Source organism: Callorhinchus milii, unplaced genomic scaffold (genome assembly GCF_018977255.1).
Source record: "Callorhinchus milii isolate IMCB2004 unplaced genomic scaffold, IMCB_Cmil_1.0 Scaffold29, whole genome shotgun sequence".
Lineage (NCBI taxonomy): Eukaryota > Metazoa > Chordata > Chondrichthyes > Chimaeriformes > Callorhinchidae > Callorhinchus > Callorhinchus milii.
The window spans coordinates 1,821,143-1,930,413 of record NW_024704770.1 but is presented as its reverse complement, the minus strand read 5'-3'; the positions used below and the strand labels follow the sequence as shown (position 1 = coordinate 1,930,413).

At 52.1% G+C, this 109,271-nt stretch overlaps 4 protein-coding genes across 4 annotated transcripts in view; 3 read left to right on the top strand and 1 right to left on the bottom strand.

Moving 5' to 3' along the window:
- Positions 1 to 6,381, top strand: part of LOC103173415 (adhesion G protein-coupled receptor E3-like) — a 13,827-nt gene extending 7,446 nt beyond the window's left edge. Inside the window, exons 9-12 of the mRNA XM_042344624.1 lie at positions 4,433 to 4,533; positions 4,948 to 5,116; positions 5,708 to 5,812; positions 6,141 to 6,381. Of these exons, the coding sequence (XP_042200558.1) occupies positions 4,433 to 4,533; positions 4,948 to 5,116; positions 5,708 to 5,812; positions 6,141 to 6,191 (426 nt within the window). The 3' untranslated portion in view covers positions 6,192 to 6,381. The remainder of the gene's footprint in view (positions 1 to 4,432; positions 4,534 to 4,947; positions 5,117 to 5,707; positions 5,813 to 6,140) is intronic.
- Positions 6,382 to 13,714: 7,333 nt separating this feature from the next.
- Positions 13,715 to 16,434, top strand: LOC103190513 (adhesion G protein-coupled receptor E1-like). Its single transcript, XM_007911333.2, has 5 exons — positions 13,715 to 13,884; positions 15,081 to 15,173; positions 15,407 to 15,562; positions 15,722 to 15,874; positions 16,165 to 16,434. The coding sequence occupies exons 1-5, from the start codon at positions 13,851 to 13,853 to the stop codon at positions 16,242 to 16,244; spliced, it is 516 nt and encodes a 171-aa protein (XP_007909524.1). The 5' UTR covers positions 13,715 to 13,850; the 3' UTR covers positions 16,245 to 16,434.
- A 3,017-nt stretch (positions 16,435 to 19,451) lies between these two features.
- Positions 19,452 to 30,548, bottom strand: LOC103190514 (atherin). Its single transcript, XM_007911334.2, has 8 exons — positions 29,661 to 30,548; positions 28,581 to 29,013; positions 27,404 to 27,477; positions 26,474 to 26,534; positions 22,692 to 22,835; positions 21,886 to 21,979; positions 21,030 to 21,141; positions 19,452 to 20,164 (listed from the first exon to the last, which is right to left on the bottom strand). Exons 1-8 carry the CDS (start codon positions 30,504 to 30,506, stop codon positions 20,015 to 20,017), a joined length of 1,914 nt encoding a protein of 637 aa, XP_007909525.2. The 5' UTR covers positions 30,507 to 30,548; the 3' UTR covers positions 19,452 to 20,014.
- Positions 30,549 to 38,336: 7,788 nt separating this feature from the next.
- si:ch211-194b1.1 (WIZ zinc finger) lies at positions 38,337 to 108,809 on the top strand. The gene is made up of 14 exons (XM_042344623.1): positions 38,337 to 38,487; positions 43,740 to 44,794; positions 47,689 to 47,764; positions 49,197 to 52,171; positions 53,859 to 54,158; positions 79,584 to 79,802; positions 87,091 to 87,609; positions 88,107 to 88,649; positions 89,461 to 90,006; positions 91,006 to 91,539; positions 92,290 to 92,778; positions 102,986 to 103,159; positions 106,753 to 106,957; positions 108,359 to 108,809. Exons 2-14 carry the CDS (start codon positions 43,828 to 43,830, stop codon positions 108,510 to 108,512), a joined length of 7,701 nt encoding a protein of 2,566 aa, XP_042200557.1. The 5' UTR covers positions 38,337 to 38,487; positions 43,740 to 43,827; the 3' UTR covers positions 108,513 to 108,809.
- The last annotated feature ends 462 nt before the right edge of the window (positions 108,810 to 109,271 follow it).

The following is a 109,271-nucleotide window of genomic DNA, read 5'->3' as shown; positions in this document are numbered from 1 at the left end:
TTGGAAAGGATTGCGCTCTCTCTCTCTCTCTCTCTCTCCCTCTCTCTCTCTCTCTCTCCCTAGAGGGACGCCCCCTGCTTACCTAATTCCGGAGAGTGTTAGGCGCAGGTTGGCGAGAGCCAAGGCTTGGGTGGTGGTGGTGGTGGTGGGGTGGGGGGAGCCCAGAGTGTGCATTGGGTGGGTGGGGGGGAAACTACTGCGAAGCTTAACCATTCCGACCGATGCAAGTATGTTGTAAGAGTCTTAACAGTGCAATTTACTCGCCTCCCTCCCTCCATCCCTCCCTCCCTCCCTCCCTCTCTCTCTCTCTCTCTCGTGGAATTTCACGCGCGCGATAACCCGTCACCGTGACCGGCCGGGCGTCTGACACACACACACACACACCACACACGCGCGATAACCCGTCACCGTGACCGGCCGGGCGTCTGACACACACACACACACACACGCGCGCGATAACCCGTCACCGTGACCGGCCGGGCGTCTGACACACACACACACACACACACACCGCGCGATAACCCGTCACTGTGACCGGCCGTGCGTCTGACACACACACACACACACACACACGCGCGATAACCCGTCACCGTGACCGGCCGGGCGTCTGACACACACACACACACACGCGCGATAACCCGTCACTGTGACCGGCCGGGCGTCTGACACACACACACACACACACACACGCGCGATAACCCGTCGCCGTGACTGGCCGGGCGTCTGACACACACACACACACACACGCGCGCGATAACCCGTCACCGTGACCGGCCGGGCGTCTGACACACACACACACACACGCGCGCGATAACCCGTCACCGTGACCAGCCGGGTGTCTGACACACACACACACGCGTGGAAACCCGTCACCGTGACCGGCCGGGCGTCTGAACACACACACACACACACACACACGCGCGATAACCCGTCACCGTGACCGGCCGGGCGTCTGACACACACACACACACGCGCGCGATAACCCGTCACTGTGACCGGCTGAGGCGTCTGACACACACACACACACACGCGCGCGATAACCCGTCACCGTGACCGGCCGGGCGTCTGACACACACACACACACACGCGCGCGATAACCCGTCACCGTGACGGCCGGGCGTCTGACACACACACACACACACACACGCGCGGAAACCCGTCACCTTTGCTTAGGAGTCTCCAAACCCGACTGAGAATTCCGCACACGTCTCCCCCACGCGTGGAAATTCCCATGTATGGGCATCGAACCCGCGCACTCTCTCTCTCTCTCTCTCTCTCTCGCTCTCTCTCCGCATGGAGGGATGCGTCTCGCTTGCCTAATTCCAGAGAGTATCGGGCGCAGGTTGGTGAGAGTCAAGACTCGGGAAGGGGTGGGGAGGGGGTGGGGGGCGGCGGTGGTGGGGGGAACTGTGTAAATCTCACCTCGTGAGCGCGGCCGAGGGCCGGTGTTCGCTCGGAGCTTTCAAAGGGGGGATCGGAAAGGGGGAAAAAACATGGCGGGGTTATGGGGGTAAGAGCGGGGGAGAGGGACTAAAGGAGCAGCTCTTTCGAAGGCCCTTCTGTGCTGTGAGGGGTTCGTTCTATGGTTATTCATAATCAAAGCGCTTCACCGAATACGCCGCAAAGTGCAGTGACTGTGCATTTTGCGGCTCGAACGGGATATTTTTACGATTATTGGAAACTTTAAGCGAAAAACCCTTTCATCTCTCAGGAAATCCCCCTCAAGGCATCGAGACGTTGGCACTCGGAGGAAGGAAACCCGACGGAAACTTAACAGCAAGAGTGGTACTGCAAGTACGCCCCCTCCTCTCTCTCTCTCTCTCTCTCTCGCGCGCCTCATCGCGTCCCGGGAGACGTCTCAGAGCGCTCCACGGGACACGCCGTAAAGTGCAGCGACTGTGCGTTCTGCGGGCACCGAGTGCGTTCCGCTGCCCCGAGCGAAGGGGCGCCGCGTCGGGGGAGTGGGGGGGAGAGAGAGAGAGAGAGAGAGACAGAGAGAGAGAGACAGAGAGAGAGCGAGAGAGACAGGAGAAAGAGAGAGAGAGAGAGAGAGAGAGAGAGAGGAACGCCCTTTCTTTTCCAACAGCGTCCGTGCCACAGAAAAAAGAAAAAGCCCTGTGGAGTGAGTCAAGGCCAGACGCTCGCTCGCTCGCTCGCCCCTGCGGGTTATTTTTCTCTCTCTCTTGTCCTCGCCCGAAGGCCCCTCTCGACTCACAATGTCTCTGTGTGTTCATTGTTCGAGGGCGAAGGCGACACAATGGGGGAAACAGTCACGTGCGGAGCGAGTTGCTGTAACAGGAGCCCGATCGAGGAAATCAACCCAAAACGAGCAGTGAATAGCAAACGGAGGGAGGACGGGGGTGTGGGGTGTGGGGGGTGGGGGGGTGGGGGGGGGATTAGAGATTAGAGAAGCCGGGAGTTGTTCTCCGTGGAGCAGAGAAGGTCGAGGGGAGATTTAATGGAGGCGTTCGAGGCGGTCAGGGGTTTGGATCAGGTGCACGGGGGGGAGAAGCCGTCTCCTCCGGGCGGGTGGTGTGCGTGAGCGAGTGGGTAACCGGAGGGTCACCGGGTTTGGGGTAATTGGCCAAAGGATCAGAGGGTGGGGGTGGGGGGGGGGAGACCGGACGCGGAGACATCTGTTTCACCCGGCGAGTTGTTACGGTCTGGAAAGCGCTGCCTGAAAGGCCGGTGGGAACCGATTCGAGGGGAGGTTTCGGAAAGGGAAGGGGGATATTTACTCGGGAAGGAGGAACGCGCCGGGTGGGTGGGGTGGGTGGGGTGGGTGGGGTGGGTGGGGTGGGGTGGGGTCTGTGCAGTAAGATTCTAACGATAAAATAATAATAATAGTAATAATAATAATCCGGGCATTCCACCCGGCGCTTCATCACGTCCTCGAGACGTCTCAAAGCGCTCGAGGGGACGCGCTGTGGAGCGAAGTGACCGGGTGTTTTGTGGGTGAAATCGATAGCGCGATTGACTTATCCACAGCGGTGACGAGGGTTGAGCCGACGGAATGATAAAGCTCTCGGCGCTCGCTGTCGCGCAGAGGGAGGACGTCCCAGAGCAATCGGCGGGGGGACCTAACGTGACGTTTAACGCCCCGCAAACAACCCTTACGTTGAAGGCAACGCCTTACGCGGGCTCAAAGCTCTTCTTCTTCTTCTTCTTCTTCTTCTTCTTCTGTGGCCATCGACCGCGGCAACTGCTCATTTTGAGGGCAAACCCGGCGGCTAATTTGGGCGCCGGGAGAATACGGCTAAAACCGGGAGAGAGAGAGAGAGAGAGAGAGAGAGAGAGAGCGAGTGAGCGAGAGAAAGAGACAGAGAGAGAGAAAGAGAGAGAGAGAGCGCGAGAGAGAGAGAAAGAGAGAGAGGGGTACGAACTAATGGAACAGGAGTGGCGTACGAGAGAGGACAATTATAATAATAATAATAATCTTTACATTTGATTACAGCGCCTTCCACGTCGCGTGGGGGTCGATGGCGGTGGAGGGGGGGAGGGGGGGGGGGGGGAGGAGGATGTCTCGAAGCGCTTCACGGGGTTCGCCGCAAAGTGTAGTGACTGGGCGAAAACGCGGCAGCCGAACTGCGCCCCAGCGACGGAGGGAAGCAGTTGATTGAGGGTTTGAGCATCGTATCGCCCTCCGCATTTTTCCGAGGTCAGGAGAGAGAGATTAGAAAAAAGAGGCCGTTCGGTCTCTCTCTCTCTCTCTCTCTCTCTCTCTCTCTCTTTATCTCCGTTAGTTAAACCCGGACGATTCTCCTCTCTCACCCGCGGACGCAGTCGCGGACAGTGCAATACCACCAGGTTTAGCATCTTTAGATTTTTTTTGTGTGGGGGGGGGGGGGAGGGATTTCGGAATAAAAGTTCCCCGATGCGGTCTTAGTTCGGGGGCGGGAGAGGAGAGAGTGGGTGGGGGGGGGGGCGAGGAGAGAGTGGGGTGGGTGGGTGGGTGGGGGCACAGAGCCAACGCAGCTTGGCGAAGACTGCCAGGCGGTGGGGGGGGGGGGGGGTGATGGGATTAAATAGAGTAATGCTGTGAGTTACACTATTCGTGGAGGGGGAGGGAGGGAGGGGAGGGGAGAGGAGGGGAGGGAGGGGATTGGAAAGGATTGCGCTCTCTCTCTCTCTCTCCCTCCCTCTCTCTCTCTCTCTCTCTCCCTAGAGGGACGCCCCCTGCTTACCTAATTCCGGAGAGTGTTAGGCGCAGGTTGGCGAGAGCCAAGGCTTGGGTGGTGGTGGTGGTGGTGTTGGGGTGGGGGGAGCCCAGAGTGTGCGTTGGGTGGGTGGGGGGGAAACTACTGCGAAGCTTAACCATTCCGACCGATGCAAGTATGTTGTAAGAATCTTAACAGTGCAATTTACTCGCCTCCCTCCCTCCATCCCTCCCTCCCTCCCTCCCTCTCTCTCTCTCTCTCTCGTGGAATTTAAGGCCAACGTAATTCTTCTCAGCAAAACTTTGGTGAAGGTGAGGGCCGAGATGCTTAAGAAAAGTGACCGAAACAAGTCTCAAGAGAAACTGGAAGACATCAGGTAATGAAACCGTACGACCTGTTAGCGGGCGACATCAAATTGAAACTGGACTTCGACAATAATAATAATAATAATAATAATAACCATAATAATAAGAATAATCCTTGCATTTGATACATTTTAGACGTCTCAAAGTGCTTCACAGGTATATGCTTTTGTGGGCGAAACACAGCAGCCAATTGACCGAATTATTATTATTATTTTTTTACCCCCGGTTTATCTGAGGGATTTGTTGGCCCGAAAACACTAGGAGACAGAGAGAGAGAGAGAGAGAGAGAGACAAACTCTCTTCTCTTTTCCACAGCGCTGTGGAAGAATTTTATTGTCCACCTGAACAGGGCTCAGACGGGGAATGAGGTTTAACGTCTAAATTCTGGTTCCATTCCTCTGAGAGCTTTTTTGTGTGATCCACAGGATCTTCACGGTGACCGCAATCGGGCAGATATTTCTGCTGGGTTGCACTTGGGTGTTTGGAGCTTTCTTCATCCAGAGTGCGACCGTCCCAATGATGTTCCTCTTCACCATCTTCAACAGCTTCCAAGGAATGTTCATCTTCATCCTACACTGCCTCGTACCTAAGAAGGTGCAATCATAGTTAATAATAATAATTCGTGATATTTTTTGGGGGGTGGACTTTGCCCATTCGGTCTCACACGCACGGAAACCCATCACCGTCGTTTAAGAGCTTCCAAACCCAATTGAGAATTCCCCGCATCCCATCTACACATGGAAATCCCAGAGATAGATTGTTGGAATGGAATGATCTCTCTCTCTCTCTCTCTCTCTCTCTCTCCCTGGAGGGATGCATCCTGCTTACCTAATTCCGGAGAGTATCAGGCGTAGGTTGGCAAGAGCCAAGGCTTGAGAGGAGCCCAGAGTACGCGTAGTGCACAGGGAGAGAGCGAGGAAGGGAGAAGGAGGGAGAGGGAGGGAGGGAGGGAGGGAGTGAGGGAGGGAGGGAGGGAGGGAGGGAGGGAGGGCGGGAGGGAAGGAGGGAGGGAGGGAGGGAGAGAGAGAGAGAGAGAGAGAGAGAGAGAAAGAAAGAAAGAAAGAAAGAAAGAAAGAAAGAAAGAAAGAAAGAAAGAAAGAAAGAAAGAAAGAAAGAAAGAAAGAAAGAAAGAAAGAAACAGGGAGTTCATTGAATCCATTGTGAGTTTGTGTTGATCTTCAACAGATGAGGGAAATTTTCCTCAAGTGGATGAGAGGAAACACTTGTTTGGGGTCATCAATGAAGTGGACCCTTACCTCCACCTACAGCTCCCGATCCAATTCAAACCAGGTAATGACCGACACACGCCCAACAACAACAACAACAACAACAACTTGCCCCTCACACAGGGCAACGTCCCAGAGAGCTTGACGGTGTCCGAGCTGGAGGGAGTGGGGTGGGAGGCGGGGGGGAGGCGACCGTAGAGATGATCGAAGAGGAAGGACGCGACCTGAAGAGGAGGGGGGGGCGAGGCGGAGGGAGAGGGATAGAGGGAGAGTGTTCTTACTGTTTTGGGGCTCGGTCGCTGACAGTGGTGGAGCGGAAGGGATTATTAAGGGATTATTAATACGGTTACGATTACCGACTATTAATGACTCAAATATCTTTCCACTTGAAGGGGCGACAACCTCACCAGGAGACGGAGACGATGTCGTCTGGGCTTATCTAGCGAAGCGACGGACGGATTTGGGGAAATTTTGGCTATTCCACCACTGATACGGGACCGCAGCAAACAACGCTCGAAAGACCGACGTGTCGGCCTTTGGGGACGAGAAATCTATAATTTTATTGTCTGACCGTTATCGCGTGGGTTTCTGTTAATCTTATTTGATGAGCACTGGTATTCAGAAAGTGTGGGAGGGAGGAGGAGGAGGAGGGGGAGAGAGTGGGGGGTTGGGGGGGGGGTGTTGGTAAATCCACCACGAGTCAGACTCAAATCCAGGATCAGATCTATTTCCTTAACGGAGCCAGTTTCCTGGGACGTGGGGTGAGAGCTCCCCTACTTACCCGCCCGTACCCTCCGTTCCTCTGGCTCCGGTCTGCTCCACACCCCCCGCCCCAACCGCCCGACCATCGGTGGCCTTCAGCCTCTCAGCCCCGAGGCTCTGGACCTCCATCCCCAGTGCCTTCGCCGCTTCCACCCTTTCCTCCTTCAAGGCCGGTCTCAAGACCTTTCTCTTTGACTGTTCCTTCAGCTCCCCTCTCGACTCTCTACCCCCTCCTCGCTCCCTCCCTTCCCTCCCCTCACCCTGACCATTTCCCCCCCAATGCTCGGGTCCTGACCCAACCGTCCAGCGCCTCGGGACGTCCTCCCAACGTAAAGGCGCCCTTGTTGTTGATCTTGTTGGTGTTAGATAGAGATGTCAAAGGATACGGGGCATAGGCGGGTAAATGGGATTGAGGTACAGACCGGCCGTGATCTTGTAGAATGGCGGAACGGGCTCGAGGGGCTGAATGCTTCCGCAAAGGGATCCGGAATTTCTTTGCCATTTGCTGGTTCATCTTCCAATCTTCTCTCTCTGACCCCTCCCGGACCCCCCCCCCATCGCCACCCCCCCCTGCCCCACCCCCCCACACACCCACCTCGCCACCCCCCCCACCCACCCACCAACCCCTCGATAAGGACCTGCCCCCCTCCCCCCCCATCCTGTGAATATGTGGGGTAGCGCAGTGGTTAGAATCCTTGCCTCGCAAGCGAGAGGACTCGGGTTCGATCCCCGAGCGGGAGAAACCTTAGGCAAGTTTCCTTACCCCCCCCCCACACACACACCCACACAGACACACACCCACACCCACCCACACAGACACACACACACACACACACACGCCTCTGTTAACCCAGCAGTCAGTAGTCGATCGGCGGATCGCTTTTCCGGGGGCAATACTCCCTTCAAAAGCAAATAAATAATAATTTCATCACTCAATCCACGACACTGGATTGTGGGGCACTGCCGCGCGCAATTAGCTGCCGTGTTTCGCCCACAAAATACGCAGTCACCGCACTTTACAATATAATTCCTGCGATGCTCTTTATGACGTCTCACGATAAGGCGCTGCATTAAATATCTTATTATTATTATTATTATTATTATTATTATAGCTTCCCACACTCAGCAGATACCGTTGAATGAGCAACAAGGCACTTAGCAATCAAACTAACAGTTTTACCCTCTCAATGTGACTTTACTTTATGTGACTGAACTCGCAAAGCGATAGAAAGAATAATAGATGGATAAATGGAGACCGAGAGCCAGACAGATAAATAGTACGAGAGATGTAGAGAGAGAGACGGAGAGAAAATAGATTGTGTTTAAATGTATTAACAAAATTCTTTTATGTGCAGAACGAGGTGTATTTTTGTACAGCGTAAAACAAAGTTGTTCGTATTTGTTAATCGCATTAAAAATCCTTGTGCAAACGCGTGTGCAAAAAAAAAGTGAGTGACACAAGAAAAACGCAACACAAAATGACATCGACTCAGAGCCTCTCGCGTCGGGAGGACGTCCCGAGGCGCTGAACGGTCAGGGGTTTGGAGCCGAGCTGGGGGGGTGGGTGGGGGGGGGTCGGGGAGGGTGGAGGAGAAGGGGCGGCGGCGGCGGGGGGTGGGGGGAGAGGGTGTTGGAAAAGTTTCTCTCTCCTGGCGTCCTGGCCGACAATGGTTGGATATCGATGGCCGTGTCCTCAGCCACTTCACCCCAAACCTCTGTCGCTCCCTCCCTCAAACTCTCTGCCTTGGCCACCCCCCCCCCCAACGACCCCCCGCACTGTCCCATCATCGGTGGTCGGGCCTTCAGCCTCTTTGAAACTCCTTCCCACATTCCCTCTGCCTCGCCCCATCCCTTGCCTCAAGACCCTCCGCCACGACTGGGGCTTCGGCCACGCTTCCCGCCCTCCACCGTCCTTAACCCCAATCTCCCCCCTTCCCTACCCTCCACCCCTCCTGATCCCTAGTTTGGGTCCAAATCCCAGCAGTTTGGGACGTTCTCCCGACGTGAAAGGCTCATGTGTTGTCGGTGGTGTTGTTACGATCAGGAATCTATCCGTCGGCTGAAAATATTGTTTCAGTTCGGTTAGGAATGTTTGTGTTAGTTTGTTGGCGTCAGACTGGCCCTACGGAATGACCATCTTGATTGTAAGTTGGTTGTGAAGGGTTGAAGGTTGTTTCGTGCTCATTAGTTGGTATCCAATCGACGTGTGGACGCGATAAACCTAATTAAATTGTGCTGAGTTGTAAGAATTTCTATCCAGAATGTTATGGTGCAGTTGGTCGAAAATGTTATGGGAAAATGTCATTATGTTGTGCCTTGAAGAGTTCCCTCACCCCTCAGGCCGTTGGAACTCTTGGTCATGTCTTCATCACCTCGAGGCTCGACTACGCAAACGCCCTGCGTGTCGGCCTTCCCAACCCCTCCCTCCACAGCTCCAGATAATCCAGAACTCTGCCGCCCGTGTCCTCTCCCGCACCAAACTCCGTGACCCCATCTCCCCCATTCTCGCCCGACTCCATTGGCTCCCAATCCTTCAGAGGATCCAGTTCAAGATGATCCTGGTCCTCACCTACAAAGCCCTCCACGGTCTCGCCCCACCCTACCTCTGTGACCTCCTAACCCCCTACCAACCCGCCCGCTCCCCCCGCTCCGGCCTGTTCCACGTCCCCCGACCCACCCGTCCCACCATTGGCGGGAGAGCCTTCAGCCACTCTGCCCCCAACCTCTGGAATTCCATCCCCCAATCACTCCGCCTCACCCCCTCCTTAGCCTCCTTCAAGTCCCACCTCAAGACCCTCCTCTTCGACCATCGGTCACCCCCTTCCCCTCCCCTCCCTTCTCCCCCCAGACCCCAGCTCGGGTCTGAAATGCTGTACACTGTCCAGCGCCTTGGGACGTCCTCCCGACGTGAAAGGCGCTATACACATGGAATTTTGTAGTTGTTAGAAGCAAAAAAATAGGATAATTGGATTTGATACAGTGCCTCACAATCCAAAACACAATCCGAAACACAACACAAAACACAACACAAAACAAACACAATACAAAACACAATACAAACACAATACAAAACACAATCAAAACAAAATACAAAACACAATCCAAAATTACATGTGCAAAGCGCCTTTCATGTCGGGAGGACGTCTCAAGGCGCTGAAGAGTCAGGGATTAGGACCCAAGGGGTGGTGGGGGGGGGTTGGGATCGGTGGGGGGTTGGAGGGCAGAGAACGTAGGAGCATGGCCTAAGGCACGGTCGAAGAGGAGGGTCTTGAGGCCTCATCACTTTGTTGCGATGTATCAAAGCGCTTCACAGGACACACCGTAAAGTGTAGTGACTTTGTATTTTGTGTCAACACACACAGCGACGTCCCCTCAAACGCTGGTGGATTGAGCGACCAATTTTTTTTGAAGGGGTTATTATCCCAGGAAAAATGATCCACCCATCGACCAGCAACAATTTATATCTACCGTGTGGGGGGGTGGGGAGGGGGGGGGGGCGTTGGTATAACTTTAGATAAAATGTTACGGGAAAATGTCAGTGCCTTTCTTACACCTTAGGAGCAACGAAGTCACAAGGTGTTTATCACAGTAGGAACCGTCCCGTTAATTGACCCGTTAATTGACCCGTTAATTGTCCCGTTGACTGTCGATGTAACGGCTCCTGTGTGGTCCTGGTCACTCGCTTGTCGCCACGGAGGATCCCGGTTCGCTTCCAAACCGCTCAGGCTCGGGAGAACGGGCGGATCCGCGCAGATTCCCACCCGCAGCAACCGAAACCCTCGGGCGCAACCTTGGTCAGGCGCTCCGGGATGTGACACCAGCCGTTTAAATTCAAATCGTTGTCGTTTGTTGTCGTTTGTCGCATTGATACCCGGTCACTCCGCTTCACAGTATATTCCGTGAAGCGCTTTGAGGTGCCTTGAAGGCGTGACGAGGTGCAACATTAAACGCAAAGTGGTATTATTATTATTATTATTATAGCTATGAGGTTTCGGCCGGTCAGACCCCAGCAGTTACCCCCCCGTCGCGCACTCTTACAGATCGGGCGCGAAATTTTAAGTCGGACTGAAAAAAGTAAAGGCAGACCAACGGCTTCGGGCGCAGAAGGTATCGGTGATAATAATCCAAGCATTTTGTTTCTGCCCCTTTGTCACGTCTTCGAGACGTCTCAAAGTGCTTCGTAGGATATATTGTAAAGTGTAGTGACTGTGAGCAGAACGAACAACCAGGTTGCTACTTACCGCCGGGTAAACAGAGGCGCTCGCGTGGGTGTGTGTGTGTGTGTCTGTGTGGGTGTGTGTCTGTGTGGGTGTGTGTGGAGTAAGGAACCTTAACCCTAGACCTGACCTTGTGAAACATCTCAATGGCCAATGTGTGGTCGATTCTAACCCGAGAGCGCCCCCTAGTGGTGCGATCGGAGGGGACCTTCAAACCCAGGACACTATCAATGGCCCCAGGAACGAGGTCAATTCTCATCATATCTTTGCATTTAACGCACATGTGATGTATCGCAACATTGGGTCATTACCGTCAGAATAGAGACTACCCGACAGAGTGATCTTACCCGCAGCAAGATGGAGTCATGTCTCGCAATAAAAGTCCATCCAACCCTGCCTAACGTCATTACCCGCACCGTTACATACATGTCGTTGGCATGTCTGCGCGTGGCCTCAGGGCTCTGTCTTCAGTCCCCTCCTCTTCGCCCTCTAACATCCCCCACATCCGCGCCATGACCGGCGCTGCCTACCACCACCTCCGCAACGTTGCCAGACTCCGCCACTGCCTCACCCCTCAGGCTGCCCAAACCCTCACCCGCGCACTCGTCACGTCAAGGCTCGATGACGGAAACGCCCTCCTCATCGGCCTTCCCAACTCTTCCCCTCACGCGCTGCAGATCATCCAAAACTCTGCAGCTCGTGTCCTCTCGCGCACCAGGGCTCCGCGACCCCATCACTCCCACCCTCGCCCGACTCCACTGGCCCCCCATCCCCCAGAGGATGGAGTTCAAGATCCTGGACCTCACCTTTAAGGCCATCCATGGCATTGCCCCCTCCTACCTCTCTGACCCGCTGACTCCCTACCAACCTGCCCGCTCCCTCCGTTCATCGGGCTCCGGTCTTCTCCATGTCTCCCGCCCGGGGGATAGTAGGTCGGAGAGGTAGGAGGGAGCAAGACCGTGAATGGCCTTGTAGGTGAGGATGAGGATCTTGAATTCGACACCGGGAGAGAGAAAGGATTATTACTAATAACATTATAACATTCCCCCCCAGGGCTGAGGGTGAGACGTTGCTGTTTGTAGGGTTGGTTGTTGGGTTGGGTTCCAATCCAGGATCTTATTTTTTTCACTCGACCCAACCTCTCGAGCTCCAAATCAAACATGTCTCACTGTCCTGGGCCCGAGGGGAGGGAGGCCTTAGTTTTTAGTCTCTCCACCTGTTCCATCGCACGTTCATCCTGAAGGCTACTGTTCGTACCAGAGTTAATGCTCCAGTGGTCAGGGCAGGGAATAATAATAATAATAATCCTTGCATTTATACATCTTATCATCATTCAACCCCTCGAACCATTTCCACCAGATCACGGCTGATCTGTGTCTCAACCCCAATTCCTCGCCTTTGCCCCATATCCCTTGAACCCCATCCACCACCACCCCCCAACCTCACAAACATCTGTCCTCCTCGGTCTTGAAGATGCAATGGATCCAGACATAATCTACAGCCTTCTGAGGGGGAGGGACGGAGGGAGTTCCAGGTTTCCACCAGCCTTTGGGTGAAAAACTGCCCCTAATTTGGCTCCTAAAATTCTGGGAGACCTGTAGCTCAGTGGTTAGAGCACTTGCCTTGCAAGCGAGAGACCCGGGTTCAATTCCCGGCAGAGGGCCAAACCTTGGGCAAGTTTCCTTACTCCACACAGAGCCTAATGATAATCCCTCCAAAACCAAAATCAATAATAAATTGGTCATTTTCAATCTACGACTGTTTGTGGGACATTGCTGTGCGCAATTGGCTGCCGCGTTCGCCCACAAATATACAGTCAATTCACTTTACAGTCTGTTCTGTGAAGCGCTTTGAGACGTCGAGAAGACGTGAAAAGCGTCAAATGCAAGGATTATTATTATTATTTATTATAAAAACGATCCACCCATCGACTAACAACCGGGTTCCTACTTACTGCTGTGTGTGTGTGTGTGTGTGCGTGTGTGGAGTAAGGAAACTTGCCCAACATTTCGCCCCAGCCCGGGAATCGAACCCGGGTCCTCTCGCTTGCGAGGCGAGGGCTCTAACCCCCGAGCTACAGGACTCCAGGTTACTCTGCCCGGCTGCGCAGATGGAAACGGGAAGAGTTTGTCGGCTAAATCCTCGAGTAAAAGCAGGCAGTGAGTCAATGGGCAGAGAGCCTTTAATCCTGTCATCATTATATCCCCCAACGCCTATGTCGGACAGTTTCAGGCGGGTGGAAACAAGGTGTGCAAAACAAAGTGTAAGGGCGTGTAGAAGTCTTGCCAACCAGAATTCATCATAATAATAAAAATAATCCTCGCATTTGATATATCACCTCATCACGTGAAGCCCTTTGAGGCGTCTTGAAGACGTGACCATGTATCATGTGGGCGAAACACGGCGAACAGCGTTGCCCGTCCCACGAGCAGTCGTGGGTTACTTATTTTATTATTTATTTGTTTTAACTCGTTTTATTTTTTTTGGAAGGGATTACCACCCCTGGAAAAGCCATCCATGACCCAACTGTGCAGCGCCTTGGGACGTCCTCCTGACGTGAAAGGCGCTTTATAAATGGAATCTTATTATTATTATTATTATATATATATATATATTATTATATCCCCCAATCCACCAACAACTGACTGCTCGATAAAACAGTGGAGTAAGGAAACCTGCCCAACATTTCGTCCGGTTCACGAATCCCTCGCTCTAACCACTGAGCTACAGGATTCCATCTAAGCGCTATATCCCATTAAAAACTATCTACTGCGTTTGAAGAGGACTGCAAAGTGGAGTGACTGTGTGTTTTGTAGGTCAACTAAATTAACTTAAAATAAATTTAAACGTTATGACTTTAGTGACATTCAGTTTGTTGAGCGCCACCAGACGCCCCCCGCCCTGACTCGACAGGTTATTATTATTATTATTATTAATCTTGCGGAAAGGAAACTCCCAGACTCAAGGATTAAAGAGGGTTTGTACGGTTCGGAGCTTTAAAAGGTTCGTGACTCAGCTTCCGGTGCAGTGAGTGAGTGAGTGTGAGAGAGGGAGAGAGATAGAGAGAGAGATCGCTGACTGAAGATTTCACTGAGATCCACTGAAAACCCATCAGAAAAGAAAATGAGTGGATTAAAATGCACATATCTGCTACTGGGTAAGTCAAGTGGGCGCAAATTTGTGGGATTGTTTAACTAACACTGTAGTTTGTACCATATTTTTACAATAAGGTACTGTTACTATTAATAATATTTATGAATATTAATAATAATAATAATCCTGGCACTCGTTACAGAGTCTTAGGTCATCGTTGAGATGTCTCGAGTTCCTTCACGGGATTATAGTGTCAAGCGAGTCATTCTACAAGGCCATTCACGCCCTCGCGCCCTCCTACCTCTCAGACCTACTATCCCCCCCACGTACCTGCCCGTACCCTCCGTTCCTCTGGCTCCGGTCTGCTCCACACCCCCCGCCCCAACCGCCCGACCATCGGTGGTCGGGCCTTCAGCCTCTCAGCCCCGAGGCTCTGGAACTCCATCCCCCGGTGCCTTCGCCGCTTCCTCCCTTTCCTCCTTCAAGGCCGGTCTCAAGACCTTTCTCTTCGACCGTACCTTCAGCTCCGCTCTCGACTCTCTACCCCCTCCTCGCTCCCTCCCTTCCCTCCCCTCACCCTGACCATTCCCCCCTCTGCTCGGGTCCCGACCCAACCGTCCAGCGCCTTGGGACGTCCTCCCGACGTGAAAGGCGCTCTATGAATGCAATCTTGTTGTTGTTGTTGTGGTATTCTGTTTTTTGGGGGCGAAACACGGCAGCCAATTTTGCCCACAGCGCAGTCCCTGGAGTGAATAAGCAATTTTATCGTGGGGTTTGGGGGGAGTTGGACGGGGGGGGTAGATTGTCAGACACCAAGAGAGAGAGAGAGAGAGAGAGGGAGATAAAGAGAGAGAAACTCACTCCTCTTTTCCAACAGTGCCCCGGAAGATCTTTAACCTGAACAGGGCACAGACGGAGAGATTGAGGGATCAACATCTCATCCAAAGTAGACACCGATAACCGGCATTTAACACTTTAATATTAATAATGATGATGACGATCCTTTGCGTTTTGTCCCGGCTCCTCGTCACGTCTTCGAGACGTCTCAGAGCGCTTCACGGGACACGCTGTAAAGTGAATCGACTGTGTATTTTGCGGGCGGCAGCCAATTGCGCGCGGCAGCGTCCCCACCGACAGCCGTGGACCGAGCGACCAAATGTTGGGGGTCCGTTCACCTGCTCGGCGAGGCCCACTCACCACTCCGCTCTGGGACTCCACGTACATTAAGCTCTCGTGTGCTCGTCTTTCTCACTCTCTCAGGGATGTGTTTGGCTAATGTTTGGGAGCCTTTGATGGCCACCAACCGGACCTGCTCCCCAGGATACCGCATCTCTGCCAACGGGACGTGTCAAGGTGAGTGACTGACTCATCCTCGCTCTCTCTCTCTCTCTCTCTTAGTCTCTCTCTCTCTCTTTCCCACTCTCGCCTCTTGAGGCAGAAGGTGGTGGGTTCAAGCCCCCCCCCCCCACCTCGGGCAATTCCAGCTCCCCGATCCCGGTCCGAAACACGGACGGCCCAGTGCTTTGGGGACATCCTCGAGACGGGGGAAGGCTCTGTGTAGATGTTGCCTGTTGTTGTTGTTGTAGACGTGGTTGAATGCGATGACCCGCTGACCATGAACCTGCGATGCGGCCACAACACAGACTGTCACAACACTCCCGGAGGCTTCTACTGCACCTGTAAACGAGGCTACAGAGCTCTCTCCGGAGAGACCAACTTCACCCTCAAAACCTACTGCAAAGGTAAAAGAGGGAATCCGTTCCCCGCGTCTGTTGTTCGCCGTCGTTGAGAAACGAACACGATAAACCCTTGCATTTGATACTCGTCTCAAAGCGCTTCGCGGGGTATACCGCAAAGTGTAGTGACCGTGCATTTTGCGGGTCAAACGGCCTGTCCTACAGATATCGACGAGTGCGGGGACGAGGAGAGCCGAGTTGAGCTCTGCGGTTTGAACGCCGAGTGCGTTAACGTGCCCGGGAGCTTCTACTGCTCCTGCCACATCGGTTACGCCTCACTTCCCGCGGGGTCTTCCCCCTCCGGATTCAACTGCACAGGTAACGTGAGAACTCAATTCATTCCCCGTCATCTCTACGTTTCCCTGCTCGGGATGAGACGTTCAACCGAACACCCCCCCCGCCCCCCGCCAGCGCCCTGTTCGGTTGGAGACCCGCAGCTCAGCGGTCGGAGGAGGGCTCGCCTCGCAAGCGAAAGGACCCGGGTTCGATTCCCGGGCGGGTCGGGTCGGGTCCGGTCGGGGTGGATGAGGCGTCTCAGTATTATAAGCGCTTATAAGCGTCCCGGGTGCTGTGTAAACGCGAGCCGTGTGGTTCTTTGTCGCCTGCAGATATCGACGAGTGCCAAGACGAAGCTTGCGGTCCCAACGCCCTTTGCCACAACACCCCGGGAGGTTTCCTCTGCCCGTGACGAAGGCTTCGTCTCCGGCACGGGAGAAATTAGCTTCAGCGACGCAGCAGGCGCTTGCTGCCAAAGTGAAGACGTTTCCTCGCTTCCGTGCGCGTCTCTGCCGTTAGCTATCGTGCCGGTTGTTGCTGCCCTCGTCTCATTGCCGTATATCGGAAATTAAAGTTGATGCTCAGCGCTCAGTTTGCTCAGAGTTCCCCGTCCAGCTTGTCTTGTTATTAGTGGTCGGGCCATCAGCCTCTCTGTCCCCCCCGCACCCCCCCACACCCTTTGGAACTCCACCCCAGTCCCTTGGCCTCGCTCGCTCGCTCTCGTCTCCTTCAACCGCCCACGACCCGCTGCCTCCGCTCGACTGGCACCGGGCCTCCTGCTTGTCCATCGCGCCCTCCGTTCCACCATCAGTGGCCGCGCTTTCAGCCGCTACGCCCCCGGGAACTCTGGCTCTCTTCTTTCCTCTATCCCTCCTTCCCTCCCTCCCTCCGCCTCGCGTTCTCCTTCGCACGTGAAGATCTTCCTTCGACGACGACAAGAAGATTACATGTGTATAGCGCCTCTCACGTCGGGAGGACGTCCCAAGGTGGACAGTGTACGGTGGGGGGGGGGGGGGGGTGAGAAGAGAGGGGAGGGGAGGGGAAGGGGGGTGGCCGATGGGATAGTTGAAGAGGGTCTTGAGGCAGGACTTGAAGGAGGCTGAGGAGGGTGTGAGGCGGAGTGATCGGGGGATGGAGTTCCAGCGGTTGTGGGGCAGAGTGGCTGAAGGCTCTCCCGCCGATGGCGGGGCGGGTGGGTCGGGGGGACGTGGAGCAGGGCGGAGGGAACGGGCGGGTTGGTAGGGGGGTCAGGAGGATCACCGGGACTCGATGTAAACACAAGTTGTTGTTGGACACAGAACAAAACCAGTAAGTGTTGCACCAGGTTGGGCTGAAACCTCCGATGGTAAAATAGCGAGAGAGGGTGGGCACATTTTACTTCCTTTATTGGACCAAAGATTGGCTGATAAATCGGGCGCGAGCTCATTTTCGAAACCGAACAAAAAAAATTATTGAAGCGTTTCCAGTCGGTTTACGAGCAATCAGTCGGCGCTTGCTTAAGAGCAGCGAAATAAACCCGCGACGATCTCTGGCTTTTCACCCCTCGCGCCTTCTGTTCGTGACCACATGGCTTTTATTTATTCCTTTATATATAAAAACAATTCGCACACATGCGCGCACTCGCACGAACGCACGCAGGCGCGCGCACACAGACGCACGCGCACGCATCCACGCAACCGCTCACAAAGCCGGTTTTGACGTCTCCGATCGGGCTGCAGTGACCCCCACTTTTCTCCCCCATCCCCTCAAACTGATTGTCCCCACACGAAGCGCTCGCACCAAACGTGGCCCGTCGATCGTATCGGGGGGGTCCCCGCAGCTCAGCGGTGAGAGCCCTCGCCTCGCAAGCGCGAGGACCTGGGTGCCCTTCCCGGGCAGGTCAGGGTGAAACGTTGGGCAAGTTTCCTTACTCCACACACACACACACACGCACACACACACGCGTGCGCACACGCATACACGCGCCTCTGTTCACCCAGCAGTAAGTGGGAACCCGGTTGTTGGTCGATTGACAGATCGCTTTCCGGGGCAATAATAACCTCCTCTCCCTCCCTCTAAAAATAAATTGGGTCACTCGACCCACGACTGTTCGCTGTCGACAAAACAATCAATCCTGTGCTTTCCGAGGGGTGATTTTTTGAGGAAAGAGTTCTTGAAAGGAAGCTGCAAATAGGGTCTTTTTAAAAAACACAAACACACGCGCGCGCACAGTCCACTGAGTGTTTTAAGCCGGTGAAGGAGGTTTTTTTTAAAGCGCTGACTGTAAATATAGCTTTACCTTACAAACGACTTTTATACCTTATCATTTAAAAGATGTAAGAGTTAACGTAACATAGAAGGGGAAATTAAGGCTTAAAATCTGTATGTACAGTACACGGTGGGTTACTCCTAATAATAATAATAATAATAATCCTCGCATTTGACACAGCGCCTGATCACGTTTTCCAGACGTCTCAAAGCGCTTCACAGGATACGCTGTAAAGTGAATTGACTGTATACCTTGCGGGCGAAACGCGGCAGCCAATTGCGCTCAGCGACGTCCCCACAAACAGCCGTGGAGTGACGGCCAGATTCTGACGTGCGTTGCCAACAAAGAGATTGCGTCTTCAAATGGATTACGAAATCTTACAAAACACAGTCGATCCACTTGACAGTGTATCTTGTGAGACGCCTCAACAGTGTGATAGGGCGCCGTATCAAATGCAAGGATGATTATTATCATTATTATTATTATACCGGAGTTAACAGGAGTCGAGCGGAAGAATCCCTGTTCCCCAAGTCTTCCCCCTCCATGTCCTGCCGACGAGCCAGGCCGGGCTGGGCTAACATCAACAGGGCCTTGGAGTACTGTAGACATGTCTCGCTCAGGTTCTGGACTAGAGAGAGAGAGAGAGAGAGAGAGAGAGAGAGCGCAGAGGGCTGACTCGAATCTGCCTTTCCATTGCCAAACTGGGTCGGAGCCAGGTAAACAGGTGTAACAGGACTCTCTCTCTCTCTCTCTCTGGAGCTCGGAGCAGCTACACAGCGCCTGTTGGCAATGGGAAGGAGCGCCACCTTAGATGTGAGGATCAGGAGTGAACGGTACACGGAGAGAGAACTGCAGACAGAAAACCGGGGACAGAACTCGAACGTTAACGACGATTGAACGATGCGAGCGAGGTGGGTGGCGATGGAACGGAAGGAAGTTTCGCCCGCAAAATACAGTCAATGCCTCACCTTACGGGTGCATTGAAGCGCTCCGAGACGTCTCGAAGACGCGATGAGGCGCTGTGTCAAATGCGAGGACGATTATTATAACAGGGTGGAGGAAAGGGAGGGAGGGAGAGAGAGAGAGAGAGAGAGGTTCCCTTCGAACAGAAAGCTTTCCTCACCTCAGCGAGGTTGGCAGGCACAACACTGCTCGCTGCACATCCAGCCTCAGATTATTATTGCTTACCTGCGCCTGCTCGCTACCAAAACCGAGCCGGTGGCTTTTAACGTTGTGTTGGGGGTGACCGGTTAAGGAGGACGAAAATCCTGAGGCTTCTCCGCTTGCTTGGGCGTCTTTCTCTTCGCCCTCGCCTTCGGTCCACCTTCCTAACCCCACCTTCCCTGCCCTCCACCTCTCCCTGATCCTCCTCCCACCCCCAACCCCCCAGCTCGGGTACAAATCCCCGACTGTCCATCCATCCAGCACCTCGGAGCGTGTCCTCCTGACGTGAAGGCAGTGTGTAAATGTTAGTTGTTGTTGTCCCGGCCAGTTATAGAGTGCCACGTCTGTCTGGAGGCGAGAGGAAGAGGAGATGACAGGGACTTGCCTCCAGTCCGCCAAGTTTAGGGGTGGGGGCAGGAAGCCCAGACACCCCACCTTGGTTCTACAACATCAGTAGCGGTTTGGAGAGAGAATCAGTGAGTGTAGAGCAGAGCAGAACAGCGTAGCATTGCTCTCCGGCTCCCCGGCACTTCATTCCCTTATTTATTGCTTGCAGTCTTTCCCTCCTCTAGTGGCATTAATGTACAACAAGCTGTTTTTTTTTGGTCCTTTAAAAATTGGGTGGTTTCAACCCCTCCCTACTTTCCCCGCCTCCTCCCCCCGCCCCAACCCCACCCCGAACCCCACCGCTCCCCCATCAAACCATTAAGCCCGGATTGGAGGCTGAGCGTGAGTGCAAAAGAGAGGACCCTGTCAATCCATCGATCGCCTCAGCAGGAGGTGGCTTCATTGTTGAAGTGGTGTAACTGCAGCACTTTGATGTGATACTCGTATATCTTCAGGGCCGGCCCCAGCTTAATCTCCAGCCCCGTCAGCACGTCGTTCCTCTTCATCAGGAGCAGAGACTTGCCGTCGATCTCCTGTCGGGTTAGTAATAAGGAAAAATTGAAATAATAATTCTTGCGCTTGACCCAGCGCCTTATCACGTCTTCCGAGACGTCCCAAAGCGCTTCACAGGATAACGCTGTAAAGCGAATTGACTGTGTGTTTTGTGGGTGAAACGTGGCAGCCAATTGCGCACAGCAGCGTCCGTCCCACAAACAGCCGTGGATTGAGTGACCGATTTATTATTATTATTATTATTTTCGGAAGGGATTATTACCCCCGGAAAAGTGATCCGCCCATCGACTAACAACCAGGTCCCTACTTACTGCGAGGTGCTCTCTGTTGAAGGTTCGTAATAATAATGATAGTAGTAATAATCCTTGCATTTGATATGGCGCCTTATCGCATCTCCCGAGATATCTCAAAAGCTTTTCATGAGATGACGCTCTGGTAGATTTCGCCCCCAAAAATACACAGATATCCAGTGTACAGTATATCTTGTGGTGCATTGTCAGAGGTGCCATCCTTCCAGATCATCCATAGCTGCAGGAAAATGAGTCGATATTTCAGGTTGATGACCTGTTGTTATCGACCTGAAATGTTAACTCATTTTCCTCTCTCCATAGATGCTGCCTGACCTGCTGCGTGTTCTCACCAACACCTCCCCTCACCCTGACCATTTCCCCCCCAATGCTCGGGTCCTGACCCAACTGTCCAGCGCCTCGGGACGTCCTCCCGACATGAAAGGCGCTCTATAAATGAAATCTTGTTGTTGTTGTTGTTGTAAACCGACTGTGTATTTTGCGGGCCAAACGTGGCAGTCAATTCTAACGTCTGAGAGCTTAAAACAACCAAGAATCCCTCTGGTTGCCCTGGACTGTGAACTGTCCCCTCACTGACCTGGTCCTCGAAGGCTTTCGCCTGGTCTGGAAATCCAGCCTCTTTGAAATAATTCACCACATCCGCAATGCTCCATTCAGTCGGATCTAAGGGCTTCCCATTCTCTTCTAGCCTGTTTGGAGAAGCGACATCATCATCATAACAATGTAATAATAATCCTCGCATTTGATACAGCGTCTTTATCACGTCGTCGAGACGTCTCAAAGCGCTTCATAGCATATACTGTAAAGTGAATTGACTGTGTGTGGAGTGAGGAAATTTGCCGAAGGTTTCGCTCCAATCCGTCCGGGAATCGAACTCGGGTCCTCTCTCTTGTGAGGCAAGCACACTAACCACTACGCTATGGGACACTGATCCTTAGTGTTGTGGTTGAAAGCACAGACTATTTTACGATTTACCAGAGCGTTACCAGAGATAAGGGACTTGAGTTATGTGGAGAGACTGGGAAGCTGGGATTGTTCTCCTTAGAGCAGAGAAGGTTAAGGGGAGATTGAATAGAGGTCTGACAATTATAAGTGGTTCTGATAAGAGTAGAAACTGTTTCCTCTGGCAGGAAGGTGTGGGTCGATAGCCAGAGGAAACAGATAATTGGCAAAAGAACCAGAGGGGAGATGAGGAGAATATTTTTTTACACACCAGAGAGTTGTTACGGTCTAGAATGCACTGCCTGGTGGAAACAGATTCGATAATACTTTCAAAAGGGAATTGGAAAGGTCCATGAAAAGGGCAAATTTACAAGGATATGGGGAAAGAGCGGGGGAGTGGGTCTAGTTAGGTAGCCTGCACGGAAATGTTGGGCAGAATGGCCTCCTGTGCTGTAATATTCTATGATTCTATGATTATCCGAGTCACTTACCGATGTCTGTCTGTGGAACCGTTCTCTTCAGGAACCATCTCTACTGGAGATGCTGATGGTGTGAGCAGACACGAAGCAGCTCCCACCTCAGAAACTGTCGAGAGGGAGCAAATGTCAAAATAATAATAATAATAATCCTCGCATTTGACACAGCACCTTATCCCCTACGCACATAGGAACAGGACGAGGCTCTTCCAGCCAATTCCGCCATTCATGGCCGATCTGGACCCAACTAATCCTGTCAATTCCAATTCCCTGCTTTTCCCCGTATCCCTTGACACCCTGACTTACCACAGTCCGTCATCTTAAGCACCTCAATCAAATCCACCCCTCAAACCTTCTAAACTCAAGGGAATACAATCCAAGTTTTCGCAGCCTTTCCTCGTAACTTAACCCTTTCAGGCCTGGTAACATTCTGGTGAACCTGCGCTGCACCCCCTCCAGGGCCAATGTATCTTTCCCGAGGAATAATAATAATCTTTGCATTTGGTAGAGCGCTTTTCACGTCGAGAGGACGTCCCAAAGCGCTTCACAGAACACACTGTAAAGTGAATTGACTGTATATTTGTGGGCGGACGCGGCAGCCAATTGCGCACAGCAATGTCCCACAAACAGTCGTAGATTGAAAATGACCAATTTATTATTGTTTTTTGGCTTTGGAGGGATTATTATTAGGCTCTGTGTGGAGTAAGGAAACTTGCCCAAGGTTTGGCCCTCTGCCTGGGATTGAACTCCGGTCTCTCACTTGCAAAGCGAGTGCTCTAACCACTGAGCTACAGGACTCCACAGGATCTTTTCGAGCTTACCCGAGTGTCTGCTATTGGAGCTTGAATCTTCAGCTGCTGCCTCTAGCAGTTGGTGTTTGGGACTTGCGGTGGCTGAAGGGAGCCGGGGCAGCAACATAGTGCCGTCTTCGCCAAGGAGCTTACTGTCACAGGACAGACAGGGGCCTGAACGGAGAAAACGTACGCAAAACACGCCAGCGTTTCAAGAACTGTTTCAATCAGAGGATACCAAGTTGCGACACTGTTATCTTTGTTAGGTCAGGGTATTATAACAACAATAATAATCATCCTCGCATTTGATATGGCGCCTCATCACGTCCTCGAGACGTCTCAAAAGCGCTTCACAGAATATGCTGTAAAGTTAATTGACTGTACGTTCTGTGGGCGAAACGTGGGACATGGGAATAAAAGGCGGGGAAATGGGAGTTGAGGTACAGATCCGCTATGATCTAACGGAATGGAGAAACAGGCTCGAGGGGCTGAATGGCCTCCTTCTGTTCCTATTGCCCAGGTCCAGAGTCAATTAACACCATCTGTCTTGGAACGCTGAATAACGGTGGAGGTTGAGGTCGAGCCGGGGAGAAAGGGGAGCCGGCAGCAGGCGCCGCTGAAGAGGAAAGTCGATCTGAAGATGCTCCTCCGCGCCGTTAGTCACCTTCCCATCCGTACCCTCCCTGTCCTCCACCTCTCCCGATCCCAATATAGCAACTACCAAATCTCGAAATTCTTCACAAGTGGTGAGGAAACCTGGTTGTTACACCCAACGTAACAATTCCCTGTGTGAAAAACCTAATTATAATAATAATCACTTATTATTAATATATAATACATTATATATAGCGCCCCAAGTCGTTGAGACGCCTCAAAGTGCTTCACAGAATATACTAAATACTCACCTTTCAGTAGACGTCTGGAAGACGTGGTTAAGGTGCAATGTCAAGTGCAAGGATTATTATATTATACTGTAAAGTGTAGCGAATGCATTTTGTGGGCGAAAACGGCAGCCAATTATAATATAGTGCATTTGATATTGAGCTTTTCACGTCCTCTCGACGTCTCAAAGCGCTTCACAGAATAGACTGTAAAGTGAAGTGACTGTATATTTGTGGGCGAAACGCGGCGGCCGATTGCGCACAGCGGTGTCCCCACAAACAGTCGTGGATTGGAAATGACCAATTTATTATTGTTTTGGGTTTTGGAGGGAATATTATTAGGCTCTGTGTGGAGTGAGGAAACTTGGCCCAAGGTTTCGCCCTCTGCCTGGAATTGAACCCCAGGTCTCTCACTTGCAAACCACTGAGCCACAGGACTCCACAACTGCGCACAGCAGTGACCCACGAACATTACTGCTGTAATGTATAACTATTATCGTGAATAATTGATCACTGCTTGACACCATTAATTAATAATAATAATAATAATCCTTGCATTTGATATAGCGCTTTTCACGTCGGAAGGACGTCCCAAAGCGCTTCACAGAACACATTGTAGAGTGAATTGACTGTATATTTGTGGGCGAACGCGGCAGCCAATTGCACACAGCAATGTCCCACAAACAGTCGTAGATTGAAAATGACCAATTTATTATTGTTGTTGGTTTTGGAGGATTATTATTAGGCTCTGTGTGGAGTAAGGAAACTTGCCCGAGGTTTGGCCCTCTGCCTGGAATTGAACTCAGGTCTCTCACTTGCAAAGCGAGTGCTCTAACCACTGAGCTACTGAGCTACAGGATGTAGTTATAACTGATTGACAAGAGCAGCAATAATTTCATTTTTCTTCAATGAATGTCTTTTCTGAAGAAAATAATTATTGTAAAAAACAATTTTGACTGTTACAATCACAAATATTATTAATAATACACTGCCTTTCGCTTTCCAGAGTGCCCCGCCAAGCGCTTCGAGCCGTCTCAAACACGTGGAAAAGGCGCAAAACGTCCAATGTAAGAATTATTATTATTATTATTATTATTATTATTATTATTGTTGCCCCCAGAAAACAACCCTGGTCATTACACACCACGTGATCGGCCTGGATGTCGCCACCGTCACGTGATCAGCCTGGGTCGCCGCCACCGTCACGTGATCGGCCTGGGTCGCCGCCACCATCACGTGATCGGCCTGGTCGTCCACCCCCATCGATCGGTCGGGTTTGTCGACACCGCCCCCCCCAACCCACCCCTCCCCGCACACGTGGTCAGCCGGGTGAGCGGCGCCGTCACGTGATCAGCCCGACCTCTCACACAAGCCTGAGCGGGCGGGCAGCCCCACCAGCGGGTTAGGTTGCGGCTCCCACCAATGGCGGAGGCGGGGTAATGAACGAGCGAGCGAGAGGGCGACGGGGGAGGGAGGGATAGAGAGAGAGAGAGAGAAAGCGGCAGGTCTGGGCACGGTCCGCCAGACCGCCCCTTACCTCTCCGCCGCCATCAGAGGAGACCCGCCCGCGCTTGCCGCCGCCAAACGGCAACCGCCGCTCCGGGAACCCGGCCCGCACCCCGCCATTGCGCATGCGCTGCCCGCTCCGCGCCACACACACACACACACAGCACCGAGCCTCGGCGTCATTACGTCAGCGCGCCGTCTCTCCCCCCCCCCCCGCCCGCGCGCACAGCGCAAACGTCAGCGCGTCGTCTCCCTCCCCCCCCCCCCCCACTCCCCGCGCGCGCGCCAGCGTAAGGGAGGACGTCAGCGCGCCGCTGCTCCGAGTGAAGCGGGCGTTGCGTGCGTGCTGACGTCACCCACGGAGGTGGGAGGAGGAAGAGGAAGAATGACAATACAATGGCAGCCACAACAATAAACAATCATCATCACCACAACCACAACAACTAATAATAATAACCCTCACGTCGGGTCCCTCGCGCTTCTGTTTTGCGGGCGAAACGCGGCGGCCAATCGGGCCCAGCGGCGCCCCTCCCCCCCCGCGCAGCGGTCGTGGGTTGAAGTGACCCAAATTAGAGTTGGGGTTGGGATTGGGATTGGGGTTGGGGTTGGGGTTGGGGTGCGTGCGCGGGAGGCGTAAGGAAACGTGCCCAAGGTTTCGCCCCGATGATCTGCTCAGCAACCAAACCCCCGTCGCTCCGCTTGCGAGGCGGGGGCTCTCTAACCACCGAGCCACGGGACTCTTCTGCTGTTTCCCTACTCTACTCCCCGCACAAGCACGACGACGTCGACGACAACTTGCATTTTGCGTCGAGCCCCCTTCGTGCGGGGGCTGAAGGGTAAAATAACGCGTGAAAAAAACCGCTCCGCGGGGTTTTTCGGTCCTGTTGCAGGAAGCGGTAAAACGCCACAACAACTTGACATTTGCACGGCGCCTCTCGCGTCGGGAGGACGTGAAATAACTACCGACTTGACCAGTTGCTTATCAAACTGCAGAGTCTCTGTGGGAGCGTGGAATGCGCTGTGTGATAAACTGTGCTGCTCCCGTCAAGACGCAGGTAAATTGGAGGCTGCGGCTTGCCCCCTCCCTACCTTTGTGACCTGCTAACCCCGTATCAACCTTTCCGCTCCCTCCGACCCCCGCCCGGCCCGCTCCACCATCGGTTTCTCAATCTGCCCCCGCCCTCCGGAACTCCATCTCACAGTCCCTCCGCCTTCGCTCCCTTCTCTTGCTTCTTTCGAGGTCCATCTCAAGACCCTCCTCTTCGACCGTGCTTTTGGCCACCTTCCTAACCCTACCCCACCACCCTCCGCCCCCTCCTGATCCCAGCCCACCCAACTCGGGTCCAAATCTCTGACTGTCCAAGCGCCTTGACGTGAAATGTGCTTTGTGAACCTCATTTGTTGTTGTTGCAGCCTCAGCCTTACCTTCAGTCAACCTGGTACCTTGCTGAAGGCAGGTCACGCTCTCGCTCGCTTCAGTGAGTCTCTGGAAAAAAAAGCAGACTCTTGTGAAGTGAATCCGTGCGTATGCGCGCACAAACAGCGCTCAATCTCAAGCAATTCTTCTGGGAGACAATAGGGAAAAGATCCAAACTAAGGGTTCAAAATACCCACAAAATACACAGTCACTCCACTTTACACTATGTTGTGTGAAACTCTTTGAGACGTCTCAACGCCGAGATAAGGCGCTGTATCAAATGCTCGGATTATTATTATTTAAATGAGTGGGGATGCATTCACAGGAACGGATAGCAGAGTGGACAACAGAGTTGGAATGCTTAAGCAAGTTTCCTTACTCCACACTGCCTCGAGCAGTAAGTAGGAACCCGGTTGTTAGTCAATTGATGGATCACTTTTCCTGAGCTAATAATCACTGCCAAAAAATAAATCAAGAAATAAAATTTGGTCCTTCAAGCCACGACTGTTTGTGGGACGTTGCTGTGCGTGATTGCCTGTCCGCAATTCACCGACAAAATACACAGTCAATCCTATTTTGCAACACATTGATAATAATAATCTGCACTTGATACAGCTTCTCACCACGTCATTGAGACATCACAAAGCCCTTCGAGAAAGAAGAATATGCTGTAAAGTGAATTAAATATTCTGTGAAGTCTTAATGACGCGATAAGGTGCAATATATCAAATGCAAGGTTTATTATTAAATATCCCTGTATCTAGAATAGACTTGGAGCAAACAAATAGCAAATGCCAAAATGGCAATCTGACATAAACTCAGCCGCTGGGAACAAGCAGCAGGTCAGTCAGGCAGCATCCGTGGAGAGAAGAAAATGAGTTAACTTTTCAGGTCTATGACTTTTCATCAGAAATAGCAAATGCCCATGAGCCACTCACTTGCTCTGTGCTGTGTGTCAGCCCCTCAGTGAATGTCTCCCAGCCGGTGACCGACACGTCAGAAGATTCTTTTCCTGCGTGAAAGAACGAGGCAGAAACTCAATTTGCAGAAATCATAACTTGTGAGAGTTGAACGTAAGTGAAATCCCATTTTCACACAATACTAACACTTGCGTTTTATACCTTTGAGACGTCTCAACGCGCTTCCCGGAATGCAGAGTACTGGAAAGTGAATTGACTATATTTTGTGGGCGAAACGCGGCAGCCAATTGTAATTTTTCACCCTGCCCAGGAATTGAACCCAGGTCCTCTCGCTTGCGGGGCGAGTGCTCTAACCACTGAACTACAGGTCTCCACATTCGCGCGCATACACACACACACAACTTCCTCGGAGTTATATCCAGGCCGTACACATTGGGAAGAGGAAGAAAGCTGCATTGTAATCTTACTCATCACATCCAAATAATTCCTTCAAAAAATATAATAATAATAATACGTTCATCGCTCAATCCCCGACTGCTTGTGGGACACTGTTTGGCTGCCGAGTTTCACCCACAAAAATATACAGTCAATTCATTTTGCAGTATATTCTGTGAAGCACTGTGGGACGTCTCAAAGACGTGATAAGGCTCTATAATAAATACAAGTATTATTATTAATATTATGTTGTGTCAGTCTGTCTCGGTCAGTAGTGCTCTCCCCTCTGTGTCATAAAGTTGTGGAGTAAGTTTACTTACTCCACGTTCCTGTTTCCTACCAGTAAGTAGGAACCCAGTATCAAATGCACGGATTATTATTATTATTATTTATTGAGTCTTGCAACTCAATGGTTAGAACTCGACTCGCAAGCGAGAGGACCCGGGCTCGAATCCTGGGCAAGGTGAAACGTTGGGCAAGTTTCCTTAATGACAGTTAAACGGAGGAGTGTGGAGTAAGTCGGAACTTGGTTGTTAAGTCGATTGGCGGGTAACAATTTCTTAAAAAAAATAATAAATTGGTCACTCAATCCACGACTGTTTGTGGGACACGGCTGTGCGCAATTGGCTGCCGCGTTTCGCGAAATATACAAAATATACCGTCAATTCGGGTTACAGTGTATTATGTGAAGCGCTTTGTGACGTCTCAAATGCAACGATTGTTGTTATTATTATTAATAGTCTAGAAACTCTGAACCTACCTTGACTGACGCACGATTTCCGGGCAGATGAGGTGTTGTTCCCGACCTCCGTCGACAGCTCTTCAGGGGTTGTGGAACCAAACTCGGTCTCATCCTTCCCTGGGGTTTGACCAACGCCAGGTGGCTCTTGCACGGTCTGCAGCTCCATCTTGGCCCGGAGGCTCTCAGCGCGTGGGCTAACAGGAAGCCGCTGCTTATCGGCCGTGTTGGGGTTACCAGGCTCCACAACTGGGTGTTTCCCAACGCTGACCTCTTTTTCGTCAGGACCATCTCTGTCTGCCGGCCGGTCGATGGAATCGTCGCTGGGAGGACGCTCCTTGTCGCCGGCCCCACAGGCCTCGTCCTCGCTCGCTTGTTTCGCCGAATCCTCCTTCGATTGCCCGGCCCGTTCCTCAGCACTGGCCGGGGTGTCTACCTCCTTCGTTCTTCTGGTCTGTTTTTGTTTGGAGACACAAAGACGCCGCAATTAAATAATAATAATCCTTGCATTTGATATAGCGCCTTCCTCCCCTACGTCCTCCCGACGCAAGGGGTACTGTACAAATGTAATTGTGTTGTTATCATGCAGGGACACGGTTGTTAGTCGATCGGCAGATTGGGTTTCCTGGGGGTAAATCCCTTAAAATTTTAATCCCTTAAAATTTAAAAATCTAAGATGTTTAAGATAATACAAACGCGGCGACTCAATCTACGACGGTTTGTGGGACGCTACTACTCCTGTGCGCAATCCCCGCATTCAGATGTAACGCAGACGTATCGCGTCTTCGAGACGGCTCCGAGCGCTTTTCAAAGGATCCACCGTCGAGTGTAGTGACTGTGTGTTTTGTGGGCGCAACAGGGCAGCCAACTGCTACACAGCAGACAGTCGTGGATTGAAGTGAACCAATTTTTTTATTTTTTTTATTTGAAGGGGTTATTACCCCCCGGAAAAGCGATCCGCCTATCGACTTAACAGCACGTGTGGAGTGAGGAAAACTGTCGCCCTGACCCCACCCGGGAATCGAACCCAGTTCCTCTCACTCACATGGCAAGTGCTCCAACCATTGAGCGACAGGACTCCAGCCAGTGCAGGACACTCACCTTCCGTTGGGGGGGTATGGCTTGTGCTCGGAGTCTCCTCTTGACCGGAGAGAGGGTGTAATTCCCCTCCGGAGTTCTCCGGATCCGACCCTGGTTCACCTCCCACTCCAGCGCCGTGCGGAGCTGCGCCCGGGTCAGCACCCTCTGCCGGTCCGACATCAGCCGCGAGATCTCCCCGATTCCCACCCCGGCCCCCTCCAGCTCGCCCAGCTCCCGCAGGGCCCCCACCAGCACGTCCCCGGGGTCTCCTGCTCCGTCCCTGCGTTCCCCCGGGTCGCCGCTCCTCCGGCCTCGCTCCGCGCCCGCCCTGGCTGGCTCCGCCTGAGCCTGGTCCCCGCTCCCGCTGGGTTGCTCCGGGGGATCCGCCTGCTCCGAGCCGTCGGCGCTCCTCCTGGCTCGGTCCGGCTCTGGATCCCTGGCCCGGCCCGCCCTGTCCCTGCTCCGCTTGGTCCGATCCGGCGGGTCCGCGCTCCTCCGAGACCGATCCGGCAAGTCCCTCACTCGGTCCCCTTGGTCCCCGCTCCTCCGGGATCGACCCGTCGCCGCCGCCGTCTCTCCTCCTCCTCCGGCGCCGTCGTCTCCCCCGGCCCGGGGTCCCCCCGGCTCCCCCCGCCGGGCCGGCCGCCATTTGCCGGCGTTGCGGTAGGAGTGCGAGCCCTTGTAGGAGACCCTGAGCACGGCCCGGCTCCTCAGCAGGCGCTCCAGCTCCCGGCGGGCGCGGCTGGGAGACAGGCCGTGCCTCCGGGCCACCAGTCGGCAGATGCGCTCCTCGTCGGGCCTCGCCTTCCGGGACCTCAGCGAGTCGATGGTCTCCAGGATCCACTCCTCGCACTCGGCCTCCGACATCCCCGGCTCAGGGGCCGCTCCGGCCCCCCCACCCCCCTCCTTAACCCCAACCTCCGACCCCAACCCTCGGGACCCCGACCCCGATCCCCGACCCCTCGTCCCCCCGACCCTCAGCCCGTCCCCAATCCTCAACCCCCCCACCCCGACTCTCGGCCCCCGACCCCCAACCCCTGCCCCTAAACCTTCCCCCCACCCCCCCCCCCCCCACCCACCCACACACCCCCCCACCCCAACCTCAAATCAAACCCCAGTCAAAAGGCTTCAACCCCTCACAGCCCAACCCCAGGCCCCCCCCCCCCCCCCCCCCCCCCCACACACACACACACCCCTCTCACCCCCACAGCCCTCAGCCCACCCCAACCCCAGGCCTGAACCCCGAGCCTAGGCCTCACACCTTTAACCCCCCCCACCCCCACCCCCCCCAGGCCCCGGGCGGCCTCGGCGTCGGGGTCTCAGGCCCCTCAGCTCCAACCCCCCCCCCCTACTCCCACTACCCCCCCCCCCCACACAAGCCGCTGGGGTCAGAGACACAGACAGGGACACAGACCTGTGGGGGTGGGGGTGGGGTTTCGGAGCCCTAATTACTCTTTAAGATGTTAAAACCGTGTTAAAGGCCGCCCCCCCCCCCTGACAGCCCCGGTATGGCCCTGACACCCCCCCACACACACCCCCTCACACTCACCCTCACACACCCCCTCACACACCCCCACACACACTCACCCTCACACACCCCCACACACTCACCCTCACTCACACACTCACACAGGGCCTCGCCACTGCTGGGCTACTTTGGGCGGCTTTTTTGGGCTATAGGCGCGACTCACTCACTCACTCACAGCCCCGCCCCCTTACACACTCACTCACTCACTCACACTCACAGCCCCGCCCCCTTACACACTCACTCACTCACTCACACTCACAGCCCCGCCCCTTACACACTCACTCACACTCACAGCCCCGCCCCCTTACACACTCACTCACACTCACTCACACTCACACTCACAGCCCCGCCCCCTTACACACTCACTCACACTCACAGCCCCGCCCCCTTACACACTCACTCACACTCACTCACACTCACAGCCCCGCCCCCTTACACACTCACTCACACTCACTCACTCACACTCACAGCCCGCCCCCTTACACACTCACTCACACTCACAGCCCCGCCCCCTTACACACTCACTCACACTCACTCACTCACACTCACAGCCCCGCCCCCTTACACACTCACTCACACAGCCCCGCCCCCTCACACACTCACTCTCACAGCCCCGCCCCCTTACACACTCACTCACACTCACAGCCCCGCCCCTTACACACTCACTCACACTCACTCACAGCCCCGCCCCCTTACACACTCACTCACACAGCCCCGCCCCCTCACACACTCACTCACACTCACAGCCCTGCCCCCTTACACACTCACTCACTCACACTCACAGCCCCACCCCCTTACACACTCACTCACTCACACTCACAGCCCCGCCCCCTTACACACTCACTCAATCACTCACAGCCCCGTCCCCTTACACACTCACACTCACTCACTCACACTCACAGCCCCGTCCCCTTACACACTCACTCACTCACAGCCCCGCCCCCTTACACACTCACTCACACTCACAGCCCCGCCCCCTTACACACTCACTCACACTCACTCACACTCACAGCCCCACCCCCTTACACACTCACACTCACAGCCCCACCCCCTTACACACTCACTCACTCACACTCACAGCCCCGCCCCCTTACACACTCACTCACTCACTCACAGCCCCGTCCCCTTACACACTCACACTCACTCACTCACACTCACAGCCCCGTCCCCTTACACACTCACTCACTCACAGCCCCGCCCCCTTACACACTCACTCACACTCACAGCCCCGCCCCCTTACACACTCACTCACACTCACTCACACTCACAGCCCCACCCCCTTACACACTCACTCACACTCACAGCCCCGCCCCTTACACACTCACTCACACTCACAGCCCCGCCCCTTACACACTCACACTCACAGCCCCGCCCCCTTACACACTCACTCACTGACACTCACTCACTCACAGGCCCGCTCCCTTACACACGCACACTCACAGCCCTGCCCCTTACACACTCACTCACAGCCCCGCCCCCTTACACACTCACTCACAGCCCTGCCCCTTACACACTCACTCACACTCACTCACAGCCCCGCCCCCTTACACACTCACTCGCTGACACTCACTCACAGCCCCGCCCCCTTACACACGCACTCACTCACAGCCCCGCCCCTTACACACTCACACTCACTCACAGCCCGCCCCTTACACACTCACTCACTCACAGCCCCTTACACACTCACTCACTCACAGCCCCGCCCCTTACACACTCACTCACACCCCCCCCACTCACACACACTCACACACCCCCCACTCACACCCCCCCACACACACACTCACAACCCCACTCACACTCACACACCCCTACACACACTCACTCTCACACCTCCCCACACACACTCCCTCACAGCCCCGCCCCTTACACACTCACTCACACTCACTCGCAGCCCCCCCCACCCTCACACACCACCCCACACACACACTCACACCCCCGTGCCCCCACTCACACTCACTCACAGCCACCTCCCACCCTCACACACCCTCACACACCCCCACACACACTCTCACAGCCCCCCCACCCTTACACACACCCCCACACACTCACTCACTCACTCACATACTCACTCACACCCCCCCACACACACTCTCACAGCCCCCCCACCCTTACACACACCCCCACACACACTCACTCACAGCCCCCCACCCTTACACACACACCCTCACACACTCACTCACCCCCCCACACACTCTCACTCACTCCCCCCCCCCATTTACTCACTCATTCACCCCCCACACACACACTCCCACTCACACCCCCCCACACACTCACACACCCCCCACACTCACTCACACCCCCCCACACACTCACACAGACCCCCACACACACACTCACACCCCCCACACTCACTCACATCCCCCCACATACACTCACACCCCCGCATACACTCACTCACACACACCCAACACATACTCACGCACTCCACAAACTCACTCGCTCACCCCCTCCCCGACACACTCACTCAAACTCCCCTACCCCACACACTCACCCCCACCCCATGCATTCACTCACACCTCCCCCACACTCACTCAAGCACAACAACAACAACAAAATTACATTTTGGAGGAGAATGGAGGAGACCAAAGGGACGGTCCAAGAGAAGGGTCTTGAGACCGGCCTCGAAGGAGGTGAGGGGAGGACGCGAGGCCAAGGGACCGTGGGATGGAGTTCCAGAGTGTGGGGGCAGAGAGGCTGGAAGCCCGGCCACCGATGGTCGGGCGGGAGTCATGGAGCAGACTGGAGCCCGATGAACGGAGGGAGTGGGCAGGTTGGTAGGGAGTCAGCGGGTCAGAGACGTAGGAGGGGGCAATGCCATGGATGGCCTTGAAGGTGAGGACGAGGATCTTGAACTCGATCCTCTGGGGGATGGGGAACCACTGGAGTGTGAGGGGAAGAGTTGGGAAGGCCGATGAGGAGGGCGTTTCCGTCATCGAGCCTTGACGTGACGAGTGCGCGGGTGAGGGTTTGGGCAGCCTGAGGGGTGAGGCAGTGGCGGAGTCTGGCAACGTTGCGGAGGTGGTGGTAGGCAGCGCCGGTCAAGGGGCGGATGTCGAGGAAGAAAGGACAGTTCAGGGTCACACAAGACACCCAGGTTCCTGACCGGCTTTGTGAGGTTGAGTGTGTAGCCGTGGAGGCTGACGCTACCAGCGCCCGAGGTGTGGAGGCGCTGGCGCGAGCCAATCAGGAGGGCCTCGGTCTTGCCAACGTGGCGTTGGAGTAAGTTGTCCCTCGTCCAGGACTCTCTCTCTGGGAGATTATCTCTATCTCTCTCTCTCTTTGGGGAATTGTCTCCCTCACTCTCTCTCTCTCTCTCTGTGGGGGATTTTCTCCTTCACTTTCACTCGGGGATTGTCACTACACTTTACAGTATATCCTGTGAAGCGGTTTGAGATGTCTCAAGGACGTGATGAGGCGCCATATCAAATAAAATTATTATTATTGTATAATTTGTGTATCTCTTTCTCTTGGGGTCTCTCTTTTTCCTCCTCCTTTCTCTCTCTCTCTCTCTCTCTTTTTCCTCCCTCTATCTGTGTCTCAACTACACCGACTCCCTCCTTGACGGCCTTCCCAACTCTTCCCTACACGAGCTGCAGATCATTCCAGACCTCCGCAGCTTGTGTCCTCTCCCCCGCACCAGGCTCCACGATCCCCATCATCCTCACCCTTGTCCGGCACCACGACCCCATCAACCCCCACCCTCGCCCGGCTCCATCGGCTCCCCATCCCCCAGAGGATCAAGTTCAAAAGCCCCGTCTTCACCTTCAAGGCGCCCTCCACCATCCTCGCCCGCTCCTACCTCTCCGACCTGCTCACCCCCTTACCAACCTTGTCCACTCCCTCTGCTCCGCGTCTCCCCCCCGCCCGGTCCACCCCGCCATCGGCGGTCGGGCCTTCAGCCTTTGTGACCCCACCCTCTGGAACTCCATCCCACATTCCCTTTGCCTCGCTCCCTTCCTTTGCCTCCTCCTTTGTGCAGTCCTGTAGCTCAGTGGTTAGAGCACTCGCTTTGCAAGTGAGAGACCTGAGTTCAATTCCAGGCAGAGGGCGAAACCTCGGGCAAGTTTCCTTACTCCACACAGAGCCTAATAATAATCCCTCCAAAACCAAAAACAATAATAAATTGGTCATTTTCAATCTACGACTGTTTGTGGGACATTGCTGTGCGCAATCGGCTGCCGCGTTTGCCCACAAATATACAGTCAATTCACTTTACAGTGCGTTCTGTGAAGCGCTTCGGGACGTCCTCCCGACGTGAAAAGCGCTCTATCGAATGCGAGGATTATTATTATTATTATTATTCAAGGCACGGCTCGAGACTCTCTTTCTTACAACCATACCTTCGACCACCCTCTCTGCCCTCCACCCTCCCTGGCGTCACTTTGTGTTGTCTTGTAAACTCTCTCTGGGGGTTCGTCTCGTCTCTCTATTTTGTCCACCAAATATAATCCATGGACTTTACAGCAAAGCGCTTTGAGACGTCTCGAAGACGTGATAAGGCGCTATATCAAATCCGAGGGTTATTATTTATTATTATTATTATTATTATTTCCTCCCTCTTTCTATCTTTCTATCCCTCTGTGTCTCACCCGCTCTCTCTCTCTCTCCAGAAGATTGTCTCCGTTTATCGTTCTCTCTCTCTATCATTCTCTCTCTCTCTCTCTGGGGTATTGTCTTTCTTTCTCTGTCATTCTCTCTCTCTCTCTCTCTCTGGGGAATTGTCACACTCGCTCTATCATTCTCTTTCTCTGCGGGATTGTCTCTCTCTCTCTCTCTCTGGGGAATTGTCACACTCTCTCCATCATTCTCTTTCTCTGCGGGATTGTCTCTCTCTCTGTGGAGAATTGTCATACTCGCTCTATCATTCTCTTTCTCTGCGGGATTGTCTCTCTCTCTCTCTCTCTGGGGAATTGTCACACTCTCCATCCTTCTCTCTCTCTCTGGGGTATTGTCACACTCTCTCCATCCTTCTCTCTCGCTCTCTGGGGTATTGTCACACTCTCTCCATCCTTCTCTCTCTCTCTCTGGGGTATTGTCACACTCTCTCCATCCTTCTCTCTCTCTCTCTCTCTCTGGGATATTGTCACACTCTCTCCATCCTTCTCTCTCTCTCTCTGGGGAATTGTCACACTCTCTCCATCCTCTCTCTCTCTGGGATATTGTCACACTCTCTCCATCCTTCTCTCTCTCTCTCTGGGGAATTGTCACACTCTCTCCATCCTTCTCTCTCTCTCTCTCTGAGGAATTGTCACACTCTCTCCATCCTTCTCTCTCTCTCTCTCTGGGATATTGTCACACTCTCTCCATCCTTCTCTCTCTCTCTCTGGGGAATTGTCACACTCTCTCCATCCTCTCTCTCTCTGGGATATTGTCACACTCTCTCCATCCTTCTCTCTCTCTCTCTGGGGAATTGTCACACTCTCTCCATCCTCTCTCTCTCTGGGATATTGTCACACTCTCTCCATCCTTCTCTCTCTCTCTCACACTCTCTCCATCCTTCTCTCTCTCTCTCTCTGAGGAATTGTCACATTCTCTCCACCATTCTCTCTCTCTCTCTCTGAGGAATTGTCACACTCTCTCCATCATTCTCTCTCTCTCTCTGTGTCACTGCCAATTCCCCCCCCCTCTCACTCTCCCCTACCGGAAGTGTCGTCGACGTGAGCCCTCCCGCCCCACGCGGGGGGACCAATCAGCGCGCGCGGTGGGCGGGACCCCGCGGCGGGTGGGTGGGTGGGGGGAGGGGGGCGACCAATCGGCGCGCGCGGGCGTCCCGCTGAGCGACGGGGCGCGGGCAGCCAATCGGAGCGCGGCGACGAGGGCGGGAACAAGTGTGGGGGGCGGGACTTCCGGTCCGCTGCTGAGCGCAGGGAGAGAGGAGGAGTGAGGGAGTGAGGGCAGGGCGGGACTTCCGGTCCGCTGATGAGCCCAGGGAGAGAGGAGGGGGGAGGGCGGAACTTCCGGTATGCGCTGAGCACAGGGAGAGCGCAGGAGGGTGCGGGACTTCCGGTCCGGCTGCTGAGCACAGAGGAGGGGGAGGGCGGACTTCCGGTCCGGCTGCTGAGCGCGGAGGAGAGAGGAGGAGAGAGGAGGAGAGGGCGGCAACAATGGCTGCCACTGGCTGCACAGGGGCAGCCGTGGGTCTGTCATCGCACCAGCCTCTGCTCCTCCAGCCCAGGCCCAGGCACAGGCCCAGCGGGCAGCAGGCACACCCCAGGCCCGCCGCAGCCTGGTTTGCATAGCGGTTTACCACCCCCTTCCCACCCAACCCCCATCCCCCCCACATCACCACCCCCTCTCCCAACCCCCCTTTTACCCCCTCAAACCCCCCCTTTCCCCCCCCCTCCCCTCACCCTCAAACCCCCCCCTCAACCGATCCCCTAACAAAAAAAACCCCCAAACAATTATTTTACACACTTCTCCTGTGTGTAATGTGACACTCTCTCTCTCCCTCTCTCTCTCTCTGTCCTCCCCTATTTTTTTCCAAAAAAATGCTTATTATTATTATTATTATTACTGTTAATTTAATACCGTGACTCCCAACTCCCAATTTTTTTTAAAAAAATTATTATTATTATTATTAATTATTATTATTATTATTATTGGGGGGGAATCGTTTATTGTTATTAATTTTTTGATAGAGAGAGAAGGAGGAGGAGGAGGAGGGGAGGAGGTCATTGACTGTTCATTTGGTCAGTCTTCTTGTCTTGTGTGTGTGTGTGTGTGTCATCGTTTGTTGTCAGTCACAGCAAAATCTATTCTTTTTATTCCTTTTTCCATTTTTTTGGGGGGGTGGGGGGGTTAGGGGGAGAAAGGAGGGAGTGAGTGAGTGAGTGAGTGGGTGGTGGGGGAGATTATATTTATATATTTTGTCATCAACTAGTCCGGTCAGTTCATTCAATACAGCGCTCAGTCCCAGTCTTTCTTTTCTTTTTGTCTCCCCTTTATTTTTTTTTCTTGGATGATTCGATTGCCTTCCAATGCAAAGTGCCTGCTGCCCTGCCCTGCCCTGCCCTGCCCGCCTGTTGACATTCAACTCTCCCTGTCGTTGACCAGACTAGTCAGTCACACAGCCAGTCAGTCAGTCACCCATCTCTGCTCTTCCCACCCCCCCCCCCCCCCACCCTACCCTCTCTCTCTCTCTCTCTCTCGCTCGCTCTCTCTCTCTCCAGGTGCTCATATTGGTATCTCACCCACCCAACCCTCCCACAGCCCCTCCTGGGCACAGTTTTGAATGGCCACAAACTACCTCCTCCGCCTCCTCCTCCTCGCTCCTTGTCACTGCTGCGGAGTGCCCTCCGGAAGGCGTGTGTTGGAAGGCGGGTGAGGGTCTTGTGTGTGTGTGTGTGATTTTTTTTTCTTGAGGGGAGGGTCTGTGTTTTGCCTATGTCTTCTCTTTTTGCACAGGTCTGGTCTGCGCTCTGTGCTCCGGTTGGATTGTGTTTTGAAGTGCGAGGCGGGGATGGGAGGGAGGGAGGGAGGGAGGGGTGAGTGTGTGTCTGTGTTTCCAACAGTGGGCTTGTGTTTTGCGGGAATGTCTTCTTTTTGAACGGTGTCGGTTGGCCTAGCAAATTCTTGCGTCCTTATAGATAGATTTCTGCTGGAAAATGATATCAGTGTATAGTTTGGGACACGACGTGTCATGCCGGGTGGATGGTGGAAGGCGAACTAGGTGGACCTCGGTCTTCTTTCGCTTAGCAAATTCTTATGTTCTGCACTCTTGCCCGGTGGGCTTGTGGTTTTAGAGTGCCAAGCGGGGATGGGATGGGAGGGAGGGAGGGGGGGAGGGAGGGGTGCGTGTGTGTCTGTTTTTCACAGTGGGCTTGTGTTCCAAGGGAATCGCCCACAAAATATACAGTCGATTCACTTTACAGTGTGTCCTGTGAAGTGCTTTGAGGCATTTTGAAGACGTGATAAGGCGCTGTGTCAAATGCAAGGATTATTATTATTATTGATGTCTTTTTGCACAGGGTTGGTCTGCTCTCTGCGCCCGGCGGGCTTGTGTTTTGGACAGCGGGCTTGGGTGAGAGTGAAGGAGGGAGGGGTACATGTGTATGTGTCTGTGTTTCCGACCGTGGGCTTGTGTTTTGCGGGAATGGGTCTGCTTTGTGTGTGGGGATGGTCTACGGAGCGGGGAGTTCCTACGTTGTGTGTTGAGGGTTTGTATTGTGCAATGGGTGGTCCCTTAATACCCTCGCACCTCGCTACCCCCCCTCTCCACTACCCGCTACTCTGCTTGGCCGACTCCGGCCTCCTGTTCGGCCCTTGTCCCCTCCGCTCCACCGTCAGTGGTCATCATGCGTTCAGCCACCATGCTCCGAATCTCGTCAATCTTTCCCTCATTTCCCCCACCGCCTTAAGCCCCTCCCTCCCCACTTTTAAATCCCACCTAAAGACCTTCCTTTTTGATTGCACGACACGTCACCCCCCCTTCCCTCTCCCCCTGGCTCGGGGGTAGACTCCCCCACTGTCAAGCGCTCCGGGATGCTACCCAGCGTGAAGGGCGCGATATACATGCAAGTTGTTGTTGTGCAGGATGGGAGGAGATTGTCTGCATTGTATGCCGGGGATGGAGGGGGCGGGGGTCCACAATGTGCGGAGCAGGATGGGGGTTGTGCCGGGGTGGTCAGTGATCAGCGTTACCAGTGGTCCATATTGTGTGGGGTGGCGGGGGGGGGGGTGGTGGTTTCTGCGTTGTGCAAGGGAGTGGTGGTCTATTTCTTGGGACGATGGGGGGTGGCAGTGATTTGTTGTGGGTGGGTCCAGCACTTTGGGACGTCTATGCAAATGTAATTTGTTGTTGTCACTGCTGTGCTGACAGAATGTCTGTCAGACATCAAGTCCTGGATGAGAGCGAACTTTCTTCAGTTGAACGTCAACAAGACCGAGGTTCTCCTGATTGGTGCCTCCTCACCTCAGGCGCTGACAGCATCACCATCCATGGTTGCACACTCCGCCTGGAAATGTGGGGTCCTGTTCGACCCTCAACTATCCTTTCTACTCCACATCTGCGCCATGACCCGCTCTGCCTTCCCCCACCCGTGCAAAGCCGCCACTGTCTCACACCGCAGGCCACCGAAACTTTCATTACATCCGGGCTCGACTATGCAAACGCCCTGCGTGTCGGCCTCCCCAACTCCTCCCTCCACAGGCTGCAGATCATCCAGACCTCTGCGGCCCGTGTCCTCTCCCGCACCGGGCTCCGCGACCCTATCGCCCCTAAACTCGCCCGACTCCACGGCTTCCCATCGTACAGAGGACACAGTTCAAGATCCTGGTCTTCACCTTCAAAGCTCTCCACGTCTTGCTCCCCCCTACCTCTGCGACCTCCTAACTCCCCAGCCACCCCACTCGCTCCCTCCGCTCAGCGGGCTCCGGCCAGCTTCGTGCCCCCCACCTCGCTCGCCCCACTATTGGAGGGCGGACCTTCTGCTACTCCGCCCCTACCCTCTGGAACTCCGTCCCGCAGTCCCTCCGCCTCGCCCTCTCCCTCGCCACCATCAAGAGACCCTCCTCTTCGACCGTGCTTTCGATCTCCCTGCTTCCCCCCCTCCCCGAACCCCATTCCCAGCTCGGGTCCGTAACTGTCTGTCCAGTGCCTTGGGATGTCCTCCCGACGTGACAGGCGCTTTACAAATGTAATCTTGTTGGTGTGTGTGCGTGCGTGTGCGTGTGTGTGTAGCCTGTGTGTTTGTGCGTGTGGATGGGCCTGTGTTTTCAGTGGAGGATGTTTGTATTTTGCCCAGAGGGATTTTTTATGTTAGGTCTAGGATTTTTTTACAAATGTCTGTGTTTTGCAGCAATTGTCTGGTATTGTGTGTTGGTGTGTGTGTGTGTGTGTGTGTGTATGTATGTTGGGGGGTGGGGGAGAGTGTGTATAACAGCAGGATCTGTCTTTGTGAGGGTCTGCGTTCCTTTGTAGGGGCTGTGTTTTATAATAATGAACACATGATGAATATTATCATCTTTTCGAGACGTCTCGAAGTGCTTCACGGATTACGCGGAAAAGTAAATCGACTGAATATTTTGCGGCCAAAAAGGTGCTCTTGCGTGTGTATTTTTGTAGGGGCGCGAGAGCACGTGTGTTTGGGGCCCTCGCGCGCGTGTGTTTGGGGCCCTCGCGCGCGTGTGTTTGGGGCCCTCGCGCGCGTGTGTTTGGGGCCCTCGCGCGCGTGTGTTTGGGGCCCTCGCGCACGTGTGTTTGGGGTCCTCGCGCACGTGTGTTTGGGGCCCTCGCGCACGTGTGTTTGGGGCCCTCGCTCACGTGTGTTTGGGGCCCTCGCGCACGTGTGTTTGGGGCCCTCGCGCACGTGTGTTTGGGGCCCTCGCGCACGTGTGTTTGGGGCTCTTGTTTACGCAGACTTGGCTGATTTTTCCAGGTAGGGATCTGCCCTCTGCCCCGGGGGTGGGGGCTACGTTTGATGGTTTGGGTGGTGGGGGTCTGGGTGGGAGAAGTCTTGTGTTTTGCAGGTGGGGGACGGTCTGTTCATGGACGTGTGCTTTATAGGTTGGGTGTGTTTTTTTTTGGTCCAGTTGTGTATGGTTTCTCAGGGTGGGGGTGGGGGTGGGGGGGGGGAGGGTCCTGTGTTTTGTTGATCGTTTGTCTGTAGAGAGTCTGTGTTGTCCGGGGGGTGGGGGGGGAAGGGGGGGAGTGGGAGGGGGAGTGTCTGATGTGTGAGAATGCCCAGAGATCAGACGAGGAGCTATTCTCTCGGCTTAATTTAACAACAACAGGTAACGTTTGTTCAGCCCCTTTCACGTTGGGGGTTGTCACGAGGTGCCGGACAGTCAGAGATCCACACCTGAGCTGGGGGGTTGGGATTGGAGGGAGGGGAGGGGAGGGTTAGGAGGGTGACCGAAAGCACGGCCGAAGAGGAGGGTCTCGAGACGGGTCTTGAAGGAGGCAAGGGGAGGGGGCGAGGTGGAGGGACTGTGGAATGGAGTGGGGGCGTAGTGTTTGAAGGCATCGCCCGCCAATGGTGGGGGCGGGCAAGGCAGGGGGCGTGAAGCAGGCCGCCGAGCGGAGAGAACGGACTGGTTGGTAGGACGTTAGTAGGTCACAGAGGTAGGAAGGAACAAGGCCTTGGAGGGCTTTGAAGGTGAGGACCAGGGTCTTGAACTGTGGCCTCTGTGTGATGGGAAGCCAGGAGAGTCGGGCGAGGATGGGGGTGATAGCGTCGCGGAGCCTGGCGAGGGAGAGGACACGGGCTGCAGCGTTCTGGACGATCTGCAGCCTGTGGAGGGAGGACATTGGCAGGACGTCCCAAGACCCTGGACAATTGGAGTCCTGTAGCTCAGCGGTTTGAGCACTCGCTTTGCAAGCGAAACACCTGGGGTTCAATTCCCGGCAGGTCAGGGCGAAACCTCGGGCAAGTTTCCTTCCTCCACACAGAGCCTAATAACAATCCCTCCAAAACATCCCTAACAAACTGGTCATTTTCAATCCACGACTGTTTGTGGGACACCGCTGTGCCGCGATTGTCTGCCGCGTTCCGCCCACAAATATTCACTTCACAGTCTATTCTGCGAAGCGCTCTGTGAGGTCGGGAAGACGTGAACGAGCGCGATATCAAACGCAAGGATTATTATTATACTATTCTATGTCATTAGGGATCGGCACCGGAGCCGGGGATTGGAATCGAGCAGGTGGAGTGGCCGGGGGAGTGGGAATGGGGAGTGTGGCCAAAAGCACGGTCGAAGAGGAAGGTCTTGAGACGGGGCTTGAAGGAGGTTGCAATGAAGGGGGGGTGGGGGCCAGGCGGAGGGATTTGGGGATAAATAATAATCCTTGATATAGAGTCTTATGTCATTTCAGACGTCTCAAAGCAGAACATACTGTTTAGTGAACTGACTGTATATTTTGCCCACAAAACGCAGCAGCGAGTTGCACACAGCAGCGTCCCACAAGCAGTCGTGGATTGAGTGACCAAATGATTCTATTTTTTTAATGATTAATCGTTTTTGTTGAACACGTTTATTAGATGGCGCCTCAGAGGGTGGGGGCAGATGAGCTGAAGGCCTGACCGCCCATGGTGGGGTGGGTCTGACCACCGAGGGTGGGGTGGGCGGAGGGCCGGGATACACCTGGAGCAGGCCGGTGCCCGATGCATGAATGGATGGAGTGGATAGGTTGAGATGGAGGAGCAAGGCCGCTTTAAGAAAGTTAGGACGGATTTGCTTGCGGTGGCTCACGCCCTAGATGACCGAGGTCCAAAGCCTAAGCTAATAATAATAATTGTAACAATGACTACGTATTAATAATTATTATAAATAATATTTTTTGTAAAGATAATTAAATGATAACAACAATTCTAATAATTAAATAATGATAATAATCCTTGCATTCGATATAGAGCCTTATCACGTCTTCGAGACGTCTCGAAGAGCCCCACAGAATAGACGATAAAGTGAATTGACTGTATATTTCATGGGCGAAAGGCGGCAGCCAATTGCGCACAGCAGCGTCCCCACAAACGGTCGTGGATTGACGTGACCCATTTATTACTACATTGCACCGTGAAGTGGAGTGACCGCGTATTTTTTTGTGTTTTTCCCCTCACGCTCTCTTGTTGCAGTTGAGAGTTTTTTTTTTTTTTGCGTGTGCGTGCGTTGAGCTGAGCGCAGACCACCGGGGTGCGAGCATGGCGACGGTTCACTGATTCGATGGAGGCCAGGCGGAATCAGGAGTTGATCGTGTGGGACGAGGAAATGCAGACCAACGTCAACAAGGGCTTCTGCAGCCCGGACGATGTCCTGCAGCTGTCCGCAGACCAGTCGGCCGGGGACGCTCGCGGAGGAGAGGAGGCGAGGCTGAGGACAGACACCGATGATGACCAGTCGGGAGCGAAGGTCAGCAGTCAGCTTTTCGCCTCGCCCCTGGGGCAGATCGAGCGGCAGAGGGCTTTGGATTATGACCCCCCCCAGTCGATCTCACCCGGTCAGAAGCTCTTCGGCCAACTGGGGGAGCAGGACGACATCGGGCGCGAGGGCGAGTCGGTCGGCTCAAGAGGTGGGCCCGTCCCGGCGGAGCTCAAATCGACGCTCGCCCACGCCCTGAGGAATTCGGGGGAAGGAGGAGACCGACTGAATGACCAAATGAGTGCTTTTCCCGGTTACCCGCTCGCCGGGGTTTCCCACGGAATGTGCCAAAGCATCTCGGAAATGGGAGCTTTGATGGGACCGTACATCCAGGGCAGCCACGACTCCGCTGGCGAGTCCCTGGTGGACCAGATGTCGTACGGCTTCGACTTGAGCTGCGAGACCGAGACCGCCCAGTACACCTCGCTGGATCCGGTGCCCTTTGGGTATGACGTAGCCTTCGACAGAGACGGTGACGAGATGGGGCACTTGAGCCCCAGCAACCCTGACGGAGACCTGGACACGCACGGTGACGGCGGTGGCATGATGCCCATTGGCGGGCCACACGACGGACTCCAGAGCTGGTCCAGGACTGAGCTGGTTCTGACGTCGCTGATGCCCCCGAGCCGCAGGGAACGTGCTTCGGAAGTTTTCCTGCTGCTCCAAAACCCACCCCAGAACGAGACCTCGGCCAGCCACGTTTCCAAAGAGGAGCATCGAGGAGATCCCACAGAGGGAATTCTGAGTAGGCTGAAAGTGGACTGCGTATCCGGTAAGTCGAGTCGTTTAACAGCTACGGCAACAATGAGAGACAGAGATTTAGTGCCTGTGAGTGTGTGTGAGTCTGTGAGTGTGTGTCTGTGTGTGTGTGTGTGTCTGTGAGTCTGTGTGTTCGATTGTGAGTGTGTGTGTGTGTCTGAGTGATTGCGAGTGTGTGTGTGAGTGAGTGTGTGTCTGTGAGTGTGTGTGTCTGTATGTGTGTCTGTGAGTGTGCGCGTGTGTGAGATTGCGCACGCGTGTGAGACTGTGCGTGTGACTGTGTGTGTGAAACATTGTGTGTGTGTGAGACTGTGTGTGGCTGTGTATGAGTCTGTGTGTGTGTGACTGTATATGTGTGAGACTGTGTGTGTGTGTGAGACTGTGTGTGTGTGAGAGACTGTGAGTGCGGGCGGGGAGACTGTCTGCGGGCGGGGGACTACACGTGTGAGCGTGGGACTGTATGTGTGTAAGATGTGTGTGTGAGAATGTGTGTGTGACTGTGTATGTAAGATTTTTTGTGTGTGGTATGAGACTGTGTGTGTGTGACTGTGTGTGAGAGACTGTGTGTGTGTGTGTGTATGAGACTGTGTATGTGAGATTATTTGTGTGTGTGTGTGTGTGTGAGTGTGTCTGTGTAAGAGTGTGTGTGCGCGCGCGGGTCTGTGTGAGAGTGTGCGCGTTCGTGCGTCTGTGCGAGAGTGTGTGTGTGTGTGTGTGAGAGACACTACATTTTTAGACGACTGTTTGTGGGGACACTGCTGTGTGCGATTGCCGCGTTTCGCCCACAAAATTCACTTTACGGTACAAACAAAGCGCGAAACACTGCAGGCGCTGGAAATCTCAGAACAAAAACAGAAGTCACCGGGAACACTCCGCGGATCTAAGGAGAAAGAAAAGTGAGCCAACGTTTCGGTTCCGCGCCAGAACAAAGGAAGGGTCGTTGGACCCAAATCGTTGACTCGCTTTCTTTTCTCCGTAGAGGCTGCCTTGACCCGCTGAGTGTTCCCAGCGACTTCTGCTTTCGTTTTCACTTCACACTATTATCCTCCGGAGCGCTTTGAGGCGTCTCGAAGATGCGCAAAGGCGCCGCATCAAATGCAAAGATTATGATGGCATTTACGCAGCGCCTTTCGTGTCTGGAGGACGTCCCAAGTCAAGGTTATCCATCCGAGCTGGGAGTCCAGAGGAGTGGGCGGTGGGGTGGGGCAAGGTGGGTGGGGGTGGGAGGATAGAATCATAGAATTATAAAGCACCGAAGGAGGCTATTGGGCCCATCAACAACAACAACAACAACAACAAGATTCCATTTATAAAGCGCCTTTCACGTCAGGAGGACGTCCCAAGGCGCTGCACAGTTGGGTCATGACCCGAGCAAGGGGGGAAATGGTCAGGGGGAGGGGAGGGAAGGGAGGGAGCGAGGAGGGGGGAAATGGTCAGGGTGATGGGAGGGAAGGGAGGGAGCGAGGAGGGGGAAGAGAGTCGAGAGCGGAGCTGAAGGCTCGGTCAAAGAGGAAGGTTTTGAGACCGGCCTTGAAGGAGGAGAGGGAGGAAGCGGCGAAGGCACTGGGGGATAGAGTTCCAGAGCCTCGGGGCTGAGAGGCTGAAGGCCCGACCACCGATGGTAGGGCGATTGGGGCGGGGGACGTGGAGCAGACCAGAGCCAGAGGAACGGAGGGTACGGGCAGGTAAGTAGGGGGATAGTAGGTTGGAGAGGTAGGAGGGAGCGAGGCCGTGAATGGCCTTGTAGGTGAGGATGAGGATCTTGAAATCCATCCTCTGGGGGATGGGGAGCCAGTGGAGGCGAGCGAGGGTGGGAGTGATGTGGTCGCGGTGTCTGGTGCGGGACAGAGCACGAGCTGCAGAGTTCTGAATGACCTGCAGTGTGGAGGGAGGTGCCGGGAAGGCCGGCGAGGAGAGAGTTCCCATAGTCCAGCCTTGAGGTGACAAAGGCGTGAACCAGGGTTTCAGCAGCGCGAGGGAGGACCCATCGCGCCCATCTCTTTGAAAGAGTTGTCCAAATGAATCCCACTCCCCCGCTCTTCCAAATTTGTCCTCCCCAAATATCTATCCACTTCTGTCTTGAAAGTTGTTACTGAATCTGCTTCCACCACTCCTTCAGGCAATGCATTCCAGATCCGAACCACCCGCTGTGTGAAAACACACAGCCTGACTGAAGGCACGGTCAAAGAGGAGGGTCTTGAGACGGGTCTGGGAGGAGACAAGGGAGGAGGCGAGGCAAAGGGATTCCGGGATGGAGTTCCAGAGTGCCGGGCGGGCAGCCTGGGGGGGGGAAATGTGGCGAAGGCCAGTGCCCACCGAGCGGAGCGAGCGGGAAGATTGGTAAAGCGTTAGCAGGTCGCAGAGGTAGGGGGTGGAGCAAGACTTGTTGTTGTGGGTTGAATGTAGAATCTTGAGCAATCCTTTTATCTGGTGTCTCATTGGTGATGACCTGCTTGTCCGGCTGTGAATGTGTGCCAAGAGCTTTTTCTACCTGTGGAGTCGTGCAGCTCAGTGGTTGGAGCACTCGCCTCGCAAGTGAGAGGACCTCGGTTTGATTCCCGGTCAGGGCCAAAAGTTGGGCAAGTTTCCTTACTCCACACTCGCGCCTCTGTTTACCCAACAGTAAGTAGAAACCCAGTCGTTAGTCAATTGGAGAATCACTTCTCCGGGGGTAATAATCCCTTCGAAATTTAGTTTTAAAACAAATAATAAATTGGTCACTCAGCCCACGGCAGTTTGTGGGGAACGTCGCTGTGCACAATGGGCTGTCGGGTTTCACCCACAAAATATACAGTCAATTCACTTTACAGTGTATCCTGTGCAGCACTTGGACACGTCTCGAAGGCGTGATAAGTCGCTGTATCAAATGCAAGGATTATTATTATTTACTCCCAATTTGTCCAACAGAGGCCGAGCGCTACCCAGACAACTGTGAACCCATTTCAGACAACCAGCACTATCTCACCAACGCTCCAGAGAAACAGTAAGTCTTGGACTCCCATCAACTTGTGCGCTCAGTTGGTACGTGGTGGGATTAGGAACGAAGGAACGGTAGGGTAGGGTGGTCCTGGCTGGACAAGCAGCAGGAAAGCTTACAGATAGAGCAATCGTTGGCAAGCTGTGTGGTTTCAGCTGGTTAGACTCCAGCAGATTCCAATGCAAACTCTGGGCTCCCCCCCAAGCCTTGGCTCTTGCCGACCTGCGCCTAATACTTTCCGGAATTGGGTAAGCAGGATGGGTCCCTCCAGGGAGAGAGCGAGAGTGCGCGTTCCATTCCAACAATCTATCTCCGGGATAGAGATATCGTATCATGGTTAGACCACACTTGGGAGTACTGTGCACAGTTCTGATCCCCATATTATTAGAAAGGATATAGAGGCACTGGAGATGGTACAAAGGAGATTTACAAGGATGATACCGGAACTGCGAGGTTATCAGGAAAAGCTGAATAAGCTTGGACTCTTCTCTTGAAAAGAGAAGGGTGAGGGGTGACCCAATAGAGTTCTTTAAAATTATGAAATGTTTTGACAGGTAGACATAAAGAAGATGTTTCCACTTGTGGGGGAGACCAAAACCAGGGGCCATAAATATAAAGTAGTCCCCAATAGATCAAATAGGGAAGGCAGAAGAAATGCCTTTACCCAGTGAGTGGTGGGAATGTGGAATTTGCTACCACAAGGAGTAGTTGAGGCGAACAGCATTTATTATGCATTTAAGGGGAAATTAGATAAGTACATGAGGGAGACCGGAATGGAAGGTTATGCTGATAGGCTTAGTTGAGGAGGGTAGGAGGGGGCTCATGTGGAGCAAAACACCAGCATAGACCAGTTGAGGCGAATGGCCTGTTTCTGGGCTGTATATTCTATCTTCCACGTGTATTGAATTCTCAGTTGGGTTTGGCGACTCTTAAGCACGGTGAAGGGTTTCCGCGTGTGTCAGACAGACACCCGGCTGGGCAAAAAAAAAAAGAGAGAGAGAGCTTGGGCTTATTATTTTCCTAGCAGTAAGTTGGAACCTGGTTGTTGGTCGATTGGCAGATCGCTCTTCCGGGGGTAATAATCCCTTAAAACAATAATAATTTGGCCACTCAATCCACGACTGTTTGCGGGACACTGCTGCGCGTAATTGGCTGACCCGTTTTGCCCACAAAACATAGCCAGTCACATAGAATTATATAGGAATCCAAACTTACTCGACGGCGTGTCCCGTGAAGCGCTTTGAGACGCCTCGAAAACGCGATAAGGCGCTGTGTCAAATGCGAGGGTTATTATTATTATTATCATCCCGCTCTGCGTCGTCCAGCTCTGCTCCGCTGTTTGCTCCCCTGTCTTGCTCTCTGTGTCTCCGTTGCTTCCGCCGCGCCTCCTGTGCCCTTCTCTCCGCCTTAACTCCGTGCCTCTGCGCCTGCCTTGCAGGAACTTGCTGGACGATTGGCCAGAGCCCGAGCGGCAGATCGACGTCGGGTGCCTGAAGCCGCCGCCCGTTCTCACCGCGGTCACCGATTGCCGGGCGGCGGTGTGGGAGTTCCCGCCTCCGTCCGGCACGAGCTACGTGGAAGAAGATGGCGCCTGGTTCACCAGGAAAACCGGCGCCGAGGGAATGGCTGCGTCTTCCCGGGCGACCGAGGGACGTCTCGTCGGGGCGTGGGGGGAAAGCCGGGCCGTCTTCGAGGACGGCGGAAGCTTCCCCGACGATCTGCTGCCGGGACAGAGTGAGAATCGGGAAGTCGGCCAGGAGAGCAGTCGCGTGACTCTGGAGTCTGTCCACGTTGCCGAGAAGGAGCTAGGGCGGGCCTTTCAGCTTCTGGAACCTCCTCTGGTCTTGACGTGCGACGACCGGTCGACCTCTCAGGAAGCCTCCCTCTGCTGTAGCCCGCAAAGCCAGCCGGTGCTGATGGTCCCAATGGGCATCAGTCCCACGCAGAATGTAGCGGCCAACAGCGGCCAAACCACATTGTCCTCATCAGCCGGTGCCTTGAGTCTCGCTTCGCTGCAACCTTCAACCTCAGGGGATTCGGCCGTCTCAACCTCAACCTTAACCTCAGTCTCGGTCTCAGTTTCAACCTCAAGCAAAGCCACACCTCAGTCACCGTTAGGGTTCGAAGCGAAGGTCCCGCCGTCTAAAGACACGCAGTGGCCAGAGTCCAGCTGTGGCCGTCAGGCAGCGGGGGAGCCCGAAGCCTTGCCTCTGCTCCAGAGTGGGCAGACATCGGAGCCTGAAGCCCAAGACCATGCCGGGGAGTCCCTTGGCTTCTCCGCCTCCCCAGACCGCTTGGCTTCAGATCCGAGCGAAAAGCCAGAGCCGGATGATGGGGGCCGGGCAGCTGACGTTTCCGAAATAATCGAAGCCCCCGCGGTCAGAAAAACCACTGCCCCCTCGCCGCCGCTCTTGGGGAAAGACAACGAAAGCCAGGACGAGACGGACGAGGCGAGGGGGAGGAGGAGGGAGGTGGTGGTGGTGTTGAAGAGCGGAGAGGTCCTGCCGATGGAGATCAAAGCCACCTCGGCGACGGGCTCTCCCCATCTCCCCCGGGTGCCCAGCGAGACCCGACCTGACGGAGAACCGGAGCCCAGAGCGCCGCGCCCGGACCCCTGCGTCGCGGACGGTCGCGATCGGGCCGTCAGTCCGGGCAGCCAAGCGGATTGCCTGGCGGTGAGCGGCGGGGAGAAAGGGTCGGCCCACCGAGGGCGCCAAGTCATGGTGGACTCCTATCGCGCGGCGGACGCGGAGGAAACTCGTTCGGTGTGGGGACGCGAACCGGCCTTGTACACCTGCACCAAATGCAGCGTTTACTTCCAGGAGAAGGAGTTCCTGCGCAGGCACATGCTGGACCACTTTGAGGGGCAGGCAGAGGACCGCTTCAAAGCCCGGGTGCGCCCTTACTCCTGCCAGGAGTGCGGCCACGCGTTCTGGGACCCTGGCTCCCTCCAGAAGCACCTCAACCTCCACCAGGCGCGGCGGGCACGCTTCATGGAGGCCATACAGGAGCTGCGGGGCGAAGCGGCGGGCCCTGCGGACGCCAACCCGAAGTCGCAGCCCAAGACGCACGCTGGTTGCGGGCTGCGCCCGTCGGGAGCCGGGCGCGATCTCGAGGAGCCTCGCCCGCCACTGACCCGCCCAGCGGACAAACCCCCGCCTGGGCACAGAGCGGTGTTGGCGACGCAAAGGAAGAGCTATTACGCTTGCGAGAGGTGTCAATTCACTACCCCGCTGGAGAGCGCCTTTCTCCAGCACCTGAAGCGCGTCCATCAGCACCTGTACCAAGAAGACTCGGAGATTTCTCCAGGACCCAGCAAAGGGGCAGCGGGTTCGAGCCCCTGCCCTTTGGACCAACCCGAGTCCTGCAGAGAGGTGTCCAAAGCTTCGAGTCGATCGGCCCTCAAGGCCGAGAGAGCTCCGTTGCCCACCGGGGGCTGCTACGGAGGGCCTTGGCCTGTCGTGTTCAGTGGGGGCCTGAAGAACAAACCACAAGTCGCCGGCGGCTCAGACGGGGGGAGCTTAAACTTGAAGATCCACCACTCCCGGCCCGGAGGGAGAAGTTGGCGGGGTCCCAAGAGCATGCAGCGCACTGTGGCGCTCAGCCGATCGCTGGAGTCCTCCGGCCCGCAAAAGCGTCAGTTCTCCACGGCCAGGAAAAGCTCCAGCGCCGTGCGCGAGCTCTCGGGCCTGCGGATGGGGGATGCTTTCGCCTGCGGGATAAAAGCCACCGGCCAATTCTCGCTAGCCAACAGTCCCCTGGGGAACCCGAGGCAGCCGACGCACGTAGAGGGAGCTGGAGAAGAGAGAGGCTCAGACGTTTCGTGTCGAGCTAAGGCGCCAAATTCCAAGGCCCAAAGCTTCCGTATTCACCTGGGCGAGTTGAAGAGCCGGCAAGCTGGGAGAGCGAGGAAACGTGCCAATCCAACCTCTTGCAACCCAAGGGCGTTAAAGAAAGGAACCAAGGAGATCCTGTTGACGTTGAATGTTCCTCAGGAGCTTCCGGTTGCTCAGCACCGGCAGCTGCTGAAGATGACTCCGGTGATCGTGATGGGTGGGACAGATGGACACTGGGAATGTCGGTCCCTCGATCCCGGACAGGAATCGGACTCTCTCCTTGACTATCCGAGGGACCAGGGCTTGTTGTGGAAGCAGCCGTCCGGGGACCTGTCGGAGGAGATGGTGAAGGAGTCGGAGGAGCTCCTGAGCAGGAACTTGCTGCGGATGTTCCCGCTGGTGGAGAGGGAGTGCCCCTACTGCCCGGACAAGTTCCACACAGGAATCGGGCTGGCCAACCACGTCAGAGGGCACCTCAAGCGAGTGGGGATCAGCTACAACACGCGGCACTTCATCAGCGCGGAGGAGGTCACAGCCATCGAAAAGGAGTTTTCACTGCAGAAGCTGAAGAGGAGGGGTGAGTGTATGTGTGCGCGCTCGCGCGTGTACAAGCGGGCTCACGTGTGTGTGTGTGGTGTGTGTGTATGGGCTCGCCTGTGTGGGCTCACGTGTATGTGTGTGAACGTGTGTGTGTGTGCGTGTGCCAGCCCCACTATTTCAAAAGATCCAGCTCATTCAGAACCCTGCCGCCCGCATACTGACCCGGACCAAACTCTGTACCCGCATCGCACCAGTTCCGGCCCAGGTTCCACTGGCTCCCCATCACCGAACAGATCGACTTCAAGATCCTCACGCTCGTGTTCAAACCCCTTCACTCTCTGGCACCTCCCTCCCTACCTCTCCGACCTCCTCACTCCCCAGTCACCAGCCAGCGCCTCTGCTCGACCGGCACCAGCCTCTTGCTTGGCTTTCGCTCCCACCGCCCCCACCATTGGAGCTCGCGCTTCCCGCCACTACGCCCCGAAAACTCTGGAACACATTCCCTCAATCCCTCCCCCCCCCCCCGCCGCCGCCCCCCTCTCTTTCCCTTTTTTCAAATCCCGCCTGAAAACCTTCCTCTTCACTCTGCTTACAGCCGCCTTACCCGCCCCAACCCCCACAGCACGGAGTCAGGCTTCGCCAGTGTTCAGCGCTCTGAGACGCTACCCTGCGCGGAGGGCGCTATGTAAGTGCAAGTTGTTGGCGGGTATGTGAGTGCGCGTGTGTACGTGTGGCTGCGCGGGTGTGAGACGGTTCAGTCACCCACGATAAGGCTCGCTCTCGCTCGCAGTGTACTGGGTGGCCTGTGTGTTCAATCCTCACTAATCAATGCAAGTCCCTATAACTAGCTGTAACTTGACTAACTGAGTTCTTCCACGACAGGTACTACCAATTGCTAGTTAAATTGAAGCAAATTGGGAAGCTTCAGTCAATAACCAGAGGTTTATTTGACACCTCTGCGACCGAGGCTGAACCTGACCGGCACAGCGAACAAAAGGGGTGACTGCGATAGGTGTACATGTGCGCGCCCTATCAAACAGAATACAACTTAGACTTATTCTGTGCTTTTCACACCAGGAGTACGTCTTAAGAAGCGCTTAAGAATTCCTGCTGAAGATGGGAGCTGAGAGGGTGGGTGGGTGGGGGGGGGGGGGTGAAAACAACAACAACGAATTCCAGTCGGCAGAGCTCTTGCCTCGGAGTCAGAAGGTTGTGGGTTCAAGCTCCCATGTTGGCATCCGGAATCACATAGTCTAAGCTGTCAAAAGTATATCATTCGGATGTCGGATGAGACATTAAACCGAGGTCACTCAACGACTGTTTGTGCGCAGTTGGCTGTCGCGTTTATCCCACAAAATACGCAGTCACTTTACAATATATTCTGTGAAGCGCTTTGAGACGGCTCAACGATGTGAAAAGGCGCTGTATCAAATGCAAGGAGTATGAGTATTATTACTGGGAAGACAGTAGGTTGGGTATTCTGGAAAGATGAGATGAGATACAATGAGCTGAAGGGTCTTCGTCACTTCATAATAATAATAATCCTGGCATTTGATACAGCGCCTCGTCACGTCTTCGAGATGTCTCAAAGCGCTTCACGGGACACACTGTAAAGTGAATTGACTGTATATGTGAAACAACTTGTGTGTGTGTGTGTGTGAGACTTATCTGTGCCTCTGTAGCTGTGTGAGCGTCACTGTGTTTGCCTGTTTGCCTGCCCTCAGCTCTGAAGGTCCGTGGTGGGGCTGTGGAGAAGTGTAACCTGTGTGGGGCTCACTTTGACTCGCGGGCTGGGATGTCCAGCCACGCCCGGGCTCACCTACGGGACCTCCACGTCATGACCTGGAGCGCCACCAGCTCCCCCATTGACCTCCTCAACCAGCTGCTCCATCACCTTGTGCCCCCCGGACCCCCGGAGCCGGCCTCCAACAACCCCAAGCCCAGAGCGAGGCTGAGCCCAGAGCCTCCAACCTCCACTCCGCATCCAACCTCCACGGATAACACAACACTCCAGAGAAACAAGGGTGAGTTACACAGTAAGTACTGACTCCCAAACCCTTGTCATTGGCACTAGGAGCCAAGGAATTACCGTCGTCATCAACAACAGCTTGTATTTACACAGCGCCCTTTCATTCAGCGTTTCACAGCCCTTGACAGTGGCGGAGCCTGACGCTGAGCCGGGAGGGACGGAAAGAGGGAGGGAGGAGGTGACTGTAAGCACGGTCGAAGAGGAAGGTCTTCAGTCGTGATCTAAAAGAGGGGGAGGTGGAGGGGGCGAGGCAGAAGGATTGGTGGGAGAGAGCTCCAGAGTTTCGGGACCTAGTGGCTGAAAGCACGGCCGCTGATGGTGGAGCGGAGGGCATGAGGGACGTGCAGGAAGCTGGAGCCAGCCAAGCGGGTAGTGGAAGGTAACCCATTGTATCAGGGCCATCTGTATTCTCACACTCGAATACTGAACCCACTATTCAGCTCTCTCCCCTCATCCTTTGTTGTTTTACTGTTCAGGTGCTTGTCCATCCAGTTCCCCAGCCTGGCTCAACGGCAGGACCTGGAAGGGCCGACCAGTCACTGGGGGCAGGGAGTCATTTCTCTCAGCTCCCGTTAACCCTGCAGCCAAAGCCCGAACAGATAGCGTGGATCTAGCTAGACAAGCAGTGGAAAAGCTCGCCAGACAGTGCTCTTAATGGCAAGCTGTATGGTTTTAGTTGGTTCAACTCTTGCAGGTACCCCCAACGCACACTCTAGGCTCCCCCCACAAGCCTTGTCTCTTGCCAACCGGTGCCTAAAACTCTCCGGAATTAGGTAAGTAGGGTGCGTCCCTCTAGGGAAAGAGAGAGAGAGAGAGACAGAGCGTGTTCCATTCCAACAGTCTATCTCGGGGATTTCCACCTGTAGGTTGGTGGGAGGCCTGGAATTCTCAGTTGGGTTTGGAGACTCTTAAGCAACGCTGATTGGTTTCTACGTGTGTCGATCGAGCTTCAAGATTTAATTGGAATGAATTTCAGACCCTGACGCAAGGCTGAGTGAAGAAATTCCTTCTCTCTCTCCCCACCCGTTTTCCCCCCACCCACCACCTCACCTCATCACCAACACAGTTATTCTATCAACAATCCTGGAACCATTTCTGCTCGTTACCCAATTCCTCAACTAAAGGAAATGGTTAACAATAATACTCCTCGCATTCGATACAACGCCTCATCACGTCTTCGAGACGTCTCAAAGCGCTTCGCAGAATATACTGTAAAGTGTAGTGACTGTATATTTTGTGGGCGACAGCCAATTGCTCACAAACAAACAGCGTCCCCACAAACAGTCGTGGATTCAGTGAGCAAATTGACATTATTTGTTTTTTCTGGTTTTCGTTTGAAGGGATTATTACCCCCGGAAAGTGATCCATCAGTCGACTAACGAGTTACTTACTACTGGGTAAACAGAGGCGCGCGCACGCGTGTGTGTGTGTGTGTGGAGACTAAGGAAAGTTGCCTAAGGTTTTGCCCTGACTCGTCCGGGAATCGAACCGGGTCCTCTTGCTTGTGAGGCGAGCGCTCTAACCACTGAGCAACGGGAGTGCACTACTTTCCTTAGTTATGTCCCATTCGCTCGCTGTCTCACTCTCTCTCTCTCTCACTCACTCTCAATCTTTCTCTCACTCTTTCTTTCATGCTCTCTCTCTCACTCTCTCTCCCACTTTCTCTCGCTCTCTCTTACTCTCGCTCTCTGTCGCTTTGGGTCCTCTCGAGTGCCCTAACCACTGAGCACAGGACTCCACTACCTTCCTTAGTAGTACCAGTTATGTCCCACTCACTCACTGTCTCACTCACTATCACTCTCTCTCACTCTCCCAACACACTCTCACTCTCTGTTGCTCACTGTCTCTCGCTCGCTATCTCTTGCTCTCTCTCTCGCTTTCTGTCTCTTGCTCTTTCACCCACCCACTCTCTCTCACCCACCCACACTCTCTCACCCACCCACTCTCTCTCACCCACCCACTCTCTCTCACCCACCCACTCTCTCTCACCCACCCACTCACTCATTCAGTCTCTGAGACCCAGGGCAGCTCCCTCAATCCCTCACTCACGCTCGCTCTCACTCATTTGCTCACTGACTCACTCCTACACTCACTCACTCCCTCCCCCACTCACTCAGTTCCGAGACCCAGGGCTGCTCCCTGAATCTCTTGTTTACTCACTCGCTCACTCACTCACTCACTCACTCACTCACTCACTCACTCACTCACTCACGGAGTCCGTTCCGGAGATCACATGCTACTCTGTGTGGTTCCCGACGGGGTTAGAGTTCCTGATCTTGGCCGTATTGGCAGGAGTTAGTGAGATGGAGGCTGGGAGAGGAAAAAATACCCCCCGCCCCCCCATATCTCGTTACTAACCATTCATTGTTCATTAGTAAGGAGATATGGGATGGGACATATTCTCCAAACCACTGGGGGGGTGGGACAAGGAACCAAATGTATCAAAACTTCCTAATGCCCATGTTAAGCTTTAACCGGATTAAATTGTTGGTAACCAAACAACTTACATTCTATTTACAGCAATTTTCATTATCCTCCTGGGGGTGGGGTGGGGGGGAAGAGGTAAGTGGGGTCTCCTCGGAGCTGAACTGGCTTCAAAGTGACCTGTTTGGGCACGGAATGTGGGAATCGAGCCACAGACCCTCCGTGACCGTCTCTAGTCCGGTTCCTGAGCCAGGAGGGGTCCTCAGTATTCCAGCTGATGGCAGCCCGGCCCGGCCTGGCTCATCGACAGGACCTGGAAGGTCAGTCCAGTCACTGGAGGCAGGGAATCCTCCCCCTCAGCTCATGTTAACCCCGCAGCCAAAGCCCTAACTAACGGGGAGGGTGGTCCTAGTTGGACAAGCAGCGGGAAAGCTCGGCCAGACAGCGATGGTTCACGGAATGAAAGCTTGGAGCAGTTTCACTGAATGAAACTCCTGTTTCTATGTTTGATACAGGAAACCGGAGCTCCCAGTGAGACAGGGAGAGAGGGCGAGAGAGAGAATCTAGTGAGAGAGAGGGTGAGAGACGTTCCACACACCTAGTGTGTGAGAGAGCGAGAGAGAGATGCCACACTCCTAGCGTGTGAGAGATGCAGTGCTGGGGTATTGGAGGTGCCGTCCTTCAGATGAAACATTAAACCGAACTCCCCGTCTACCTGTTCAGGTGAACACTGAAGAGCCTGCAGCGCTATTTGAAAAGAGAAGGGAGATTTTCTCTCTCTCTCTCCCGGTGTCCTGGCCGACAATCCTCCAAATAAAATTGGCCGCTCCCTTCATCGGCTGTTTGCGGGAACTTTGCTTAAGCGCGAATTCATGTTTATTTACAAAACACGCAGTCACTACTCCTCATAGTGTATCCCGTGAGGCTCTTTAAGCTGTCCTCCTGACGTGAAAGGGGCCCTATCCAATGCAAAGATTACTTTTATTGAACCAGTTTAACTACAATTCTGCAAAATATTGTGATTTAAAGGCAAAATGGCTATTACTCTATGGAATTAGCATCCTCCCTACTCCTCTATTTGCTGACTGAAATAACATCCATTATGTTATTTGAGTCAGTGCGACAGCCTGGCTCAGTCGGTAGCGCTCTCCCTCTCTCTCTCTCTCTCTCGCCTCTGAGTCCGAGATTATGGGTTCAAACCCCCAACGTCGGGATTTGGAATCACACAGTCTAAGCTGACGCTCCAATGTAGCGGTGGGGGGGTGAGGTTGCAATGGTGGAGACGCCGGCCTTCGGGTGAGATGTCCACGAAGTGAGCGACCGGTTTTATTTGGGTGGGGGTGGGGTGGGGGATTGTTGGCCAGGATACCGGGGAGAGTACTGGGTTGGAACGTACGTAAGGTTAGACTGTGCGAGTTCCCGGTCCCGACGTGAGGTTTGAACCCACAACCTTCAGAGGTGCAACCAGTTTGCTAACCTGTACAGGTTCACTACTGCGCTAGGCGGTCGCTTACTAACTGGGTCATCAGGGGATCTGTCATGGGCTGGAGCGTGGGGAAGAAAAAAGGAGACAAAATATAAACTTTCCTAGGCTATTGATGTGATCCGATAATCAACTCCGGACTGTAATTCTTGCTGCGTCACACAATACAACAACAACGATTGCATTTACGCGGCGCCCTTCACGGGTTCTGGTTGTGCTTGACGGTGTCTGACCCCGACCCAGGGGGAGAGGGAGACGGAGGTGTCCTTAAGCACGATCAAAAAGGAAGGTCTTTAGGCAGGGTCTGACATTGGGAAAGGAGGGGGCAAGGCGGAGGGATTGAGGGAGAGAGTCCCAGAGCTTCGGGGGCGTAGTGGCTGAAGGCACGGCCGCCGATGGTGGAACGGAGGGTGCGAGGGACGAACAGGAGGCCAGAGCTGGCCAAGCGGAGGCAGCAGGTGGTGGAGTGGGGGGGGCGTAAGCAGGTCGGAGAGGGTAGGGAGGCGCGAGGGCATGAAGGGAATCAAAAAGGAACATTTACTCAATGACCTCAATGGGCGTTCTCTCCAGAAAAGAACACACGTAAAAAATAATCTCTGTGTGTACCTATTCACCTGCGAGACTTATCTATCTTCCTTGGGGGGGGAGAGAAAGAGAGAGGTAAGCGGGGTTTCCTTGCGGCTGAGCTGGTTCCATGTGACATGACTGGTAAAATAGAATCAACTTGACAATCGAGTTAGCCCTCTCGCCCGTCTGGTTCCTTGAGCGAAGGACATCCCCATGGCACTGCTGACGGCAGCGCAGCGTTGTCAGGATTCGGAAGGGCAGAAAAAAACAAATGACGTTTCCAAAGCGCCTTTCAAGTCAGGAGAACGCCCAAGGCGCTGGACAGTCAGGGATCCTGCACCCGAGCTGGGGGCTTGGGGTCGGGAGGGATGGGAGGCGGGGAGGGTAGGGGTAGGAAGGTGACCGAAGGTACGGGCAAAGAGGAGGGTCTTGAAGGAGGCAGGGGAGGGGGGGTTCGAGATGGAGGGACTGTGGAATGCAGTTCCAGAGGGTTAGTGGCAGACGGGGTGAAGACCCGCCGGCCAAAGGTGGGCTGGGCAAGGTGGGGGACGTAAAGCGGGCCCGAGCCCGCTAAGTGGAGGAAGTGGACAGGTTGGTACGGGGTTAGGAGGTCATAGAGTTAAGGGGGGAAGCAAGGCCATGGGGAGCTTTGAAGGTGAGGACCAGCAACTTCTTGAACTGTATCCTCCGATTGACGGGAAGCCAGTGGGGATGGGGGATATGGGGTCACGGAGCCTGGTGCGGGAGACCAGTCACTTGAGTGCGTGGATTCTTGCTGCTCAGCGCCTGATCGCTCTGAAAGCCGAAGCCCCAATGGGCAATAATAATAATAATAATAATAATCCTTATATTCCCTGCATTTGATACAGTGCTTTATCCCGTCGTGGAGAAGTCTCAAAGCCCTTCACTGTCAAATGGATTTACTGTATACTTTGTGGGTGGAATGCGGAAGCCAGTTTGCGCACAGCAATGTCCCACAAAGAACCACGGAGTGGGTGACCGATTTTGTTCGAGGGCGATTGTCAGCCAGGACGCCAGGAGAGGGAGAGAAACGTCTTTTTTTTTTCTTCGATAGGGCTGCGGGATCTTTTAACGTCCATTTGAACGGGGCACAGACGAGGGAGTGAGGTTTTAACGCCTCATCCGAAAGACGGCACCTCCGCTCAGTGCTGCACTGGAGCCACAGCTTAGACTGCGCGGTTGCAAGTCCCGCCGTGCGAGAGCTTGAACCCACAACCTTCTAAATCCGAAGCCAGAGCGCTATCGACTGAGCCGGGTCGACGCACGAGCCGGTTAAGCTCGGTCAGTTGTCCCAACACATGCTCTGGGGCTCCTGGCTCTTGCCAACCTGCCCGTCTCAAGGAGTAACTCTTTGACCACGCTTTTGGTCATCTTTACCCTTCCTACCATCTTGGGCTCCCATCCCCAGCTCAGGTGGTCAGCCAGCGTTGTCAAGCACTTTGAGACGTTAAAGTCCTGTAGCTCAAGGGTTTGAGCACTCGCCTCACAAGCGAGAGGACCTGGGTTCGATTCCCCAGTGGGGGCGAAACCTCACCCAAGTTTCCTTAATTCACACGCCTCTGTTTACCGAGCATAAATAGGAAGATGGTTGTCAGTCGACTGGAGGATTGCTTCTCCGAGGTCATAATCCCTTCAAAGAAAATGAATCATTTGCTCGATCAGTTTGTGGGACACTGCTGTGCGCAATGGGCTGCCGCGTTTGGCCCACAAAATACGCAGTCACTACACTTGAAGAAGACGTGACATCTAATGCAAGGATTATTACGAAAGGTGCTGAACAAATATACGTCACAATAAAATTTACAATACTCCCGGAAGTGTGATATTCTGTGCGTAAGAACTATACAAGCAACAAGCTCGTGGTCTGTATACTCTTAAGCATGGCGACAGGGTTATTATTCAGCCAGCCAAAGAAAAAAAAAAAACCCAACAACAATCATCCTTGCATTTGACGCAGCCCTTTTCAAGTCTTCGAGACATCTCAAAGCTCTTTACAGAATAGACTGTGAAGTGAATTGACTGTATATGTTTGTGGGTGAGATGCGGCAGCCAATTGCGCACAGCAGAGCGCCCGCAAACAGCCCTGGATTGACGTAACCCAAGTTGTTATTGGGTGTTTTTTTTTCTTGAGGGATTATTAGGCGTGTGGAGTAAGGAAACTTACCCAAGGTTTCACCCTGCCGGGAATCAAAGCCGGGTTGTGAGGCGAGTGCTCTAACGTCTGAGCTACACGACTCCACTCTCCTTTGCACTTGATATAGCGCTCTCTATTGACTGTGTTTTGGGGGTGAAACACAGCGGCCAACAGCAGTATCCCACAAACAGTTTTTTTTTCGAGGGAGTATTTCCCCCCAAAAAAGCAAACCCGCCATTCGACTTAACAACCGGGTAAACCGGTTGGGTAAACCGGCGCGTGTGTGGAGTACGGAAACTCGCCTAAGTTTGCCCCGCACGGGAATCGGACCAGGGTGCTCTCGCTCGCGAGGCGAACACGCCTAACCACTACGTTACGAGATTCCAGAGTACAGCAGTTTATGAGTCACATCTGGAGGATAATCTTTTGAGCAGTCCTTCAAAAAGGGGAATTTCCTCTCTTTTTTTAATGTTTCTAATATATATTATTTCGTCGCTATTTATTTATAAGCACAAATAATTGGGATGGGATATATACAGCTGCTGAAAATTTTATTTTCCAGATGTGATTTGAAATGCTGTACAAAAAAAAGGCTTCCGCAATCAGCTGCCAGCCAGGGGTAAGTACAATTTTTCAGATTTACTTTAGAGGTATTCTGAATAAATTGAAACTCTATTCTTCGAGAAAACGCAGGAATATTAAGAGCTTTACCATAATAATCCTTGCATCTCATACAGCGCCTTACTTAGCACGTCTTCGAGACGTCTCAGAGCGCTTCACCGGATGTACCGTAAAGTGAACTGACTGTACATTTTGTGGGAGAAACGCGGCAGCCGATTGCGCACGGCAGCGTCTCGCAAGTGGTGGGATTGAGTGACCACATTTCTTTGCTGGGTAAAAAAAGGCATTGTGGAGCGAGGAAACTTGCCTCAGGTTTTGCCCCGCTCGGAATCAAACCCAGGTCCTCTCGCTTCCGAGGTGAGCGCCCTAGCCACTGAAACTACAGGACCCCACAATGCGAAATCATACGAGTTAGATCATTATTTGGGGAGAGGCGGAGGAATGGGATTGATTTGAGTAGCTCTTTTCAAAGACATTATGGGCCGAATAACCTCCTTCTGCGCTGTATAATTCTATGGTTCTTTGATAAGTTGCAGCAACAACAACGACTTGGGCTATTATAGCGCCCTTCACGCAGGGCAATGTCTCGGAGCACTTACAGTGGCGGGCCTGACCCCGGGATGAGGGAGAGGAAGGGGGAAGTGACCATAAGCACTGTCGAAGAGGAAACTCTTTAGTCGCGTTCTAAAAGAGTGGAAGGAGGGCACAAGGCGGAGGGATTGAGGGAGAGAGGTCTTGTGGCTGAAAGCGGAGGGGACAAGGGATAAGCAGCACGGAAGGAGGCTCATCGAATCTAAATCGGCTCCGTCCTGCTCCACGTCCCCCGACCCAACCGCCCCACCGTTGGCGGGAGAGCCTTCAGCCACTCTACCCCCAACCTCTGGCAATCCATCCCCCAATCACTCCGCCTCGCCCCCTCCTTAGCCTCCTTCAAGTCCCGCCTCAAGACCCTCCTCTGCGACCATGCCATCGGCCGCCCCCCTTCCCCTTCCCTCCCTTCTCCCCACCCCCACCCCCGCCCCTGACCCCAGCTCGGGTCTGAAATGCTGTACATTGTCCAGCGCCTTGGGACGTCCTCCCGACGTGAAAGGCGCTATACAAATGTGATCTTGTTGTTGTCAGCCTGGCTCAATCAGTAGCACTCTCACCTCTGAGTCAGAAGGTTGTGGGTTCCCCAATGTCAGGAATTTTATCTCACAGCCAAGGTTGACACTCGAATGCAGTGTTGGGGGAGTGTTAATAATAATAATCCTTGCATTTTATACAGTGCATTATCATGTCTTCGGGAATCTCAAAGCTCTTCACAGAATACGCTGTAAAGTGAATTGACTGTATTTTTTGTGGGCGAAATGCGACACCCACATAGTCGAGGATTGAGTGATCAAATAATCTTTTTAAAAAATGTATTTATTCTTTGAAGGGATTATTATGCCCAGAAAAGCAATCTGCCAATCAACTAACGACTGGATTCCTACTTACTGCTAGGTGAACAGACGCTCGTGTGTGGAGTAAGGAAACTTGCCCAATGAATAGCGCCCTTCACGTCGGAAAGACGTCCCAGGGCACTGGATAGCCAGGGCTTTTTTTGGACCCGAGTTGGGGTCAGATGGGGGTGGGGGTGGGAGGGTGGCCAAAGGCACGGCCGAAGAGAAGGTCTTTAGACGGGACTTGAAGGAGGCAAGAGAGGAGGTGAGGCGGAGGGATTGCGGGATAAAGTTCCAGAGTGTTGCAGCAGAGATGCTGAATGCCCGACCGCCAATGATGGGGCGGGAAGTGCGGGAGATCTGAAGCAGATATCCGAGCGGAGGGAGAGGCTGGGCCGATACGGGGTTAGGAGGTCGGAAAAGTAGGGGGGGAGCAAGACCATGGAGGGCAGTGGAGAACAAGGGTTTTGTACTTGATTCTCCGAGGAATGGGGAGCCAGTGAAGCTGGGCAAAAATGGGGTTGATCGGTCGAGCACGGTGCGGGGAAGGACACGAGCTGCAGCGTTCTAAATAATCTGCAGCTTGTGGAGGGAAGAGTTTGGAAGTCCAGTGAGCGGGCAGGTGGCGCACTCAAGCTGGATGTGACGAGAGCGTGGATCAGCGCCTTGGCGGCCTGTTGTGAGAGGCGGGCAATGTGGCGGAGGCGGTGGGCAAAGGCGGCACGAAGGTGGGGTTTGAAGGATAGCTGAGGGTCGGTGAGGCTTGGTGAGGTGCGGAGTGCAGCCGTGAATTGTGATAAGGTCGGCGGCTGAGGTGAGGAGCTGCTGTCGGGGAGCCAAGCAGGTGGGCTTCTGTCTTGTTAACGTTTAGCTGGAGGAAGTTGGTTCTCATCCAGCACTTGATGTCAGACAGACAATTAGTCAGGACATGAATGGTCCTGGAATCGAGGGTGGAGGCGTCGAGATAGAGTTGCGTACATCTTGATGCTAGAGCCTACTTAAATTGTGAATATGTGTGTGTGTGTGTGTTGAGAAGTACCAATTAAGTCATTTGGGTGATTTTGACAGCCTCGCCAGTAAAGGCACAATCAATAATCATCATATTTGCATTTGATATCGCGCTTCATCGCGTCTCCGAGACGTCTCGAAGCGCTTCACGGAATATTCTGTGAAGCAAACTGACTGCATGTTTTGTGAGCGAAACAGAGTCGTGGATTGAGTTTTTTTCTTACATTATCCCCGGAAAAGCGATCCGCCAATTGACCAACAAGCGGATTCCTATTCACTGCTAGGGAAACAGGTGCGAACGGAGTAAGGAAACTTGCCCAACATTTTGCCCTCCTCGGGAATCAAACCCAGGTCCTCTCACTCGCCAGCCAAGTCCTCTAAGCGCTAATCAAGGCACTCAACGGACTTCATAGACGCAACCAAACACACAGACCTGGAACCTATTTTGCATTCCCCAACACACACCTCACGTGGCGCAGATTGCCTATTGATAGCAATTGATAGGAAATAGACGGTTACACACCCTCCCTTGGGACCCATTAAACTGTAGGTGTGTGTGTGCTTCCACCAGATCGATTTCAAGGTTCTCACCCTCAGCTACAAATCTCGGCCCTCACATGTCCTTATCTGATCTTCTACCGTACTCCTATGTCTCACCCACCCCTCAGTAAACTTGGGCTTGCTCTATGTCCTCTGCTCTCCATGTTGGTGGACTTCCAGTTCCTCCCTCTCTACCCCTCGGTTTCATCCTCTCTTTCGACCATTTCCATTTCAACCCTCTCCATTTCAACCCTCTCTTTCTGACCTTAAGTCCTGGCTCTTTGAATGCTCCTATAGCTACCATCGCTTTCTTCCCTCCTGCTCAGCATCCAACCCCATCTTTGTGAAATGCTCCGAGTCCTTACCCTATGCCGCAAGTGACGGTGCGGGGGCTGGAAGAGAAGCCGTCAGTGGAGACAAAGTAGAGACGGTGGGAGAGGTAGGATTCGAACCAGGCAAGGGCTGGTCCGTGAAATTGAGCTGAGTGGAGAGGGGTGTAGGAGGATAGAAGGTCGACAATGTCGAAGGCAACAGAGAGGACGAGGAGGCAGAGCCCTAGTTGCAGATGTTCAGAATGATGTGAGTGACTGACCAGGGCTGTTTCTGTGCTGTGGGCAGTATGGAAACCTGATTGGAGGGGTTCAGAGAGGGAACGGCGCGAGAGGAAAGCGTGAAGTTAGAATGCGACGACTCGTTCCAGGGCATTTGGAGAGGAATGGGAGAATAATAATAATAATAATCCTTGCATTTGATATAGCGCTTTTCATGTCGGGAGGACGTCCCAAAGCGCTTCACAGAACACACTGTAAAGTGAATTGACTGTATATTTGTGGGCGAACGCGGCAGCCAATTGCGCACAGCAATGTCCCACAAACAGTCGTGGATTGAAAATGACCAATTTATTATTTTTTTTGGTTTTGGAGGGATTATTATTAGGCTCTGTGTGGAGTAAGGAAACTTGCCCAAGGTTTGGCCCTCTGCCTGGAATTGAACTCAGGTCTCTCGCTTGCAAAGCGAGTGCTCTAACCACTGAGCTACAGGACTCCACATGGAGATGAGGGAAATATCCTGTCGCACACCCTCCCTTGGGACCCATTAAACTGTAGGTGTGTATGTTCTTTGCAAAACCCTAATGGTTAGGGTAGTCCCAGATAGACGAGCAGTGGGAAAGTTTGCCGAACAGCGCTATCAATAGGCATCTATGCGGTTTTAACTGGTTGGACCCCAGCAGTTACCCCAACGCATACTCTGGGCTCCACAAGCCTTGGCTCTGTGCGCATTCCATTCCAACACGTTACCTCGGAGATTCCCATGTGTGGGTGGCATGTTTGGAATTCTCAGCTTAGTTTGGATACTCTTAACATAGAAAAAGGAGTAGCCCATTCAGCCCCTTGAGTTGTCCTGCCAGTCTTTAAGACCATGGCTGACCTGTTGCTCAATTCTAATTACCCGCCCTACAACAACAACAACAAGATTACATTTGTAGGGCGCCTTTCACGTCGGGAGGACGTCCCAAGGCGCTGGACAGTTGGGTCGGGACCTGAGCAGGGGGGGGGGAAATGGTCAGGGGGAGGGAGGGAGCGAGGAGCGGGGTAGAGAGGCGAGAGGGGAGCTGAAGGCACGGTCGAAGAGAAAGGTCTTGGGACCGGCCTTGAAGGAGGAAAGGGAGCCCAAGCTCCATCATCCCTCGATTCCCTGACCTAACAGCACGGTAGTGGGTCTCCTCGTGCGCCGGACGCCCAGCTGACCGGAAAAAGTAGAGACGTGCGCGTTCATTGCCCACACAACAAAACACAACACAGCACGCAGCCCATTCCCTTTACAGTGCGTCCCGCGAAGCGCTTTGAGAACGTCTCGGAAGGCTTGGAGAGGCGCCCGGGTGGGGTGGGGGGGCTCAAACGTCAGGGGTTATTGTTATGACTGCGACGTGTCCTCTGCGACGTGCCCGCGCGCTGGGAAACCCATTGAGGCGCAGTAGAGATGTGTGTGTGTGTGTGTGTGGTGTGATGTGTGTGATGTGTGTTATGTGTGTGATGTGTGTGGTGTGTGAATTGGGTCAAGTTGGGTGATCGCTCGCGCGGTGCTCCTCTGCTCTGGCCTGGCCGGCCTCGCCCGCCCGCGCGCGCTCCCGCTCCCTCTCCGGCGCTCGTTGCCGACCGCGCAGGCGCAGACTCCACGCTCGGCTCTGCCCCGCCCCTTCCTCGCCCCTCCCCCTCCCCCCCCGCGGCCCCTCCCCCCCCCCCACGCGCGGACTTGTCCGAGCCGCCTCTCTCTCTCTCGCGCGCGCGAGCGTACGTGCGTGCGTGCGCACACTCAACGCTCGCGCCACCACCCCACCAACCGCCTTCTCGCGCGGCCCGCGGGCCGGTCCGCGCATGCGCCGCGCGGCTCGCTCCCCTCCCTCCCCCCCCCCCCTCCCCTCCTAAGATGGCCGCCGCCGCCGCCGCCTGCAGCGCCCAGAGCGTCACAAAGGCCGAGGCTCCGCTCGCGGTCGAGATGGAGGAGCCGCTCGGTGGGAGCGACGGTAAGAGAGACAGACAGACAAGAGAGTGAGAGAGAGAGAGAGAGAGAGTGTGTGTGTGTGGGGCCGCGCTCTCTCTCTCTCTCTGTCTCTCTCTGTCTCCGGGCGGTGTGGGGGAGGGAGGCCGAGGCCGGTGTGCGAGGCCGGTCCCCCCCCCCCCCCCCTCGAGGGGGGGTGGCGGTTGGTGAGGGGACGGTTGTTAAACAATGTCTGCCCGGCTCCCCCCTCCTCACACCCCCCCTCCTCCTCCTCACACTCCTCACACTCCCCCCTCACCCTCACCTGCGCTTCCCCTCACAGACACATTCTCTCCCCCCCTCTCTGTGTGTGTGTGTGTGTGTGTCTCTCCTGCCCGTCCGCCCCGAGGGCCTCCCAACCAACCAACCATCCACACACAACACCATCCTCTCTCTCTCTCTCTCCCACACAGACTCTCTCTCCCCCCACCCCCACACACTCTCTGTGTGTGTGTGTGTGTTGTCTCCCTCTTTCCAGGGCCTCTAATGGTCCACACACACAACACAACCTCTCCACCCTCCCCCAACACACACACACACTCTCTCTCTCTTTCTCTCTCTCTGTGTGTGATACCCTCCCAACAACAACACACACACACACACTCTCTTTCTCTCTCTCTGTGTGTGATACCCTCCCAACAACAACACACACACACACACTCTCTTTCTCTCTCTCTGTGTGTGATACCCTCCCAACAACAACACACACACTCTCTCTCTCTTTCTCTCTCTCTGTGTGTGATACCCTCCCAACAACAACAACACACACACACACTCTCTCTCTTTCTCTGTCTCTCTTTCTGTGATACTCTCCCAACAATACACACACACACACACAACAGGAAGGAGAGAGGAGAGACAGTGGAGGGGGGGTGGGGGGTGTAGCAGAGGTTCCCCTTTAACAGCCAGTTTTCTATTGTTGGTAAAATAATGTTTCTTTTCTTTTTTTCAAAAACAATTGTTCCGTGTGGTTACACTACGCACCGCGTCCCTCCCCCCCCCCCCCCCCCCACTGCCACCAGTTCTCCCGTTAATAATCCTCGCCCTTTTTTTTTGCCTCAGCGCCGGTTAATGTCAAAATATTCTATCGGAGGAGGCTTCTCCCTCGCAGTCGGTTGCTGTCGACCTGTTTGCAGGCGGAGAGAGAGCAAAGTCCTGCAAACAGTCTTGAAGTGGACGGCCAATTGTTATCCAGAGAATTGTTGCTCGAGACTCTGGGGGGAAACTCCTTTTTTTTTAAAAAAAAACAAAATGGTATCATAAGATCGTTGATGTCCCTCACACAAGGCAGATGGGACTTAATGTCAGCGCCTTTGAAGATGCAGTGCTCCTCAGGGCTGTCAACGGCACCAGGGTCTTTTTGGTCAGTGTGGATGAAGGCCCATCGCCGCGCTTGAGAATCCAAACCAATTCTAGCCGCTTAGCATTTATACTTTGGGTAGTATCTCAAAGCGCTTAATGGCGCTCTGTGCCAAACTGGAAAGAATGGGGAGGTGATCGTAGAGAAAGGAAAGTCTTCAGGTTGATCTGAAGGCAGACAAGGTGGTGGGGAGGGGGGGGCATGGAGGAGGGATTCAGTCAGGATGTTCTGGAGGGTTGGGGCATGGAAGTACGGCTGCTGATGGTAGAGCGGCGGGGTCAAAGGATTACAGACGGCATGAGATTTTTGAACGCCGTGCGCACTCACCCCAGGGGCATTTGCCTTATTCAATCCAGGAAAGAACAAGACATAGGTCAGCAGGAGCCAAGTCTTGCGGAATCTAGAGTTGTGTGGGGGTATTATTGGAGTCGGACCAGCTATAACTGGTGCAAACACCGTCCCTCCAGATTCCTGCTGCTTCTCCAGCTAGGACCATCGTACCTGTTAGGATTTTGGCTTGTAGGGTTGTCATCAGGAGCCAAGTGGGAAGCATCCCAGCCCCCAGTCTGTCCCTCGCAACTCCTGCCGATTAGCCAGGTTGGCTGAGGTGTCATCTTCAGTGTCTTGGAGTACCTGGGATCTGTCCGGTTTCAGAACCAAGCTCACAATTACAGGATTGCCTTCCCGAGGTGAGAGCAGAAACTAGGAAGTCTCTGGTGAAGCATTGCCAACCATTCAGTGGAGTCCTGTAGCTTAGTGGTTAGAGAACCGGCTTTGCAAACGAGGGGATCTGGGTTCGATTCCTGGGCAGGACGAAACGTTACGCAAGTTTCCTTCCTCCTCACGCCTCTATTTACCGAGCAGTAAGTAGGAACCCAGTTGTTAGTCGATTGGCGGATCATTTTCCTTGGGGTAATGATCCCTTCAAAAAATAATAACAATAGTAATTTGTTAATCCACAACTGTTTGTGGGACACTGCTGTGGTGGAAGGGCAACTTGTGACTTGCCAGATACTTTGAGATGTTCTTGAGGTTCAAGTCCAAAGCTGTGAACTCCAGGTTGACTTAGGTCCAGGTGTTCAGTGAGACGATTTGACGGAATAGCATGCTGGTCGCAAAGTGACTCAAGGTGTTAAGTAACGGGTCACTGTCGACCTTCCCTGCAGCCTTTTTACTTCAAGTCCACCCTGTTGCCTTGTCACAGGAAGAAGGAAACCCCTCTACTGTAAGCTCAGGAGCCCAGAACCACAAAGGAGAAATGTCTGAGCCGACGTCTTATTCATCACAAGCATTGGAGTCCTGTAGCTCAGTGGTTAGAGCACTCGCCTGGGCAGCGAGAGACTTGGGTTTGATTCCCGGTAGGGAGAAACGTTAGGCAAGTTTCCTTACTCCACACACCTCTTTACCGAGCAGTAAGTAGGAACCCGGTTGTTCCTACAAGTCGATTGGTGGATCGCTTTTCCAGAGGTAATAATTCCTTTTAAAAAAATAATGATTTGGTCACTCAATCCACGACTGTTTGTAAGTCAGTGAGCGCAATTGGCTGCTGACTTTCGCCCACAAGACGGAGTGACTACACTTCACAATATATTCTGTGAAACGTTTTAAGACGTCTTAAAGACGTGATAAGGCACTGTATCAAATGCAAGGATTGTTATTATTACCAATTGAAACAGAACTTCCTCGTATCTTCCAATCAATACCTTCTCGCTCAGGAAAGTCATATTACCGCACTTTGGGGCACCGCACCCCCCCACCCAATCATGTTCCACTGAGTGGACGGTGTTCAAGATGGTGGATGCAGTCCTGAGATCCTGAAGTGATATGCATCGCATCACCAGCAAACAGAATTGGCCCTGAATTTTTTTTATATCAGAAATGCTCGGAACAGACACAGACGGTCCGTGACTCTCGCTCGTATCCAATACGCCGGCTAGGATGGGCGACAGTGGGTGGTCTTGGCTTTTGAGAGGGTTAGTCTCCATGGCGGAGATGGATTACACAAACCAGGTAAAATCCAACATTTGACCGCATTCTCCCATAGCTTCGAGCTGCTTCATGGGACACCTTTGTCAGGATGGGCTCTAGACTCACGTCAGCATGATTGAAAATCCTACCTTGAACCCCCAGTTAGAGGTGAGAGTGTTACCAACTGACCCCCACTGATAATTTTGTAACGTGTCAGGGCATATAATAATAATAATGCTTGCATTCGATACAGGGCCTTATCACGACTTTCAAGACATCTCAAGGTGCTTTACAGAATATACTGTAAAGTGAATTGACTATATATTTTGTGGGCGAAACGTGGCAGTCAATTGCGCACAGCAGTGGTCCCACAAACAAGTGGTGGATTGAGTGACCGCATTTTTTTTTAAAAGGGATATTTGTCATATTTGCAGTTGTAAAATGGTTCTTTTATTCGTCCGAACAATTTGGTTGTTTTCACTTGAGGTGCAATAAGAGTTTTTTTTTTATTGAAGCTTGGCGAAGGGGAGGATTTTTATTTTTAAAACCCGAGAAACGTAGCAACGGACTTTTCAACGAATATGCTGGATTTTATATGAGTTGCTTAATGTGTAACCGATCGTTTATGGGTTGGGTAATGGGTGGAGAGTAGGTCTACGGGAATCGGACAGTGAGTTTCACTCAAGAGTAAAGTGCGTAATTCAGAGAAAAGAGTTTGGAATTAAAATGCATGATTATGTTGAATTCCCTAGGGATTGCTCTTCTGTCTCCCTCTTTAAAGCATTCTGAGATGCCACCCCAGTTAAAGGCGTGAGATAATTGCTAGTTGTTGTTTGTGAGGTGTTACTAGCTCAAATAAGCTGCCACATTTGCCCGCACAACGTTGACGTCTGATCAATCCCACTTGTTCCATGTGTAAAATGCTGTATAAATGCAGCAATAATAATCCTTGCATTTGATATGGCGTCGTATCACGTCTTCAAGATGTCTCAAAAGTAAATTAATGTAAAACGAATCGACCGCATATGTTTGTGGGTGAAACGCGGCGTCCAATTGCGCACAGCAGTGGCCCACAGACAGTCGTGGTTTGAGTGACCAACTCATTTTTTAATTTTTTTTAAAGGGATTGTTGCCCCCAGAAAAGCGATTGTCGATCGACTAGCAACTGGGTTCCGACTTACCGCTTGGTGTACAGAGCCGCGCGCGCGCGCGTGTGTGGCGTGGTGTAAGGAAACTTGCTCTTATGTTTTGCCCTGCCCGGGAATCGAAGCCGCGTCCTCCCGCTTACGAGGCGAGTGCTCTAACCCACGGAGCTATAGGCCTCCAAATTTGAATCTTAATTATTTTATTGCATAATGCAAGTGCTGGTAATTAAAACGAACTTCCCTCGTCTGAAACCTCTTGGCTCTCCGTCAAGCACTCTGCTACGTGCTTTCTTTTGCCCTCCCTTCCTAATTTCAAAACCACACTGAGAAACGAACGTATTTTTAACTGTAAATCTTCCTCCCCCTTTTCGAGGATCCTCATAGTCTTTGCAACATTTTGAGAAGTTCAAATCGAAGGTACTTAGGTTAGTGCATGTTGTAAAAATGTTATTGCTGAGAGCCCTGAAGGTTTCAGCCACTAAATTGCTTTGGGACGTCGGGTGGTTTCGTCATACGCTCAATCTTCCCTTTACAGTGTGTCCTGTGAAGCGCTTTGAGGCATCTCAAAGACGTGATAAGGCGCTAAATCAAAAATGCAAGGATTATTAATGACACGATGCAGTTGGAATGCTGATGAGAATTGGTATTCAACCATAGAGCTGAACATTGTAAGTAATAAAGGCTCCTTTGTCTTGTCTGAGAGCTGGTAAGGACACATAGGGACAAGTTGAGACCCTACGTGTACATTTATTGAGGAAGTCCTGCTGTCAGTTAGTACCTTTTCTGAAAATGAAAGGAATTTATTAATTTTAACCTTTTTTCTCTCTGTTCCTCTTTTTAGTTGTGGAGGACAGAAAATATTTTTGTTTCACACGGCAAACAGAGTAGAGCTGGGCATTGTCCGTCCGAGCTGCCGTCCTTCACATGAAACGTTAGACTGAGGCCCCTTCTACCTGATTCAGGCGGAGGTTAAAGATCCTATGTTGCTATTCGAAAAGCGAAGGGTAGCGGGTTCGCCAACAAAACACAATTCATACCACTTTACAGTGTATCTTTCCTTAATAATTATCCTTCCAAAAAAAACAAAACAATAATAAATTGGTCATTTTCAACCCAAAACTGTTTGTGGGACGCTGCTGTGCGCAATTGGCTGCCGCGTTTGCCCACAAATATACAGTCAATTCACTTTACAGTCTATTCTGTGAAGCGCTTTGGGACGTCGAGAAGACGTGAAAAGCGCTATATCAAATGCAAGGATTATTATTATCTTGTGAAGTAAAGCACTTTTTCAGACGTCTCGATGACATGATAAAGCGCTATATACAATACAAGGATTATTTGCTTCGAGAGCTAACCTCGCTAACACGGGAAAACTACTGACTGCTAATTCAGGTCCGTCGCACTGTTTTGGCTGTCATTTCTTCCGGATGTTTACATACACAGCTCAAGGTTTCTAAGCTAATTAGTAACTGCAGCGTTTGAAGCGCTGGTGTGATCCCAAACGCCCTCCTGGAAAGCCCTGAAACAATCAGGGAACGTACTATTTGTCCAATAATATAACGAACAACTTGCATCTACATAGCGTCCTGGAGCGCTTGACAGTGGCGGAATCTGACAGCGAGCCGGGGGGAGAGGCGAGGGGAGCCTTAGTAGTATCGGCTAGTTAGGACGACCTCGGGTTCAATTGCAGCTCTAAGGTGAGTTAGCTGGTCTCAGCCAGGGTCATAGTGGGGTGCTCCTGATGTGAAGGGCTCTATACAAATGTAATTTGTTGTTGTTGTGGACTTCAGTGACTCTGGACTCTTGGTGGGAGGGGAGAACTTGACCAGATTCCAACGCCTAATCAGCTCAAACATCAAATACTCGGAGGTGAATAATAGTAATCCTTGCATTTGATATTGCGCCTTATCACGTCTTCGTGACGTTTCAAAGCGCTTCCACAGAATATACTGTAAAGTGCATTGACTGTTGACATAGGTTGAATTCCCCGCGTAGGAGGCAGGTAGATCGCAGTGATATTTATTGTCGGCTGTAGGTATATACGTTCTTTGTCTGAAAGGTAAATTCTTGAGGTTAGCTGGCTGAGGCAGGGTGCTCTTCCCTGTTAAGGAAAATGACAGTGGAATTAGCAAAATTTGCTATGGCATTTCCAAGTAGTTTACTAGTTAGAGCACTCACCTCGCAAGTGAGAGGACCTGGGTTCGAATCCCGAGTAGGATGAAATGTGAGGCAAGTTTCCTTACTCCACACGCCTCTATTTACCGAGCAATGAGGAAGAACCCAGTTCTTAGTCGATTGGCGGATTGCCTTTCTGGGGACAGTAATCCCTTCAAACAAAAAAAATTAAATGATTTGGTCACTCAATCCACGACTGTTTGTGGGGACGCTGCCGTGCGCAATCGGCTGCTGCATTTCTCCCATAAAATGCACAGTCAATTCACTTCACAGTATATTCTGCGAAGCGCTTTGAGAAGTCTCGAAAATGTAATCAGGCGCTGTGTCAAATGCAAGGGTTATGATTTGAACTGTGTGACCCGCTTGCCAGGTTTCTGGCTACCCTCGCCGCCAGATGTTGTTGTGTTGAGTAAGTGTGAGGATGTGGCTTTACTGCGAATGCTAAAATTGGGCTTTGTGGTGACGTGACAAGGTAGTGGTTGAGCTGACGTGAAAATTATATGAGGTAAAATTAGGTCAGCCCGTAATTGTGTATATTCTGATATTTCTGAAGCATCAACAACAGAATCCTGCTTTGATTTAAAATTCCATTACCTTGTAATATAATTTGTCCCATTGTTCGGGCGGCAGAGCTATTCCCTCGGGCCTAAGCAGCTAGTGCACAATGAAACAAACCAAGCTACTAATAATAATCTTCTACACGTCTCAAAGCGCTTCACGGAATCCACTGTAAAGTGAACGGACCCGTCTGTTTTGTGGGCGAAACGCGGCACAGCAGTGACCCACAAACAGTCGTGGATTGAAGTGACCAAATTATTATCATTTTTTGAAGGAAAGGTGATCGCCATTCGACCAAGAACTGGTTTGCTACTTACTGCTGGGGTAGACAGAGGCATGTGGAGTAAGGAAACTTGCCCAATATTTCGACCCACCCAGGAATCAAACGTATGCCCTCTCGCTTGCGAGGCAAGTGCTCTAACCACTACACTACAGCCTGAAACTCACTTCTCACTTCCCCGCCCCCCCGGTCAACGTCGCGCTCTGCCTCTTATCAAGCCCTCTGGGACTTGATAAGAGGCATCCCGCACGAAGGGCACTGTGTAAATGCAAGTAGATGTTCTCTGCCTTTCAAATTCTATCGCAATTTAACATTGCTGAGGGTTCTTTCTACATGAAAGGTCCCGGACAAGAGCAAGTTGTTCATGTCTAGTAAAGATGGAGACATCGACATGAACTGAGGGCTGGGATGAGTGAATTGTTGGAAGATGATTGGGGGGAGGGCCGTCCGTTGCAGACGCTGTGTGTATGTTGCATATTCTTTCAGATTTCGCCATATGGTCTTGCTATAAATTGGCCCCTCAGACACCATCTGGTTTTCAGTTTATATTGCACATTATTGTATAATTTACCCGATTGAAGTCTGGAATGAATGGATGGATACATTACGTTGTGTGGCAGATAGTGGCACTGAGCTTTAAGGATCAAGGTTTGAAATGGATATGTCCAAAACTTCAAGGTTTTTGTCTGACTCGTAGACTGATTGAATGAATGAATACATGTGTGAGCTGAGCTGCTGATTTTTATTTCACTTCCTCATCTGCATTTGGCCCCAGTCATCTGTTTTTCGAAGGCCATTTACTGCCTCAAAGGGATGCTTTTGGGCAGAGATGGTTCTTGAAATAACCTATTCAAAAAAAAAAAACCCTCGGCTGGCTTGCTGCCAGCATTGCACACCGCAGGAGGTAGGTAAAGTACTTTTATCAGATGTGTGCACTTTTCAAGGTATTTTATAAAGGCCTGTCACGTAGGAATGATCTGTGGTGTAATGATAATGAACTTCCAGATGCCATTACATAGGAACAGGAGGAGGTCATTCAGCACCTTGAGCCTGTTCCGCCATTCGATTAGATCATAGTTGATCTCCGCCTCAACTTCAATTACCCGCCTTTGTCCCCCTGATACCCCGACCTAACAAAATTCTATCCACCCCAGTCTTGAGACTGGGAATGGTTCCAGCCATAATCCACAGCCTTTTTAAGGGAAGAGGAGAATTCCAGATTTGCCTCTCTCGTTTTCAAAAATGTTTCTTAAAATCATGCTTGGGAAATGCTGCCTTTTTTTGGATTATTTGACGAGCTCAACACTTTTAATGTTGAGTTTGGCCGCTGCTTCCAAACATTTGTCGTGAAGGTCGTTAGTGTTAACTAAATGGGTGAAGTAATTCGAGGGCATTTTTTTCTCAGTGAAGCAAAAGGCTGACGCAGTAATGTCCTACTTCCGTATCTCTGCGTTATTGGTTGCTTCTCGAAGCGCTTTAGCATAGCTATCAAGTGTTCCAAGTGCAGTGACTGTCTTTGTAAACGAATACAGCAACGCCGAATGTGCACAGAAAAAATTCCACAGACAGTCGTGCAGTAAATGACCAGTTTACCTGGAGGTGGGTGAGGTGGGGGGGGGGAGATGTTAGCCAAGACGCCAGGATAATAAAATGTTAACGGAGCATCTGAAAATACAGATGAAATGCTATTTTTAAAATGTCATCCAAATAGTAATCCTTGCATCCCCCCTAACCCCTTATCGACAACACATTACATTGGTATGGGGCCTTTCACATCAGGAGTCCACACTCGAGCTGCTGGTTGGGATCAGGCGGGGTGGAGGGTAGGGAGGGTGCCCCCAAGTCACGGTCGAAGAGGAGGGTCTTAAGACAGGTCTTGAAGGAGGCAAGAGAGGGGGCGAGGCTTCACATCTTTGAGACGTCCCAAGTGCTTCACAGAATATACCGTAAAGTGAATTAATTGACTGTATATTTCGGGGGCTGAATCCTGAGTTAGTCGTCCCTTATCTATAGCTGATGTAAATGCACAATTGTTCTCCAAATCGGCGAGTGGTCCCACTCCCATATAATCTAATTGTCTAACGGGAAGTGTGCGTGTAGATTTTGTGCAAGTCTTGAATTCACCAGTGTTGGCCCTGCAGTCAGTGTGCTAATCCTCGGTCTCTAAAGTAATAAAAACAAGGGTTGGATTGTGCCAAGAAGCGGGGAAAAAAGATTATTTCCCCCCCACAGTTTTATTCCACTAGGATTCCTATAATAAAAATCTTCATTCCTAGATTTTACATACTGCATCAATATAGTTCTCAGTCTTTATTTTTAAACATAAATCAATGTTTTAAATCTGTTTTTCAGATACTTCTATTATTCCTTTGAACCTTTGCAGTAAAATTGCTTCCGTTTGCAAGTTTCTTATCTTTTAAAAAAAAAGTTTTCCGGATCGCTATTCTTGTAGAATATCCACAGTTAATTGTTAAAATAGTTTTCGCTCTGTGATTTCCTGTCTTGTGTTGTGTGCAGACAAGAATAGTATCTGGGTTACAGCTGCAGCTTCAGTGCATGAATTGTTACTGAGGGGAAAATTTGAAGGTGTGAATTAAAACTAGATGATACTAGAAGGTGGTGGGGTGGGGGGTGTGAAGACATACTACTAATAATAATCCTTGCATTTGATACAACTCCTTATCATGTCTTCGCGATGGTTCAAAGCACTTCACAGAATATATGGTAAAGTATACGTGGAGTCCTGTAGCTCAGTGGTTAGAGCACTCGCTTTGCAAGCGAGAGACCTGAGTTCAATCCCCGGCAGGTCAGGGCAAAACCTTGGGCAAGTTTCCTTACTCCACACAGAGCCTAATAATATTCCTTCCAAAACCAAAAACAATAATAAATTGGTCATTTTCAATCCACGACTGTTTGTGGGACATTGCTGTGCGCAGTTGGCTGCCGCGTTCGCCCACAAATATACAGTCACTTCACTTTACAGTGTGTTCTGTGAAGCGCTTTGGGACGTCCTCCCGATGCGAAAAGCGCTATATCAAATGCAAGGATTACTATTATTATTATAAGTAGATTGACTGTATATTTTGTGGGCGAAACGCAGCAACCAGTTGTGCACAGCAGTGTCGCACACTGGATTGTGTGGATTGAGTGATCAAAATATATATCTACTCAGAAAAGCGATCTGCCAATTGACTTAACAACCAGGTTCCTACTTATTGCTAGGTAAACAGGGCCTTGTGGAGTAAGGAAACTTGCCCAACGTTTCGCCCGGTCGGGAATCGAACCCAGGACCTCTCACTTACGAGGCAAGCGCTCTAATCACTAAGCTATAGGACTCGACTATCTTACTCAGTAGGGCGTTCCGCACCCCAGCAACTGGACCCTTTTACTCAGTACATTAACTTCTGCAGTTTGCTAGTGGATTGTAACCTTTGCACAGTTTATTTGGTCTTTCTGATCAATGCAGGTACACTGGGGAGTTTTTCATTGCACATAAAATTACTGTTGGTAATATTGAGCTAAATAACAGCGGGTGGTGCATAATGTGCCAGATGTCACGTAAAGTGGGCCTCTTTATGTCTGTCTCTCAGACTGTAGTTAGTGCAATCGTGATCCTCTTATATAATGGAAATGTAAAATAGTATTGTCGCAGGCTCACAACATTCTTCCATTCCAAGCGTAATGAAAGCCAAGATGTGGACTGACTTCCAAGTGGAATCCTGTCCGTGTAGGGGTTAGCAACAACAACAACAACAAGATTCCATTTATAAAGCGCCTTTCACGTCAGGAGGAAGTCCCAAGGCGCTGCACAGTTGGGTCATGACCCGAGCAGGGGGGAAATGGTCAGGGTGAGGGGAGGGAAGGGAGGGAGCGAGGAGGGGGGAAATGGTCAGGGTGAGGGGAGGGAAGGGAGGGAGCGAGGAGGGGGGAAATGGTCAGGGTGAGGGGAGGGAAGGGAGGGAGCGAGGAGGGGGAAGAGAGTCGAGAGGGGAGCTGAAGGCACGGTCAAAGAGAAAGGTTTTGAGACCGGCCTTGAAGGAGGAAAGGGAGGAAGCGGCGAAGGCACTGGGGGATGGAGTTCCAGAGCCTGGGGGCTGAGAGGCTGAAGGCCCGACCACCGATGGTAGGGCGGTTGGGGCGGGGGACGTGGAGCAGACCGGAGCCAGAGGAACGGAGGGTACGGGCAGGTAGGTAGGGGGATAGTAGGTCGGAGAGGGAGGAGGGAGCGAGGCCGTGAATGGCCTTGTAGGTGAGGATGAGGATCTTGAAATCAATCCTCTGGGGGATGGGGAGCCAGTGGAGGCGAGCGAGGGTGGGAGTGATGTGGTCCCGAAGCCTGGTGCGGGACAGTACACGAGCTGCAGAGTTCTGAGGATTCGTATCGAAAGCGAGTGGACTTGGGTTCGATTCCCGGGTGGGGCCAAACCTTAGGCAGGTTTACTCACTCCACACGCCTGTGTTCGCCTAGCAGTCGGTAGGAATCGATAAGTTGATCGGTGGATCGCTTTTCCGGGGCTAATAATACCTTCCAAGATTTTTATATTAAAAAAAATTGGGGTCACTCAATCCACGACTCTTTGTGGGACACTGCTGTGCGCAATTGGCTGCCACGTTTCGCCCACAAAATGTACAATCAATCCACTTTACAGTATATCCTGTGAAGCGCTGTGGGATGTCTCAAAGTCGTGATAAGGCGCTTTATTCAAATTCAAGAATTATTATTAAGCTGCATCTCAGCCGGAGCGTGAGTTGAGCTGTTCCGATTAATTTTCATATCCCTGGGCTACGGAGCACAGGCTTGTACAGGACTGCAAAAGCCTTATAATTAGTAGTTCTGATGCTTTTTTTAAACTACACTAATTGTCCCCCAACGGCGAGGTCGATATCTGGAAGGGAAATCGGTCGTTGACAGAACGTGAGAGCTTAGAAGTTGTGCTTTTGGGTTATTACTGAGGGAGTTGGAGGTGGAGAGGTTGTAGATTTTTTTCGCCCTTTCCCTGCTATCTGAGATTTGGTGCATTGTTGCCAATGGTAAATACATGGGAAAAGATTTGCCTTTTGTCCTGATTGAAATTCGGATGGTAAATCTTGTAAAGAAATAAGGAAAACAGTGCCTCAATTTTAATTAAATTGCTCTCACTATATATACTTTTTTTTCCCCCCCCTCTCTCTAGTGGTGGTAATCGATCCCGATGATGAAGAGGTGTCAACCCTGGAGTCGGAGTTGAGATCGGAACACATCTCTGGAAAGTCGGACCTCCAGGAGAAAAATGGATCGGTGACAGCGATTGACACTAACTCACAGGGGACTCCAGTCCATTCCAAGCCACAGTCTCTTCCTAAACCTGCCTCAGCTCCCCTCGGAGAGGAGCAGTCACTGCAGGCCAACAAACGTGAGTCTATAATACTAGTCCCTGAACCACAGGGGCAACAAAAACAATTATGATAATAGTCCTTCCATTTGATCTAATAATCATGATGATAATAATGCTTGCATTTGATCTAGTGCCTTATGTCTTCGAGACATCTCAAAGCGCTTCACAGGATACACTGTAAAGTGGAGCGACTGTATATTTTGTGCACGAAACGTGGCAACCAATTGCGCACAGCAGCGTCCACCAAACAGTCATGGATTGAGTGACCAGATTATTATTTTTAAAATAATTTTGAAGGGATTATCACCCCCGGAAAATAACTGTTTACCTAGCAGTAAATAGGAACCTGGCTATTAGTCGATTGGTGGATCACTTTTCCAGGGGTTAATAACACATTTTTAAAAAATAATAACTTGGTCACTTGATCCACAACTGTTTATGAGACACAGCTACGTGCAGTTAGCTGCCATATTTCGACTGCAAAATATACAATCAGTTCACTTTACAATTTACAATCAGTCCTGTGAAGCGCATTAACAAGTGATAAGGCACTACATCGGGTGCAAATGATTATTATTATTTGAATTCATCTCCAATCCTGATTAAATGGACGAAAGTCTTGATTCTTCAATTGATTGGAATGGTTCTGTGTAAAATGTGTTTGGGGCAATTCCGATGCATTTCCCAGGGAATGCAATTGAAGAGCACAAAACTGTCCATAATCTGGTAATGTTTCTTCAGAGGCTACAGGAGGACTGGATGAATAACACATGGGTTCAAAAAGCAAGTGCTTTGAGATTAAGGCTCATTAAGGGAGCGGAGAGGTTAGATTAACTCTTCAGATTTAGTCTGCCATACCATGCTAGACATGACCTGTTTGATGCTAAACTTGGATACGTGATTGGTATTGTGTTGGTTTAGAAGTTCCACTTTAGTAAAAACAACAACTCGCATTTATATAGTACCCTTTACGCGGGTAGAATCTCAAGCGCTTAATATCAAGTTGCCATATCAACCTGTCCGCTCACTCCGATCTGCAGGCCCTGGCCTGCAACACGTGCCCCATCCAGCCTCCCCCACCATCGGCGGTCAGGCCTTCATCCTCCCTGCCCCCACCGTTTGGAACACCATCCCACAGTCCCTCCGCCTCGCCCCCTACCTTGCCTCCTTCAAGACACATCTTAAGACCCTCTTCTTCGACCGTGCCATCGGCCACTCTCCTAACTCTACCCAACACTACCCTTTACCCTTCCTGATGCTTACCCCCTGCTCGGGTCGAAATCCCTGACTGTCCAGCGCCTTGGGACGTCTTCCTGATGTGAAAGGCGTTATACGAAGGTAATTTAATCGAGATGTGGTTTGAAGGATGCAAATACCTTTGAGAGAGGTCGGAGATGAGCGGGTTTAGCTACAAGGTTAGACCGTAAAATATTTAATTAGGTTAGAAGATCAGTCATGATCTTATTAATGGCGGGACAGACTCGAGGGGTCGAATGGCGTACTCCTACATCTTATGGTCTAATATAGATTTCGATGTCTCAACCGTGATAACGCACTATATCAAATGCAAGAATTATTGTTCTAAAATCTGGGATTTTTTCACTGAGACCATTTAGAGGTGTACGACATTCTGAAAGCGTTAAGTGCAGTTCCACTAGAGGGCATACATTTAAGGTTCTTCTCATAAAAACAAAGGGAGAGAGGGAGGTTAGGATCAATTATTTTCACACACGGGGGAGGAATGCTTTAACAAAAACTGTGGTTGAAGCAGAATCCATAAGAGCTGAAAGGAAATTTGAGAAATAAAAAGGGTGAGAAGGCAGATAGCTCTGTCAAACAGCTGGCTGGGAGCATAATAAATAATCCTTGCATTTGATATAAAAATTTATCTCATGAGGTTGAGACGACTCAAAAGCTTCCACAGAATTTCACCATTCGAGCCATTATGATTCACCTCAAAAAGACTGTATTTTGGGGGGTGAAACATGATATATGTATATATAAAAGGAACATAGGAACAGGAGTAGGCCATTCAGCCCCTTGAGTGTGTTCCATCACTCTATAAGCTTACGGCTGATCCGTATCTCAACTCCAATTACCCGCCTTTGCGCCATATCCCTTGATACCCCGACCTCACAAATCTGTGTCCATCTCAGTCTCAAAAATGTGAATGGATCCACAGCCATAATCCACAGGCTTTTGGGGGAGGGAGAAAGTTCCAGATTTCCATTACTCCGGGTGAAACACTGCTTCCTGATTTCACTCCTAAAATGGCCTCGTTCTAATTTTAAGACGATGCCGCCCCCCCTTGGCCTGGATACCCCCATCAGAAGCTGTAAAGGCTGAATCCTCCGCTGTACAATTCTACGTTGGTGAATTGTAAGTGTTTTCTTTAATAAAAACTGTTCCATTCTAAAGCGCTCACAGTCTGATCTCAGAAATTAACCCGGTGAACGTACTGCTGCCTCTTATTGCTACGCATGAATCTGCTTCTGTTCACAGAAACAGATGGTTCAGCTGCCTGCTTAGCTGATTAGAAAGGGTTATTATCTGAACTTGGAGCTTTGTTCTGGTAGCTCCATTGTTTCAGGGATTGATAAGCAACACCCAACAGATTCACATTTACACATCGCCTTTCACTTCAGGAGGATGTCACAAGCTGCTGGACAGGCAGAGATTTGGACCCGAGCTGGGGGGGAATCAGGAGACGTGGAGGGCAGGGTGGGTGGGGGTAATTATAATAATAATGATAATGATAATCCTTGCAATTGATATAGTGCCTTATCAGGTTGTCAAGATGTCTCAAAGAGCTTCACAGAATGTACTGTAAAGTATAGTGACTGTATTTTGTGGGTATGGGGGTGACCGAGGCCCGGTGGAAGAGGAGGGTCTTGAGACGGGCCTTGAAGGAGGCAAGGGAGGGAGTGAGGCGAAGGGACTGTGGGATGGAGTTCCAAAGGATGGGGGCAGAGTGTCTGAACTTCTGTTCCGACTGATAGACCAGCACTTGTGCAACATAGGAATTAGGAGCAGGAGTAGGCCATTCGACCCTTTGAGCCTTCCCCGCCATTCAATAAGATCATGGCTGATCTTCTAGCCTAACTCCTTCTGCCCGATTTATCCCCATATCCCTTAATCCCTCTATGCTTTAGATGTGGAGTATATGGATTTCGTAACTGGCTGTAAAGAAACCTGGATAAAATGATTGCTTTTGAAAGGTTGCACCCTGTGGAATTCCCATAGGAATTGACAGACGTTCCTTGATGATAAGCACATCCCCACTTATACAGCATTTTGTCCGATGCGCCTGCTATATTGAAAAGAATTTGATCATTATAGTGCCAAGGTCTACTGTCACCTTATGTAATGTGCCAGGGGAACAAGAAGCCCTCATGAGTCATATTTTTATCAATAATTGAACAGAGATGAAACCCGATGCAGAAGCTACTCCTTTTGTTCACTAACTTTATTTTTTATGTACAGTAAAACATTGAGTTCTCTTTGAGGAGGGATGTGCTTTCATGTATGAGCACTTGAGGTGGTAATCACTAATGGTTAACTCTAGCATGGGAACACAGTGCCCAGTCCTCACCATCGAGGTTATAGTTAGTAATATGGACGTATTGAAAGAACAGGACAGCCCAGCCTAACTCATTGGCAGGACCTGGAAGGGCAGTCCAGTCACTGGGGGTAGGGACTCAACCCACTCAGATTCTGTTTACCCTGCAAGCCAAAGCCCTAATGGGTAGAGTGGTGCGAGCTGGACAGACAACAACAACTTGGATTTATATAGCACCCTCCACGCCGGACGGAGTCTCAGAGCACTTCATAGTAACGGATCCAGGGACCGAGCCATGGGGGAGGTGGGGGGGAAGGTGACCAAAGGCGCGGTCGAAAAGAAAGTTCTTCAACAGAGACCTGAAAATAGGAAGAGAGGGGGTGAGGCGAAGGGAGTGAGGAAGGGAGTTCCAGAGCCTCGGGGCATAGTGACTGAAGGCACGGCCGCCGAGGGTGGAGCAGAGGACTCGGGGGACGAGGAGGAGGCCAGACCCGGAGGAACGAAGGCAACGGGTACTGTTTTGAGGAGAGAGGTCAGAAAGGTAGGGGGGAGCAGAGGAGTGCAGGGACTTGAATACAAGGGTGAGGATCTTGAAATCGATCCTCTCTGAGATAGGCAGCCGGTGCAGTCTGGCAAGGACTGGGGTGATCGGGGAGCTGACTTTTGTGAGGGTGAGAATGCGGGCGGCAGAGTTTTGAATGATTTGGATTTTATGGATGGTAGTGGAGGGGAGACCGGCGAGGAGGGCGTTAGAGTAGTCCAGCCGAGAGATGACAAAGGCACGGACCAGGGTTTCAGCAGCTTTTGGGGAGAGGTATTGGTGGAGACGGGCGATGCGTCGGAGGTGGAAGAAAGCAGTGCTGGTGAGGGATCGGATGTGGGGGAGGAAGGATAATTGGGGATCGAACCTGATGCCTAGGTTGCGTACGGGTTCGGAGAGTTTTAGAGGGAGGTTGGGTAGGTGGAGGAGGTGAGAGACGTCGACGAGAGCCAAAGAGTATGGCTTCCGTCTTGTCAACACTCAGCTGAAGGAAATTTGCGCTCATCCAGCCTGAGGTAGCGGGAAAGCTTGCCAAACAGCGATATCAATGGCAAGCTACGCGGTTTTAGCTGGTTAGACTCCCGCAGTTACCCCAACGCACACTCTGGACTCTTTCCCCCCCCCCCACCCACCCCCCAAGCCTTGGCTCTTGCCAACCTTCTGCATAATACTCTCCGGAATTAGGTAAGCAGGATGCATCCCTCCAGGGAGGGAGAAAGAGTGTGCATTGCATTTCAACAATCTATCTCCATGTGTCGGTGGGGTGCATTGAATTCTCAGCTTGGTCTGGATACTCTTAAGCACGGTGGTGGGTTTCCGCACGTGTCAGGCACCCAATGGATAAAAAAAAAGTGTTACCTACCTTGGCTTCCTACCCACCTTGTGATTAAGAACCACAAATTACCTTTGTATAGCGCCTTTCACATCAGGAAGACGTCCCAAGGCGCTGGACAGTCAGGAATTTCGACCCGAGCAGGGGGTAGGGATCAGGAGGGGTGGAGGGTAGTGTTGGGTTGGGTTAGGAGGGTGGCCGATGGCACGGTCGAAGAGGAGGGTCTTGAGACTCGTCTTGAAGGAGGCGAGGGTGGGGGCGAGGCCGGAGGGACTGTGGGATGGATCGCCTTGGCTTGCTGTTGATTGTTGTATCTCACCTGGAACCAGTCCGGGAGATGGGAAGTTCACGCTTTATGTATTTTTTTAAACGCTTGTTATTTTTCAGAAGGCATTTGAGAGAAGACGCCTCAGCGAAAGTAAAATTGAAAGCCTGTGAGAGCAACTTAAGTTGTAAACTAATTAGCGGGAATCGGAGGGTCAGTGTCATGGTTATGGTTCTGATTCAGTTTCAAGAAGCTCAAATCCGTCTTCAAATCCCTTCAGGTCCTGGCAGCCTCCACTCGACTGGTTCCGGCCTCCTGCTTGTTGCTCGTGCCCTCCACTCGACAATTGGTGGACGCGCTTTCAGCCACTGCGCCCTGAAACCCTGGAACACTCTCCCTCTATCTCTCCGTCTTGCCCCTTCCTTCGCCCACTTCAGGTCACCCTGAAGACCCTCCTCTTTGACCGTGCCCACAGCTCGACATTGTCAAGCGCTCTGATAAAATAATTTGGTCACTCAATCCACAACTGTTTGCTTGACACTGCTGTGCGCAATTGGCTGCTGAGTTTCACCTACAATATACATAGTCAATTCACTTTACAGTATATCCTGTGAGACATTTTGAGACGTTGCGAAGAGGGGATGAGCCTCTTTATCAAATGCAGCGATCATTATTAGAAATAGCAGGTGCGAAACAGTCTGTGGTTGAGTGAAGGAAAATAAATTGAGTGTACTAATTGACCAGAGGTTGAATGTAACCGCATTGTGGTTCTGTTTACCGCAGCCTAAAAAGATTGAATGATGATTTTCCTCAAACGTTCGCTAGGTCGTTCTTGGGACTCCCGATAGAGTATTTTCTGAATGCCTGTTTATCAGACTCTGGAGTGGACCTGGATATGGGGCTATGATAGCGAGGGAGCAAAAAACTTTTTGTTTGGTCAGCCGGATGTGTGACACATGTAGAAACCCATCACCGTTGCTTAAAGTGTCTCCAAACCAAACTGAGATTTCCATGCATCCCACCTACACGTGGAAATCCCGGAGATAGATTGTTGGAATGTGCATTCACTCTCTCTCGCTCTCTCTCTCTCTCTCTCTCTCTCACTCTCACTCTCTCTCACTCTCTTTCACTCTCCCTCCCTAATTCCGGAAAGTATTAGGCGCAGGTTGACAACAGCTTAGGCTTGGGGGGGGAAGCCCAGAGAGTGCGTTCTGGTAACTGCTGGAGCCTAACCAACTAAAACCGCACAGCTTGCTGTTGATATTGCTGTCTGGCAAACTTTCCTGCTGCTTGTCCAGTTAGGACCACCGGATAGTTTTGGAGTAAAACCCGTTTTACAGCTAGTCTCAGCGTTTTTTGTGCTGCCTTCTTGGCTGGTTGATTCACTCACTATATTTGATATCAATGATTTATTGACTGGGGTGACCGCACCTCTGACTTGGTATAAAAACTGATGGAGAGAGGAGGGGAGGAGTGCCTCGAGTGCAGTGCCTCAGTCTGTAAACCCAGCAACGTGTTGAGTCACCAGTGAACTAATTAGGGCACTCTCTGTGGGAGGGGAATTCACCTTAACTTATCCCATTGGCACTGCTGCGTCTATCTATCTCTCTGTTCAGTACAAACTGGTTGTCGAGCCCTGAACGTATTCTGAGCGAAAGCACTCTTTTTGAGGCCTCTGAAGTGGTAAGTAGGTGAGTCTCAGTGATGGAAAGTACTTGTCTGCTCATTTACCTTCTCTCCAGACCTGGCAGTCAATCCCATTCTATTTTCAACAACAAAAACAAACAACTTGCATTTATATAACGCCCCTCACGCGGGGTAGACACTGAGCCAGGGGGAGGTGACCGCAAGCACGGTCGCAGAGAAAGGTCTTCAGGCGCGACCTGAAGGTGCGGAAGGAAGGAGCAAGGTTGAGGGATAGAGGAAGAGTGTTCCAGAGTATCGGGGCAGAAAGCGCGGCAACCGATGATGGAACGGAGGGCATGAGGGACGTGCAGGAGCCGGAGGTCACCCCGCGTGACGGACGCTATAGAAATGCAAGTTGTTAATAAAACCCGAGTGTGGAAGTCCGGGATTGATCGACTTTTTTTTGTTTGTTTCTCATTTTAGTGCTGAATTCGTGTCAGTTGTGTGGGACCTGCTTTGAGACTCGTAAAGGTCTGTCCAGCCACGCGCGTTTCCACCTGAGACAGTTCGGAGTGTCAGACTCAGAGAGCAGCGGTGCTCCCATCGGGACACTGTACGAACTGATGAAAAGGAAGGGGATTCCTAGTGTTTTACCCTCAGCGTTGGCCAGTGGCAAGCCACCAAGCTACGCACCAAAGGAAGGCTCCGCTATAAAGCAGGGGGCTTCCGGTAAATTGCCCGGAGAAGAATTTCAGGACGAAACCACGCACACACCTAAATCACCAAAACTGGCCATGGGCAGCCCGTCCAAGGGGCAGTCTCCCACGGCCCCGTCGCCACTCAAAAAAATACATCCCATCTTACCAAAGCCGTTGTCCAATAAATCTCCAGATCAAGAGAAATCCGAGGCTCCTCCGTTGAACACTCCTCAGACTTCAGGAGAGCTGCTGTCCAAGAAACTGTTCTGGTCTCCCCAAGACAACAACACGCCCTTAAACCTCAGTAAGTGCTGGTCATTGTCAGTGTATAACAATAAGAATAATCCTTGCATTTGATACAGCGCCTTATCACATCTTCGAGACGTCTCACAGAGCTTCACAGAATATACTGTCAAGTGGATTGACTGTACATTTTGTGGGCGAAATGTGGCAGCCAATTTCGCGCAGCAGTGTCCCACAAACAGTCGTGGATTTCAGTGACTAAATTCTTCTTATTAATTTATTTATTTTGAAGGGATTATTACCCCCGGAAAAGCGATCCACCAGTCAACTAACAACCGGGTTCCTACTTACTGCTGGGTAAACAGAGACCTGTGTGTGGAGTAGGGAAACTTGCCAAGGGTTTCGCCCTGACCGGGAATTGAATCCAGGTCCTCTTGCTTGTGAGGCGAGCATGCTAACTGTTACCCTAAGGAACTCCACAAATGCCAAAGACTGGTGGGTGCAGATGTTATACTATCTGTTTAAATCCTTTTTTTTTTCTTTCTCTCCCATTCGCAGCTGTGAATAGTGAGCACATAAGCTGCCAGTTGTGTGGTGCCTGCTTTGAAACGCGGAAGGGGCTCTCCAGCCATTCCCGAGCTCATCTGAGACACTTTGGCGCTGTGGACGTGGATTCTAAAGGATCACCCATCGAAGCTCTGAACGAGTTCATTAGGAAGAAAGGGATCCAGGGCGCTTTGTCAACCATGGTGCCCTCGGAGAAGACACACAATTACGACCAGAATTCCCTCCTGAAAGAGGGCAGAAGCCATTTCAAATCTGCCTTGGAGACAGCAGCGGGCAAGAAGGAATCTGCGAAATCTCCTCTCAAGTCTCCTTCTGTCAAATCCCCCTCGGCCAAATCGCTCTCAATGAAGTCGTCCTCGTTGAAATCGCCCTCCATGAAGTCTCCCTCTGTGAAGTCCCCTTCCATGTCCTCGCAGAAGAAGCCCAAACACGTGACCATGCGAGTGCAAATGGAGTCTGGGGTCTCCATGACTTCGAGAGACCCGAATGGGCTGCCGTCAGAACCGTACTGGGCAACATCACCTATCAATCTATGTAATAATAATAATACTCACATTCGATGTAGTACCTTATCACGTCTTATAGACGTCTCAAAGCTCTTCACGGGATACACTGAATCGACTGTATACTTTGTGGGCGAAATGCGGCAGCCAATGGCGCACAGCAGCGTCTCACAAACAGTCGTGTATTTAATGTCCACATTAGTATTTTTTATTATAAATTATTATCTGACCAGCTCTGGTGTGCAGAACATCACAGCTACAACAAACGTACATTTATATACCACCTTTACGTTCAGGAGGATGTCCCAAGGTGCTGGAGAGTCGATGATATAATAATAATAACCCTTGCTTTATCACATCTTTGAGACGTCTTAAAGCGTTTCGCAGAATATACTGTAAAGTGTAGACTGTTTTGTGGGTGAAAAGCGGCAGCCAATTGCGCACAGCATTGTCCCACGAACTGTAGTGGATTGAGTGGCCACATTATTATTTTTTTGGGAGGGATTATTATCCCAGGAAAAGCGATCTGCCACGATTAACAACCAGGTTTCTATTTACTGCTTGGTAAACAGAGGCATGTGTGTAAAGTAAGGAAGCTTGCCTAAGGCTTCGTCCCGCCCGGAAATCGAACCGATTTGTTGAGTGTGGAGACCGAGGGTACGGAACGGGTGGGATAATGGGGGGGGGGGGGTCTTGAGGTGGACAATGCTGCAGTTTAGTGACAGATTTTTCGCTGGGTTTTAGTTTGCCCCAATTGTCCTAGAGAGGATAAGGAAGAGTTAGAAGGAGTGATAATTATTTTTGTTGAAATTTACTGGCTTTCCCTTCCCTTTCTTTCCCAGCCATTGGTTCGCATCCCAGCAAAGACACGCGCTGTGAATTCTGCGGCGATTATTTTGAGAACCGAAAGGGGCTGTCGAGCCACGCCAGGTCCCACCTCAGGCAGTTCGGGGTGACCGAGTGGACTGTCAACGGTTCCCCGATCGACACCCTGAAGGAACTGATGAAGAGAAAGATCCACGCTCCGGGATCGATGACCATGTCCGGCCACAAAATGCCCTCGAAACCGTCGGGAAACCTGATGAAATCCACCTCCGATCAGCTCGTAGACGAACGTTATCCGCAGCCGGCCAACAAGTCCTCCAAGTTCAGTCTGAACATTTCCCCCATCGGAGAGGTTCCCTCCGGCTCGCTGGTCCCCAAGAAGGTGGGAGGGGGCTATCTCTCCCCACCCCCTCTGAAGAAGATGAAACCGGCCCCGCTGAAGAAAGTCAAGCAAGAGTACGTGAAAGTGGAGTTCAACCCGGAGGAGGCAGCGGGCTCGCTGAAGAGTGAGCAGTTCTCGTCGCAACAGATGTGGCAAGATGGCGCCGCGCCCCTCCATCTAAGTAGGTCTTTGCGTCTGTCTTTGCTCATACGGCTTGTGTACCTGTCAGGGAGTTTGCAGTTAGTGTGTTAAAGTGTTACCGACCAGGCTATTAGCTGCCTGTGATGGTGAAGCTCGTATGGGCCTGCATTTGTCTGCCTTTTTTTGTCGCTGCCTGAACTCGTTGTTGTGGAAATGTGGAGTCCTGCTGCATAGTGGTCAAAGCACTCGCCTCGCGAGCGGGAGGACCCGAGTTCGATTTCCAGGAGGGTCGGGGCGAAACTTTGGGCATGTTTCCTTACTACACACACACACACACACACACACACACACACACACACACACCTCTGTTTACCTAGCGATAAGTAGGAGCCCGGTTGTACGTCAATTGGCGGATCGCTTTTATGGGGGTAATAATCCTCTTTTAAAAAAAAATAATAATTTGGTTATTTAATCCACGACTGTTTGTGGGGACACTGCTGTGAGCAATTGGCTGCCACGTTTCGCCCACAAAACAGTCAGTTCATGTCACAGTCTATTCTGTGAAGCGCTTTGTGGTGTCCAGAAGACGTGATAAGGCGCTATATGGACTGCAAGGATTATTATTACGGGAGATTTAAGACACGTGCAGTCTAAGAGGAAGGTCTTGAGATGGGCCTTGAAGGAGACCAGGGAGGAGGCGAAGTAGGGAACTGTGGGATGGAGTTGCAAAAGGTGGACAGAGAGAGAGGCCGATGGCAACTTGCATAAACCAAGTGGTTCATGAAGCTTTCTGAGCCGCTTGATTAAGTTGCCACCTCTTTGGAGGCTGTTGGTGGGTGTTGAGGGCAAAAAGAAGGGCAATGTGTATTGTCAGGGCACAGGAGTCGGGGAGCTTTATTCTTCCTCTGACTTTGGAGTGCCTGAGTGCCGAGAAACGTGTGACTATCCATCGCCTCGATGTCCGTAAAAAGCCCATCCTATCCCACTCCTCCCCACGCTTGGCACACGGAAAGTACAACTTGTCTCTTTGTTTGGTTAGCAGTTAATCAACCCAGCAAGGCGATCCGCTGTGAATTCTGCGGAGATTATTTTGAGAACCGCAAGGGACTGTCCAGCCACGCCAGGTCACACCTGAGGCAGTTCGGGGTGACGGAGTGGACGGTTAATGGGTCCCCGATAGCCACACTACGGAAGCTGGTGAAGAGGAAGGGCAAATCCGGCCCCTTTAGGCATGAGCCACAACAGGAGCCACCAAACTACCTGTACGAGGACAGAGCTGTTTCCAAACCGTACATCATCAAGTCGTCCGTCAAAGAGCTGCAACAAGACCTCCTCTCGCCTTCCTCAGGGAAAGTGTTAAGCTACTTGCCCAACAGCCAGCCGCAGCCCGTCTCGCCGATAGGCAAGAAGATACCAATGGGGTTTGTGTCGACTGCCCCCCAGAAGAAACTGACGGCGGAGGGAGGGAGTGTGTCGGCAGAGCTGAAACCAAACTACCCCCCTTCAGAAACCGGCTCCTACAAACCAAAGTCTGCCTGGTCCCCACAGAAGGTACCAACGTCCCCAGGAATCTGTAAGTCGAGCTGCTTTTAATAGTCCTGCTTTTCTTTTTCCTGTTTCTCCTCGCCAGGCTCCACTGGCTCCCTATCACACATACTGATCTCCGTACCCCCATCACACCAGCCCTCGCCAGGCTCCCTATCACACACACTAAACTCCATACCCACATCACACCAGTCCTCGCGAGACCCCACTGACTCCCTGTCACAGAACGGGTCGATTTCAAGATTCTCTGACTTGTCAACAAGTTCCCTTCACGCCCTGGCACCTCCCTACCTATCTGACCTGCTTTTTACCCATTCCAATACCCGCTGCCTCCGCTTGGCTGGCAGCCACTCTTTCAGCCACTACGCCCCGAAGTTTTGGAACTCTCTTGCCCCAATCCCTCCCCCTCCTTCTCCCCCCACCCCCTTTTTTTTTAGATCATGACTGAAGACCTTCCTCTTCAACCGTGCTTCTGGTCACCTCCTTTCTTTACCTGCTTCCTTTACCCTCCCCCTGGCTTGGCGTCAGGCTCTGCCACTGTTAAGTGCTCTGAGACACTGCCCCCGTTGTGTAAACACAAGTTGTTGTGGGGGGCTGAAAGGTTTGTTTTTGTTTCAAAATATTTTCAACAACTTGCATTTATATAGCGGTCTTCATGCGGGATAGCGTCCCGGAGCGCTGAAATATACCTTCCTACACTTTGCCCGCTTTGAGGCGTTGTGACGAGAGCCAGTTATTTGCAAAGTTTTTTCTTTTTCCGTCACCTCTTCACTTGCAGCTGCGGATACCTGCTGTGAACTGTGCGGCCACTACTTTGAGAACCGGAAAGCTTTAGCTAGCCACGCCCGGGCCCACCTTAGGCAATTCGGGGTGACCGAGTGGCACATCAACGGCTCCCCGATCGACACGCTGAGGGAATGGATCCGTCAGAAGCCCACCCTTCCCTCAGCCACCCCGCCGGGCCCTCCTGAACGCCCCATCCCAAAGCCCTACAAGAACCACGTCAAGCCCTCGCCTAAGGAGCTGCCATTGGAGCGCTGCTCACCGCCGGTGGGTAAGATGGTGAAGCTCGAACCTGCCCAGCCCAAACTCGTCCAGCAAACGTTCCCAGCTTCACCCGGGGTGCACAAGACTCTCGAGGCAGATACCATGCTGCAGTCCGAGTGCCTCATCCCCACAGATCTGAGCCAAGGCAGCCTTCTCGATTGCCCCCCCAGCTCGTCCATGCCCTCCGAGGACGAGGAGCCACACCTGAAGAAAAAGAGAAGTAAGTCGCGATCGCTCACCTGAGATGCTTTTATATAGCACTTTAATGTTTTAGCAGAGGGTTATTTAGTCATTTAGATTTCCAAACGGATTGTATTTCTGTGCAGTACTTGCTAATCCCATCAAAAATAATAATAATGATAATAATAATAATAATTTGGTCACTCAATCCACCGCTGTGTGTGAGGACACTGCTGTGCGCAATTGGCTGCTGCGTTTTACCCGCAAAATATACCGTCATTACACTTTACAGTATATTCTGTGAAGCTCTTTGAGACGTCTCGAAGACTTGATAAGGCCCTGTATCAAATGCAAGGATTATTATGATTATTTAAAGGTGTATATACACATCTGGCGCTGCAGCTTGCTTAGCAGTGAGCCTCTTTTGTGAGGGTTTGAGCTGCTTTTTAAGGACTCTTATCGAGCAGCGTTTCCTTTGGTGCAAAGCTACGTGTATGACATCGATCTTCAGTGGCTTTTGTAAACTTGCAAAAAAAAAAAGAAAAGGCGTCTTTTGACTCCTCTTATTAATTTTTTAAAAATTTTGCTTCTTATTTCTCTCACAAAATACACAGTCAATTCACTTCACAGTGTATCCCGTGAAGCGCTTTGAGGCGTCTCGAAGGTGTGATAAGGCGCTGGGTCAAATGCGAGGATTATTATTATTTCAAATGATGCCACCCGGGAATTGATGGCATTGGCACAAAGTGCGCAGTCTCGTGTGGTCCCCTTTTGCTTTGTCCCAACAATTGTTCGGGTGTAATTTCTACCAACTTTTAAAAGCTTTTTGTTTTATTATATTTCAAATTTGACATTGCCACTGAGGCTCTTGATGGTGACCAGATTGAAAACGGTCCCCATCAGTCAGAGAGAGAGAGAGAGAGAGAAAGAGTTGCCTCTTTGCAGTGTTCACAATAAATCCCCTTCACATGTCCACAAATAATGACCCCTTCCTCAAGCGTCAAAGCACTGATAAAGATTAGACCGAGCAGTACAGTCGCGTGTGTAATGATAAGCAATAGACGTACCCAATAAACTCCAGATAACTCCCAAGGAAAAAGAGTTTAGCGATTAGTTGTCCCGAACGGCTCGTTAAGTCCTCCCAGGCCACAAGGTGGCGCTGTGGCCCCTGAAGACGCTCGGCAGAGGTTGGGCACCCACGCTCAGATGCGTCACGGAGGGATCGCCGGTCGATTCGAAGAGCCCTTAGTAATATTTTGCATGGGCAGCAGCCAGGATATTGGTACCCGCTGCGCGCAATTGGCTGCCGCGTTTGGCCCACAAGTGAAGCGCTTTGAGACGTCTCGAAGACGTGATATGGCGCTACGTCAAATGCAAAGGACTATTATCGTTAAAGAGTCAGTGACCAGTTAAACCCGGTCAAATTATCAGGAGTTTTACTGTATGTAAAATAATGTGTAGCATTACACACTTGTGAACTGTCACTATAACCATGAGCCATGTTAATAATAATAATAATAAATAATAATATGATTATTATTATTTATTTATAACTATGAGCCGTGTTAAGGAGAGAGGGAGGTTTTTAACAGATGTTTTCCTGCAACAAACTAAAGGAAATCGTCTCTTTGATTCAATTTCCATCACCTCAGTTCAGTGTGTTTTAAAACTCGAAGTCCCGCATCGACAAATTAGTGCCCGCATGCCGGCCGGTCACTAATGCAATTTCTTTAGTGTGTGTCACTTGAGGGTTTTATTCAATTTAATATAATATAATATCTGTTTATTAACAAAACATCACTTTGTTTGTGTTTTCACGACGTGGGGATCCGGTGCTTTAGTTTTGATTAAATTGTATGCATTTTTCACTTGGTAACTTTTCTCTTCTCTACCCTACTCCCTCCCCTCCCCACCTCCCTCCCTCCCCTCCCCACCCACCCCCACCCCCCCCCCAGTCTTGCCTTTATAGCTCGGAGGGTGGGAGCGAGAGGGAGGGATTTTCTGTGCTGTGAGCAGTTAGTTGTGTGTTGGGGACCCCCTTTTTTGGCATTTTTATTAATATTATTATTATGCTCCATCTTCACAGTCAATGCTGTGTGCGCTCCAAAAATTCAGCCTATTTTTCTGTCAGGTGATCATGCACTGCACTCGTTTTAATTGTAGTTTGATTTGGGATCTCGTGGGTGGGTCATTTTCCATCCCTTCCTGGTTTTCCCCCCCCCCCCCCCCGCCTATGCTGAAGGTGATGGTGTAGAGCTGCCATGCGCCTGTTGCCAGGCTTCCCAGATCCCTGACCATGCCACCCGAACCAGGATAGCGAGTGGACACACTGAGTTTGGGGGGGGCATCACAGCTGAACCATGTCCTGTCTTCACCTGACAATAACACACGCACATTTTCCAGCCATGATCAGTGAAGCGATTCTACCTGATATGTTACCCTCATGAGAGCTTAACTAATCTCAGCATCTAGACCTCAGCACTTTTATTATTTTGTTCAATGCCTTTAATGTCCAGATACAGTAGGAGCCATCCACAGGCTCTGGTATCCTAGAATTCACCGAGGATCTCTCTTCACAGTTCATTCCATCCCAGTTGTCGACACTTCACTGCAATCGTAAACCACACACAGAAATCCCGAGGTACCTACAAAATAAATATTGATAATGTGGTCACTCAATCCACGACTGTTTGTGGAACACTGGCCGCTGCTTTTCTCCCACAAAATATAGTCGATTCACTTTACAATATATTCTGTGAAGCGCTTTGAGACGTCTCGAAGACGTGATAAAGCGCTGTATCAAATGCAAGGATTATTATTATTGCCGACATGCCTTCAGCAGCACAGACATTACATTCATGTACTTTACAGACCCAATTACGTTTCTTTTCCTTTCTCCCTCACTCTCCCATTTCCCCCACCTCTCTCTCTCTCTCTCTCTCTCTCTCTTTTTCTGTCTTGCGCGCCCAAAATTGTTGCTTTCGCTGCCATCATGCAAGTCAGTGCAGTAAAGAGATTGGACGCGTGGCGTTCATTATCACTGGGGATTTATTAAGCAAATGTTCATTCAACTGACGTATAGATATTTGATCTCCACTGGAGCAAAACTGCATACCTTTGAAATGAGAAAGAAAACAATTTGCATGTTAATTGAAGGGCAAAATGTTGGGCAAGTTTCCTTACTCCACACACACCTCTGTAACCCGGTTATTAGTTGGCGGATCGCTATTCCGGGAGTAATAATCCTTTTTAAAAAAATTTATAAGAATAAAAAAATAATAATTTGTTCACTTAATTCACGATTGTTTGTGGGACGCTGCTGTGCGCAATTGGCTGCTGCATTTCGCCCACAAACCTCAGTCAATTCGCTTTACAGTATATTCTGTGAAGCGCTTTGAGATGTCTCGAAGACGTGATATCAAATGCAAGGATTGTTATAGGATTATTGCATTTAGCACTCCACGCAGAGAATGACTTTCTAGCTTGTTTGTGGTCCATGTTTGCTTTCAGCATCTACATTGCTTTATTCCTACGCCTATTTTTCCCGCCTCCCGATTCTCGTTGTTATTGATTTCTCATCTTTACGTGTGCTTTGCAAAATGCACGTTCAGTTTGACTGAAGGAGAGTGAAAGGTAGCAATAGCGAGTCAAGATCGGACGGATTGGGTTAGCTGTGGACCACATAGACCAGACGTTTGGAGAATCGAATGCTAGTCTGTGCTGTTAGCTGCTGTCAGCGAGGAACACAGTGACTTCCGTGCCATTCAACAACAACTTGCATTTACACAGCACCCCTCACTCAGGGTAGCGTCCCAGAGCGCTTGGCAATGGCGGAGCACGACACCGGGGTGAGGTGACCGTAGGCACAGTCGAAGAGGAAGGTCTATCAGGCGCGATCTGAAGATGGAGAATTGAGGGGGCAAGGCAGAGGGATAAAGGTTGAGTGTTCCAGGGTTTTGTGGTGTTAGTGGCTGAAAGTGCGGCCACCGTTGGTGGGACGGAGAGCACGAGGGACAAGCAGGAGGCGTGCGGAGGCTGTGAGTTGGGCAGTAAGCAGGCGGTAGAGGTAGGGAAGTGCAAGGGCACGGATGGATTTGAAAATGAGGGCGAGGATCTTGAAATTGAACCAGTGGGGGAGCCAGTGGGGGCAGAAATCAGGCAGGGTCCCCTCTCCTGATCGTTTCTCTCCAGCCTTCTCTTAGAAGCTTTGCACGAATGTGGGAACATCCAGTGAGGGAAGTACTGATTTGGGCTGTGGTTTATTTTATATATATATATGTGTGAAAATATGTTGATTAACTCACTGATTGATGCTCACTGCTGAAGCTTTAAGTAAAGAATAGGCCACTTTGCCTGAGAGACCTGAAGGCGCCTTTGATCCCGTATCAATTTACAGTACAGAAGAAAGTGACTCACGGACACAGCGGTCCATTTAATTCCACTCTGCCTTTTAAGAACCTAAGAGTTTGCCCGATGAAAGAAGACCAATTCCACCCATCCTGGCCGTCATTTGATGTGTCGTGTCCCAAACTATTATACTGTATCCCCCAGATATTGTTTCCTAACAGAAATCTATCTCATTTGTTCTTGAAAGAATCAAAACTTTCTGCTTCAACCGTCTGTCTCCCCAGGGAGCCTGTTCCGTACTTTTACTCCTCGCTCACTGAAGTAGTGTTTCCGCAGATTTGTTCTGGTTTTACTCCCCCCTTTTCTCCATACATTCTCAAATATTAATCTACGACCCGTGGAAAGAACAGTTTAAAACCTCCTTAGGAAACGGAGATGGAGAGATGTTCTTGAATCCTTGCGCTCTGTCTGGAAACTGGTTCTAAGTGAACGGTATGGTTTTTGCTTTAGGAACATTGTCTTCCTGTGGAAGCGCCGTCATTGCTGTACAACAACAACAACAACAACTTTCCCTTATACAAATGAGTCCGTAGACAAACAACAACAACAAACTATATTTACACGGCGCCTTTCACGGCGGGAGGACGTCCCAAGGCGCTGGACGGTCAGGGATTTGAACCTGAGTTGCACGTTAGGGAGGGGGTGGAGGGGTGGAGAGCAGGGGTGCGAGGGTGGCCGAAAGCACGGTTGAAGAGGGTGGTCTTGAGACTGGTCTTGGCAAAGAAGGGAGCGAGGCAAAGGGAATGTGGGATGGAGCTCCGAAGGGTGGAGGTAGAGAGGCTGAACGCCCGACCGCCGATGGTGGACAGGCCGGAGCCCGCTGAGCGGGGGGGGTACCGGGCAGACGGGTCGACATGGCTAACTTTCTCTCAGCATCAGAACTGACACTACTACAACAACAACTTGTACTGATGTAGCGGCCTCCAAGCAGGGCATCTCAGAGCGAGTGACAGTGGCGGAGCCCGACTCTGGGCCGGGGTGGGGGGGTAGTGGGGAGGTGGCCGTAAGCACATTTCCAAGAGGAAAGTTTTCAGGTGGCACTTGAAAGAGAGGAGAGAGAGTGGGGTGGGGGTGCGAGGCAGAGGGTTTGAGGGAATGTGTACCAGAGTTTCGGGACGTAGTGGCTGAAAGCACGACCTCCGATGGTGGGGCGGAGGGTGCGAGGGATGAGCAGGAGGCCGGGGCCAGTCGAGCGGAGGTGCCGGATTGGGGTGTGAAGAGGCCGGAGAGGTAGGGAGGTAGGTGCCAGGGAGTGAATGGATTTGAACACGAGTGTGAGGATCTTGGAGGTCGATCCATTTGGTGACGGGGAGCCAGCAGCGGAGCCTGGGCCAGAACTGCTGAGATGTGGGTACGGAGTTTTGTCCGGGTCAGTGTGCAGGCGGTAAGAGTTCTGAATAATCTGGATCTTTTGAGCGGTGGAGTTGGGGAGACCGACCGGCGAGGAGTGCGTTGGGAGCGATCCAAGCGGGAGGTGACTAAACGTATGCACGGGGCGGGGTGAGTGGAGGGGAGAAGGCGGTGTGGATGGTCTGGGCGGGGTGGAAGGGAACGTGGGGCGGGAGGGACGATGCAGCCAGGTAGACGTTTTCAATTGAGGGGCAGAAGTCCAGGACCTCTTCGCATTTGGCATTTGACGTGAGGATAGAGGGGGTGCACGGAGGCGGAGGTGATGGACGGTGGTCTTTGGGTCGTCGTTTGCCTCCAGGATGACTTTGGGCCTGTTAAAGGGAGAGGCGGTAGGTGTCGAGAGGCTCGAGCCACAGCTGGCGGTGAAGCGTGAGGCCAGATTTCTGCATCTGCACTCGAGCGTCCAGCTTTACTAACGCTTGTCCTTCGCGCCCTGACAGTGCTCACTGGCTCTCACCCTCCGGGCTTGAGGATGATTTGTCACAACCACCTTTTTTATAAGGGTTTGTTTCGTTTGCCTGTCTCTTGCGGCTGGAATCTTTGAGGCTTCGAGTAGGAACTGGCGTCGCCAACCCCGTTGCACCGTTTTTATTCCATCAGGGCAGATCTTTTGATCCAGGATCCTTAATGCCCCTCATTTCTGTCCATCCAATCTTTTTAAAGGGTCCCAATCCTTTCTGCATCCGCAAAGTTCAGTGGCTCTCAACGTTCTCCCGACCCCCTCTGAGAAACACGACTTCCAGACACCACGCAGAGAAATTACTGTGACTTGCGAGCGCACAACAACTACAACTACTACTACAACAACAACAACAACAACAACAGATTGCATTTGTATAGCGCCTTTCATGTCGGGAGGACGTCCCAAGGCGCTGTACTCCCGTAAAATCTCATCTGTATAAACCGTATGATCGTCTGAATCGTACAGCTTCCCAAGTCCTGCTCAGCGGTTTATATTCCATGTAGTTTTGACATAACTTATACTTTGCATAAGTCACATTAAATGTATCGTCCCGACTGATACAACTTGTATTTGGCCCCACTTCCCTGCCATTCCCCCCCCCCCCCCCCCACCAGCACCACCATATTCTTGTATGTTTTCTCCTTTTCAGACCTTTGCCTTGATCCCTTTATAAAGTATATAACGGATTCCGCTTTGACCAGCATTTTGGCACAGCATTCCATGTGTTTATACGTAAAAAAAATTCTCACAACTTCTCCCTTCGCTTTTCCGGTGGACTTTATCCTCGAGAGATCGACGCACTGATCGGTGAGAGTGTGTGGCTTGTGCGCGTGTGCGTCTGTGTGTAAGTGTGCGTGTGAGTGTGTGCGCGTGTGTGTGTATGTGTGTGTGTGTATAAAACATGAGATATATCTATTAAATATTTATAAATATATCTATATTATAAATGGCGCGGAAGGATGTAGCCGGAGGATACCCTCCAAGCGTTTTATTTAAGAATAGAACTCCCATCGTAAATTGATGGCGCACCAACCAGGACATTCTGCAGCTAACGCACTCGACGCCTATTCCCGGATTTCTCTGCCACGGTTACTCCACCAAACTGCAGCTTGAGGACGTGGCCTCAACTGGCTCTTGCACTCACATCACCCGGCTCTCTGTCTTTCGCACGTGTATTTATTCGCTCACTCGCTCGGACTCTGTCTGTTCCTGCTTGTGGTTCTCGTTCTCCCTCTCTCTCTCTCTCTCTCTCTCTCTCTCCCGAGTGTAGGGAATTGTTTATTTTAAAGCTCATCACAGGCAGAGGCTCGGTGTGTATCGCACGGACTGAAGCTATTGCCGTTGCCTTGTCTCGGACTTCGAAGCTCTCTTGCCAGACTTGCTCTCAATCCCGCTGCTGTTTGCAGGCCGGTGTCCGCGGCTCAGAGACCCTTTCAGCTGCAATCCCCTCTCGCACTGGCTCCAGCTTCGTACTTTTTTTTTTAGACAGTTTATGGTCCTACGACGACAGAGCCCGGAAACAGAAATGTGACATTATGGCATTAATCCTGATTCAGTTCTCGGGCAGGTCGGGGGCGAAACCTTAGGCAAGTTTCCTTACTCCACACGCCTCTTGTAAGTTGGAATCCAGTTGTTAGTGGATTGGCGGATCGCTTTTCCGGGAATAATAATCCCTCTACACAAAAAAAAGTGTTCGCTTAACCCACAACTGTTTGTGGGGACGCTGCTGTGCGCAATTGGCTGCCGCATTTCGCCCACAAAATATACAGTCAGTTCATTTTGCAGTAGATTCTGTGAAGCACTTTGAGGATTATTACCTTTGTAGTTTCTCTTGGGCTCAGAGGGTATCTGCTTGGGACTTTGTGGTTCCCGTTCTTGAGCCAAGTATGTGTTGGGAAATGGCTGGGAACAAGAGTAAGTCAGCGGTCCAGGGCTAAATTTGCCCCTGGAGTGAGTACTGTGGGAACGCAAGCGCTGGATTTGCCAGTGGATACCGTACAGAATTGACGTGGGGGCCGGGGGTTATCCCTGTCCGGGGAGGAGGGGAGAGTTTCAGTGCGGAGGTTAGCGCTGTGGAAGGAGCGGGGGTAGCGATGTGTACGTGGGGGCGATGGGATTTATTCATAAATAATCCTTGCATTTGATACAGCGCCTTATCACGTCTTCAAGACGTCTCAAAGCGCTTCACAGGATACACTGTAAAGTGAATTTGCTATGTTTTGTGCGGAGCGAAATACCTGCAGCGTAATGTAGCTTAGCGGTGTGAAGGGGTGGGGTTAGCGGTTTGTGGGGCGGGCAGGGATTTAGTGGTGTGTGAGGGGAGAGGCTGGGGTTCAGTGGTGTGTGAGGCTGGTGGGGGGGTGGGTAATGGTGGGGACTTGGGGGAAGGGGGGGGGCATCACCCAGTTACTGGACGCGGGGTCTCAGTGCAGATCAGATCAGATGTGCAGTCTAAACGCTGATGTTAAACATTGGCGCCCGAATAAAATAATCCAATTTGAGTTGCTGTGTGCGATGTGGTCGTCAGACACCCTTCGAAACTCTCCAGTTCTACTTCATTTCGGCTCTTACAATCGATCACTGGAGTCCTGCAGCGATAGTGTTTAGTGCACTCAGCTCACAAGCGATTGGGTTTGATTCCCGGGCAAGGGCGAAACTTTGGGCACACTTCCCTACTCCATATACACACCCCCACACACCCCCACACACACTTCTGTTTACTTTAGCAGTAAGTAGGAACCCGGTTGTTAGTTGATGACGATCTCTCAAAAGAAAAAAAAATTTGTCGCTTCAATCCACGGCTGTTTGTGGGGCAGACGCCGCTGCGCGCAATCGGCCGCCGCGTTTCACCCACAAATATGCGGCCAATTCACTTTGCAGTCTGTTCTGTGTAGCGCTTTGAGACGTCGAGAAGACGTGAAAAGCGCTATATCAAATGCGAGGATTATTATTCTACAGGAAAAGATTTGGGCGAGAGAAAACTTTGCTGGGGTGTAATTACCGTGGGCTTAGTTTCTTCCGCCTCCCCCCACCACCCCCCCCTCAACCCACCCCCCACACAAAAAAAACAACAATCCGGCTCGATGCCGTGAGGATGCAGATTGTTTGCAATGGTAGTGTTACATAACAGTGTAGTTTTTCCAGCTCTCAATACAGTTGTGCGCTTCTCTGTCTCTTTCTTCCCCTTTTTCCGCTTCCTCTCCCAACACCCAACAAGTCGGGGCATAAAATCAAGTGCATTAGCTCCATCCCCACTCGCTTCCAGCCATCTCCACTCAAGTGCCACAGTCATGGCCTGCGAACAGGAGACGCAACCCCCCACAACACACGCACACACACACACGCACACGCACACACAAGCTCACGGCAGTCTTTCCAACCCCCGTCTTGCTTTGTTTTGTGCTCCCCCACCCCCCCCCCCCCCCACCCCCCCCCAGACACTCGAGCCATCCACCGCACAGAGCAGCCAAAGTTGCGTTTGAGTGTTGTTGGACCACAAGAAGGGGGGGGGACATCGGGAGAGGGAATGGAATGGCAAAGACACGCACGGCGAGTCTTGTAAGGGGGAAATTCTAGCGAGTCAGTGCTGGAACACGAGTTGGGTTGATACGACGGGCTCAGCGCCCCAGGGAGACTAGCGCGAAGGCGAGACGGGGTCCTGACTCATTCGACTGCGGAAGTCAGGGCGGAATCGGCAACAGCTCGCGCTGACACAAGCGCCCCTCATCACGCGAGGTAGCGTCCCAGAGCGCTTGCCAGTGGCGGAGCACGATGCCGAGGGGAGGGAGGGAGGGAGGGTAGGGAGGGAGGGAGGGAGGTGACCGTCAGCGCGGTCGAAGAGGAAGGTCTTCGGGCAGGACCTGAAGACGGGGGGGAGGGAGGGAGGGAGGGAGGAAGGGAGGGAGAGAGGAAGAGGGTATGACAGTTTCGGGGCATAACTGAATCTTAATTTCGTTTTGGCTAACAGAGCACCCAGTCAAGTTAGGAACCTGTGAGTATTGCGGAGTGACACTAACTACTGGGGTAGGCCTCTCCAACCACATGCGTGGCCATCTGAAATCTGGATTGAAAAGGAAGTTACCGGGTTTGGCTCAGTTCGAGGAACTTCACGAAAGGGCTGATCCTGGGCTCACCGACACATGTGAGACTTTAGCTTTGTCTAACTTAACAACGGAGAGAAAGAGCAATGAAACTGTTATATATATATATATACATATACACATATATAAAAAAAACTATAATAATAATAATTCGAGTGACGGGCGGTGCTACGAGGAGGCGTTGTGTTGAAATGCACTGCGGAGGAACTGTGTGTGATGTTCGTGCTGTGAAACTGAACCCCCAAAATTATCACTCTCTCCCCTCCCTCCCCCCCCCCCCCCCCCTCCACACGCACACCCCCACACACACGCATTTTCACACCGCAGTGCAATGAATGATCCTTACAAGTCTCAGGGACAAACAATTGCAGCTTCTGCTTGCTTCCTTTCCATTTCTTTTTCATTTGCATGCGAGCAGGTTGTTATTTCTTGTGCTTCTGTGTTCTCGCACCCGTTCTCTCTCTCTCTCTCTCTGTGTGTAGAAACCCCAAGTAGTCCGACACGTCAATTCATTTTGTAAATGGATGTTTGGTGTGCGTGTGTGTGCGTGTGTACGCGTGTGTGTTCTCGTGGTGCGTGTGTGTGTTCTCGTGGTGCGCATGTGTCGTGTGCGTGTTCATGCTGTGCGCGCATGAGTGTTGTGTGTCTGTGACTGTTCGTGTTGTGTGTGCGTGTTGTGTGCGCGTGTGTGGTGCTGTGTTGTGTGTGTTTGTGGTTGTTCGTGGTGTGTGCACGCATGTTTCTGTGTCGTGTGTGCGCGTGTTCGAGTGTTGTGTGTGGTTGTGGTTGTTCGGGGTGTGTGCGCGCGTGTGTTCGTGGTGTGTGCGCGCGTTCGTGCTGTGTGTGCGCGCGCGCGCGCGCTCGTTTGTGGTATGTGTGCACGCGCCTGTTTGTGTGGTGTGTGCGTGCGTGTTCGTGTTGTGTGCGCGCGCCTGTTTTTGTTGTGTGCGCGCGGGCCTGTTTGTGTTGTGTGTGCGCGTGTTCGTGTTGTGTGCGTGCGTGTTTGTGTTGTATGTGTGCACGCGCGTGTTCGTGTTGTGTGCGCACGCGTTGTGTGTGTTCGTGCCGTGTATGTATGCGTGTTCATGTGTTGTGCGTGGATGTATGTTGTGTGTGGTCGTGTGTATGTTGTATATTGCGTGCGCACGTTCGATTGTTTTGTGTCTCCGTGTTTGTGTGTTGTATGCGTGTGTTGTTTGTGTTGTATGTGCGTTCGTGTTGTGTGAGTATGTACTCGTGTGTGTGTTGTGTATGTTGTGCACATGTGTTGTGTGCGCGCATGTTTGTGTTGTGTGTGTATGTACGCGTGTCATGTTGTGTGTGTTTGTGGTGTGTGTTTGTTCGTGGTGTATGTGTGTGTTCGTGTTGTGTGTTCGTGGTTTGTGCGTGTTCATGTGTGTTTGTGTGTGTGACTGTTCGTGTTCTGTGTGTGTGTGGTCATGTGTTGTCTATGTCCGCGCGTTTTCGTGTGGTGTGTATGCTTGTAGTGGTATGTTGTGTATGTGTGTGTGTATGTTCGTGTGTTGTATGTGTTCATGTGTTGTGTGTTATGTGTGTGTGTCCGGGGTGTGTGTTTGGGTTCGTGCTGTGTGTATGTGTTCCTGCTGTGTGTATGTGTTTGTGTGTGTTCGTGTTTGTGTGTGTATGCTTGTGCGTGTGTGCTCGTGTTGTGTGTTGTGTGTGCGCGAGTGTTCGTGTTGTGTGTGTGCATGTCGTGTGTTGTGTGCAAGCGTGTGGTCGTGTGTTGGGTGTGCGTGTTCAAGTGTTTTGGGTGTCTGTGTTGCGGGTGCGAGTGTTTTGGTGGTGTGTGTGTGTTGGTGTGTGTGTGTGTTCGTGGCGCGTGCGCGTTCGTGGAGAATGCGTGAGCGTTCATGGCGCGCATGTGCGCGTTCGTGGCGCGTGTGTGTTCGTAGCACGTGTGCGTGTTTGTGGCACGCGTGTTCGTGGCACACGTGTATTCGTGGCGTGTGTGAGTTCATGGCGTGTGTTGCGTGTTCAGGGCGTGCGCGCGCGTTCGGGGCGCGTGTTCGTGGTGTGTGCGCGATCGTGTTGTGTTCTTGTGTGTGTGTGTGTGTGTGTGTGTGTGTGTGTGCGCGCGTCGTGTGTCCATGTTTGCGTGGGTGTGTGGTGCGTGCCTGTGTGTGTGGTGTGTGTGTGCGTGTGCGGTGTTGTGCACGTGTGTTGTAACCTAATTCCAGTCCTGTTTGCATGCGGTTTGTTGTGCCCCTTTGTGACCTACACAATTCTCTGCCTCGAAGGCCAAACAGTAAATCCACTCTCACTTTCTTCCCAAACCCCTAACTCCCTCATAGTCCAGTGAAGGTCGACTGATGGCGTCGCAGGGCGGTGCGGGCGGGGCGGGGGGCGCGCGCGGGGGCGGGGGGGCGCGCGCGGGGGCGGGGGGGCGCAGGTGGGCAGCGGGAATATTTCTAGACTTTGTTTTGTAAGCTTCGCAACGTGAATGTGTTTTAAATGAATATTTTTTTTTAAAAAAACACACACGCACAAACGAGGCACCGTTTGTCAGTGTTGTGGGAAAATAACTGTTAAACGACGTTAGATTTAATGTGAAGCGTTTGACGTCGGAGCGCGCGGACGGCGACGTGGAATATTCACAGTGCAGTTCAACTCTTTACGCGAGCACTTGGCGCGGTGTACGGGCGAAGACTCCGCTTGAGAGCAAAAAGAGCGAGAGATTTGTTTCCGTTAAAAAAAAAATCCACCGTCTTTCCCTTGAATTAAGTGCCACGAACACGAAAGCACAGGGGCCCACTTCTCCCGTCGGTTGAGAGCCCGAATGCGGGTGAAAAGCAGAACGGTCCGCGCGTTTTTTTTTTTTTTTTTCTTTTTAAAAAGGAAAAGAAAGTTGCTCTCGAGCCGACACGTGCCGGCGGGCGCGTGGGACGCAGTTTTGCTCGCACAAAATTGGCGCCCGTTTGCCTTGCACGTTCGCAAGGCACGAGGACCAGGGGTTTGATTCCCAGGCGAGACATTGGGCAAGTTTCCTTGACTGCACGTGCGCGCGCGCGCGCCTCTATTCACCCGGCAGGTGCTTAGCTGATTGGCGAATCTGGGAGTAATAATCCCTTTTTAAATAAAAAGTAATAATTTGGTCGCTCAGTCTATGACGGTCTGTGGGGCACTGCTGTGCGCAATTGGCATAGTCTGTGACGCGCTTTGAGACGTCGAGAAGACACGATAGGGCAATATATCAAATGCAAGGATTATTATTATTACATTAAGGGAGTGGTTTCGCAAATTTTAATAGTACATAATTACGCAAACATCCCCTGGTTTTTCTCTCCTACACACCTTTGCGTAAAAACAAAACACACCACACAGGAAAACAGCAAGAACCGAAGAGTTTGCCTTCGAAAGTACATTTCCAAATTTTGTCGCCCAAACGCAAAGGTGGTTTCTCGAGAGGGTTTGACTGCACTGTGGAGGGTTTTCCCTAAACATATTCCACGGAAGCGTGTGTTTAAAGTTAGACGTGTGACAGAGAGAGGGAGACAGAGGCGAGAGAGAGAGAGAGAGAGACAGATAGACAGAGAAATCGTGGCTGATTGTTTGCATGATGACCAATGAACTGAACTGAGCCAACGGACTAACGGCTTCTCTCCCGGGTGTTCAGCTGCCGACCGCAAGCCGCAAAAGTCAGCCCTGTGCGGGGAGAATGTGCCGCCCAGGTTCGAGGAGGGCAAGGAGTCCAAAACCTTCAGGCCCAAACTGGAGGAGGCTCGCCCGCCCAGGGTCAGACCCATGATCTTCCCGGTGCCAAAACCAGAGCCCCTCTCGCTGGTCAAGTTCATAGGAAACATCTACACTCTGAAATGCAGGTAAGCGCTCTCCCATCCCCCCCCCCCCTCACCCCCTCCCCGAGTGACCCAACGTCAACTCGCGTTTGCACAGCGCCCTTCGTGAGCAGTAGCGTCCCGGAGAAAACAGTGGCAGAGTCTGACAACGAGCCGAGGGGGAGAGGGAGGGAGGGAGGGAGGAGGTGACTGTGAGCACGATCAAAAAGGAAGGTCTCTTAGGCGGGACTTGAAGGTGGGGAGGGAGGGAGAGAGTGTCAGGGCTTGGGAGCACAGTGTGGTGGCCGAAGGCACGGCCACTGATGGTGGAGCGGGGGCACGAGGGATAATTAGGAGGACGGAGGCAGCGGGTGGTGGTGTGGAGGATAGATAAGCAGATCGGAGAGGGAGGGAGGTTGCCAGGGAATGAAGTGATTTGAAAACGAGTCAGTTGTTAGTCGATCGGCAGATTGCTTTCTGCCGGTAATAAAAAATACCTTGCCAGTCTCCCCAGCTCCACCGTCCACAAAATCCCACTGACCCCAAATTCCACTGCCCGCATAGTCACACACACTAAACCCCGTACCCCCATCACCCCAGTCCTCGCCAGCCTCCACTGGCTCCCCATCACACACACTAAACCCCGTACCCCCATCACCCCAGCCCTCGCCATCCTCCACTGGCTCCCTATCACACACACTAAACCCCGTACCCCCATCACCCCAGCCCTCGCCAACCTCCACTGGCTCCCTATCACACACACTAAACCCCGTACCCCCATCACCCCAGCCCTCGCCATCCTCCACTGGCTCCCTATCACACACACTAAACCCCGTACCCCCATCACCCCAGCCCTCGCCAGCCTCCAATGGCTCCCTATCGTCGAACAGATTGATTTCAAAATCCAACCCACTACCCGCTGCCTCTGCTCGATTGGCTCTGGCCTCCTGCTTGTCCTCAGTGCCCCCGTTCCACCATCGGTAGCCGCGCTTTCAGCCACTGGGCCCTGAAACTCTGGAATATTCTTTCTCTATCCCTCCGCTCTCTCCAGTTCGCGCCCGAAGACCGTCCTCTTTGACTGTGCCTACGGTCACCTTCCCCCGGCTCAGCATTGTGCTCTGCCACTGTGAAGTGTTCTGGGACGCTATCATGCGTTAGGGGAGCTGAGTAAATGTAAGTTGTTCAAAAAATCTACGCTAATAATAATAACTTGGTCACTCAATCCACAAGTGTCTGTGGGACGCTGCTGTATTTTGCCAACAAAACGCACAGAGTAGAATACAGTATATTTTTTGAAACGTCTCAAAGTCGGGATGAGGTACATTATCAGATGTAAGGATTATTATTTTATGTGCAATCGACTGCCCGGATGGTGGAAGGCGAACTGGATGGACCTCGGTGTCTTATGTGTGGCCTGGCAAATTCTTAACGTTCCCCTCTGTGCAGGTTCTGCGACGTTGAATTCCATGGCCCCCTCTCCATCCAGGAGGACTGGGTGAGACATCTGCAACGACACATCCTAGACACAAGCTTCCCGAAGGCAGAGGCACCTCGCAAAGAGATCTCCGTACCAGCCGAGCCAGAGAAATCAGCCGGCTGAAACGCCTGGCTGCTACCCTTCCCCCTTCTCTGTAGGCCTGGGTAACGTGGGCAGAGTGAGCACGCCCGCGCGCGTGCGTGTGTGTGTGTGTGTGTGTTCTCTCTCTCTCTCTCTGACGCCAACTTGATTCTGTGTTTCTTCTAGTTTAGTATCGTTCGGGGAAAGATTCTTTGCCTTGAAACAAGTTAAATTGATGTGTAGTAATGAGAGTATCTTATCTGCCTTATGTGGATTTTTTAGAGTTACCTTCATACAGTAGAAATGTTAAAGGAAAAAAAAACTGTAGCCCCCCCCCCCTCCCTCCATTTTGATTTTATATATAATATATATATATACTAGCTACGTATCGCAGTGTACTTCATTGGGGATCGTGCCCTACATTGTGCGTGTACGTGTGTGTTGGGGTGGTGGTGGTGGGGAAAGGTTGCGGGGACCATCTCTCTAAGGAATCCTGTAGCTCAGCGGTTAGAGCACTCGCCCCCAAGCGAGAGACCTGGGTTTGATTCCTGGGCAGTGCGAAATGTTGGGCAAGTTTCCTGACTCCACACTCCTGTGTTTACTTAGCAGTAAGTAGGAAACCCGGTTGTTAGTCGATTTGGGGGGAATCGCTTTTCCAGGCGTAATAATCCCTTCAAAAGAAAAAATAATAACTTGGTCACTTCAATCCACGACTGTTTGTCGGGACGCCGCTGTGCGCGATTCATCGACTGCCACATTTCACCCGCAAAATATAGTCACTACACGTTAGTGTATCCTGTG

What these genes read in the sequence shown, in the direction of transcription:
- LOC103190513 (XM_007911333.2), top strand. Translation starts at nt 13,851, where the DNA reads ATGAGTGGATTAAAATGCACATATCTGCTACTGG. An exon ending in TGCCAACGGGACGTGTCAAG is followed by an intron (nt 15,174 to 15,406) that starts GTGAGTGACTGA and finishes TTGTTGTTGTAG; the next exon opens with ACGTGGTTGAATGCGATGAC. An exon ending in CCTCAAAACCTACTGCAAAG is followed by an intron (nt 15,563 to 15,721) that starts GTAAAAGAGGGA and finishes CCTGTCCTACAG; the next exon opens with ATATCGACGAGTGCGGGGAC.
- LOC103190514 (XM_007911334.2), bottom strand. Translation starts at nt 30,506, where the DNA reads ATGTCGGAGGCCGAGTGCGAGGAGTGGATCCTGGAGACCATCGACTCG. An exon ending in AGGTACCAGGTTGACTGAAG is followed by an intron (nt 22,836 to 26,473) that starts GTAAGGCTGAGG and finishes TTCTCCGTTCAG; the next exon opens with GCCCCTGTCTGTCCTGTGAC. An exon ending in CGAAAGCCTTCGAGGACCAG is followed by an intron (nt 20,165 to 21,029) that starts GTCAGTGAGGGG and finishes CTAACCCGACAG; the next exon opens with GAGATCGACGGCAAGTCTCT.
- si:ch211-194b1.1 (XM_042344623.1), top strand. Translation starts at nt 43,828, where the DNA reads ATGGAGGCCAGGCGGAATCAGGAGTTGATCGTGTGGGACGAGGAAATG. An exon ending in CAACACGCCCTTAAACCTCA is followed by an intron (nt 87,610 to 88,106) that starts GTAAGTGCTGGT and finishes TCCCATTCGCAG; the next exon opens with CTGTGAATAGTGAGCACATA. An exon ending in AACATCACCTATCAATCTAT is followed by an intron (nt 88,650 to 89,460) that starts GTAATAATAATA and finishes TTTCTTTCCCAG; the next exon opens with CCATTGGTTCGCATCCCAGC.